Source organism: Atractosteus spatula, chromosome 5 (genome assembly GCF_055471065.1).
Source record: "Atractosteus spatula isolate fAtrSpa1 chromosome 5, fAtrSpa1.hap1, whole genome shotgun sequence".
Lineage (NCBI taxonomy): Eukaryota > Metazoa > Chordata > Actinopteri > Semionotiformes > Lepisosteidae > Atractosteus > Atractosteus spatula.
Window position 1 is genome coordinate 12,436,515 of NC_142710.1, and position 124,973 is coordinate 12,561,487.

Genomic DNA, 124,973 nt, shown 5'->3' on the forward strand with positions numbered 1-124,973 from the left:
GAACTAAGGTTCTACCTGTACTGCAGGAGCGACACACAGATAATTTATGAATAGTTATGGGGGCCTCTACATTGTGAATATTTAACAATATAATGGCTTTCAGTGTGTTTCATCTGTTTGAGAAGGAAAATGTCTGCTTGAGTCACACAAATAAATACTTTCAGGTAGAAGTATACAGGAAGCACTATTGATATAGTGATTAAACTTCTTGACTTTTATAACATTTCTCAATGCAGTACAGCCATTCATTCCTGATGTTTGTGCTTTGTGATTAAGGGTTAACCTGTAAAACAGAGAAAAGTTAAATAACTAGTGAGCGGTGCAGTTTCCGGACTGCTGTTCTTTCGTAGTTTGAGATGGTCAGCAGAACGTGGCGGTTTAGTTTCTGTGAGTTTGAGCAGTCACTTTCTAAAGATGACCTTTAACACTAGAACCCATATGTCTGCCTGAGTTTTCAGTGTGGTGGCACTGGATATTCCAATCATTGGTACATTTGGTTTAGTTCTGACAAGTATTTAGGCATTTTCACGAAGCATGTTTTATCTGGGGCTGGATAGACATGAGAACAGTAATTATCAGCTGTGATTTTTTGTTAATGTTTGAGTCTGTATTTCCTTATGTATTTACTCATAAGTAGTATTCCACAACATACACAGCTCTTTGTTAATGAACTAATATGACATTAATAGTTGTTAATGACAAGTTTTCATGCCTCCCAGCTCCTGAACACTAACTGAGCCCAGGCGCAGCTCTAACACAGTGCAGAGCCTATTAACTCCCTTAGTTCTTCTGGTAATAACAGCAGCTACATGGTATCCAAACACTCACCAGGTCTTTTCTCTCCTTCTCTCTCTGTCTCTCTCTGTCCATCTCTCCCTCTCTCCCTGACAGAAAGGGCTTGATGAAGAGTGAAGCTCTCAGACGGACCTTTCTGAAAACCTCTAGTCTGCTGTGCTTTAGTCCCCCTCTGCTTTCTCTCTGCCCTTCCTCTAATTCTGTAGAATAAAACCGGTTTCAAAACGAACACCTCTTTTCTGTGCTTCCTGCTTTGAAAGATTAGATGTTAGAGACTGTCAGGGTCTCTCACCACAGAGTTACACTTCTAGTTATTTGTGTACTTGTACATCTTTTCTTACAACATGGTTTGCTGTAGCATCTCAATGTTCTGTGCTCTTTAGAAAATGTCTGGTGGAAATTCCATAAAAAATAAAAAAAGAATAATCAAGGTAAAATTCACAAATACAGGGCAATGTATAATGAATCGAAAAAGCTTTTTTCTTGTGTGCATATCCTTTGGTGGATAGCTTCTGATTTCTTCCCGTGTTCCAGAGCTGCTGGACAGGTTGATATATGTCTCTCAATTGACACATGCGTATGTGTCTTCCTGGCTGGACTGGTGTCCCATTAGGGTGTGGTCCAGTCTTCTGCCCTGTGGCTGCAGGGTTAGGCTCTGGCTCATCACAACCTTTTATAGCAGAAAGTGCGTGTGGATAATGGGTGTCTGCAGTAACATAAAACCTGTTACTGCTTGTCAAACACAACCACCAGCAGAGCAATGTGAGATAATGTGACACTAGAGGCCTCTGTATTACCACAGTATAACCATGTCATTTCCAATTCTCCAAGTGTCTCTTGGGATTCTTCTGTGAAGCTGAGTGGTTTAATTCACGACAGGTACAATTCAGAGCAGCACTGACCTGAGTTTTGAATCCTCTTCCTCTTCTTTAAATCAGGCTCAGCAAAGTGTAATCACACTATAGCATTGCACTTGTATAGTGATAGAGAGCTATGAGGGTCGAATCACACTTGGTTTACATGTCATTCAGTCAGCCTGGCACACAGCACTAAATACCAATACTGGGTGATTTTCAGAACTCTACAAGGGATTATCTGGATTTCTTCTGAAAATACAGTAAGAATAAGTAAAACAACTGATTTCTCACTGAAGTGTTCACTGTGCTCCTTCTGTCACTTTCAGTCCGTTTTGAAGAACTGCAGGTTTTATTAGTCATTTTGGAAGTCTTTAGCCACACCAGGGAATTAAAGTTCTTGACACACTAAACCAGCAGCATGATCTCCTTGTAATGAGTGTGCAGTACAGCCATAACCAAGCAAGCTAATATGAGTATGATCCAAAACATCCATAGTAAAGTGTTTATGAACTATTAATGAAAACCAGTACATAGCTCCTACAGTACCTACCATACCAAGTCACACCACACAGCCCAGAAGAATGAGCCAGTTGTGCACCACCACTCATTGAGTCCCAGTCCCAGTCAGCCCGTGAAGGGAGCCAGGCTCGAACCCGCAGTCCTTGGTCCACATATTTCAACCCATACGCAGACACACACCTTTGCCAGCCAAGCTAATCAGGAGGCCAGGAATGGAACACGTTCAATTTATTTTTAATATAAAGATTACACTTACGTTCGTTTTTCAGATTATTTCTAACACTTAGTGCTGTAATTAACAACTTTCCAAATAGAAAAAGATATATTTCTTTCTACACCAATGGAGCTTCTACGGTAGTTAAAAGCAATGCACTGTACCTCTACTGATTTCATCCTCTGGGGAACAGGACATTTCTCTAATCTTCATAGGGCTGTTCCACAATTTCCTTCTTTTTACATGTAATAATTGAGCAAGTAATTCATTGAATTTATATAGTGCACTTCTTTCTGAAGCATCTCAAAGCACTGTCCACACAGAAGGGGACCCATTTCATTTTCCAATGAAGTGCAGTTCCCAAGTGAGTGACACACAGCAGCCCCACTGCACAGCAGGTCAGACAGAGGGCTGTGAAATTAGGGAGACCAGATTGTACAATAGTTTGTACAGAGCAGGGATCAGTCAGGACACCCCTAATCTTACAAATAGCACCATGAGATCTTTGATGACCATTAGTTGGGACCATGGTTTCATATCTTACACAAACGTCTCCTACAGTACAGTGTCCTCGGACATGATACCTGGGCATTGGTTTTGGAATTCTGGTCCAGAGGGTCCTGCCCCCTGCTGGTCCAGTTGAAAACTGCTGCCCGGTTTCACTTGAAAGACAATAGTGAAGCAGGAAAGTAAATAGGTTAAATTTATATCTAACATACTAAATATTTAAATAGTTTTCTTCACAATAAAATAAAAATGCACATCGGCAGTCATATAACATTCTAACTACTTTACAAAGACTTCATTATACATGGTTTTAAGAGTAGTTTTTCCACTAAGAAACACAGAGCTTTACAGACAACACCACGTCTCAAATGACATTGAAGTTACTTTGTTTACTTTGTTTAGTACTGTCCTTGGTAGAGTCTTAATGTATGTGTCTGTTCATATTTGCATGGAGAGGTCTGATCTTTTCATCCTGTTAGGATTGGCCTTTAAGCAAAGGCTTTCTTTTTTTTCCGTGGCCTAGTGCTGAAAATATACATCGCGGGTTCGGGTTTCACATTAACTCCACCGATGCCTCTTATGCCTTAACGTATATCCATCCCAAAACTGCAGCCGTTTCTTACATTCTTCCTCCTCTTCCATTTCATCTCCACGGTACGCCAGATTCTCGTAGCATGATGCTGTGTAAGGTGTTAAATGTCTGGTGCTAAATGGAAATTATAACAATGCAGTGCCTTGACCTGTGTCAGCTAAAGTGGAGATAGAGTGTAGATAAAGCACTTGCATGGAGAAGCCAGGTTGCTTCTCATGCTTCGCCTATTTCCTTGCACAGTTTCGAGGCTCATTCTTTGACTCGATTCATTTGGTTTTTGTGCTTGGCTAAGGAGCCAGCGGTGAGAAGCTATCATCTGTGGGATTATACCTGAACATGTCTAAATCAGAACCTTCCCCCAAAAGTATCAGTGTATCAGTGCACATCATCCCTAAAAACAAGAGCTCTCCTTTTAAGAAAATCTTGACTTTGAAAATTGATCAGACAATGTTAATACATTCACGATTCCAGTGCGGTTAAGTCCTGGTGTCTGCAGGTTTTTATTTGTAGCTCAGGTCTCAGCAATCCAGATTAGCTCATTACTGGTTTAATTGGGCCACTTTAAAAGCTCCTCCCAGCTCTTCAGATGCTGCCGCTTTAACGAGACCTAGAAAATCTGCAGACCCACCAGCCCCTCAGGACCAGGATACAACAGCCCTGACCTACACCAGCACAAAGGGATCCTGCAATGAATTCCTCCGCCACTCCATCCACTAGATGGAGCCACCAGACTTCAATTTTTATGTCCCTAATGAGAGTCCAGCCATGATGCTGAATTGTGTTCTTTTGGAACTTCAGTGAGCTGTCTGGTATCTTTAGGCTAAAGACAATGCAAATAACAAGAAAATGTACGAATGGTATCTTATCATTTTCTTACATTCTAGAAATGGTAGATTTCAACAGTATTTCTCAATTGTAGAAACAGCACCTTTTGATAATCCGACCCTCCGTTCTCTCACCACACGGAAGGGTAGTTGATAATCACGGTGAAGTGATTTCATTGTATGACAAATAAAACAAAGAGTCAGAGAGATGAAATTGCCCAGCAGCACGGATGAGAAATTGTCTCGAGGAATTGGAGTATAAAATCACACCAGGAGACAAATCTCCTAGAAGTAAACAGGCTGAGAAAGAGACATCCCTACCATTATTCTCTTTATCACTTTCCCCACTAAAAAACACAGACCCTAAGAAGAAAGCACAGGACATAGCCCTTACAACAGGAAATCAAGAGTTTTTCTTAGGAGAGGGCTCGTTTTCTCCACAGAGCAGAGCACGTAATGAATGCAACGAGGATTTAATTAACGCATAACAGCGCGCTTTTCACACGTCCACTTGAAGCTTCCAGTCTAACGTCTGTCACCCGGGAACTTCAGAGGTCCGTTCGGTGGGACATGTTTTAGTATGGCAAAGCAGAGCTTCTAGTGCAGAATGAGCCTGTTTGCATGCGATTCAGGGAAGCCTGGTTCACATTCTGCTGTCCATGTTATTGTTACAGCGTGTTTCATGCTAAGCAGTGTGCCACTAATCGATCTTCACTGAGTGAATGATAAGCAGAGAGCAGAAGATGAGCCTTACCTTTCCAGTGCTGGGATCTCCGGTGAGAAATAATAGAGACTCAGCTGTAACTGCCAGACAAGACCTTAGTACTCCACCCACAGCAGACATGGCCAAGTCTTTCCTTTGCACCTGTGTCCATTAACCCTATAGGCAGAGTCATTTTTAGCTCAGTCGTGCTATTATGATGGTTAATGAGGAAACAGCCAGACGTCATGGCAGTTCATGCCTTAGCAGAGATCACCTATGGGCATGTTTGTGGATGTGTCTGTACAGGAACAGATCTCACTTCATTGCTCTCAGGCTGCCACCTAGGAATATTGTTACAACACAATTGTCTTTATAGATGCTTACACTAGAATATCCAGATGTCAAAAACAGGTTTTAATGTATGTGCGGATCCACATAGCAAGGATACACTCTCTCAGCTCACTGCACTACTGGCCTGTGCTGCACAGGCAGCTGTCCCTCAGACAAGGTCACCTTCAGGCCTCAGGACATTTATTGCAGGAAGTTGCTCCATTGTGCACAGCGAGGAGAGAGGGCACAGATACTAATTAGGGCACATCTCCCCTTGCTGTTTGTCCTTCATGTGGTAGCCAGAGAGAGAAACAGGTGTTCCCACATGGCAGGCTGTGTTACTGGTCTGCGTGCTTGCTGTGGACTGACTTGTATATACGATCACTTTATTGGCCATATACAATTTCTTGCATTAGGAATTTGTCTTTTCGCATACCCCAGCTGGCTCTCCATGAGACACACAGGCGGGGAAAGAGAAGCTGGGGGTCAGAGCGCAGGGTCAGCCATTTATACAGCACCCCTGGAGCAGCTGGGGTTAAGGGCCTTGCTCAGGGGCCCAACGGAGTAGGATTCCTCTGCTGGCCCCAGGATTTGAACCGGCAACCTTCCAGCCACAGACACAGATCCTGAGCCCCTGAACCCCCTAGTTTGTTCTGTATTCTTGTTGTAGACCTAAATTAATTAGATCTTCATGAAAGTCTGAATGGGCAGCGCAGTGGCACAGTGGTTGGCATTGCTGCCTCACAGTACTCAGGCCCTGGGTTCAGTCTTAGCCCCAAGGTGCTACTGTACCTGTGTGGAGTTTGTTCTCCCCATGCTTCCAGGGTTTCCTACTGGTTCACCAGTTTCCTCCCACAGTCCTGACATACTGGTAGGTGAATTAGCTTCTGGTAAAACTGGCCCTGGTGTGAATGTGTATGTTTGCGTCTTTCTGTCCTGTGACGAACTGGTGTCCTGTCCAGGGTGTATCCCACCTTGCGCCCGTTGCTTGCTGGGATAGGCCCCAGCTGCCCTGCAACCCTGAATTGGATGAAGTGGTTAGAAAACAGATGGATGGAAAGTCTTAATAAAAGAAGATCATTATATCCAAAAAATAAGACTTGATCAGGAAAAAGAGGATCATGATTTGGAGTCCCAGAAACTTCCACTTATACATTATGTATGTCTTCCGTAAGTCAAGTCAAACAAAGCTGGACCAGACACAGCATGGTCAGAACAGCAGAAGGGTTCTGTGTAAGGGGACAGAGTATGAGCTGGCACGGTGAGGCTTGCAGGCTCCGCACACAGAAATGCCATGGGTGTGACAACGCACTGGTACAGAGGATCTGACTGAGATGACTGTCAAGGACTCCGTGTCCATGAATAAGCAAGTGCCTGACAGAAGGCTAGCATCTGCTACAGTTTCCTGACACCTGACACAGGTTGTAGAGATGTAAGCATGCCTGGGGTATTTTTGTAATGGATTTTAATTGTCATTGAAACAGAAACCCCTGCGAGGGTCTGTAAGCCTGTCTGTGCTGTGATAGGTGTGGGTACGGTGTGCTTTGGCAAAGCAAGAAGACAAAAGCAGGAATATGAGAGTGGCCCTTTTATTAGACTGATTATATTGTTCACTTGTGGCACTTAAATAATGGGCTGGAATACAGAAACCTGACACCTGCAGAGTTTCTGCTCTAAAATTCATCACCCCACTCACAAGAGATTACCCTATAAAGCTCTCAGATATGTTATGGAGTTTTTCCCTTGGATTTTTCACACTTATAGGCGTTTAGTTTGCTTTGTCATGGTTTTCTTTCATATGTTTCATCCTTTACCACACCTCTCCTTGGTTTAAAAATGCCTTTATTGTGACCTCACTTTTCTTTCCTACACAATGGCACCGTCATGAGCATACCCTGAATGGCACCCCAGACTGTGGCCTGTTCGTGCAGTCTTCAGCAGTGTTCACCCTGCTGTGGACAATACACTGTCGCAAGTATACTGACGTTTTACGTTCTTAGTCTCAGTCCACAGAGATGACTTCAAAGGCATCCCTGCGTAACGAAAGTCCAGTTTTAGATCATTGATAATTTGCGCCAAACATTAAAAAGAAGAAACACTGTCGTTTTGTTATTTTCCCTCTTAGTGCTCGCTGGTTTTGGCAAGCCCAATTCTTTTTTTATGTCTCCGCTGACATTGACTCCTGTAGCGCACAGGAATAATGAGAATGGGCAGACAGGCTCTTTCAGCCCGCCCGCCAGCACACCCAGGCACCGAGCGTGTGACACAGAGGTTGACAGGGGAGTCCGTGTCCATCGGAGGAGCAGCAGATCTCTCCCTGACGTCATTACAAACCCGCAGGCATTAAAGGTGCTGCCGGGTGTCTGATGGAAAAGCGAAGAGCCTGGGTTGGCATACCCCAGCCCTTCCCCATCGGCACTGCACCACGTGCGTATTGCTGCTGCAAGGGGAATCCTCCTCAGAGAAGAGGAAAAACAGTCAGGACAAGGCACAAAACTCTCTGGGCTGCTACGTCACATAAATGTTCTTATCTATTAGTATTTGGTTTTGGGGTCTCACCACCTGCGCTTTTTAAACGAAATGATATCTGTGGAGAACCTGAAGGAGCTGTAGCACATTAAGCGGCAGGTTCTGTCATTGACAATAAACATTTTATGTCCACGAGAAAACTTTGACATGGAATCTAATTCAACATAAGTGAAACCCTGGAAGGTAATATTTCTTAAGGACTGCGTCCTAAAAGCAGAATTACACCGTTTTGTACCTCTAACTCCAAGATACGAAAGGGACCATTTCAAAAGTAGCTATGGCCATTTTTATTCTTGTACTTGAGAAACTGTCAGCATCAAGTTTCTTTTTTCAAGCCGGACGTGACTAATTCACAGTCCACCTCACGCTGTTTATTTAAATATAACAAGACCTTTTCTTTGATAGTCACCTGTTGCTGTTGATCCCGTACAAATGCTGTAGATAATGTCTAGGCCTCTCAAGCTGTCCTCCTCAATCAGCGAGAGGCACTCGGCAGGAATTTCACAGGGTTATCTTTGTACGCAAGGATAAAGGGAAGGAAACAATGTCATATTGATGATATTGAGCTGGTCGCTGAGTTTTTACTAGCCCACCATGTAGAGCAGGCCAGCACTGACCTTGTCCTTGGCCATTGCATCAGTGCTCTTCCTTACAGCACGGTAGCAAGTCCTTTCATCTGCTTCACTAATCCTTGGGCTTAAGAAATTAGCCCGTCATTTCAGACAGCCCATTTTCCTGTTGTAGGGAAAGAAACTCAAGAAGGACTAACTCTGCTTTGACACCCACAGTTCGGTTCGGTTTTTAAGTACAAGACAAAAACAACTTGTTTCCATCCGTTGCTGTCCGTAATGCTGAAATATTTTTATTAAGGTCAGGTTTTTAACAGTGCCACTTTACAAACATGTGAGCAGGACACTGGGTGGTATTTCTTTCACAGTGAGTCCACAGATTAACTTTTTGTCAGCACAGCATCAACTCTGCGGTGCTGCGTTCTCGGTGTAAAAGATGTGAATCTCAACACAGGAGAAGAGACTGTAGGCTTTCAATTCTGTCCAGCACCAGGAGAAACTGTAGTAGCAGGGCCCCAGACTGGCCCCAGCGGGTCAAGGATGTCTTGAATCCCAGACACACTGAGCCTGTTTCAAAGGTAAAAGAAGATCATTTATTTACAGTGTGAGAAACTGCAAGACGTAGTTCATTAAGAACACTAGCTGAACTTTCTCCTCCAGCCCTTCCCCATTTAGAGCCGGGCAGAGCTGAGCTGGGCCACTGAACGTTTTTTTTTCAGTCCTGATCTGAAAAACATCTGCCTTCTACGTTTGCGACGTTAATTCGGGTTCCAGAGCTCCGACCTCCTGACCTCGCTCTGCTTCTCATTCTGACTTCTTCCACTGATGCTCCATAACTGGCACGAATCTGAGTGGATGTACAGTACAGTACTTCCCAGTCTTCCAGCAGATGCAGAATGCTGGCTGCCTCTGTTTCCTGGTTTTTAAAGCTTTAAAACTGAGACTTTAAATTGTCTCCAATGGACTGGACAGGTGATGGCGGGCAGTAGAGCATGCCCAGCAGCCTTCTGGGGAATGTAGTTGAGCCATCTTGCCACATCCTACCTTCCTTCTGCACCATGCACAGCCCTTTCAGGGGTGGAAAATTTTTTTAAAAAATCCTAACCTCACTTTCCTTGGATGATGTTTTTGTTTTTTTTACCTTTTTATGCCGTTTTTATTGTTTTCATATATTGCCTTCCTCCAACACCAGCCTCATGGTTATGTGGTCAACTAAGGGACTGCGTTCTGCTAGAGTTAGTCTCCATTCCCATTGTATACACTGGAAGACCTTTGTCAAGGGAGTGGTTTGGATAAGGGTGATCGGGAAGGGAATGGTGTAATTTACACATTAAAACAATTAAGACAGAAAAGTTTAAATACGTTAGAATTGTCACAAATGAGAAGAGGTCATTCAGCCCGTCTGGCTCACTTGGCTGTCAGTGGGTAATTAATTCAAGGATCTTGTCCTTGAATTATTCCAAACAATGTCCAAACAATTCCTGATGGGAGCCAGGCGTCCGCTTCAGCAGGTGGGCAAGGTAGCTTCTTCCAGACTCCCACATCAGTCTGTGTACCAGAGTGCCTCAGTCCTCGAAGGGAACTTCTGCTTTTGTTTGTGTATTACTGTTCTCCATTGGGTTGAATTTGTTAGTACCTTTAAGAAGTCTGATACTGGAATCAAGTCTCCCTGCCTTCTCTTTCACTTAGCCACGTGAAAGCTGCTGTACTATGTGTTCCTCAGGAATAGTAGCTCTGTAGGAGCTTTGCTCCAGGAGTGGGCTGAATGTTGATATGTCTTTCTCTGTTGTTATCGAGCCTGTGGCTGACAGGCCTTCAGCATGTCTCTTCCCCTTAAGATTGTAGCCATTGCAGGTGAGTCCACCAGGGCCAGTTTTCCCAGAAGCCAATTAACCATTAACCCCATCCACCACAGCTGGGGTTATTACAATTAGAATAATAATTCCTGTGTAGGTAGGTAGCACTTTTTCGCCACCAAAGGATGAAAAAGGATCCTGAAGTGCTTTACATGTAAGATAGCACACGCTTCATCCTGCACCACAAACCTGGGTAATGCGTGATGCTTGCCAGCCTGTCTGCACCAGCAGCCCCACTACACTACACAGAGGATCAGCTGGAGACATTGCTTCACCTGTCTGTATCTTCCTGTGCACGACACTGGACTGCAGGTCCAGGTGGATCACCTTGTTGGAAGCCTCTGAGAATGCCTTGAGCTTTCCCAGGATGTGGCACCTTTTGAAATTACTGCATGTCTAATGATTGTATTGTTGCTTTATTCAGCTCAGACTCCTGCTTGTCACCCGCTTAGAATCCTCAAAATTGCAGTCTACTGGTTTGGAGAGGCCACCTTCCCAAAACACTGCAGTTTCTTTTTGCTGCCTGCATTTAACGTTCTGCACTTGGTTCCATTAAATATAATCTGCTGGGTGTTTGCCGAGTCCTTTTCAATTTCTTTTGCAGCTTCTTCAGCATTCGCCGTTGCATACCTGACGTTGTCATGCCTATAACTTTCAGTGTGATAATTATTCTTTGATGTGGAAGTTAGCAAGATTAAAAATGAAATATCTTATCCTATGACCTGAATCCTATGCTGTGGTTGCTTGATTCAAAGAAGAATAACGGGCTAATTTAAGCAAGATCTGCCTTTTCTAAATTAATGGTGACTAATGATGCCTGAGATACCATACTTTGTCTTTTCCTGTTCCCTTACTTTTAATATTTAGAACATGACAGGTTTATTTTTTCACATCTTCCACTGTATGCATTGTCTTTTAGCGTCTGAGGCATGTGCTGGACTGGCCACAATCGGAATATCGCCTCTACCTGGACCCTTTGAGAGAGGCTCTCAGCTCATCTCATTCCATCTCTCATTTGCAGCCGCGGCGTTGGCGCTCAGCCCGGCATCGTTTCAGCACTGAGGTGGTCTCTTTGCCCCTGAATGATCCTCCTGACAAACCCAGCCCCCACCCCTACCGCCAGCACATTCTGTCAGAGGTTCCCCGTTCCTCTCATTGTCAAGTAGTTTCATGCTCAAGGTTATCCAATAAATGTCCTCTTGATTATTGGAAGCCATTTGTCTGATCTATTGTTTCCTTTGGTTCTGAACAGTACATTCTCTTGTTGCTACTGGCAGCTACTAGGTCCTCTGTGCCCTCCCCTTGTGCCCTAATGAAATAATCACTTGGCACCGATCACCTATTAAGGACTGAAACATCGTCGGTGGCAGTGACACGTCATACGGAGCTATATGCAAACACATACACATAAAACACATTCATAGGTACACAGAAACATTCGTGGCCCCTCCTGTCTGTGACACAATGCTTTTACGGCTTCCTGAAATGCCATTTCCAAATGTGGGGGGGCTTGCTTCCTTTATAAAGAGAAGCAGGGACTGGACAGCGAGACGTTAGCGGCTGAAGGTACGTACGGCGGGCTGTTACTAGGGGAGGGCTCACTCAGGCTTCGAATGAAGGGAGGCTTCTAATATACACAAGTGTGCAGATGCCACTGCGGAGCTGTGGTTTCTAACCTCATTTCTGCCAGCCTTTTCCACACACAGCTCTAACACCCAGTAAGCAGTGAGCGGACCTGCTGCTGCTTCTGAGTCAAAGCTCTGCTGTGCTGCCATCTGCTGGCCAATCTGCTCGTGAAAGGCAGAGCCACTGAAGTCGAGGAGAAAAGGCAAATGTTCATGTCTGAGACTCACTGTCTTTCTCTGTGTGTGTGTTGTCACAGGCTCAGGGAGCTCTCTGCTGATCTTCAGTATTGGACGACACAACACCAGGTAAGACTGGCTACTGATTTTAAAATCTCTTGGATCTAGGAGGTTACCTTATGCCACAGAGCAGCCTTTTTCTCTTGCAGCGCTGTTTTGAAACCCGTTTTGATAACCACTTGTCAATGAGGTGAAGGGTTGCTGTGTACAGCAGGGAGTACTTTTAAGTTTTCTTGTGAAAAACCTTATTGTAATAAACATGAAGAAATGCTAATAAAAAGTGTTATTTTCCTTGGGTGGCACCGTAGCACAGTGGTTACCATTGCTGCCTGGCAGTGCTGGAGCCCTGTGTTCAATTCTGGGGTTACTATCTGTGTGGAATTTGCATGTTTTCCTTGTGTTTTGTGGGTTTCCTCCCACAGCCCAAAGACATACTGGTACGTTAATAGCTTCTGGGAAACCTTGCTCTGTTCTGGTGCGAATGTGTGTGTGTCTGTGTGTTTGTGCCTTGTGATGGACTGGCGTCCCATCCAGAGTGTATCCTGCCTTGAGCCCGGCTCCAGCTCCCCAGCGACCTTGAACTGGATGAAGCAGCTAGAACGTGGATGGATGGTTATTTCTCTTTCAAGTTCTGAATATCAGTTCCGTCCTAGCCTGCCGGTCTTTCAAAAACTGTTTTCCACTGAGGGTGCTGTTTTGCCAATATCCTTACCTGCAGTGAAGCTGTGTAAAGCCACTTAAGCCTATAAGCTCTTTGACAGAGGCCACAGAACGCCAACTCACAGGCTTGATGCTGCTTAACACAGGCTCCCTGGGCAAGCGCATCGCAGTGATGCAGTGCTGTTGTCGCAGGTATAAGCCATGACTGACATGTCGGAGTTCGGGGCGGCTGCCCCTTTCCTGCGCAAGTCGGAGAAGGAGCGTCTGGAGGCGCAGACTCGCCCCTTCGACATGAAGAAGGAGTGCTTCGTACCCGACCCCGCGGAGGAGTACGTGAAGGCGTCGATCGTCAGCCGCGACGGGGACAAAGTCACCGTCGAGACGGAGGCAGGCAAGGTACTGAACCTGCACACGGAGCTGCCAGTCGTTTCCTCTAGCTCGCTCCATTTTAGACTCTTTTACATCCGTATCTGTAGCTTTCTAGAGATACTCCTGTGATTTTAGAGTCGTAACTCTGTTGTGACTTAAATCTGTGTAAAGTTGTAAAGTTTTAGACATGGCTGGTCATCAAACAATGATCCGTAACATCCGCTTTGACAGACGAAGACGTTTGCTGTGCCTTCTCATTAGTCCCAATTTTCAATGTGTGTTTGTCGATACTGCTGTCACCAGCTGTGCCGATGTAAGAGAGAGCTTTGTTGGTTCCCTGTTTTCCAGACGATCACAGTAAAATCCTCTGATGCCCACCCTCAGAACCCACCCAAGTTCGATAAAATCGAAGATATGGTCATGTTCACCTTCCTGCACGAGCCCGCTGTGCTGTACAACCTCAAAGAGCGTTACGCAGCCTGGATGATCTACGTGAGTAGAGTTCGCTCACCCACTATACCCAGAGAGCAAAGAGCAGAAAGTTCTGATCACCACAGCTCATGTCAAAAGTGAATTAACCAGCTTATATGTATACATTTCTTCATCATAATGTGTTTTTTTTAATCTTTTAGTTCAGCTCACCTTTGTTCCACCTGACAGAATGTGAAGAACAAATTCCAATTCATTGAAACTGGTCTCCACCACTGAAGGTTGTTATAGATACAACTGATGGTTACACATACCTGATTCCTCCTCTTACGAAGACACAGCGCAGTTGCAGAATGTAGTATTTTAAGCTAGGATTGTAGAGCCTGTGTAATCCCCTAGGTGCTACCTCTCTCCTGCAGACCTACTCTGGGCTGTTCTGTGTCACTGTCAACCCCTACAAGTGGCTGCCTGTGTACGATACAGAGGTGGTCGCTGCCTACAGAGGCAAGAAGAGACAAGAAGCTCCTCCCCACATCTTCTCCATCTCTGACAACGCCTATCAGTACATGCTGGCAGGTGGGCACTAACACCCTGGGATTCTCGAGAGTGAATCGTTTTATTGATTAACCACAGAAGTACCACGTTGTACACTACCTCTACACATATGGTAATACCAGGCACGGACGATACTGGAATTTCATGTTGTGCCTCCATTTTACTTTCTTTCCTGACGTCCTCAAAACTACATCACTTCCTTTGTAGGGAAAAAACCGAGGGCTCAACGTCGTGAAGATAGCTGTGCAACACTAGGGTGTAATTAGGAAGTGCACAAACTATACAGACACAAAACACATGAATCTGGAGCTCCTGAGTGACTCAAGCATTAAAGGGGCTTGCTTTGAATGGAGGTAGAGCCCTGGGATTTGAGCTGGCGGTCTCGTCTCCAGCAGGCTGTGACCAGGATTCCCCAAACAGTGGCTCACAATTGGTTGAGCACCACTGCTGCAGTTTTGCCATTAGCTGGCCAGGGCTACACTTGGCTTTCTGACAAACTCCTGTGACCTCCTGGGCAACTACAGGTCTGTAGTGGAATATGTGACACACTGCAGTACATGCATTGTATCAGAAGACTGAGTGTTACTTTGGAAGAGTAGGTCTCCCCTTTCTCATCCTGTCTATGCAGTACGAGTCTTGAAAAGTGAACCAATATCACATGACACTGCTGGTGATTCTTACTTGGGTGGGCATACAATGAAAAACACAACCCCCCATTACCCCATCTGTATAAGTTTTAAAATATTTAGCATTCCTGGGAATGAAGAATGACTAAACTACTGTTTATTTTAATTTCAAAAACAAGAAGTTTTAACAGTTCTTCTTCTTTTTTATTTAGACAGGGAAAACCAGTCTGTCCTGATCACGTAAGTCTTTAATTGACCATTGTCCATTATTGCTGGTGCAGACTCCAGTACATCAGCAATGTGCTGTGGTCTGTAAAAGTGTTCGCAAACCCAGACAGTAGTGAAAGGCTAGATGCCTTTCTGTGTGTCAGTGGCCACTTGGCTCCCCAGAAATGGAGAGCTCAGACTGCACACATTTCTCCCACACAAAATTCCATTAATTTACTATTTATTATTATAATAATAATAATAATAATATAATATTTTCCAAACTTTAGTGATGTAAAACCAAACCACTAGTGAAAACTGAAAAGATCTGGGATTGAATGGTTGGAACCTGAGCAGTTGTTGTCAATGTGTCCCCAGTGGAGAATCCGGTGCTGGGAAGACTGTGAACACCAAGAGGGTCATTCAGTACTTCGCCAGCATTGCAGCAGCAGGGGGAAAAAAGGACCCAGCAGCCGCTAACAAGGTGGGTCCGGATCCTGGTTCTGATCCTGGTGTTATCCTGCAGTGCAGGGTTGTCAGGAATACAGTTATGTGTGAGCTCAGTTCCAGCACTGACAGGTTTCACTGGCAAACATTCAGTCTGTACATGTGTTTGCTTCCAGGGCACCCTGGAGGATCAAATCATCCAGGCCAACCCAGCCCTGGAGGCCTTTGGCAATGCCAAGACTATGAGGAACGACAACTCCTCGCGATTTGTGAGTACCCCACATTAAGGATACCTAACATCATAACTGTTTTGAAGACCATTCACTAACACTGGATAGAAAAGTTCATTGTTGCATGACGACAATTGATTTAAATTCAAATAGATGGCATCCTATATACATATTTTATGGGTTTTTCTCACCAATTTAGGGCAAGTTCATCCGAATTCACTTTGGAGCCAGTGGAAAACTAGCTTCTGCAGACATTGAGACCTGTAAGGAAGTCTCTTTATTTAAATTTGGAAAATTATTTTGCACCATATTTTCTTGATGTAATAACATTTCAAATAGTTGTTCCGAAATTATCTGTTGCGTTGTGTTGATCTTCACAGATCTGCTGGAGAAGTCTCGTGTGACCTTCCAGCTCAAGGCTGAGAGAGACTATCACATCTTCTACCAGATCCTGTCCCAGAAGAAGCCAGAGCTGCTGGGTCAGTACTACAGTCTGTTCTCTGGAGTGTGAATTGTAGAGACTCACCAGCACCTGGTCTGACAGTTGGGTTTTCTCTTCTCTAGAGATGCTGCTCATCACCAACAACCCCTATGACTACACCTATATCTCCCAAGGAGAGACCACAGTGGCGTCCATTGATGATGCTGAGGAGCTGATGGCCACAGACGTGAGTGACAAGATTAGCTCAATGTGACATTGATGAAGAATTATGTATTAATGTTCAATAATGTGATGTAGATTGAGCTATGTTTCACCTATCTTCTTGAAAAAGCGTTCTTAATTGTTGAAAACATGAATAGAATAGAATGCTGCAACACCTAACTTTTCCTGTCCTGCAGAGCGCCTTTGATGTGTTGGGCTTCACTCAGGATGAGAAGAACGGCATCTACAAGCTGACTGGAGCCATCATGCACTACGGCAACATGAAGTTCAAGCAGAAGCAGCGAGAGGAGCAGGCAGAGTCTGACGGCACTGAGGGTAGGCCTGAGTTTTCCTTATTTTCCCATTCACATGTTTCTCAGAAAGGTTTTGTGTTATGGCCAAGTGGTACTGATGCATGAAGATTGTCTTAGAAATTAGTTTATGAGGAAGCAGAATTCATCCCAAGAATAAATGTTACGGTAGAGTTTCTTTAAGATAAAGTTTCTCCTGCTTTCCCAGATGCTGACAAGGCAGCCTACCTGATGGGCTTGAACTCTGCTGACCTCCTGAAGGGTCTGTGTCACCCCAGGGTCAAAGTGGGCAATGAGTATGTCACCAAGGGGCAGAATGTCCAACAGGTCAGTGTTCTCTTAAATGATCATCAACAACAGCAAGGAAGAAGTTCATAAAGTTGTTAACTCATGTTATGAAGTAAGTTTCATTTCATTTTATCTGATTCATAGTATTGTGCACTCAAAATAAACACATCTCATTGATTTGATGCATTCATGGGTTCAAGCACCATACCAAGGGACCATGTTATTAATATGTATAGACTATTTCATTATGGTTGTACCATATTCAAGTATGATAGAGTGATGTTTATTTTATTATAGTAGCAAATTACAGAATACTTGCCCCTGGCCACTTGCCTCCATGATTCTCTGTTCTTCATATTTTTCCAGGTGTACAACTCCATTGGTGCCCTGTCCAAGTCAGTGTATGAGAAGATGTTCCTGTGGATGGTGGTGAGAATCAACCAGTCCCTGGACACCAAGCAGCCTCGCCAGTACTTCATCGGTGTGCTAGACATCGCCGGGTTCGAGATCTTTGATGTAAGTGTTGCAAAGCTGCAATTCTCTGATAATTTTTTTTAACAGAACTATGCAGAAACATCTAGAAAATGAAACATTCTCAACAGTGCACTTCAACTAATGTGGACCCTCTTGATGTTTAGTAACTCAAGGTTCCTCACATAGAACCCCATGTTTTTTTACCTGAGATGCGTTAGCATTACTAAACAATTGCTAAATAATCAATTTCATGTGATCCCTTTCTATTGCAGTTCAACACCTTTGAACAGATGTGCATCAACTTCACCAACGAGAAGCTGCAGCAGTTCTTCAACCACCACATGTTCGTGCTGGAGCAGGAGGAGTACAAGAAGGAGGGGATCGACTGGGAGTTCATTGACTTCGGCATGGACCTGCAGGCCTGCATTGACCTCATCGAGAAGGTGGGCCATAGATATAGGTTAAATGTGTGGTAAGAGAAATTAATGATCAAAGAGAGTCAAGAATTGCTTACATATCACCCAGCTTTCTCAACAATAACAAAGTGTTTCACCTGTTCCTTCCATTCCAGCCCATGGGTATCATGTCCATCCTTGAAGAGGAGTGCATGTTCCCCAAGGCCAGTGATGCCACCTTTAAAGCCAAGCTGTACGACAACCACTTGGGAAAATCCAACAACTTCCATAAACCCAGGATTGTCAAGGGGAAACCAGAGGCACATTTTGCCCTGGTTCACTACGCTGGCACCGTGGACTACAACATCAATGGCTGGCTGGAGAAGAACAAGGACCCCCTGAATGAGACGGTGGTGGGGCTGTACCAGAAGTCTTCTGTCAAGCTGCTCAGCAACCTGTTCTCCAACTATGCCGGTGCAGAATCAGGTAAACCCACAACAGCCGTCTCACCCCATGTCCGGTGCAGCCAAAGTAATAGTTTCTGAAGAAAAATGGCAGACTAAGCCCTGCCATCAGAAATTGTACACAGGGGAATTTAGCTTGAAAAAGTTTTAAAAGTTTCCTTAATAAAGACAACCTCAGGTGAGCCAATCTAAAGGGTACCAGTTCTGAAGTAATTTTCGGAATTCTGGATGTGGTAAGCCCCAACCTATATAAGATGGTTCACAGGACCTGAGCATATTAAAATGCACAAAGACCTGAAGAAATCTAATAAAATATATTAAATCAATTTAACTGTAGACGATTTCACACATATCATCAAACACTTACCGTGACCCCTAAAATGCATACCACTGTCACTGTGTATGCCCTTTTTATAACTAAAAAAACTAAACTGCACCCGTGTGACAATGTGCCTACTAATCCTACACCAGTTATCTAGTCCACTAATTAATGCACCTATATAGTGCAAGTGATGAAAGGGTATTATTGACCTGCTTTGCGAAATTGAATAGGACGGTCTGTTTGAAATTGTGTTGAATCTTTAGGCAATCCTTTCACACTGATAAATATGTTTTACCACACATGAACCATGAACTGATCGAGGAATAATCTTACTCACTGAAACAGACACACCTGATATGTCAAAGATTTCAGGTCTATCTACAGAGTCCCGGCCCTGATGCCAAAAGGGTATTTTTATTTACCCAAGAGTAGGATATATTATAAGATACCAGAGGGCTAGAAACGATTAAAATGTTGGTTACATATCTGAGAGGAAACGTTTCATTAGTTTGAAAACTAAGAAACTAATAGTTTAGACGTTAAACGTGTGGACTTTAAAACCCTCATGCTCACCTATAAGGCTCTGCATGGCTTGGCACCTCAGTACCTGTCTGAACTATTATCGCCTTACTCCCCAACTCACAACCTTCGCTCTTCTAATTCTGGTCTCCTTACTGTCCCCCAAGCCCATCTACATTGTAGGGGTGACAGGGCCTTCTCCTGTGATGCCCCCAGGCTCTGGATCTCTCTGCCCAAGGATATCAGAGAGTCACCTTCTCTAAACTCCTTCTAATCCAGACTCAAAACCCTCTTCTTCTCCTCTGTGTGTTGTCATTGTGTCTTATCTTGTGTATTCTCCTTATTTATTGTTGTTGTCATCCTGTAAAGCGCTTTGGAAGCCACCTTTAAAGGCGCTATATAAAATACAGTTTATTATTATTATTATTATAATAATTTTAATGAAAGTGATATTACTGTAATATGAGTCTTTTATGCTTGGAATACATTTTTGTTACCAGCAGGTGTGTGTGTGTGTTGTGCCTCAGTCTTTTGGGACATGAAAGATGACCTGAGAGTGCAGATGATCGCTGCTCACAGATAGAGTATGGAGTATGGAGAATGGAGTATGGAGAATGGAGTATGGAGTATGGAGAATAGAGTATGGAGTATGGAGAATGGAGAATGGAGTATGGAGTATGGAGAATGGAGAATGGAGTATGAAGAATGGAGAATGGAGAATGGAGAATGGAGAATGGAGAATGGAATGTTTTTTAAGGGAGGGGGCACAGAAACTGAGGGAAGCAACAGATGTTCAAAAGGAGCAGTAAATCCTGTTTTTTAACTAAAGATTTTAATGCATGCCTAGTGTTCAAGGTGTACTGTATGTGATGGGTATCAATGATCCAAATTTTCTATTTTTATTTTTTTATCAAATGAAATAGATGGCAATGATTCAAGGGCTTGAAGTGTGTTAATCGTCATCTTACATCGAAAAACATTATGAAGGTGTTTTATGAGTGCCTGATGTTGGAAATCTAAACTGTGTTTTATTTCATGACCAGCTCAAGAGAGCAAAGGAAAAGGAGGAGGAAAGAAAAAGGGTTCTTCCTTCCAGACTGTCTCTGCTCTCCACAGGGTGAGAGATTATGACTTCAAAAACTGGAGCCTACCATACAATAGTCTTGAAATATCACAAATATCTGTGGTGTAACTTGTGTGTTCTGTTTAGAATTATTTTGTGTGGCTTTGATTTACAAAAGCACTTTACTATCCCCAGGAGAACCTGAACAAGCTGATGACAAACCTGAGGTCCACCCACCCTCACTTTGTGCGCTGTCTCATCCCCAATGAGACCAAGACTCCAGGAGCCATGGAGAATTCTCTAGTGATGCACCAGCTGCGCTGTAACGGTGTGCTGGAAGGCATCAGGATCTGCAGAAAGGGTTTCCCCAACAGGATCCTGTACGGGGACTTCAAACAGAGGTAGGAGTCACTCCAGGACTAATATCTCCTAATACAGCCTTCGAATGCCTTCTCAAAATGTGTGTGCTGCCTTCACAGATACCGTATCCTGAACCCCTCTGCCATCCCCGAAGGCCAGTTCATAGACAGCAAGAAGGGAGCAGAGAAACTGCTGGCGTCACTGGACATCGATCATGATCAGTGCAAATTTGGACACACTAAGGTAAAGATTAGAACCTGTCACAAACAAATACTCTTTACAGTAAATTATTTATGAGTATGTAGAGCTAATTAACTAAATACAAGTACAGTATATAGAAATTTAGATCTCAATATTAAAGTTCCTTTCAACTCTTGCTCAGGTGTTCTTCAAGGCTGGTCTGCTGGGTCAGCTGGAGGAGATGAGAGATGAACGCTTGTCTCTCATCATCACTGGAATCCAGGCCAGGTCCCGGGGTCTTCTCTCAAGAATTGAGTACCACAAGATCGTAGAGCGCAAGTAAGGGTATCAATGTTTCATAGATAATCTGTAATTGAGTGAAACATATTATTCCCTCATGAACATTGTATTTATAACCTGCAGGGATTCCCTGCTCGTGATCCAGTGGAACATTCGAGCCTTCATGGGTGTGAAGAACTGGCCTTGGATGAAGCTCTTCTTCAAGATCAAGCCTTTGCTGAAGTCTGCAGAGGCTGAGAAGGAGATGGCCAACATGAAGGAGGAGTTCCTGAAGCTCAAAGAGGCCTACGCCAAATCTGAGGCCCGCAGGAAGGAGCTGGAAGAGAAGATGGTCTCTCTTCTCCAAGAGAAGAATGACCTGCAGCTGCAAGTTCAATCTGTATGATCTTCTATCAAGTATAAGTTAAACATGCTATTCTGTTGTAAGTCTTCCTGTTGCATCCTTAACAAATGACATTGAATATTTTATTGACAGGAACAAGACAACCTTAGCGATGCTGAGGAACGGTGTGAACAACTGATCAAGAACAAGATCCAGCTGGAGGCCAAAGCGAAGGAGCTGACAGAGAGGCTGGATGATGAGGAGGAGATGAACGCAGAGCTGACTGCCAAGAAGAGAAAACTGGAGGACGAGTGCTCTGAGCTGAAGAAGGACATTGATGATCTGGAGCTCACCTTGGCCAAAGTGGAGAAGGAGAAGCACGCCACTGAGAACAAGGTCAGCCTGTAGCACTCTCTCAGTGTGTCTGCCTGTTGCTCTTCTGTCTGTGTGTCTGTCCCACAGTCTGCTGAGTCCCTGCTCTGTGCTAACAGGTGAAGAACCTGACTGAAGAAATGGCAGGTCTGGATGAGATCATTGCCAAGCTGACCAAAGAGAAGAAGGCTCTGCAGGAGGCTCACCAGCAAACTCTGGATGACCTGCAGAGTGAGGAGGACAAAGTGAACACGCTGACCAAAGCCAAGGCCAAGCTGGAGCAGCAAGTCGACGATGTGAGTCACTCAGATTTACTTCGCATTGCTGACTCCACGGGTTTCTCTTCTGGAGATTCCTCTCAAAAACACTGGAAAGTGCAATATCAGATCTTAATGGAGATGGCTCTTGTGATTTATTTCATCAGCTTGAGGGGTCCCTGGAACAGGAGAAGAAGATAAGAATGGACCTTGAAAGAGCCAAGAGAAAGCTGGAGGGAGACTTAAAGTTGACCCAGGAGTGTGTGATGGACTTGGAGAACGACAAGCAGCAACTGGAGGAGAAGCTTAAGAAGTAAGAGTAAACAAAAATCTTTTAAAACTAATTTCACTTCAAAAAGATTATTTAATATGAGTCATATTACTGTTTTTGTCAGGAAAGAGTTTGATATCAGCCACCTGAACAGCAAAATAGAGGATGAACAGGCCCTGGCAGCTCAGCTCCAGAAGAAACTGAAGGAACTTCAGGTGACTTCATGTTCTAGTTTCAGTGAGACTGTAGCTCATTGTCAAGAGCTGAAATATGAGAATTGTATTCTCCCTGTTCCAGGCTCGCATTGAGGAGCTGGAGGAGGAGCTGGAGGCTGAGAGAGCTGCCCGGGCCAAGGTGGAGAAGCAGCGGGCAGACTTGTCCCGGGAGCTGGAGGAGATCAGCGAGAGGCTGGAGGAGGCTGGAGGGGCCACTTCTGCCCAGATCGAGATGAACAAGAAGAGGGAGGCTGAGTTCCAGAAGCTGCGCAGAGACCTGGAGGAGGCTACTCTGCAGCATGAGGCCACTGCCTCCACACTGAGGAAGAAACATGCCGACAGTGTGGCAGACCTTGGCGAGCAGATAGACAACCTGCAGAGGGTGAAGCAGAAGCTGGAGAAGGAGAAGAGCGAGCTCAGGCTGGAGCTGGATGATGTGGTCTCCAACATGGAGCAGATTGTCAAGACCAAGGTAAACTGGGGACTCAGTTCAATGTGGAAGTCAGTCTGTCACTTATAGGACTATTCCAGGTTGACTGGAGGCATCAATACATACATGCGAGTTCTTTTGCCTCTTTCAGACTAATTTGGAAAAGATGTGCAGGACTCTGGAAGACCAGATGAATGAGTACCGGACCAAGTCTGAAGAAAGCCAGCGTGCTATCAATGACTTTACTATGCAGAAAGCCAAGTTGCAGACTGAGAATGGTAGGCATGTTCATTGAATATCAATTCTGTAGACACTCCTTAAGACAATCCATATCCATATCCACTGTGTTGTCATACTAGGGGAGCTGTCCAGGCAGCTGGAAGAGAAGGAGTCTTTAGTCTCCCAGCTGACTAGAGGCAAGCAGTCCTACACCCAGCAGATTGAGGACCTCAAGAGACAACTGGAAGAGGAAGTCAAGGTAATTACTTGGCTATTTTCCCCATAGAGTGTTAAAGCAGGACTCTGTGCCCAGACTCTGATGTCCTCTGTGTGTTTCTGTGTCCTCAGGCGAAGAATGCGCTGGCCCACGCAACGCAGTCTGCTCGCCATGATGCAGACCTGCTGAGGGAGCAGTATGAGGAGGAGCAGGAGGCCAAGGCTGAGCTGCAGCGCAGTCTGTCCAAGGCCAATGCTGAAGTGGCTCAGTGGAGAACCAAATACGAGACTGACGCCATCCAGAGGACAGAGGAGCTGGAGGATGCAAAGTAAGAATGGGTTGAAATCCCAATATAATTACACATTGTTGTGTCAAAATAATTTTTTTACATTATAAATGATAATATATCATTATGCAGGGTTTGAAAAATATTTAATTTTAGCGATCAAAGACACACTTTTAACAGAGTTGCTCCAATCCTTCCTGAATCCTGTCTCTCCCTACCTTCCTCCTTCCCAGGAAGAAGCTGGCTCAGAGGCTGCAGGATGCAGAGGAGGCCGTGGAGGCTGTGAACGCTAAATGCTCCTCCCTGGAGAAGACCAAACACCGGCTGCAGAATGAGATCGAAGATCTGATGGTGGATCTGGAGAGGTCTAATGCAGCTGCTGCCGCTCTGGACAAGAAGCAGAGGAACTTTGACAAGGTACCACTGGACATGGGTCTGACTGATCTGAGGGAGACCTCAATGAGCCTCTCTAAAGCCCCTGTGTTCAATGTGCTTCCAATGGTCTGTTCTGATCCCCCCAGATCCTGAGCGAGTGGAAGCAGAAGTTTGAAGAGTCACAGAGTGAGCTGGAGGGCTCCCAGAAGGAGGCCAGGTCACTCAGCACTGAGCTCTTCAAGCTGAAGAACGCTTATGAGGAGTCTCTGGAGCACCTGGAGACTCTGAAGAGGGAGAACAAGAACCTGCAAGGTGAGACGTGCTGTGTGCTCTTCACAGACATGTTGGGGGTGAATAAACCTGTGTTTCCTATCAGAATGGAATCCATAAAGATGCTGACATATCTCTTGACCTCCTGATTCCCAGAGGAAATTTCTGACCTGACCGAGCAACTTGGTGAGGGAGGCAAGACCATCCATGAACTGGAGAAAGCCAGGAAGCAGCTGGAGCAGGAGAAGAGTGAGATCCAAGCTGCTCTAGAGGAGGCAGAGGTGAGGGACTGACACTCAGTGTGGACTATGCAAATTACATGTGAAAGACTTCGTGTCTACACCCTGATACACCAAGTCCTTCATTATACGTTCACCCAATCGATAGATGTTGCCTTAATCAGTGAATTCTGTCACAAGTCTGTTGTTCTTGACAGGCCTCTCTGGAGCACGAGGAAGGAAAGATCCTGAGAGCCCAGCTGGAGTTTAACCAGATCAAGGCCGATATTGAGCGCAAGCTGTCTGAGAAGGACGAGGAGATGGAGCAGGCGAAGAGGAACCACCAGAGGGTGGTGGACTCGCTGCAGACCTCCCTGGAGGCAGAGATACGTAGCAGGAATGAGGCCTTGAGAATAAAGAAGAAGATGGAGGGAGACCTCAATGAGATGGAGATCCAGCTCAGCCAGGCTAACAGGCTGGCGGCAGAAGCCCAGAAACAGCTGAAGAGCCTGCACTCCCATCTGAAGGTGACAACCTTTACTTTCATTACTGAAATTCATCTCAGATGTAAAATTTCATTTTATTCTGTAGTGTCACAGAATACTAGTAAAGTAATGTAATTAATCTGAGCTCTTTCCCCCCCAGGATGCTCAGCTGCAGCTGGACGACTCCCTCCGTGTCAATGACGACCTGAAAGAGAACATCGCCATTGTGGAGAGACGCAACAACCTGCTGCAGGCGGAGCTGGAGGAGCTGCGCTCAGTGGTGGAGCAGACAGAGAGAGCCCGCAAGCTGGCGGAGCAGGAGCTGCTGGACGTCAGCGAGAGGGTGCAGCTGCTCTACTCCCAGGTACTGTCATCCTGCAGGCTCTTCCGCACAGTGTGGGCTCCAAGTGTAGAGCCTCACGCTCACCCCTCTTTCCCTGTGGCAGAACAACAGCCTGATCAGCCAGAAGAAGAAGCTGGAGGCCGACACGTCCCAGCTGCAGACGGAGGTGGAGGAGGCTGTGCAGGAGTGCAGGAACGCAGAGGAGAAGGCCAAGAAGGCCATCACTGACGCTGCCATGATGGCAGAGGAGCTGAAGAAGGAGCAGGACACCAGCGCTCACCTGGAGCGCATGAAGAAGAACATGGAGCAGACCATCAAGGACCTGCAGCACCGTCTGGATGAAGCCGAGCAGATCGCCATGAAGGGCGGCAAGAAGCAAGTCCAGAAGCTGGAGGCCCGCGTGAGTGTCTGACAGTTCACACGCTGTTGTGTGGAGCTGTAATCAGGATGATTATCTAAGTTAGCCTGGTGAAATTCTGGGTACCCCTGCATATGATACCCCAGAACTCGATCACCCTTTGTTACAATATCAGTGGACCAGTAGCGGATCAGCAGTTTAGCTGCAGATATATTCTATTTTTACATAGAGAGGTCTGAATTAACACAGTATGAGAGAGAAGAAGAACTCATGTTAACGTCATTAACCCTGCAGGTGAGGGAGCTGGAGAATGAGTTGGAGGCTGAGCAGAGGAAGGGCACTGACTCTGTGAAGGGTGTTCGAAAATATGAGAGACGTATCAAGGAGCTCACTTACCAGGTACCTTCTATTCTTCTGTCAGTTTCCCATTTATACCATGCTGTGCTGACGGCACCTCGGACAGCAGTATATCTGAGGCTGCGTGACCTATGTGTCACTGTAGTGAATCTGTGTGACCTGTGTGTGACTGTACTGAATCTGTGTGGTGTCTGACTGTGCTGTATCTCTGTGACCAGTGTGACACTGTACTGAGTCTGTGTGGTCTGATTATACTGTATCTCTGTGACCAGTGTGACATTGTAGTGAATCTGTGTGGTCTCTGACTGTGCTGTGTCTGTGTGTCCTTTGTGTGACTGTGCTGAACCTGTGTGGTCTCTGACTATGCTGTATCTGTGTGAGCTGTGTGTGACTGTACCATATCTGTGTGATCTCTGAATCTGACTGTACTGTAAGTAACTATGTTTGTCCTGTGTAACTGTTTCCTCTTTGTGTCTTTTATATGTTACTTTATTGTGCTGGATTGTGAATTTTCTGCCTGTTTTGAATCCCTGTATGTGTGGTGACAGTGCTGTGTGTCCTGAGTAACACTCGTTCTGTGTCTGACTTTCCCTGTGTCTGCACAGACGGAGGAGGACCGTAAGAATATGGCCCGCCTGCAGGACCTGGTGGACAAACTGCAGCTGAAGGTGAAATCCTACAAGAGAGCTGCTGAGGAGGCTGTAAGTATCTGACAACACCATCCCCACACCGACGCACAGGCCTCAGTGTTTCATCCTGAGTCTCAGGGCTGACGCCCAGCTGTGCTGCTGTGTGTCTGTCTGTGTCAGGAGGAGCAGGCCAACACCAACCTGGGCAAGTTCCGCAAGCTGCAGCATGAGCTGGACGAGGCCGAGGAGAGGGCTGACATTGCGGAGTCCCAGGTCAACAAGCTGCGCGCCAAGACCCGTGATGTGGGCTCCAAGGTCAGTGACCCCGGCGCCTGAGAGCTCACCACTGTGCTGATCATTGTCACTTTTAAGGCCTGCCTGAGGGAATAATGAGCTGAGATGTGAAGTCAAAAGTGAAAAGCAAACATTGCTTGTGTATTAACTGGGAAACAGAATTGGCCACAAGTATGTAAGGGTTGTCAACTGACAAAAAATAAACACTGAAAATACTTATATACCATATACAGTAAGAAAAGCTACAATATGCCATTCATCCATTCTAGCTGTCTGATTGTGAGCACTTCATTGATCCCAGACTCTCATCTAGATATTTCTTGAAAGACCTCAGGGTACTGGCTTCAGCAGCAGGGCTGGGTAGCTTGTTCCACACTCTCACCATCCTGTGTGTAGAGTATGGCCTCCTGTTTTCAGATCTAAATGCACTTCCATGTGGATTCCACTTGTGCCCTCTGGTTTTGGTTTAAATGTCAGTGGTTTTGCAGATTTTAAATCAGATCCCCTCATAGTCGTCTCTGTAAAAGACTAAGAAGGTCCAGATCTCTCAGCCTATCAGTGTAGTATAGTCTCTATATATCCCAGTATCACACTGGTACTATGGCCTTGTCTTGTACCCCACTGTGGTACACTGCAGTGCTCTGTTAGACACTGCTCTAGCACACTGCTCTGGGCTCTGCTTCCCTGCTCACACTCCTCTGTTTCACACTGTTTGGTGCCAATGCTGCACTGTGCTCTGTCTCCGTGTTAATGTCTGAAATGTTTACCAATATTTTAGGGCCTTTTTTGGGCTAAAACCCTTTCTTTTTCCACTATTATCCCACATTTAACTGACCTATATTGTGTTCTGAGAATGTTGAGAGTTTCGTTCTAATTTTATAATTGTGGCTTTTGATTGAGCTCTAAACTGAGGTGTGGAAATGTTTGTGAAACTTGTGATAAAACCATGTGCTAAACCTTTCTCTTTCTGCCTGTGCTCTGATTCTCCAACTCTCCCTCTCTCCCTGACAGAAAGGGCATGATGAAGAGTGAAGCTCTCAGATGGACCTTTCTGAAAACCTCTAGTCTGCTGTGCTTTAGTCCCCCTCTGCTTTCTCTCTGCCCTTCCTCTAATTCTGTAGAATAAAACTGGTTTCAAAACGATCAAGTGTGTTTAAGAACATGTATCTGTGTAATTGTACAGACACCCTAGCACTCTTCTGTAAAAAGTGAAGGTCTTCCCAGCAACTATGATCAGATCACTTTATTGGCCCTATACAATCTCTTGCATGAGGAATGTGTCTTTTCCCAGACCCCAGCTTGCTCTCCATGAGACACACAGACAGGGGGAGAAGCTTGGGGTCAGAGTGTAGGGTCAGCCATTTATACAGCACCCTTGGAGCAGCTGGGGTTAAGGGCCTTGCTCAGGGGCCCAACGGAGTAGGATTCCTCTGCCAGCCACGGGATTCGAACCAGCAACCTTCCAGCCACCAAGCCACCACACCACCCCACTGTCTCTCACCGTCGCCTGCCTCTTACTACTGTACGTACAGAGACAAGGTGCAAGAATATATGCTGCACCAGAAAAACTGTGCTTGTAAAAAATCTCCAATTTCTAAACTTACAGTACCATCCAGTTAACGTCTGTGAATCATACGTTGTGTGTGAATGTCCCAGGAGAAATTGGATAGTTCATACATGCTTGATGGACTGTGTGCCCGCTGACTGCACTGAGCATGTCAAAGCTGGACTGTCTGTGTTCTGCCAGGGCAGGTCTGTGGTCTGTGAAGGAACAGTAAAATACATCTGATACAGAATTATCCTCAAAGAGGAGGGTCAGCCTGTTGATACCATTGAAGACAGACAAAAGTTTACAAAGGGTGATCACTCATACAATTTAGAATATATCTATAGCCTAGAATGATTCAAATTCTTTATGACATTGTTAGGAAACAGGCGCACAATGGAAAACGGTGTACACTCTGTCAGTATAACAGAGTAAAACTGTATTTTTGATGATGGGGTTTACATGGTGCCTGTAGCAGGTATTGGAGGCAAAACATGTTGTTGTAAAACATAAAACAACTGACCCTTCTAGACCATACCTCCCAACTGTACAGTACTGGGACTTTAGAATGACCCTCCAAATACAGCTGCTTCGAATTCATTTAACATTGTAAAAGGGTTCACTGCTGGAACCTGCTTTTTACTTTTACACTCGGGAACATTGCTGATCGGCACACCTGGCTTTGATGGGAAAATACTTGCATTCAAATCTCAGAAAGCTTGGAACATGCAATTTATCGGCATCTCATCACATGTGTTTAGATCTTGTCTCAAATTCAGTCTCCATCCACTTTCAGGACATCCACAAATAAGAAATCAGTTAGCTGCTCTACCCTGGGGATGTAACTCTCTCCGATTTGTAGTGGCTAGGTATATCTGTTGTTTCAAATACTTCATAAGAAAGGGGTCATCTGTATATTTGGATAATACTGCAGCATCTCCAAAATCTTTATTTCGATGCCAATCAATAGTGTATTTTGCAAAAAGTCACTGTTTACATTCATTTAAACCCCTTCCTTGGTGAGTCTGTGGTTTTATACTTATTTAGTCTTCAGACAGTCTCATGCGTATCAGTTTTCTGTAACTCAGTGTTTCTGGGATATGTGCACAAACTAAAATGTGATCCGTAGAGCTGAAACTGTAACACCCCGTGGCAGGGGATAAACACACAGCTCTGAAACCACAGCCACGATCAGGGATGACTTGATCCAGAGCTCTGCTGCCACATTCACAGCCTGGCAGGTAGCTGGAAAGTCGTTTGAGTGGACACACAGCTGAACCACACCCAGTACACCGAACTGACCAGGACAGAGGCGCTCTGTGTGCTCTCTGTTACACTGCCGCACACACTGCGATGCCCATCACTTTAGTTGCAGTCCTACAGCAGCAAAAGCAATACAAACCTCTTACTGTGTGTGGTTATGTCTGTGGCTCACTACCGAGTGTAAGATACTCCGCTGAGTTCACCCTCTTATACCCGTTAGGATTTCATAAGCTTGGATCAAATCCCCACTCATTCTGCTTCGCTGTAAACTGAAGAAATTTAGCTCTCAACTTATCAGCACACAACCTTCCCCTGAGATCAGGAATCATTCTCGTTGCTCTTATTCGAAACCTTTCTAAGGCTAGAATGTCCTTTTTGTAGTGTGGTGGTGAAAACTGATCGCAGGAATCGAAAGGAAGGTCTTACCAGTGTTTTGTAAACTACAAGAGTAAGCGGCTCACAGCAAACATCTCTTGAACAGGAAACCCAGCTTTATTGAAAACACTATCTTTCAAATCCTCAAAAAAAGATATGTTTTCTGAAACGCACTTTGGTCTCAGTTTGGTCTTACACTTCAGCTCGGCCTCGGATGTGCAATTCTCCCGAAGTGTGTGAAGCTCGTGGAGGCGACAGTGCTGGGAGACGGGGCGCACAAGCACAAGGTTGTGTTGTGGAAGGGCCCCGTACTGCGCGAATACGGGGCCCCCCTGCCAGCCCAGAGCGGTGGCATGCACTCCTGCCACACAGGCAAGGAGAGCGGGGAACAGCCCAGTGGACTCCACTGCTCTAACCCCCGTTCAACAGCTGGCTTTATCTGTGCAGATCGAGATTACACCGCCGTCCAGGGAGGGCCAAAAATAAAGGCACTTCAAGGGGTGAAGAGAGCACGGCGTGTGTCGCGAAGGATTCGCTACTCACAGGCGCTTACCCGGAGTCTGGAAAAGCTCCTCTTAATGAGCGCATTCCTGACCGCCGGCGGGAAAGAAGTGCTGGCCCCGCGGCTGGCCGGAGAGGCCCTGGATGTGTTCATTGAGTTGGGAGAGGAGACGAGAAGGAGGGCCTCCGTGATCCTGTGATAATCGCACTGCGCTTCCTCTTCCCAGCCACTCCGGGAAAGAGCGATTTCTACGGTACAAGCGCAGTACTTCCAGATTGCAGATGGGTTACAGTGTTTAGAACGTATATTTTTACGGGTGGCAGGGTGGCACAGTGGCACAGTGGTTAGTGCTGCTGCTGCCTTGCAGCACTGGGGCCCTGGGTTCAATTTCTGTCTGTGTGGAGTTTGCATGCTCTCCCTGTGTTTGCATGGGTTTCCTCCCACAGCCCAAAGACATGCTGGTAGGTTCATTGCCCTCTGTCCAGGGTGTACCCTGCTTTGCACTCAGTGACCCTGCACTGGATAAAGCAGTTAGAAAATGATTAATAAAAAGAATAATGCATCATTTTATTGATACAGTACATCCCTACCTGTATGTGATTTTTGTCCTTTTCTGGGTGTGGTATTTCTTGTCTCTGTTTCCGCTCGAAATTAGCAGGAAAAAAATTCAGAATAAGATGAAGATAAAATGAGCCACATGCTGTACGTTTCTGACATCAGTGTGGACAGAACGGGTTGCATGCTGGTTTTTAGGGATGCTTAGACACTCAGTCGAAATGTCTCAGAGGCCAGGCAGACACGTTCTGCTTTCCCTCTGCCACCTGCACACGTCACGTGAAGATCTCGTCTTCGCTCTGTAGGGCGGATCTTCGGTCTTTGCCCTCTGACACCCCGCCTGCACTGTTTCGGGGCATGTTAATGGAAAGGCACGCCAAACATTCAAGAGCCGCGGATCTGGAATAGATTTTATTGCCGATGCGTGTCCAGACGCGCTTCACGCCTGTCAGGCCTGCCGACCGCGTGCCCCCGGCAGACAGCACCCCCGGTCAGAGGAGGGCTAGGCAGCCCCCCGAGGGCCTGTGGCTCACGTGCTCTCGAGGCCCGGGCCTCCGCCTGCTCCTCATACAGGAGCCTGCACCTGTCCTTACTCAGGTCAGCTCAAGAGGCCTTTCAGAGGAAGAGTCATTTGTTGGCTCCATTTCCATTACTAGCAATGCAGTGTCACTAATGACCTTGTAGCGGAGCTAGTTCGGATACGGTGACGTCAGCGCCCTCCCTGCGCGTAGCAGGGACCTCAGCTGCCTGGGCTGGGGGAAGTCTCCTTTAGCTCATGCGGCTGGTTCCCTGTTGCGTTACGCCGGAGACCCGGGTTCGCGCCCCAGGTGCTGCGGGACAGAACGGGTGGCGGAGGGCACGAGCCCGCGTGGAACCGCGACGGTCACATTGTCTGACATCCTGTCACTGATCTGCGGTGTCATTTAATCTCCCGTGCGTTTACTGTCACGTCCCCACTCGGGGACTGAGTGTGAATTAACACCCAGGCAAAGTCAAGGGTATCAGCTTCCAGCGGAAACCACATGCGAGCTGGTTTCATCTCTGACGTTTCACCTCGTCTCTCTGTAGCTCCTGCCCTCGAGCACGCGCGCTGTGTGAAGGGCCCGGTGTTGGAAGTGTGATGTAGCACCGCTGAAGGTGCTGTGTGACTCTTTGCACATCTAACGTAAACTTCTGTTTGCAGGACTCACCTGCTGCTGCTAATCCACAACGTGAGCTGCCTGCCGGTCCACGGAGATGGGAATTTCACAGAGTTATATTTGTCCTGGAGGACAATGCAAAGAAAACAGCAGAGCTGGGGGTAAGGAGGTTGCAGTATGAGAAGGGGGGGGGGGCAGATTCTAACAGGTGTCACATGACAGCACCATGTGTTTGGAGTGCTTGGAGTGGCTCAAAACTAGTTTGTGTCCTTGTCTCATACTTGCTGTGCTTTACACAGATTCTTAGGTTTTTTGTGACATAAAATCACAACCAACTATGTAACTCGCTTGCTCTTGAAAATAAAACTAGATACCTGTGGGGTACGTGCAGAGGTGTGTCTCTTGTCCAGTCCCAGTGGGACAAGACTGCAGAGGGACGTGCTGATCTGATGCTTTTAGTCAAAGCGAGTTACGTTTGCTGAGTGAAGGCCCTTGCCACAGGGCACAACAGAGCACCCCAACTAAGGTATGAGCCCACAAATTAGGGGTTTCCAGTTACCAGTCCAGAACTGCCTCTGTACTGGCAGCAAGCATAGCTGAAACCGTTTGAAGACAAGCCGAGTGTTGTGTGTTTACAATAGGAGTTTGGAAGGGAGGTTACATCCTAATCTTGCACTCTCCCACTCGCCTACATACAGATCTTTACTTCCCTTCATGTAGCTCTCTCACATGAGAGACAGACTGCTCTGTCATGTGGCTAAAAAGAAAAAAAGAACAAAGGTATTGGAGTTTTTAGGGGGGTCTTTCATGGGATTTGGGTAGCCTGTCCACACGCCTAGACTGCCATTCCCTCACCTAGGTGAGTTACACTGAATACCTTTTTATCAAGAGACTATCTCATCCCTCTGCTGCCTTTGTTAGGATCTGAAATAGACCGTGCCTGGAATTCTCTCAGAGAAGAGCATTTACCTTGTACCAGATCTGAGGAACAGTAGTGCAGCGCACAGCTGCCGAGAGAGCAATGCATGCTCAAAAAAAAAGAAAGAGGACACTCCAGATTATGGAACTTGCTTTGGTTTGCTGCAAGTGTAAACTGAAATCAGGAAATGAAAGCTTTGCACTGGCTATCCTGTGTTTTAAGATTGGTTGTTTTTGCTGCCCTCATTGTCTTACATAACACAACATAATTTATTGGCCCTATACAATCTCTTGCATTAGGAGTTTGTCTTTTCACAGACCCCAGCTTGCTCTCCATGAGACACACAGACAGGGAGAGGAGCTGGGGGTCAGAGCGCAGGGTCAGCCATTTATACAGCACCCCTGGAGCAGCTGGGGTGAAGGGCCTCGCTCAGGGGCCCAACGGAGTAGGATTCCTCTGCCGGCTGCGGGATTTAAACTAACAACCTTCCAGCCACAGGCGCAGATCCTGAGCCGCAGAGCCACAGCTCTGCATTAGCATTAGCATTAGCAGTAGCGCTGCACATTTAACAATTGCCTCATACAGTTAGGGAGCAGGCATGAGCCAAAGCAAGAAACTAGGGCCGTCCTGTCTCCGGTGGCCTGCGCTCTGTCCTTCACTCCATCGCTCTTATTTTCGCTGCCTCCTGCTTCTCACTGAAGGCCGTCCAGCCTGCTCCTCCCCCCCGGCAGGCATGATATTCCTGCCAACGCCAAGCGTGGAGAAATTCGGCCAGGACGCTGGGGGTAACACCCCTACTGTTTTCAAGAAACATCCTGGGATTTTTTAATGACCACAGAGAGTCAGGAGCTGCGTTTTACATCTCATCTGAAGGACGACACTTTTCCATTGCATACTGTTCCTCAAAAGAGCATTTGGAGACCCTGGGCTGTACAGGAAAGCCAGCTGTGACCTGGAGAGGGCCGTCAGACATGTGAAAAGGGACGACAGAGACAGGCTTGAATCACAATGTGGGGGCATTAACACAGCGCGCCTCTGGAATGGCCTGAGGGCTGTCGCTAATTATAAAGGACAAATGGGTGTTAAAACAACAGCTGCTGACAAACTAAACAACTTCTATGCGAGGTTTGACGCTCACAACACGGACCCTTCACACAAAACGCCCAGTGAGTCTGGGGAGTTTGTGCTGCAGCTGTCTGAACAGGAGGTACGGAGAGCTTTCGGAAAGGTGAAGCCACGCAAGGCTGCCAGTCCTGATGGCCTCTCCTCCTGCGTTTTAAAGGCACGCGGAGCACAGCTGGCCCCTGTCTTCACTGTAATATCTAACATGTCACTATCCCTGTCTCCTGTCCCACTGTGCTTCAAGAGAACTACTATTGTGCCACAGCTTAAAGCAACCAAGGTGTCATGTCTGAATGCCTACTGCCCGCTGGCACTCACCTCAGTAGTCATGACGTGCATGGAGAAACTGGTGATGGGCCACATCAACAGTTCTGTCCTGGACTCCCTGGACCCCCTGCAGTTTGCTTATAGGAATAATAGGTCAGTGGGCGATGCTGTCTCACTGGCCCTTCACACCAGTCTTGACCACCTGGACAAGAGGAGCACCTGTGCCAGGATGTTATTTATTGACTTCAGCTCAGCCTTCAACACAATTGTGCCAGGCAGGCTGGTGATCAAACAAAAGAGATTATAGTGGACTTCAGGGGGCAGAGGACGTCACACACCCATCATCATTCACAGGGCTCCTGTTGAAACTGTCAGCACCTTCAGGTTCCACGGCCTCCAGATCACTGAGAGGCTGAGCTGGCCAGAGAACACTGCTGCCATCCTCACTAAAGCCCACCAGCGCCTTCACTTCCTGAGACAGTTAAGGAAGTGGGGGATGAGCAAGACAACACTCACCAATTGTTACCGTAATCCGATTGAGAGTGCCCTGCCCGGTGGTGTTACGGTGTGGTATGGTGGAGCCACAGGACAGAACAGCCATACAGAGGGTTGTGAGGTCTGCCCAGAAAATCACTGGGACCGAGCTACCCTCCATCGACCAGATAGATCTCGACCGCTGCCACAACCGGGCTCGAGCTATACTTCGGGACCCAATTCACCCGGGCCACGATCTGTTTTCACCCCTGGGGTCTGGTAGGAGGTATCACAGTATCAGAACACTGACAAATAGATTCAGAAACAGTTTCTTCCCCCAAGCAGCCCGCATCTTAAAGAGCTCATATTAGCACCTGCACTTTAAGGTACTGCACTGTTTGCACTGTCCTGTCTGTATTATGTCTTTTGGCTACATTTATTGTCCATGTCTGTCATTTGAGCCTATTTTTTTTCTCTGTTACTGGGTACAGCTGAATGAGTAAGCATTCCAATACACGATGTATACGGCAAATAAATAAATCTTATGTCTCTATTATTTAAGTGCTAAGATTCATCATCACATTCATCAAGTTGCCAGGAAGATATATATATTTTTTGTAGCGGGCTACATTGACATGGTATTAAACAGTCGACACAGGTAAATGCATTCGAGACGATTAATATTTGTCATGAACAAAGCTGATGAAGATGATGATGGCAGCGAGTGAGGTCCCAGGGCTTGATCCCTACAGTGTCATGCAGTCCAGGTGGCCTTCTTGTGCTGCCTCATCTTTATCCCTGTCCAGCTCTAAGAAGCCTAGTACAGATCACACAGGCCTTTCTGCTCTCTGTGGTAGTGAAATTAGGAGACTGCAGCCTGAAAGCAAAGCCTGGATCAGGACCAGATGCCATTCGAGAGCACTCTTCTAAGCAGGACAAGCACTGGTTTTTCTTCCACACAGTCCTCCCACCCTCATGAATGTTAAAAAGACAGTATATTGAGACAACAAAGACATTTACTGGTGATTTTCCCCGAGCAGTATAGCATAGCATTATTACGCGAGAGCAGGGTATCAAAGAGAGTGGGGCTTCCCATCAGACCCTCCCGCCCCTTCTGCGAAGGAAGACCAGTGGGCGTCCTCGAACGTGTTGACTCGCTCTTAGCTGATCCGCTTGACTGGGGCAGTGGCCCGGAAGCGCCCTGTAACCTTTAACTCAGACTAAAGCAATCGCTCTCAAACCACGAAACCAGACTTCTTAGAACGTCGACAGAGGAGACGGGATAAAAAAACCACACAGAAACGGGAGAGAGAAGTGAAGGCAAGATGCAGGAGGGGAGAGGAGTGAGAAGCGCAAGAGAACACCTCCGTCCACAAACTGGGAAACCCGAGTCCATTCAGGTAATCCGAGCACAAAAAAGACTGGAATCTAGGCCTTAAGTAACAGTCTAGTTTGTAAAAAAACCTGACTTTCTGTCTGCAGTATCCAACATGCTAAAAGACAAACCTCATTTTGTAGCGGTGCGTCGTGTTGGATAGGCAGTCAGTCCCTTTTCTTGAGGATGTTTCAGAGGACCTATTCCCTCTTGCCCCTTTACTGTAACCTGTCGCCGTCGCCAGCTGTAGTGCAGTTTGCCCCGGTGTTCACAGATGTGTAAATAATAACAGTGAGCACTGTTGTGTAGTTGTGTGCTTTCTGAGGTTTGCACCCTACTTATGACTCCGTTGCCATGCTGTGCTGGAGAAACGAAGAGAATGGGCTGATTGGGAGCGTTCCCCGAAGACAGGGGCTGCGTTAAGCGTGAACTTTTATTGCATGGGAAGCTAGTGCCTGTATCCAATACTCGACAGTGATCCTGCCTAGTTGAAAAAGAAGATACAGCTCATCTATTAGAAGGAATGGAATAATCCTGCACTATAAAACGACAGCAATTATTACTGCCTCTATAGGGAGGTTGCCTGTTCACTACACACAAGGAGGCCGGGAGCTTCTCCGTGTTTACTGCCCAGCATGCAGCGTACATCCGAGTGCAGACAACCCGCACGCGTTGATAAATTACAGCTGGAGCCACGGATCACGGTGACGCGGAGTCCAGAACGAACGTACCGAGAGCAGCACCCGCCCAGCTGCACAGACACCTCCGACCCCCCCCCCCCCCACCACCACTCATCGCAACAGCAGACGCACACCACGGCTCATTTTTAAACAACGCCTTTTTTTATTATTCTTTTTTTCTCCCCTAATTACAGATGCTCATTTTTTTTTTTGAGGGTTAAAAATCAAAAAACAAAACAAAACAAAAAAAAAAACAAAACAAAAAATTAAAAATGCAAAACAGGTCTTTTTCACGGTTTTTTTTTTTGTCCCGACACCCCAGTACCTCTCCGGCGCTCCCTCCCTCCCTCCCCGCCCCACACGTAACGCTGCCCCTCCCCAGTTTAAATACTGATCTCAGCCTGCCCACCCACTCCTCAGAGCCCAGTGTTTCCAATGGGGGCTGACGAGCGGTGCAGCGGCCCTGTGGTGACCCCTCTCTCCGCGCCTGCCTGTCTCTCTCTCCTATTAAAACAGCAGCTGCTATCTGGCTTGCTCTCTCTATATAAATACATGTGTGTGTGCGCGCGGCGCTCAGGGGCGAGGCTCAGCGCTTGTTGTTATAGTACAGCCCCCCCGGCGCGGCCCGGTGGTCACCCTGCCCCCCTCCCCCACCTCCCCACACGGAGAGGATGGGGTGAGTGTGGATGGCGGGAGCGGAGAGAGAGAGAGACGCTGCCGACACTGTAGGAGGCGCCGCAGCCACGGGGGGAGGAGGGGTGGTCAGCCTCCACTGGTCCTGAAACCTGCAACGACAAGAAGTGGTCTAATATACAAGGGAGAGGGGGGGGGGGGGGGGGGAGAGAGAGAGAGAACACAGAAACAGGGAGGGCTGGGGGGGGAAGGACCCCACACAGCAGAGGAGGAGGAGGAGGACAGCAGCGAGAGGGAGGGAGAGCAGATGAAGGCAGCGGGCCTGGCCTCTGCCCCGGAGCCCCAGGGTGAACCATCCACAGACTGGCCGAGACATGAGGACACTACGGGCCCGAGGGGCTACGAGGCACTGCCTGTCCTGTCTACCGCCCCAGAGCAGCGCCCGCTCGGGGCTCGGGGCTCGGGGCAGGAATGAGACACACGGGGGAGGGAGATGACAGCAGCGACACGGAGACGATGGCAACCAGTCGTCCACACACACAGAGAGAGAGAGAGGGCAATATAAAAGACTCCCAGCCAGCAGCCTCAGGAAAACCACAACACAAAACAGCTCTTCGCTACACAGATCCACAGAAACATTTAAAATAAAGAGATTCCTTCTTTTTTTTTTGTCACGGGAGTTAACGGTGGCTGTGCCCGAGTCACAGCCAGAGAGCGAGGCCAGGCTTCAGACTGTCATCTTCCCAAATCCTCTCACAACAGCTCCCCCAGCAATACCTTACCAGCGCCGCCACGTAACTCCGCACACTCTCACGCACACACCCCGACAGCGCGGGGGCACAATCGCACACGCGGGAGGCGCCCCCAGGCCTGTCTGTCTGTCCAGGGGGTACGCAGGAAGATTTTTTTTTTCTTTTGTCTTTTTTTTTTCTTTTTTCTTCTGTTTTTCTTCCTCCGTGTTTTTGTGTTTTTTTATTTTTTCTTTCTCTCTTTTTTTGGGGGGCGGGGTGGGTGTTGGTTTGTGGGGTTCTAGGTGGCGGGGGGGTGGGTAGAGGGGGGTCAGGGGTAATTAGTAAGGGGAATACCAGGATGTCGTTCTCCCTCGGCCCCTAGAAAAGAGAGAGAGAAACAGAGGGTGAGTTTTGGCTGTAACACTGAAATCAATTGAGGAAGGGGATGTCGAATACCCAGCAGAGGCCAGGTGCGCGAGACAATTTGGCAAGGAGGGAATTTCGAGGGGGCTGGGGACGTGTGTAACAGGGTACAGATTCAATGCTTAGGCCATCTTAAAATACACATCATTCACATTCCTGACAAATTGAGGTGTTTAAATTGGAGCAACGCAAGTTTAAACTGGGACTCCAATCACGAGAGTAGGGTGGACCGTTTCTTTTACTTGTTACAACCTAAACTCACTCGTTCGCCTTCCTTATCGGACACCCAGCACTGGGGCCGGGCACGTGAGAAGAGGAACTTTTTCAAACAAATAGAAAGATCTGAAAGTGACATTCAAGGAGGGCAGAGGTTTTGAGAGCTGGAGATCGCTCAAGGCTCCTGGATCGGAGATGCTGGACTAGTCAAGTGGGCCGCCTGTCTGCAGAGGTCCAGGGTGATGTGGGGTGTCACAGGGGTGTAGTGTGAGAGTGCAGGTACTCTCTCTCTCTTTCTCTCTCTCTCTCTCTCAGGGAGCGCTCTTCCCAGGGCTGCTGTTGGGAGAGAACCCACCCCATCCCCACCCGCACTGGGACCAACCTGCAAACAAGAGCTGGCTCCAACCCCCCACTCCCACCCCCACTCATGCTCTCTCTCACCCGCACAGACCAGCCCAGACACGCAGGCACAAGCCTGCAGCCACAAGTCACCTCACACAGGAGCACAACCTCAGCAGCTGCCCCAGCCAAGCCCAGCTGGGGACACAGTGGATGGCATCGTGAGCAGCACCTGGGCACACAGGTGTGCGGGACCGTGAAGCGTGTGTGTGTGCGAGTGTGCACAGGGAGGGCGCGTGCTTGTGAGAGAGCGCAAGAGGATGCAGCCTGTGGATTCAGCTCTCTGACGGTCACTCCCAGGGAATCACCCGCAGCTCGGAACACAACAGGAATCCCGTTATTGTCTGTTTCCAGGAGAGTCTCTCACATCACTCTCCCTCTCCATCGGCACCCCGTCTCTCACACTCTCGCCAGACTCACAGCATGGTAGGAGACACAAGTCGTGTCCCGGGACACACGGACACGCGCTTCTAACAGGCTGGCTTTGTGGCGTCAAAGCTAGCCGCTCTGTAACTGCGGGTGGAACTTCAAAGTGACTCTAACACTCCAGTGTCTGGAGAGGGCGGAGAGGAAAACGGCCCAGCGGCTCTCTGGCAGGCTGTGGTGAAACCTCTCCTGCATGACTCAGGCCTGTGATCTCACCGGGGGGGGGGGGAAGAGGAGGAGGAGGAGGAGGAACTGCGGACAGGCTTCCCCGCCCTGCCCACCTCCCAGTCTCTCCACAGGGTGCAGGTCAGAGGTCAGGGGTCACCGGCAGCGCTGGCCCAGAGAGACTTCTCCCCAGCGCCACGTCACCAAGAGAGACCCGGGACCACAAACCCCCCCCTACCCCCCCCAAGGGCCGGCCCAGCCTAGTGACATGACCTGGCCTCGAACCCGCGACACAGCCTGGGTCACAGGTCTCCACCTGCGCTCGGGCTGAGTCCCGTGCGACTCCCCACCTCTCGGCTCCCCTGCACTGTGGAAGTTAATCCAGCCCCGGGCTCCTCCCAAACTCGAACTGCCTACAGGGCGCCTCTTGCCCCGCTGTACGCCCCTCGGGACTGGGCTCCAGACAACTCGCGCGAGATTTTCCAAAACCGTGCGTGCAGAAGGGCCGTCGTGCCCGCCCGCCCAGGGTCTCCGAGCACACCCGGCGCCGGAAGCGTACCTGAAGGCCCGGCCTCGTCCTCTGGGGGGGGTGTATCCACTGTAGTATCGGGAGCGGGACGTCGAGAAGTTCCCTCGTGAGCGGAAGCGGGCTCTGGGGAAGCCGCGGTCTGTGGTGCTGATCCCTGGCCGGTTTGTGCGCTTGGCTCCCACCTGCACAGCAACACGCGCACAGTGAAACAGTCGCCATGGCAACGCTCGCTCGCCACAGGACAACCGTCGCCATGGCGACGGACGAGACACTTGAGACATCGCACAGTCACATCCCATCTCAAGACTCACTTTTAAAGCACAGCTTTTCATTCTGGTAAACTTGCTGTTTTAATCTTTACTCATGACTGTTTTACTGTATAGCGCCTTGAGATGATGTAACACAGAGAGCTCTACATAAAACATGTCATTGCTCCCTCATGACAGTGCTGCTATCCCTGGTCCTGGAGGGGCCCAGTAAGTCAGAGACTTCCAGCAACACGGGGCAAAATCATCCTGACAATTCAAGCAAGCCTCTTAGCTTCATCACCATCATCACGGACCTGGAAAACAGACTTTAGCCCCAGTAAAGAGGACCCCAGGCCTCTAGACCTGCTTGTATACTGATCTGCAGCAGCACATTAGACACCAGTCCTCACAAGCCCCTCAGTGACCCCTGCCGCCCAGCGCGCACGGACAGACGGCACCCACGCACCTTTATCTGCCTCCCTCTGAACAGAGACTCGTCCAGGGCCATGGCCGTCCGCACCGACTCCTTGTCTGCAAACTCGATGTAGGCAAACCTGCGCAGGACACCAGTCATTAACGCACGGCGCCTACCAGCAGCGCCCCCACGGGGCACGGGGCCTCACTTCTGCCACGGCCCGCGAGCACCCCAGAAGGCCAGCCCGGGAACCCGCTCCGGAAGCCCGTCTGAGCGCGCTGGAGTCAGGGCCTGCTCTTCACGGCTAGTCGGGGCGTCCGCCGGGCCCCACAGCCGCCGGCCCCTCGGCTGCTGCCCAAGAAAGAGCCCCACTCTCTCTCGCGGCTGAGCCAGAGCCGGGCACGCGCCCCTCCGCGGTGACATCAGGGCGCCGAGCCCGTCAGCGGCCGCTCGGGGCTCAAAGGAGCGTCAGCTGGGCCCGCGGCGTCCCGTATCCCACCCGGCCACTCGCCCCCCCCCCCCCCCACCAAGGGTAACGCTCAGACAGCCGCTGAACCCCCAGGGGCTCTACCCGCCGGCAGCTCTGCTTACCCTTTGGGGTGTCCGGTGAACTTGTCGCACAGGATGGTGACTCTGTTGACGGAGCCACAGCCATGGAAATGGGCCTCCAGCTCCTCCGCCGTGGCGCCGTAGTCCACCTGCGAGACAGAAGGTGGGTTTCTGAGCCCCGGCCTTGCGGGACCTTACAGCCACTCCTGTACCGGACACGTCTGTGCCTCCCAGTCATTTACAGGGGAGCTGGGAAAGAGGCTGAATGATATCTGTGAATGCTAACTAGGATTTAATGGGAAATTCATTTTCCTGTAGGATGTACAGCTAAAGGGAAAAAAAAAACTTCTGAACAGCCCAGCTGGGGCACACCAATGGAGTCACACCAAAACACTCTTCTCCAGCTCGTGACACCTGGACAACATCCTGGGATCAATAAACTACTACCAGCCGTGTGCTCAGCACCGAGCTGGTGCTCCGTGTCGAGCAGCGAGCTCTGCGTCGAGCAGCGAGCTGGTGCTCCGTGTCGAGCAGCGAGCTCTGTGTCGAGCGCCGAGCAGGTGCTCCGTGTCGAGCAGCGAGCTCTGTGTCGAGCAGCGAGCTCTGTGTCGAGCAGCGAGCAGGTGCTCCGTGTCGAGCAGCGAGCTCTGTGTCGAGCAGCGAGCAGGTGCTCCGTGTCGAGCAGCGAGCAGGTGCTCCGTGTCGAGCAGCGAGCTCTGTGTTGAGCGCCGAGCAGGTGCTCCGTGTCGAGCAGCGAGCTCTGCTTTGAGCGCCGAGCAGGTGCTCCGTGTCGAGCAGCGAGCTCTGTCGAGCAGCGAGCAGGTGCTCCGTGTCGAGCAGCGAGCTCTGTCGAGCAGCGAGCAGGTGCTCCGTGTCGAGCAGCGAGCAGGTGCTCCGTGTCGAGCAGCGAGCTCTGTGTCGAGCAGCGAGCAGGTGCTCCGTGTCGAGCAGCGAGCTCTGTGTCGAGCAGCGAGCAGGTGCTCCGTGTCGAGCAGCGAGCTCTGTGTCGAGCAGCGAGCAGGTGCTCCGTGTCGAGCAGCGAGCTCTGTGTCGAGCAGCGAGCAGGTGCTCCGTGTCGAGCAGCGAGCTCTGTGTCGAGCGCCGAGCAGGTGCTCCGTGTCGAGCAGCGAGCAGGTGCTCCGTGTCGAGCAGCGAGCTCTGTGTTGAGCGCTGAGCAGGTGCTCCGTGTCGAGCAGCGAGCTCTGTGTTGAGCGCCGAGCTGGTGCTCCGTGTCGAGCAGCGAGCTCTGTGTTGAGCGCCGAGCAGGTGCTCCGTGTCGAGCGCCGAGCAGGTGCTCCGTGTCGAGCAGCGAGCTCTGTGTTGAGCGCCGAGCAGGTGCTCCGTGTCGAGCAGCGAGCTCTGCTTTGAGCGCCGAGCAGGTGCTCCGTGTCGAGCAGCGAGCTCTGTCAAGCAGCGAGCAGGTGCTCCGTGTCGAGCAGCGAGCTCTGTGTCGAGCAGCGAGCAGGTGCTCCGTGTCGAGCAGCGAGCTCTGTGTCGAGCGCCGAGCAGGTGCTCCGTGTCGAGCAGCGAGCAGGTGCTCCGTGTCGAGCAGCGAGCTCTGTGTTGAGCGCTGAGCAGGTGCTCCGTGTCGAGCAGCGAGCTCTGTGTTGAGCGCCGAGCAGGTGCTCCGTGTCGAGCAGCGAGCTCTGTGTCGAGCAGCAAGCAGGTGCTCCGTGTCGAGCAGCGAGCTCTGTGTTGAGCGCCGAGCAGGTGCTCCGTGTCGAGCAGCGAGCTCTGCTTTGAGCGCCGAGCAGGTGCTCCGTGTCGAGCAGCGAGCTCTGTCGAGCAGCGAGCAGGTGCTCCGTGTCGAGCAGCGAGCTCTGTGTCGAGCAGCGAGCAGGTGCTCCGTGTCGAGCAGCGAGCTCTGTGTCGAGCAGCGAGCAGGTGCTCCGTGTCGAGCAGCGAGCTCTGTGTCGAGCGCCGAGCAGGTGCTCCGTGTCGAGCAGCGAGCTCTGTGTCGAGCAGCGAGCAGGTGCTCCGTGTCGAGCAGCGAGCAGGTGCTCCGTGTCGAGCAGCGAGCAGGTGCTCCGTGTCGAGCAGCGAGCTCTGTGTTGAGCGCCGAGCAGGTGCTCCGTGTCGAGCAGCGAGCTCTGTCGAGCAGCGAGCAGGTGCTCCGTGTCGAGCAGCGAGCTCTGTCGAGCAGCGAGCAGGTGCTCCGTGTCGAGCAGCGAGCTCTGTGTCGAGCGCCGAGCAGGTGCTCCGTGTCGAGCAGCGAGCTCTGTGTCGAGCAGCGAGCAGGTGCTCCGTGTCGAGCAGCGAGCTCTGTGTCGAGCAGCGAGCAGGTGCTCCGTGTCGAGCAGCGAGCTCTGTGTCGAGCGCCGAGCAGGTGCTCCGTGTCGAGCAGCGAGCAGGTGCTCCGTGTCGAGCAGCGAGCTCTGTGTTGAGCGCTGAGCAGGTGCTCCGTGTCGAGCAGCGAGCTCTGTGTTGAGCGCCGAGCTGGTGCTCCGTGTCGAGCAGCGAGCTCTGTGTTGAGCGCCGAGCAGGTGCTCCGTGTCGAGCGCCGAGCAGGTGCTCCGTGTCGAGCAGCGAGCTCTGTGTTGAGCGCCGAGCAGGTGCTCCGTGTCGAGCAGCGAGCTCTGCTTTGAGCGCCGAGCAGGTGCTCCGTGTCGAGCAGCGAGCTCTGTCAAGCAGCGAGCAGGTGCTCCGTGTCGAGCAGCGAGCTCTGTGTCGAGCAGCGAGCAGGTGCTCCGTGTCGAGCAGCGAGCTCTGTGTCGAGCGCCGAGCAGGTGCTCCGTGTCGAGCAGCGAGCAGGTGCTCCGTGTCGAGCAGCGAGCTCTGTGTTGAGCGCTGAGCAGGTGCTCCGTGTCGAGCAGCGAGCTCTGTGTTGAGCGCCGAGCAGGTGCTCCGTGTCGAGCAGCGAGCTCTGTGTCGAGCAGCAAGCAGGTGCTCCGTGTCGAGCAGCGAGCTCTGTGTTGAGCGCCGAGCAGGTGCTCCGTGTCGAGCAGCGAGCTCTGCTTTGAGCGCCGAGCAGGTGCTCCGTGTCGAGCAGCGAGCTCTGTCGAGCAGCGAGCAGGTGCTCCGTGTCGAGCAGCGAGCTCTGTGTCGAGCAGCGAGCAGGTGCTCCGTGTCGAGCAGCGAGCTCTGTGTCGAGCAGCGAGCAGGTGCTCCGTGTCGAGCAGCGAGCTCTGTGTCGAGCGCCGAGCAGGTGCTCCGTGTCGAGCAGCGAGCAGGTGCTCCGTGTCGAGCAGCGAGCAGGTGCTCCGTGTCGAGCAGCGAGCTCTGTGTTGAGCGCCGAGCAGGTGCTCCGTGTCGAGCAGCGAGCTCTGTCGAGCAGCGAGCAGGTGCTCCGTGTCGAGCAGCGAGCTCTGTCGAGCAGCGAGCAGGTGCTCCGTGTCGAGCAGCGAGCTCTGTGTCGAGCGCCGAGCAGGTGCTCCGTGTCGAGCAGCGAGCTCTGTGTCGAGCAGCGAGCAGGTGCTCCGTGTCGAGCAGCGAGCTCTGTGTCGAGCAGCGAGCAGGTGCTCCGTGTCGAGCAGCGAGCAGGTGCTCCGTGTCGAGCAGCGAGCTCTGTGTCGAGCAGCGAGCAGGTGCTCCGTGTCGAGCGTGCTCCGTGTCGAGCAGCGAGCTCCGTGTCGAGCAGCGAGCAGGTGCTCCGTGTCGAGCAGCGAGCAGGTGCTCCGTGTCGAGCAGCGAGCTCTGTGTTGAGCGCCGAGCAGGTGCTCCGTGTCGAGCAGCGAGCTCTGTCGAGCAGCGAGCAGGTGCTCCGTGTCGAGCAGCGAGCAGGTGCTCCGTGTCGAGCAGCGAGCTCTGTGTCGAGCAGCGAGCAGGTGCTCCGTGTCGAGCAGCGAGCTCTGTCGAGCAGCGAGCAGGTGCTCCGTGTCGAGCAGCAAGCTCTGTGTCGAGCAGCGAGCAGGTGCTCCGTGTCGAGCAGCGAGCTCTGTCGAGCAGCGAGCAGGTGCTCCGTGTCGAGCAGCGAGCTCTGTCGAGCAGCGAGCAGGTGCTCCGTGTCGAGCAGCGAGCTCTGTGTCGAGCAGCGAGCAGGTGCTCCGTGTCGAGCAGCGAGCTCTGTGTCGAGCAGCGAGCAGGTGCTCCGTGTCGAGCAGCGAGCAGGTGCTCCGTGTCGAGCAGCGAGCTCTGTGTCGAGCAGCGAGCAGGTGCTCCGTGTCGAGCAGCGAGCAGGTGCTCCGTGTCGAGCAGCGAGCTCTGTGTCGAGCGCCGAGCAGGTGCTCCGTGTCGAGCAGCGAGCTCTGTGTTGAGCAGCGAGCAGGTGCTCCGTGTCGAGCAGCGAGCTCTGTCGAGCAGCGAGCAGGTGCTCCGTGTCGAGCAGCGAGCTCTGTCGAGCAGCGAGCAGGTGCTCCGTGTCGAGCAGCGAGCTCTGTGTCGAGCGCCGAGCAGGTGCTCCGTGTCGAGCAGCAAGCTCTGTGTCGAGCAGCGAGCAGGTGCTCCGTGTCGAGCAGCGAGCTCTGTGTCGAGCAGCGAGCAGGTGCTCCGTGTCGAGCAGCGAGCTCTGTGTCGAGCAGCGAGCAGGTGCTCCGTGTCGAGCAGCGAGCTCTGTGTCGAGCGCCGAGCAGGTGCTCCGTGTCGAGCAGCGAGCAGGTGCTCCGTGTCGAGCAGCGAGCTCTGTGTTGAGCGCTGAGCAGGTGCTCCGTGTCGAGCAGCGAGCTCTGTGTTGAGCGCCGAGCAGGTGCTCCGTGTCGAGCAGCGAGCTCTGTGTCGAGCAGCGAGCAGGTGCTCCGTGTCGAGCAGCGAGCTCTGTGTTGAGCGCCGAGCAGGTGCTCCGTGTCGAGCAGCGAGCTCTGCTTTGAGCGCCGAGCAGGTGCTCCGTGTCGAGCAGCGAGCTCTGTCGAGCAGCGAGCAGGTGCTCCGTGTCGAGCAGCGAGCTCTGTGTCGAGCAGCGAGCAGGTGCTCCGTGTCGAGCAGCGAGCTCTGTGTCGAGCAGCGAGCAGGTGCTCCGTGTCGAGCAGCGAGCTCTGTGTCGAGCAGCGAGCAGGTGCTCCGTGTCGAGCAGCGAGCTCTGTGTTGAGCGCCGAGCAGGTGCTCCGTGTCGAGCAGCGAGCTCTGCTTTGAGCGCCGAGCAGGTGCTCCGTGTCGAGCAGCGAGCTCTGTGTCGAGCAGCGAGCAGGTGCTCCGTGTCGAGCAGCGAGCTCTGTGTCGAGCAGCGAGCAGGTGCTCCGTGTCGAGCAGCGAGCTCTGTGTCGAGCGCCGAGCAGGTGCTCCGTGTCGAGCAGCGAGCTCTGTGTTGAGCGCTGAGCAGGTGCTCCGTGTCGAGCAGCGAGCTCTGTGTTGAGCGCCGAGCTGGTGCTCCGTGTCGAGCAGCGAGCTCTGTGTTGAGCGCCGAGCTGGTGCTCCGTGTCGAGCGCCGAGCAGGTGCTCCGTGTCGAGCAGCGAGCTCTGTGTTGAGCGCCGAGCAGGTGCTCCGTGTCGAGCAGCGAGCTCTGCTTTGAGCGCCGAGCAGGTGCTCCGTGTCGAGCAGCGAGCTCTGTGTTGAGCGCCGAGCAGGTGCTCCGTGTCGAGCAGCGAGCTCTGTGTTGAGCGCCGAGCAGGTGCTCCGTGTCGAGCAGTGAGCTCTGTGTTAAGCCGAGCAGGTGCTCCGTGTCAGGAGGCATTACTGTAATAGATTCCTGAAGCCCAGAGGAGAGCGCAAGACTCACGTTTCCCACGTAGATCGACCGGCCATCAGCCTCCATCTTCTCCTCGATGGACATGATGACGGGACCCGCTGGGGACAGAGGGAGAGCAGACGTCAGCGCCGACACAGTCCCACACCCTCGCCCGAGGAAACGGCCTGCATTTCCACTGTGGGTCAAAGAGCCACAGCAGCGCTCTCCTGACGCGATAACAATGCCATCAGGCTGTGGGGACTGTGGACAAGGGGCTGACTGTGAGGCCCCGAGCACGCACGCACAGGGCTCATGCTGTCAAGCAACAGCACGCAGAGAACCTAGGGGACTCGTCTTCACGTGGACAGAGCCCTCCCTGACTGAACACAAACATAAGTCCCATGCCGGGCACGTACAGACACACAAAAACAGAAATTGCCCCCAGCTGCAAGGACACCAATACAACAATGACGGATCCTGTCAGGGCTCAACAGCCTTTTACCCGAGCAGCTCTGAGCCATCCCAGCGCCCCCCAGCGCAGGCGTTACTGCACAGGCACAGCTCCATCCTTCCTGGGACCACAACCCATTTCCTCGCCACGCTGTGCCCCTCGCTGGTTCAGGAACCGGGGGCTTGACCGGACCCCCACCTCACACAGAGCAAGTGGGGCGCACTGGAGCACCCCCATCCCTCATCTCACCTGGCGGGGGGCTGAGGTTCATCTGTTTCTCCACCTCGTTCTGCAGCTCCTTCAGCTTCTCGGCTTCCTCCTCCATCTCTCGGACCCGCGCTTTGATCGCCTCCAGCTCCTGAAACACAGGGACGCGCGGAGGTCAGCCCCTTGCCCCCCGAGGGCAGCAGCTCGGCGCAGGGCGGGGCAGTGACCAGCGGTGGGCCCATCTCGGGCGCCGAGCGGAAGCACGAGCGCGCACACGCAGACCGAGGGGGGCTCCTGGCAGGCCCCACTGCCACAAGCAGGTCAGATGCCAAGAGCCAGGGCCAACGGACCCGCACGCCTCCCGACGGAGCGCAGGGGTCACTTAACGACCTCCGCCGGCGCCGACGGGCGGGGGCAGCCTGCCCGGACCCTCCCGACTCATCCAGCTGTGTCCCGAGAGAAGCCAGGGTAATCGGCTTCAACAACATGGCTGAGCAGCCTGTTACACTCTCCCACCATCCTTGGTGTAAGGAAGAGCCTCCTGTCCCGACTGGAGGGTCTCACCGAGCTGCATCTTGACAGAAGGCAGGGTATCGGCTACAACACCATGTCAGCTTGTTCCACACTCCCGACACCCTCTGTGTAAAGAAGGGCCTCCTGTCCTGACTGGAGGACCTCACCCAGCTGTGTCTGGAGAGAAGACAGGGTATCGGCTACAACACCACGTCAGCTTGTTCCACACCCCCTGCCACCCTTCGTGTCAGAACCGCCTCCCAAGTGCCAGCTTATCGGACGGGCTTTCGCCGCGGTGCTGGAGCCGGTCTCACAGGGGCAGGGTGAGGAGCCGTCCTTGCAGGCTTTCAGCTCAGCCCCGGGCGCCCTGAACCGGCACCACTCCCCTCACCCTTCCCGAGCCTCTGGCACCCAGGGGACACGGGGCGACCCCCACCAGCTGCACTGCGCTGCAGCCGCGTCTGCGACACGGCACGCTTCTGTCGCATCCCTCCCTCCCAGCCCGGGCCGGCCCGAGCCGCGATCACACGCCCACCCGCTCTCCACTCACCTGCCTCCGCGCTGCGGTACCCACGCGTCCGGCTCGCAATCACAGGCAGCAGCCCGAGCTTACATAAGAACGGGATGTGGGAAAAATAAACCCCAACAACCCGGGACGATGGCCACCCCCCAGCCCGCCTGCACCCCAGGAAGACCCCCGGTCTCCCCCAGCCCAGCCCCCGTGGAGCGAGCTGCGCCCCCGCGACCGCTCGGACCCGGACACCCCGAGCCCGACCCCTCTCCTCTCCGCATCGCGCTCCTCCCCGAACCGAGCCTGCAACAGCACGACCGAGCCGCCCCCCGGGCCGGTCTCGTCGACCTCACGGCTCCGAGCTGGGCGGCGGGAGAAGATTACCGTGTGCGCCCCTCTGCAGCGAGACACTGCGGCTGCGGCGGCTGCTAATGGCGGCCTGTCCTCTCCCTCACCGCCTTCCAGACCCCTCGCATCCTGCGACGGAGCCTCGCTATAGCGCAGGGAAACTGGCGCCACTGCGGCGCCAAGATGGACACCGACGCCACGCTGCGGAGGGCCACCGCCAGAGCCAACATGGCGGCCGGGGCGAGCCCAGTTTCACACGCGCGCGCCGCAGCCCCCCACTTCGCGAATCGGGACACGCAGAGCGAGGACGATCCCCCTCAAAAAAAAAAAAAAGAAAAAAGATGCCCTCCGCTCACGGGGCATCCTACACCGCCGGACCGGCTCGGCGTGCCGGCTCGCACCGCGAGGCAGGAATACCAGCGGTCCACCCCTCCAGACTCTGTGGCGGCTGGGATGGGGGGGGGGTCCCCAAAATACAAAGGGTCACTCGTCACCCCACCATCCAGCGCCGCGCAGCTGCCCCGGGGCCGGCGGCGGGAGGGGGGCCTGGACCTGCTCGCCCCTGGCACCCCCCGCCGACCCGCGGCTGCGCAGCTGGACCGGACCGGATCGGCTGGACCCGACGCCGAGGCCGGGGGGCCGCCGGTCCCGCTCGAGCGGTCGCGGGAGAAGTGGGGGGTCCCGACCCGGGTCAGGAGCCCCGCACACGCGCGGCGCCCACGGCCGAGGCCGCCCGCCCGCCCTCACGCGCACACACACACACACGCGCGCCGGACCCCGCGGCCTCACCGGGTCCTCAATGGCGGCCTCGCCCTCCTCCAGGCCCGGCTCCTCGTCCCCCGCGGCCGAATCCTCCAGCTCCGGGTGCCCGGGGTCCGAGTCCAGCAGCGACTCCTCCGCCAGGCCGTTGCCGTACTCCGCCATGCCGCCGCCCGTGTGTGCCGCCGACCAGGCCCGGCCGCGCCGCGCGAATCGAGAGGGGGAGCGAGGCGACAGAGAAAAAGGGGGCTCTTTCGAGGACCCCCCCCGAGCTGATTCGGGCTGGCCTTGTGGCGACTCCGCTGGGCTCCCTCGGCGCCGCTGCCCCCGGAACACTTCGATCCTTAGACTGGAAAATAAATAAATGTTTTTATTTTCAATTCTCCACTCGAGCGCCGCGTCTCCTCCAAACCGAAATGGAACCGTGGGGCGGGACTTCACCTCACTGCGGTCGCCAACTCCACACCCGATTAGTCGCCGCGTCCGCCTCGGCACCGCCCCCCAGGCCTGTCCGGCTCTCTGATTGGCTTTCGGTCAGGTCATTTTCTAAAATCACGGTTAGGATGGCTTTCCCACCTCTTTCCTGATTGGACAGGGGAAACGTCCTTCATCTAAAGCACAGCCTCTGCTACGAGCGTGATTGGCCGAAATATGCGTCGTTTATGACAGAGAGTCTCCGTCCAGTCGCTCTATTTTTAACCGGTCTGCCCAGGTCTGATTTTACACACATCTACCGGCATCAGAAAGCTGCTTATTCCTGATTGAGGGCGACGCGGGGACAGCCCGAACGGCTAGCGCTCAAGGACGGGGATGAGCTCAACAGGGCGCCAGTTCTAAGCAGCAAACCCTTCTACAGACACTGTTTAGAGACACCAGTGACCTCAACCTGTATGTCGTTGGGGAAACGGAAATACACAGCAAGGCCACAGGGAACATCCAGACTCCACACAGAAGGATCCAGTTATGACTCGAACCCGGGACCCAAGAGCTGTTTTACTGGCGTGGTGCCTGGAGGGCATTATTCAGCTTCGCTATAAGGTCATTCATTTTATTTTATTAGACCTCTGTGGTCCCCGGCTCACCCCTGTCGCCCAGCTATTCTCCTCAGGCACGACATTAACCTGGAGGAGCAGTTGCAGGGCCCCCACTTCAGGTCCTGGAATGAAGGCACACACTGCAGAAGCTTGCCCACCCACACAGGATCACAAGTCCGGTACAGGGTGGGGAGAACTCCCCGTCACAGGAGCCCTGCAGCTGCATATAATAATAATAATTAATAACTGCTTACACTTCTATAGCTCTTTTCTGGACACTCCACTCAAAGCGCTTTACAGGTAATGGGGATCCCCTCCACCACCCCCAGTGTGCAGCCCCACCTGGATGATGCGATGGCAGCCATAGTGCACCAGAATGCTCCCCACACATCAGCTATCAGTGGGGAGGAGAGCAGAGTAATGAAGCCAATTCATAGATGGGGATTATTAGGAGGCCATGATTGGTAAGGGCCAATGGGAAATTTGACCAGGATGCCGGGGTTACACCCCTACTCTTTTCGAGAAACACCCTGGGGTTTTTAATGGACTGCAGGGTGAGCGCCCCCTGCTGGCCCCACTAACACCTCTTCCAGCAGCAACCTTAGTTTTTCCCAGGGGGTCTCCCATCCGGGTACTGACCAGGCTCACACCTGCTGAGCTTCAGTGGTCTGCCAGTTGTGAGTGGCAACCCATTCATATGAGAGAGAGAGAGCTTAAAGAGAGACAAAGAAGTTTTGGTGTACCCCGTTAAGTGACCTCTTCCCAGCTAAAGAAATCACTCAAGTTCAAGTTTATTGGCATTAGACTCACACACAGGTATATGTTATAACGCAATGCTATTTAGCTAGCTCTCAGACGGTAAGCAGAGCAAAAAACAACACCACAATTGTGTAAGAAAAGAAAGACAGAGACAACAGACAAAACAACAACAGGCAATGTGCAAAACAACACCCTGACTCAGAGTGAATACTTGATAAGGAGACCAAGGAGTTAAAAACACCAGAAGACGTATAAATGAGAGGAAGGCACTTGGCCCCTCACCCGTTTGGTAGTTGTTTAGTTAATAGTTAATAGATCTCAGGATCCCATCCAGCTGTGTCTGGAGAGAGACCAGGTATCGGCTTCAACAACATGGCTGGGCAGTGTTGGCTCTGGATGTGGTTCTGGTTGGTTCTGACTGGAACCACTGACTGGTTCCACACTCCCACCACCCTTTGTGTGAAGTAGTGCTTCCTCTTCTCAGTGCTAAAGGCTCTTCCTCTTAGCAAGCTCTTGACGGGTGGTGAGACAGGACATGTGTGCTTCTGTTCTAGAGATCATTGGTTTGCTCTGGTACTGCATTCACACAGGACAGTGTGGATTATTGTCACTAGAAGATCAGATCACCTTATTGGCCCTGTCCGATCTCTTGCATTAGGAATGTGTCTTTTCAGACCCCAGCTTGCTCTCCATGAGACACACAGACAGGGAGAGAAGCTGGGGGTCAGAGCGCAGGGTCAGCCATTTATACAGCACCCCTGGAGCAGCTGGGGTTAAGGGCCTCGCTCAGGGGCCCAGCGGAGTAGGATTCCTCTGCCGGCCGTGGGATTCGAACCTTCCAGTCACAGGCACAGATCCTGAGCCCCAGAGCCACCGCCCTGCCCAGAGCAGGCAATACTGAGCTCTGTTGGTTTTGCAGCTCAGGTCTTTATGATCATGGCTCCATGAGTGTCGTGTCTTATGAGCGGGAGGTTCATTTCCGCAGAGATGTAAACAGTGTGCAATCCGAGCGTCATTTGGTTTGTCACATCCAATCACGTACAATCATCAATCGAAATGACATCTGGAAAGTTAACTTGAGGGTTTATTACCATAGCTGCCCAACATACCCGATGTTTACATCTCATGGGAGGTATAAAAATGTGTGTAACGTACAGGGACAATATTCCCTGATGTTCCTACATCGCTAGCTCGGAGGTTCTCAATTATTAACCAGCAGAGGCCGAGAAACACAGGTGAATACAAGTCCCACAATGCAACACCCACGACACAATGGCCGCCCCGTTACTGCGCATGCGCTTGGTTGAGAACGGAGACTGAGGAAACAGCGTTGGCGTGTAAACACATTGTTCTTGTTTGGAGGGAAAAAAAACTCTTGAGCACATGTTTCTTTACGTTAATGTACTACTATGAGTAAAATAATCACGGTACCTTTGGAAGTATTTCTTCAGACGCTTTCGTCGCTCTCACCCATGTCTTCGAAAAGCTATTAGTATCTGTTTCCGGGTCAGACCTACCCTTCCTTCCGCCTTCAGGCTGCAATATGGCGGCGTCCGTGGTCGACTGCGTGAGTGAGCTTTTTTATAGTGTTCTTTTCAGAGGAAGCATATAAGAGCTGAATAGGTGAATGTGTGTGCAGACTTTTGAATACAGGCTGTATTGCTTCGGGATACAGAAACGCCCCTCGGGTACCTCGCTGCGTGCCCGGCGTCCTTACCTCCTGGACAACCATCTTCGTGTGAAATCGATGCCTTTAACTTATTACTTGGAATTGGCGACGCGACCTTCTGAACAGAGTAGTTTGATGGGGGCCGTGGTTTATCACGGTGCTTCTTGCGATCCCACGTGTGGCGATACCCTAGTGCCCACACGCGGTCACTTCTCGCTATGCAGACAGTGATAATGGAGTCTGTTCCCGCTGGGAGAAGACGTGCCACATGGATAATGAGCACATTACCCGGCTGGGATAGCTCGTGAAGAGCTGAGCTGGAATGAGAAATTGCAGACTCAACCACTCTACAGGACTCAATACAGTGTCTCACTGTAGTGTCCAGTCAGTGCGTCTGTATTAACCCCTCTCTCTCAGTGCAGTGTTAATGTACTGGAGTGTCCAGTCAGTGTGTCTGTATGAACCCCTCTCTCTCAGTGCAGTGTTAATGTACTGGAGTGTCCAGTCAGTCAGTGTGTCTGTATTAACCCCTCTCTCTCAGTGCAGTGTTAATGTACTGGAGTGTCCAGTCAGTAAGTGTGTCTGTATTAACCCCTCTCTCTCAGTGCAGTGTTAATGTACTGGAGTGTCCAGTCAGTCAGTGTGTCTGTATGAACCCCTCTCTCTCAGTGCAGTGTTAATGTACTGGAGTGTCCAGTCAGTGTGTCTGTATGAACCCCTCTCTCTCAGTGCAGTGTTAATGTACTGGAGTGTCCAGTCAGTGTGTCTGTATGAACCTCTCTCTCTCTGACAGGATCTGGTGGACACAGACCTGCCTGGTGCAGTGACTCTGTTGAACAGTCTGACTGAGCAGGTGAGTGCTGGTTGTATCAGGCCCTGCTCTTCCTCTGTGCTGCCCCTTCTCTTGATCAGCGTCGAGTGTCACTTAGCAATGATATCTTACTACACGAGCTGTGAAGCGAAAGTTTGCTTCCCATGGAGTTACAGTAAACCTTGGGAGTAGAGAGGGAATTTGTTCACTTTTGGTGTCTGGCTATGGGTAATTTGCCGCCCCTGCTCTGCTGAGCGTGATGGACTGTTCTCTCTTTGTATGCCAGGTTGCTGCGGTTACCAGCCACGTCCAGGGTTTGATAAAGAGAGTCCGGGATGGGATGTACCAAACAGCCAAGGTAAGGAGGGGAGGGGGGTTAGAGGTGTGCTTTGGAGTAAATTGGGAAGAAAAGCAGGTTTTAGGCATGTTCTCCCTATGGAAAGCAACAAGTAAAGGTTTATTCCACACAAGGTTTCGGCTCTGGAGCCTTCTTCAGGTGTAATGTTCACACTATGTAGAGCTAAGGTTTATTTGAGATATAACATGGGTTTAATGCTTACAAAAGAGCCCATTGTACCCAGTTATACTGACACAGTGGTAAGAGTACACATGCAGGTGTGCACATAATAAGAAATGTGCACAGCCACCGTCAGTCGTTTAGAGTAGACTAGAATGTACAGTCTGTGTGTCTGCATTAACCCCCCTCTCTGTCCCCCAGGGGCTCAGTTTCCTGGACCTCCGGTACCACCTCCTCCTGTTTTACCTGCAGGATGTGACCCACCTAATCAGCTCCAAGACAGAGGGCCGGAGTCTGAGGGATAACAGCGCTATCCACAGGCTGCTCACTGTCAGGACGGTAATGTGCTCTTTTCTCCCTGCTGCTGTTTCTCTCTCCCTGTCTCCTCTTCCTGCTGGAGGTCCTGAGCTCAGGGGTCAGGAGGACGGTGGGAAGCCTCCCGTTGAGTCCAGATCCAACAGAACCACAGGCTGGAGTGGAGAGCGGGCCCTGTAGTCTGGAGGGGACTGACTGACTATGTGAATGTCTCTCTCCGTGTCTCAGGTGCTGGAGAAGATGCGCCCGGTTGATCAGAAGCTGAGGTATCAGATTGACAAGCTGGTTCGCACTGCAGTGACAGGCAGCCTGGGTGAGGGCTCTCTGTGGTTCTGCCTCTTTCTGTACCATGATCTTTCCTCTCTGCTTGCTCTCTACCCAGTGCGTCTCTCTGTCTCTGGATCTCTCCCTCTCCCCCTGCCCTGCTGTTCTCAGTAACAGGTCTGTTTGTTTGATCATCAGGAGAAAATGACCCTCTGCAGTTGCGTCCAAGACCAGAGAATCTCATCAGCAAGGTATTGACCTATATCTCAGTGTCCAGTCAGTGTGTCTGTATGAACCCCTCTCTCTCAGTGCCGTGTTAATGTACTGGAGTGTCCAGTCAGTCAGTGTGTCTGTATTAACCCCTCTCTCTCAGTGCAGTGTTAATGTACTGGAGTGTCCAGTCAGTCAGTGTGTCTGTATTAACCCCTCTCTCTCAGTGCAGTGTTAATGTACTGGAGTGTCCAGTCAGTGTGTCTGTATGAACCCCTCTCTCTCAGTGCAGTGTTAATGTACTGGAGTGTCCAGTCAGTCAGTGTGTCTGTATTAACACCTTATTTCTCACAGCTGAGTGAGTCTGAGGTCTCTGAAGATGAAGAGGAGAGACCAGAGGGTTCTGCAGAGCGAGAGCTGTCAGGTGTTAGTAGGAAGTACATCCCTCCGAAGATCGCACCAGTCCATTATGGTGAGTGCGTCTTTATTCTAGTTCTGGACAAATGCTGGGGTAACATAAAAGAAGCCTATTCTGCCAAAGCCAAACCACCTCTGTCTAACTCTGATCTCAATACGGTTCACCTCATCCCCACTTACCGGACAGCTCTGAAGAGCAGCAAACCTGTCACTAAGACTGTACATGTGTGGACTGATGGTAGGATTGAGATGCTGAGAGGGTGTTTCCTTTGCACAGACTGGGAGATATTTCATAGCCTGGAGGTTAATGAGGCAACAGAGGCTGTTACAGACTACATTAAGTTCTGTGTGGGCGGCGTCATGCCCAAGAAAAGCATAACCGTGAACCCAAATAATCAACCATATATAACTAAGGATGTGATAGACTGCATCAACCGCAAAAGACTCGCTTTTAAAAACCAGGATCAAGTGCAACTGAAATTACTGCACAGAGAGCTGAAACTAAAAGTCAGGAATGCGAGGAATCAACACAAGGAGACAACGGAGAGTGACTTTGAAACGGTGAACTCCAGGAGGCTGTGGCAAACAATGACAACAGTCACAAACATGAATACTTCAAAGAAGAGCTTCCACACAGTGGGCTGGCTAAAGCAAACGAGCTGAACGACTTCTGTCTGAGGTTTGAGATGCAGGACGTCTCTGGTGCACGTGACGGTATATTAGATACTATTGCAGCTGACAGTAGTGCTGGTAGGCTTGTAATAAGTCTGCAGATGACCCTGCAATCTTTCAGGCACATATGTGTGAAAAAGGCAACAGGCCCGGATGGCTTCACTGCCTCTCTTTTAAAAAAAAAACTGCGCTGAGGAGTTAACACCAGCACGGTGCCCCATCTTTCAGAAGTCTGTTGACTCTCACTCTGTTCCAGCGCTGTGGGGAAAAAGCAATAATCGTGCCAATACCCAGAAAGCCCTGTCCCTCAGATAACAATGACTACAGGCCAGTAGCACTGACGTCTGTTGTGATGAAATGCTTTGAGAGGATTGTGGTATCTATGCTGTGCTCAGAAGTGAACACTGGAGTGTCCAGTCAGTGTGTCTGTATGAACCCCTCTCTCTCAGTGCAGTGTTAATGTACTGGAGTGTCCAGTCAGTCAGTGTGTCTGTATTAACCCCTCTCTCTCAGTGCAGTGTTAATGTACTGGAGTGTCCAGTCAGTCAGTGTGTCTGTATTAACCCCTCTCTCTCAGTGCAGTGTTAATGTACTGGAGTGTCCAGTCAGTCAGTGTGTCTGTATTAACCCCTCTCTCTCAGTGCAGTGTTAATGTACTGGAGTGTCCAGTCAGTGTGTCTGTATGAACCCCTCTCTCTCAGTGCAGTGTTAATGTACTGGAGTGTCCAGTCAGCGTGTCTGTATGAACCCCTCTCTCTCAGTGCAGTGTTAATGTACTGGAGTGTCCAGTCAGTCAGTGTGTCTGTATGAACCCCTCTCTCTCAGTGCAGTGTTAATGTACTGGAGTGTCCAGTCAGTGTGTCTGTATGAACCCCTCTCTCTCAGTGCAGTGTTAATGTACTGGAGTGTCCAGTCAGTGTGTCTGTATGAACCCCTCTCTCTCAGTGCAGTGTTAATGTACTGGAGTGTCCAGTCAGTCAGTGTGTCTGTATGAACCCCTCTCTCTCAGTGCAGTGTTAATGTACCGGAGTGTCCAGTCAGTGTGTCTGTATGAACCCCTCTCTCTCAGTGCAGTGTTAATGTACTGGAGTGTCCAGTCAGTCAGTGTGTCTGTATGAACCCCTCTCTCTCAGTGCAGTGTTAATGTACTGGAGTGTCCAGTCAGTGTGTCTGTGTGAACCCCTCTCTCTCAGTGCAGTGTTAATGTACTGGAGTGTCCAGTCAGTCAGTGTGTCTGTATGAACCCCTCTCTCTCAGTGCAGTGTTAATGTACTGGAGTGTCCAGTCAGTCAGGGTGTCTGTATTAACCCCTCTCTCTCTCTTAGATGGGGATCTGACAGAAGCAGATAAGCAGAAAGGAGCAGCTGAGCGGTTGAAGCGCGTGGCCCTCAGGAGTTCTGTGATCCAGGAGCTCCGGGAGCAGTATTCCAGTGCTCCTGAGGAAATCCGGGAACGAAGAGACTTCCAGACAGACAGACAGCTGAGGGAAGAGCAGCACAGGTATAATACTGTGATTCTTTCGTGAGAATGTGAGAAATTCTAAGAGACACTTGGAGTTGCTGTTCATTCTTGTTCTAAACCTTTAATTTGATCATTGGACAATTTGATTTGGAAACTATACTACAAAAATTATGCAACCCAATGTGGGATCTCTTCCACAGTCAGTGTGTCTGTATGAACCCCTCTCTCTCAGGCGGGAGTATGAAGAGTCCATGATGGTGCGTCTGAACGTATCACGAAAGGACCGTGTCTCAAAGAAGAGAAGCATGATGGGAATGTCAGCGCAGCTGAACTCGATCACTCATTTTGGTGACATCAGTGCACTGACCGGTGAAGCACAGGTGAGACACAAGCCGTTATACCTCAAAGAAGAATCTGGGGGTGTCCAGTCAGTGCGTCTGTCTAAACCCCCTCTTTCTTTCAGGGCCTGGGGAATCCTCGCCCAAAGAAGAAAAAGAGGCTGCTGAAGAAAAAGAACAATAGAGGTGACTAAAATGTGACTGTTTGTCTCTGTATGTGCGCGCAGTCTCCCACGCGTGTGGACGTCCTGTCCCGTTTCCTCCAGCCACACTCACGAGCAGCTCCTCTGCAGTGAGCCGACCTGCTCTTCCATCTTCCTAAGTGGGATAGCAGCTCGGATTCCTCCAGTAGTAAATAGGGGGTGTTAAGAAATTTGGCAGATCCCGCTCGATCAGGACCTTACACCTGCTTGTGTCGCAGTCGAGCTTCTTCATTTTCAAGGGCCAACGGACAAAAGACATGTTATTGTTTAGCAACAGCAGGTTAACCGTCTGTACCCGGGCTTCAGGCTTTTACTGACAAACAATACCTAACAATCCAAGTGATTCCCAAATGAACTGTCATGTCTTTAACTTCAAGTAGGTAGCTGGGTCTAGGAACAAGTAAAGTAGTGTGAGATTCAGCCACTGAAGTCTCTTGATGACCAGATATTGGTAGCGTTGTATTGAAAGACAATTTCAGTGACGGACAGATAAATCTGGTCATAAGGACGGTCATGGAGGAGATTCAGCTCATCCAGTGTGTTTGGTCGTTAGTAGCTAATTAATCCCAGGGTCTCATCCAGCTGTTTCTCGAGGAAATGCAGGGTATTGACTTCCACAGCGTGGCTGGACAGCTTGTTCCACACTCCCGCCACCCTTTGTGTAAAGAAGCGCCTAATCGTTTGCAATGCATCATGAAGGCTGCTTTCTAAGCTAAATCGTAACCATTTGCAATGGGACTGGCGTCCGTCTAGCCTGCGCGCCTGACTGCTCTCTTGTGCCCCGCTGTCAGGTTTCAGACGGCACCGGTAGGACGAGGACGCTGCCAGTCTGAAGAAGAGCCTGTCCCGGGAGCGAGGCGGTGGGAATACTGGGCCCTGCCCTAGCGTTTCTCGCGCCCAGGCTGGGGTTGAAGTTTCTTTGGGCGCTTGATCGAGGTTCCCCGTTAGTCTGAAGCTGGGGTTCGACGTTAAGAGACCCCCCGTGACCGATGGACATCGCCAGCTTTGCTCTGAAAGGGAACTTCGTCGGGGCTCTTTGGAAATGGGGGGGGGGGGGGGACCTCAAGTCCTTCTTTTGACACCTATCTGTCACCCCAATATGTCATCGCTTAGATCACTTTTCCAACACGAACGGTGATGTAATTGATGGGAATATTATTTGGAATACAGTGTGGGATGTACAGGATGATCCTTCCCCGCTGTCCTGGCAACAGCAACATGGGATTTGTCGACACCTGGTCTGAGTGCTTTTCTCTGTGACGCCGTGTTTTGACTGCAGCTGTTACAGGATCCGGTTGTTGAAAAGAAATGTTGGTTTCTGTGAAAGTGCTTTTTATTTAGAAACTCCAGCATGCATCCTAGCTGTTGAGAGGCAGTGTTAAGTACAGATGTTTATCCCTAATGAACAGACAAGTGTACTGTGCAAGAATTGGCATTTTTAATAAATTAAATTTTCTACTTAGTTGTTTTTATCTTGACTGGTAGGAGTGCGTGTGCACGTTGGAACTGAAATCTTCCAATCAACACCTCTCCGATATTTGAGTGGCTAGCAGGCACTGATATAACTACACTAGAAATGTGTTTGGAAGTTTAGAGAGTTTTTAGTTGCTATGATGCAGATATTACACAAGTATTAAACTGATTTTGAAATTAGTTCTCAACATATATTTATCAGTATAGGCATATACAGCAAATACACTCTTCAGTATATTTTCCAAAAAGTGGGTACCTTCAAGAGCACCACCTGTGCTACCTCCATGTCGGTGATTTTGCTATTTGTGACCCATTACTGAGTTCCATCCACGAAGACCAGGGTATATTTTCACCTCGTCCATCCGCCGTCAGTACCAGCCTTTTCCGGGGAGGGTCTGGAGTCTACCCCGGCAGACTCATGTGCGATTCCCTCCAGCAGGGGGCACTTCACTGAGAACAGCGGTACGCATGGGCGTACACTGGACGTTTGCAGACACCTGTGAGCCTGGTCAGTGCATCTTTGAACTGCCAAACTCCTTGGAGAAAAATCCACAAGAGCCTGCAGACTCCGCACAGAAGGACTGCCAGCCCAGAATCCAAGCCAGGACCCTGGAGCTGGGTAAAGACAGTGATACCTGCTGTGTCTTCGTCCACGTTTTCTCTCTCTTGCTGCAAGTCTGCAGAATTTGGGATCAAAGCTGCGATTTTGGGTAATATTTTTTGAAATTCTGATAAGGCGCAAGACGTGTCAGCTATTATGTTTAGTCTGGAGTAGCAGACTCAAACAAACATTTTAATGTGACGCGAGAGCTGACGGGAATATCCCGTGAACACAGAACGCAACAAGAAGCGTGTTTGTAAGAGGACGTTTGGGGAAAAGCATTTATAGTAAATTTATTAGTCCTTGTGGGTAAATTTCAGATTCATAAATCAAAATGGTCCAATAGTACTCCCCTTTTTAGTACTTCTGAGATGGAGTTGAAACATTTAAATTCTATAAAAAAAATAGAAAAATGCTAAAGCAAGGAAAACAGTTGATATATGTAACATAGAATTTGGTCACGTAAATAATTTACCTCATTACCTCTGGCAGTTAATTGTTTTTTCTGTTTGTGTTTTTTTCTCTCTTATCTGTTTCTGCTCCTCCAGTTGTATTTGTATTTGTAAATTCTTTATACATTTAATTGCCAGCAGCCATATCACCCTGCGACTCACAACTGGCAGCCCACTCAAGCTCAGCAGGTGTGAGCCTGGTCAGTACCTGGATGGGAGACCTCCTGGGAAAAACCAAGGCTGCTGCTGGAAGAGGTGTTAGTGGGGCCAGCAGGGGGCGCTCACCCTCAGGTCTGTGTGGGTCCTAATGCCCCAGTATAGTGACGGGGACACTGTAGTGTAAACAGGCGCCGTCCTTCGGATGAGACGTAAAACGGAGGCCCTGACTCTCTGTGGTCATTATAAACCCCAGGGTGTTTCTCGAAAAGAGTAGGGGTGTAACCCTGGAGTCCTGGTCAAATTTCCCCCTGGCCTTTACCAGTCATGGCCTCCTAATAACCCCCCCCCCTCTGAACTGGCTTCATCACTCTGCTCTCCTCCCCACTGAGAGCTGGTGTGTGGTGAGCGTTCTGGCGCACTATGGCTGCCGTCGCATCATCCAGGTGGGGCTGCACACTGGTGGTGGTGGAGGGGAGTCCCATTACCTGTAAAGAGCTTTGAGTGGAGTGTACAGAAAAGCGCTATATAAGTGTAATTAATTATTATTATTAATACAAATTTTTAAAAACAAGAAGCGCGTCGTGCTCTCGCCCATGTTGCCGGAAGAACGCCGGAAACGCGCTTTTCCCGGTTGCGCAACATCCGGGCAGAGTGGATCTGCTTCCGACGGACGCGGGTGCGAGCTGCTCAGCAATGAGGGTTTTATATCGATGAAATACATCAGACACCTCGACAATTACTGTACATAAAAATACCGAATATCAAAATCAGGACATCAGCCAGATATGTGAATGTCCCGAGGCCAAACAATTTAAAATATCACTATGAACTGTTTATAAGACGTTATTGTTTCCCTTCGGGATCAATAAAGTCTTATCTATCTATCTTATCAAGCGTTCGTCTGTCTCATGTCGTGTCTCCGCGTAAGTGCAGGTTCGGCACCTTTTGAGTTCATCTTCACCCCTGGGTCGTACTCGCTGGTGTAAGTCGGTTTCTTAAAAAAAAAAAGGGGGGTTTGTTATGCGGAAATGCCAGTGAAAGCTGAGCGCTTACGGTAGCTAACGATAGGAAGCCGCGGAATGCAGCACAACTCGGCGGGCAGGACCGGGCTCCCCGGCCGGCTCCTCCAGGAGCTGCGATCCCACGCCCAGCCCTAGAGATCCTAGCCCTGCCGTGCCCGCCTCCGACGCCAGAGGGCAGCGCTGCAGGGGCCGAGCCCAGATGAAGCTCGGTACCAAACAAGCCGCAAAATAACAAGACGGCATGCGAGGGAATTAGGTTCATTTAGTCATTAATTGTTTAACGATGGTCACTGATTTACACCACAAGAAGAAGGGTCTCGTACGTGTCTGCACGGATACCATGTGGGGATCTGTATGTGATATATCTATGTATGGGGCAGAGCGCTGGCTCTGTGGCTCAGGATCTGCGCCTGTGGTTGGAAGGTTGCCGGTTCAAATCCCACAGGCGGCAGAGGAATCCTACTCTATTGGGCCCCTGAGTGAGGCCCTTCACCCCAGCTGCTCCAGGGGTGCTGTATAAATGGCTGACCCTGCGCTCTGACCCCAAGATTCTCTCCCTGTCTGTGTGTCTCATGGAGAGCAAGCTGGGGTCTGTGAAAAGACACATTCCTAATACAAGAGATTGTATAAGGCTAATAAAGTGATCTTATCTTATCTCTTATAACCAAACAACTAAGGTATCAATGTTATGACAGGTAGCAAATGTCTGTTATTAGGCACCAAATAAAACAGGCTAGGAGGAAGAGCATTTAACACTGAGAAGAATAGGCAGTTCTTTACGCAGAGAGCAGTAGGAGGGTGGAACAAGTTGTCCTACTGCATTGCTGAAGCTGCTGCCCTGGCTTCTTCTAACAGAAGGCCGGTTGAGTTAGCTTCTCACTTCCAGGCAGGCCAATCCTCTGGCCTGTGACCTGCGGCATGCTCGTATTCGAAGGCGAGTCTGGATCCAGCTGCAGGATTGGTTTCTGGCCTCTCCGCGGGGCGCTCGTCTCCAGAGCCCTGCCCCCCGCTGCCTCGGGGAAGAGCCGCTTCCTCCTGGCCCTTCAGGAGCACAGGGCGGAGCCCAGCGCACAGATGAGCGAGCTCCTCTGCCACAGAGCCGGCAGAGAACACACTGTAGCTGCACCGCTGAGCAGGCGGTACTGCTGGACACCCTCACTGCTGACTACACTATACTGCTGGACACCCTCACTGCTGACTACACTGTACTGCTGGACACCCTCACAGCTGACCAGGCTGTACTGCTGGACACCCTCACTGCTGACTACACTATACTGCTGGACACCCTCACTGCTGACCAGGCTGTACTGCTGGACACCCTCACTGCTGACTGGAGCTGTGTCAACATGGAGAGCTCAGGTGAGGAGACCGACAGGGACAGTGGGAGCTCAGGGAGGGACAGGGCTCAGGAGAGACTGACAGGGACAGCAGGGAGCTCAGGGGGGGACAGGGCTCAGGAGAGGAGACGGACAGGGACAGTGGGAGCTCAGGGAGGGACAGGGATCAGGAGAGACCGACAGGGACAGTGGGAGCTCAGGGAGGGACAGGGCTCAGGAGAGACCGACAGGGACAGTGGGAGCTCAGGGGGGGACAGGGCTCAGGAGAGACCGACAGGGGCAGTGGGAGCTCAGGGGGGGACTGGGCTCAGGAGAGGAGACCGACAGGGACAGTGGGAGCTCAGGGAGAGACGGGGCTCAGGAGAGGAGACGGACCGGGACAGCAGGGAGGGACAGGGCTCAGGAGAGGAGACCGACAGGGACAGTGGGAGCTCAGGGAGGGACAGGGCTCAGGAGAGGAGACCGACAGGGACAGTGGGAGCTCAGGGAGGGACAGGGCTCAGGAGAGGAGACCGACAGGGACAGTGGGAGCTCAGGGAGAGACGGGGCTCAGGAGAGACTGACAGGGACAGTGGGAGCTCAGGGAGGGACAGGGCTCAGGAGAGGAGACCCACAGTGACAGTGGGAGCTCAGGGAGGGACAGGGCTCGGGAGAGGAGAAGGACAGGGACAGTGGGAGCTCAGGGAGGGACAGGGCTCAGGAGAGGAGACCGACAGGGACAGTGGGAGCTCAGGGAGGGACAGGGCTCAGGAGAGGAGACGGACAGGGACAGTGGGAGCTCAGGGGGGGACAGGGCTCAGGAGAGGGGACTGACAGGGACAGTGGGAGCTCAGGGAGGGACAGGGCTCAGGGGAGGAAACCGACAGGGACTGTGGGAGCTCAGGGAGAGACGGGGCTCAGGAGAGACCGACAGGGACAGTGGGAGCTCAGGGAGAGACGGGGCTCAGGAGAGACTGACAGGGACAGTGGGAGCTCAGGGAGAGACGGGGCTCAGGAGAGACTGACAGGGACAGTGGGAGCTCAGGAAGGGACAGGGCTCACAGGCTGTGCTGAGACAGAGCAGATCTTTCATATCTTTGCATCTTCACAGCTCCTCCCTCAGCCCCTCCCAGCTGAAGAACTCTCAACAGCCCAGACACACTTTTACTTTCTGCTTCTCAGCGTGGAACTCTCTCACAGCGGCGCAAGAGACAGCCCTCCGCTCCGTTGCGCAAGCCGCTCTTAGGATAAAAACCGCGTGTCCCGGGACAGCCTGTCCGGCCGCATTCCTGCTCGGAAAGAGGGGGCGTCGCCCGAGGAGGACGCCCCCTTGTCGCGCTGCCGGCGGCCTGCAGGGGTATCGCGAGCTGCGCCGCGGCCTGGGCTGTTTGGCGAGGCCATGTAGAGCCCTGGCCGGTCTCCCAGGGATTCTGGGATTAGAACGCGCTGTCGGGAAGAAGTATTGTTGGCCGTTGTGCGGAAGGGACAAGCGTTTCGAGCTCCTGAGTTGGCAAATGGACGACACTAACAGGCCAGGGCATGGCTCTGGGCCGTCTCTGTCTCCATCAGCTTTCATTAGCGGTTTTCTTAATTGTCACAAACCTTACAACCTTGAATTACACGGTTTTAAAAGCCTGTGGCCTTGCAGTCGTGAATTTCCTGCGCCTTGCCCAACGTCTGTCCTTCTTGAATGCAAGACCAGGCTGAAAGGAACCACAGGAGGGGTTAGGATGTCCTGCCAGGTTCATCCTGCTCTTTGGGTAAGGTGGTGAAAATCCAGAGAGGGCACGCAGACTCCACACTGTGAGGCACTCCACTAATTACACCACCCCACTCTGAGCACTCACCCCTTATCTGTACCCTACCCAGCTGTCCATTTTCTAACTGCTCCCTTCGTGGGGCGCGCACACAGACATACCGATTTTCTCAACAGCATGTCTTTGGGCTGTGGGAGGAAACCCCATGCAAACACAGGGAGAACATGCAAACTCCACACAGACAGCACCCCAGGAACAGAACCCAGGGCCCCAGCGCTGCTCACCTTCTTCCCCGAATCCCAAAAGCAGCCATTACTTGGCCTGCAGGTTCGGAACGTGCTCTTCCCCGCGTGTCCTGGGTTAGAGAGGACGTCTGTGGAGAGGGGGCTGCGGCGCAGGGGGGGGGTGGTATCTCCCTGCTGTCTCACCCCTCACTGTCCTCTCAGCCAGGGCCGCCCTGCTGTCTGAAGAGGCGCTCCGATGTCTCATCTGCCTGGACCTGCTCGCCGACCCCGTGTCCACCCCCTGCGGGCACAACTTCTGCGCCGCCTGCATCGGCGGGCACTGGGGGGGCACAGCCGCGCCCCGGTGCCCGCAGTGCGGGGAGGCCTTCGCCGGCCCGCCCGAGCTGGCCGTGAACACCACGCTGAAGGAGATCGCCGAGCGGGTCCGCGGGGCCTGGGCGGGCGCGCCCTGCGACGTGTGCGCCGGGGGGCAGCTGCGGGCGGTGAGGTCCTGCCTCACCTGCCTGGCCTCGTACTGCGAGACGCACCTCCAGCCTCACCTCCGGGAGCCCGCTCTGAAGGAGCACAGCCTGGCTGACCCCACCGACTTCCTGCGGAGGAGGAGGTGCGGGAGGCATCGCCAGCTCCTGGAGCTGTTCTGCAGGACCGACCAGGCCTGCATCTGTGCCCTGTGCGCCAAGACTGACCACAGGAGGCACAGCGTCATCCCCCTGGAGACAGAGTGCACAGCTAAGGAGGTGGGAGTGTGGGCAGTAGTGAACTGCCCCACAGTTGTGAGTGGGCTGTAGTGAACTGCCCCACACAATTGTGTGTGAGAATGAGGGCTGTAGTGAACTGCCCCACAGTTGTGAGTGAGCTGCAGTGAAGTGCCCCACAGTTGTGTGTGAGAATGAGGGCTGTAGTGAACTTTCCCACAGTTGTGTGTGAGAATGGGGGCTGTAGTGAACTGCCCCACAGTTGTGTGTGAGAATGGGGGCTGTAGTGAACTGCCCCACAGTTGTGTGTGAGAATGGGGGCTGTAGTGAACTGCCCCATAGTTGTGAGTGAGAATAAGGGCTGTAGTGAACTGCCTTACATTTGTGAGTGGGCTGTAGTGAACTGCCCCACAGTTGTGTGTGAGAATGAGAGCTGTAGTGAACTGCCCCACAGTTGTGAGTGAGAATGAGGCTTTAGTGAACTGCCCCACAGTTGTGTATGAGGATGAGGGCTATAGTGAACTGCCCCACAGTTGTGAGTGTGTTGTAGTGAAGTGCTCTCCAGTTGTGTGTGAGAATGAGGGTTATAGAGAACTGCCCCACAGTTGTGAGAAAGAATGAGGGCTGTAGTGAAGTGCCCCACAGTTGTGTGTGAGAATGAGGGCTGCAGTGAACTGTCCCACAGTTGTGTGTGAGAATGAGGGCTGTAGTGAAGTGCCCCATAGTTGTGTGTGAGAATGAGGGCTGTAGTGAACTGTCCCACAGTTGTGTGTGAGAATGAGGGCTATAGTGAACTGCCCCACAGTTGTGTGAGAGAACGTTGTAGTGAATTGCTCCACAGCTGTGAGTGGATTGCAGTGAACTACCCCAGAGTTGTGGGTGGGTTTCGATGAATTGCCCCTCAGTTGTGAGCAGGCTGTAGTGTGTAAGAATAAGAAGTAAACTGCCCTACTGTTGTAAGTGGATTCCAGTGAATTGCCCCACAGTTGTGCGTGAGAATGAGGGATGCAGTGAACTGAAATGTGATGTTCTGGAACATCCCACACGTGAGCAATGAGGATCTGGAAACTCTAAACTATTGAGGCTGTCTGAATCGGAACATTAGCCAGGTCTTCTGCTGCCTTCATTTTTGATGTTGCTGACATCACTCTTCTTTCACGTTCATAACACAAAGACCACTTTCCAGTCCTTTGTGAGAATGGGACATTCCTTTTAAGTGTTACATATTCTTAATACTATGACAGTTAAGTTTATCATGCTATATATTTCAGTATGTTCATTTTGTATTACTACAAAGAAATAAGGTATTTGTAGATTTTTTTTTTTGCCACAGCTATACTATCATCACTTGCAAAAATACAACTGTTGCTCATTGATAGTTGTAGATCTTCTTCTACAAATACTGTGGAGGAATATTTATCTATAGAATTTTGTCTAGGTTTGTCACTGGGAAAAAAACAGTGACCTGTTCCCTTGTTTTGTCAACAGACTGAGCTGAGGAAGACTGAGGCAGCGGTACAACAGATGATCCAGGAGAGACTGAAGAAGGTGGAGGAGATCAAACAGGCAGTGGAGCTCAGCAAAGTGAGTCCTGTCAGTCTTTCTGAGTGGGGTACTGCAGGGCTCAGTGCTGGGGTCACTGCTCTCTCTGAGACACAGTGAGTCCTGTCATTCCTTCTGAGTGGGGTACTGCAGGGCTCAGTGCTGGGGTCACTGCTTTCTCTGAGACACAGTGAGTCCTGTCAGTCTTTGTGAATGGGGTACTGCAGGGTTCAGTGCTGGGGTCACTGCTCTCTCTGAGACACAGTGAGTCCTGTCAGTCTTTCTGAGTGGGGTACTGCAGGGCTCAGTGCTGGAGTCACTTCTATCTCTGAGATACAGTGAGTCCTGTCAGTCTTTCTGAGTGGGGTACTGCAGGGCTCAGTGCTGGGGCCGCTGCTCTCTCTGAGACACAGTGAGTCCTGTCATTCCTTCTGAGTGGGGTACTGCAGGGCTCAGTGCTGGGGTCACTGCTCTCTCGGAGATACAGTGAGTCCTGTCAGTCTTTCTGAGTGGGGTACTGCAGGGCTCAGTGCTGGGGTCACTTCTCTCTCTGAGATACAGTGAGTCCTGTCAGTCTTTCTGAGTGGGGTACTGCAGGGCTCAGTGCTGGGGTCACTGCTCTCTCTGAGACACAGTGAGTCCTGTCAGTCTTTCTGAGTGGGGTACTGCAGGGCTCAGTGCTGGAGTCACTTCTCTCTCTGGGATACAGTGAGTCCTGTCAGTCTTTCTGAGTGGGGTACTGCAGGGCTCAGTGCTGGAATCACTTCTCTCTCTGAGACACAGTGAGTCCTGTCAGTCTTTCTGAGTGTCAGTCTTTCTGAGAGTGCTGGGGCCTCTGATCTTGTTTTACCAGTAAAATGGCATATACTGGTACAGACATTTCTTTTTATTAAACACTTTAATCCAAATGGACTTAAATCTGTCTTTGCTTTTTGTGATTTCATCTGAATCACATGTGAAGTTATCTGTGCTATCTACCAGAGCAATATGAGTGAAGTGTTTAACTCTGTGCCCCACACCAGGATTTGAAACTACAACCTTCCAGGCAGGATCCCTGACCACTCTTCCACACTGCTGCAGAGATTGCTGCATCACATGCTAATTTCTCATTCATCCCATCTTCCTTGTCTCACTTCTTGTCCCGTCAGGCCTCCACACAGAGGGAGGCAGAGGACAGCCTGCAGGTCTTCTCTGCTCTGCTGCGCGCCCTGGAGAGAACCCAGGCTCAGCTCATTGAGGTGTTCGAGCAGAAGCAAAAAATGGCAGAGAGAAGGGCTGAGGGGCTCATTAAGAAGCTGGAGCAGGAAATCGCTGCGCTACAGAGGAGAAGCACAGAGCTGGAGCAGTTCTCCCACACTGAGGACTACCTCCACTTCCTCCAGGTCAGCTGTCAGAGTGCCGAGAGGCAAAAAGCACTTTCACTGAGAAACATCAACAGCTACACACTGCAACGTAGGATGACAGTGAGATTTCCCACAGGCCACAGGAAGCACCGATCCCCAGACTGAACTCATCTCTGCACAAGGGAGAGTGCGTATACAAAGTGGCTGATGTGTGGAAAGGCATGTCCCCAGCATCGAAAATTGATGCGATGGGAGGTTAGAGGAGCCTTAATGGGCCCCTTTCAGATCTCACTCCGGGACTGTGAAGCAGTCTGACCTTTCCCGTGGTCATTTCACACGACGCTGTCACACCCGGGTAGCGCTCTTGCAGCCTCACAGCAACTGGTCCGGTCCCAACTCGATCAACTCAATCCAGCCATCGGCCAACTGCGGTGAAGACGTGATCAGGCAGGAGATCGATCCCACCTGCGCGTGGTTAAGTCATCACTTGCATTCAGCAGCAGGATGTTTACGCTCACTCTCAGCAGTACCTCCCTGCTCAGTCTTACCGCTTTGGAACCAGTCCCTGCGTCCTCTTCTCCTGTGTCAGTTTGTCGAATTTCCCTGCTCTGCTTTCCTCTTTCTCAGGACACCCTCCCTGGATCACCCCTGTCCTTTGTCACGGTGCCTCGACTTCCCGAAGGAGCCGTGGGAGCTCAGACGGCAAGGGCGTCTAGCTCCTGAGCGGAAGGTCCCGGGTTCGATCCCAGGCAGGTGTGAGCAGTGAAGCTTGCTCTAATTCCTCCCCGATGGCTCCCAGGTCCACCCAGCCTCCTTTCCAAATGAGTACCGGGTGTTAATCCTTCCGGGGGTAACACGCCGGCCGGAGCGTGATGCTGACCACATCACCTCCACTTCCAGTGTCGGATGGTCAAGAAAAATGACCCCCCTGGGCCTTGATGGGCCCCCCCCTTCGACTTCCTGGACTGCCTCCTTGACTCTGTCCCTTGATCTTCCTTTGTGCCCCTGCTGCCTGTTTCCCGGCTCTGAACTTTGCTCGTTGCTTGACTGCGGCCTTGGACTGTGCTCCTCTGACCGCATGCTCAGCCTGTTCGTCTGTCTCTGCCTGTGCTTGGGTTCACTCCACTGCCCCGGAGCCCTGCGCTCGGCCTGGTCAGCGCAGCAGTCTTACAGTCGCGAGGTTGGTATGTTATCCCTGGTCCAATCTGGAGCGGCCGGTTGTGTGTCTCTCACTGCGAAGCCTGTGATCTCACCGGGGGGGAAGAGCAGGAGGAGGAAGTGCGGACAGGCTTCCCCACCCCGCTCGCCTCCCAGTCTCTCAGTTGAAGGTCGTAGGTCGTAGGTCGTAGGTCACAGGTCAGAGGTCACAAGCAGTGGTGCCACTCCGGAGCACAGAATCAGTGGCGATCGGTGTCCCTCACTGCAGCACCTAGAGGCCACAGGGGGTTCCCTGTCACCGAGAGAACCCAGGACCACTTGCTCCACCTCCCCGCGATCATAGGCCAGTACAGCGTGATCCCCCGGCTCGGTTAGCGGTTGGTACCGCTTCTTAATGACGACAACAGGGAAACAGCTCCATGACAAATCCCTCCCCTCTCCTTTCAGCGTTTCCCGTCCCTGTGCTGCCTTCCGCAGGAGAAAGACTGGACCGACACCACCGTTCACACTGACCACTTCCTGGGCACGACGAGGAGAGCGGTGTCCCACCTGCTGGACGTCTTCCAGGGGGAAGTGCAGAAGCTCTCGGAAATCGGTGTGTATGGCTGACTTGCAGCCTATTAGCCTCTCGCCCTGTCTGCGTTTCCTAAATACATCGTTTTCCTCTGCACTGACTCAAACTGAGTTTTCAATGGCTTTTCCTGAAACATAGCAGGTTGTTTTTGTACCCCGAATCCACATGCGACCTGAGAATGTGCATGCCCTTTGGAAGTGCTTGGCTCAGGAAGTGCTGTTGTCGTTATTGGTGCTAATTGGTTTACCTCTTGGTCTTTTTCTTAGAGCTGAAGAGGATGCAGCGTTATGCGGGTGAGACACACATGTTGTGCTCTTCTGTTGTTCACATGAGATCTGTTCTGTGTAGCTTAATTCTGGTTCATCTGTTATTTTGCTCATGTCCACACTAGGTTCCCTCCATGTCATTAATTGCTCAGGTCTTATCTAGCATTCAGCAGGAGCCAGCACCACTGTCTCTCTGCTTGTTAAAAATTAACCTCATGAACATTGTGTGCCAGTAGGTGGCGCTCTTCTATCAGGGCCAGAATTTCCAGTCCCCTGCTGGTCAGTACAGATCCCAGGACACTATCAGTAAGAGTAGGGGTGTCCTGACTGCTGGTCAGTCCAGATCCCAGGACACTGTCAGTAAGAGTAGGGGTGTCCTGACTGCTGGTCAGTCCAGATCCCAGGACACTGTCAGTAAGAGTAGGGGTGTCCTGACTGCTGGTCAGTCCAGATCCCAGGACACTGTCAGTAAGAGTAGGGGTGTCCTGACTGCTGGTCAGTACAGATCCCAGGACACTGTCAGTAAGAGTAGGGGTGTCCTGACTGCTGGTCAGTCCAGATCCCAGGACACTGTCAGTAAGAGTAGGGGTGTCCTGACTGCTGGTCAGTCCAGATCCCAGGACGCTGTCAGTAAGAGTAGAGGCTTTAACATTATTTGCAATGAAAAGGCTCCCCTTTGCATTTCAGTTGTAAGTGTGTCGTGCAGAGGACGCATAACTGGTGAGTTAAAGCCTTACTGCAAAAATCACCCTGAGTGTTCCAGCCCACCCAGTAACAAAGGGCACTGGTATCGCTGGGGTGACCCTTTCCTATGCCTCCCCTTCTGGGGCGGAATGAGCCCTCGGCCCGATGAGTCGCTGGACCTGATCGTTTTGCGTTCAGCCCCCCCCCGGCAAGCCAGCGCCCTCTGACGGAAGCCTCCGTTCCTGTCTCGGCAGCTGAAGTGACTCTGGACCCCCACACCGCGCACCCCCGCCTGGCCCTGTCGGAGGACAGGAGACAGGTGCGGCTGGGCCCGGGGCGGCGGGAGGCCCCCGGGGGCCCGCAGAGGTTCGACTGTGCCGGCTGCGTGCTGGGCGCTGAGGGCTTCGCCTCGGGGAGGCGCTACTGGGAGGTGGAGGTGGGGGACAAGACCGACTGGGACCTGGGCGTGGCCGGGGAGTCCGCCGACAGGAAGGGGAGGATCCAGGCCAGCCCGCCGAACGGGTACTGGTTCGTGAGTCTGAGGAGGCAGAACACCTACGTTTTCCGCACCGACCCCGCCACCCCCCTCCGGCTGGCCCAGAAGCCCCGGAAGGTGGGGGTGTACGTGGATTACGAGGAGGGGCAGGTCTCCTTCTACAACGTGGAGGCCAGGTCCCACATGTTCACCTTTTACGACACCTTCAGGGAGAAGCTCTACCCGTTCTTCAGCCCCTGTACCAACGAGGGGGGCAGGAACTCAGCCCCACTGATCATCACTCCTGTCAGTCCCCCTGAGTGACACACAATATCTGTGGGAGGGGCAGCATGTATAATAACTGCTGTGTCTTTTGGCTTCACTGACTTGCTCTAGATTGGTTGTATTGTCATCACACTGAGCCCTGAGGACGGTTTCTGGACTGTGTGGCTGAGGGATCAGATCAGATCTCTTTATTGGCCCTGTACAATCTCTTGCATCAGGAATGTGTCTTTTCCCAGACCCCAGCTTGCTCTCCATGAGACACACAGACAGGGAGAGAAGCTGGGGGTCAGAGCCCAGGGTCAGCCATTTATACAGCACCCCTGGAGCAGCTGGGGTGAAGGGCCTCGCTCGGGGGCCCAACGGAGTAGGATTCCTCTGCCGGCCGCGGGATCCGAACCGACAACCTTCCAGCCCCAGGCGCAGATCCTGAGCCACAGAGCCACCGTTCCGGATGGGACGTATGCAGCAAATTCTGCTGTCCCTGTTAACCTCCAGCTGCCCCAGGAGCCCCCCAAGGTGGGGGTGTACATGGATTACGAGGAGGGGAAGAAGCTCTACCCGATCTTCAGCCCCTGTACCAACGAGGGGGGCAGGAAGTCGGCCCCTCTCACCATCTCCGCTCCCGTCCCTCTCGCAGGGCAGCGCTCACACAGCCCCCGGGGGGGACCAGTCAGGTCAGACTTCATATCGCAGGGCAGCTCCCCAGGCGCAAGAGCCCGGCGTCCGGTTTCATGTCGGGAACCTGCTGTAGCCGGGACAAAACCAGAGATCGCACAAGCCCGTCTGCTGCTGGCACCGCTGCTCGCGGTGAACGGAGAGGGTACGTTTTTGTTGAGATACGCAGCGCAGTTCTAAGAGGACTGGAAGAATTAGACGCGTTGAGGATGTGCTTGTAGGATACTGGGCGTGTGAGTCCGATCCTGTGGATTCTGGGTGTTTTAGTAGCTTTGGGGCTGAGCGGTAACCAGAAGGCTCAGGCTGAATCCAGATTCCGACTGAGCCTGCTACGCGTAGAAAACAAGTATTATCTTTAGCTTACAAATGAAGCTTTTACTAGAGAGAAAATCAGAACTCAAAGATCCCCAGTGTTTAAGGACCTTTAGGAGGTCACAGCGGGCTCCCGAGTCTTTCACAGCTGGCTCCTGAGTCTTCCAGGATCTTTAAGAGGTCACAGCAGGCTCCTGAGTCTTGCAGGACCTTCAGGAGGTCACAGTAGACTCCTGAGTCTTCCAGGACCTTCAGGAGGTCACAGCAGGCTCCTGAGTCTTGCAGGACCTTCAGGAAGTCACAGCAGGCTCCTGAGTCTTCCAGGACCTTCAGGAGGTCACAGTAGACTCCTGAGTCTTCCAGGACCTTCAGGAGGTCACAGCAGACTCCTGAGTCTTCCAGGACCTTCAGGAGGTCACAGCAGGCTCCTGAGTCTTCTAGGACCTTCAGGAGGTCACAGCATGCTCCTGAGTCTTCCAGCACCTTCAGGAGAAAACCACAGGCTCCTGAGTCTTGCAGGATCTTCAGGAGGTCACAGCAGGGCAGATTGCATAGCCACAGAGCAGTTAGTCAATCAATCACTCGTACCTTTAAGAATGAGCAATACTCCTACAGCTGCTAATCCGCAGGCTAGCAGTTTATGTCATACTATTGCAAAGTGTACTCTTGTCAAGGTCCAAACAATGTGGGATGGGAGTAAAAAGGTCCATATGATCTTAGTGTATTGTACATAGAGAGCGGTGTAGCATTTAAACCGAAGGGAATTGCTATATATTAAAATGCTAAACTTCTTTGGTAAGGGAAGATGTAAAAACGTGCCTTTTGGGATTAGTTCAGAGAAGGCAAACGGTGAATTCCTGGTCTTAAAGGAATGTTGTACACTGTGGGCTTAAAGGAACTGAGCCTCCTTAGTCTGGACCAGCAGGGAATGTGAAGACCACAGCCTGGAGAACTATTTCAACGTCAGAGGCAAGCAGGACCTCTGCTGGAGGGCGTTCAGCACTGACTTGGGGAAGCACTGCTTTCTGTAAAGGGGTGATGAGGTGGTCTTGAAAAAACTGCCCAGCCATGTTGTTGAAACTGATTCAGTGATTATGGTTTAAATCAGTACAGTTTAATAAACTCACTCACAAACTGAATTATTTCATGTTGTTTCAAGTTCCAAATGGAGGACATGTAGTTTTCTCTGGAACTTTTGCATAACTCTAGTCTGATCGTTGATTTTTCCAATGTGCTTTTGGTCACAAGACCACTGTCAGGCTGTTTAAAATAATCATTTTGAATCCATTAAAATGTATTCCCTGCTGTTTGGAAATATTTATTCTGATTTGACAATTGTAAAACATATTACGCACTGTGTCACTGTGACAATACCAGGGAGGAAGCCTGCTTTTCTGGGGGTTAATTTCCAATCCTGGACTAGCCTTTACACGACAGCACTTCATGTATGGTTGTTTGGAATATCTAATAAACCTCGTTCTGCAGATGAGACCAGGCTCTGGAGATCAGACACTGTTGTGCAGGTGAGATACTTCAGCTTGCAGATCACTCGCAGCCAGAAGATCACAGATTCCAAACCATGATCACTTACAGCCAGAAGGTCACAGATTCAAAAATAGGATGATCACTCACAGCCAGAAGATCACAAATTCCAAACCATGATCACTCACAGCCAGAAGATCACAGATTTCCAAACTGTGATGATCAATCGCAGCCAGAAGATCACAGATTTCCAAACTGTGATGATCACACACAGCCAGAAGATCACAGATTTCCAAACTGTGATGATCACTCGCAGCCAGAAGATCACAGATTTCCAAACTGTGATGATCACTCACAGCCAGAAGATCACAGATTTCCAAACTGTGATGATCACTCACAGCCAGAAGATCACAGATTTCCAAACTGATGATCACTCACAGCCAGAATCAGAGATCCAAGTATTCAAACTCCACAGAGGCATCAACAAAGTCAACCGAGCCGCTTTCTTCAGAATCAACAGTGAAGCACAAACCACAGGACACAGGTAGAAGCTACAGTGTACAAAGTGAATTTGAACCTGAGAACGGGAGGCCCTCCTGTACACAGAGGGTGGTGGGAGTGTGGAACGCGCTGCCCAGCCATGTAGTGGACGCTGATACCCTGGTTTCTCTCAGGAAATGGCTGGATGAGATCCAGGGATTAGTAACGAACTTCCAAACTGACTTCTCATTTGTGACTATCCTTGTGAGTACATAACCCTTTCCGCTGGTGCTTATTTAAAATAAACCTCATGGTTAAAACAACAGCCTCCTTCATAGCCCTGCAGCCAGGTGTCCCATGTAGTCCCTTATACTATGCCATTTTCCTCCCTCCCCACCAACCTAATTCAGTTGCTCCTGAATTTATCCAGTTAATTAATTCAGTGTTGGAATCCTAGCTGGTGGATATTTGATACTGGTTGCCTAGCGCTGGTTGCTAGGAGGCCGGGGGCATCTTCTGACTGCACATTCCGCGTTGCAGCTGTTGAAGCAGCTGAGGCAGACGGGACCCCAGCGCGGCTCAACATGGCCGTCAACCTGCCCGGCTACTTCAAGACCTACTACAGGGAGAACCTGCAGGACCTCCTGGTGTGAGTGCTGCCTCTTCCTTTGCCTTCGCTCCTCGGTTTGGCAGCGGCGTCGAGCGGTGGCACCGGCTGCCTGTGCGCGATGCCTCCTCACCGGGGCGGGGGGGGGCGCTGTCTGTGTCGGCAGGAAGGTGCCCTCGGCGGGGGACGAGCTCCTGGCCCCGGCCACGCGCCTGCTGGAGAAGAGACGGGAGGCGGCCGAGGTTCACCAGGCCATGGAGGCGCAGAGGGAGGTGCGGTGACCTCATTTAACCCCTCTCCCTCAGTGCAGTGTTAATGTACTGGAGTGTCCAGTCAGTCAGTGTGTCTGTATGAACCCCTCTCTCTCAGTGCAGTGTTAATGTACTGGAGTGTCCAGTCAGTGTGTCTGTATGAACCCCTCTCTCTCAGTGCAGTGTTAATGTACTGGAGTGTCCAGTCAGTGTGTCTGTATGAACCCCTCTCTCTCAGTGCAGTGTTAATGTACTGGAGTGTCCAGTCAGTGTGTCTGTATGAACCCCTCTCTCTCAGTGCAGTGTTAATGTACTGGAGTGTCCAGTCAGTCAGTGTGTCTGTATGAACCCCTCTCTCTCAGTGCAGTGTTAATGTACTGGAGTGTCCAGTCAGTGTGTCTGTATGAACCCCTCTCTCTCAGTGCAGTGTTAATGTACTGGAGTGTCCAGTCAGTCAGTGTGTCTGTATTAACCCCTCTCTCTCAGTGCAGTGTTAATGTACTGGAGTGTCCAGTCAGTCAGTGTGTCTGTATTAACCCCTCTCTCTCAGTGCAGTGTTAATGTACTGGAGTGTCCAGTCAGTGTGTCTGTATGAACCCCTCTCTCTCAGTGCAGTGTTAATGTACTGGAGTGTCCAGTCAGTGTGTCTGTATGAACCCCTCTCTCTCAGTGCAGTGTTAATGTACTGGAGTGTCCAGTCAGTCAGTGTGTCTGTATTAACCCCTCTCTCTCAGTGCAGTGTTCATGTACTGGAGTGTCCAGTCAGTCAGTGTGTCTGTATGAACCCCTCTCTCTCAGTGCAGTGTTAATGTACTGGAGTGTCCAGTCAGTCAGTGTGTCTGTATGAACCCCTCTCTCTCAGTGCAGTGTTAATGTACTGGAGTGTCCAGTCAGTCAGTGTGTCTGTATTAACCCCTCTCTCTCATTTCACGAATCGCTCCGATAAACCCGCAGCAGGGTTACCAGCTCATCGGTCAGTTCCAAGACATTTCAGCCCTACAGAGCTTCTGGTTTACAGCAGCTCGCAAATGTCTTCATTAGCCTTCGTTGACAAAGTGCAGCTAGTGAGCACTGCTGTCCGGCAGCGCTGCGGCCCTGGGCTCGACTCCTGGGGTGCTGTCCGTGTGGAGTTTGCGTGTCCTCCCCGTGGTCATGTGGGTGCGTCCTCTGGCGGCTCCAGTTTCCTCCTGCAGACGGGAGACGTGCTGGCGGGTGAGGTGGCCTTGGGGGGGACTGGCCCTGGCGTCAGTGTGTGTCCCGTGACGGACAGGTGTCCCCCTCCGGGGTGTGTCCTGCCTTGTGCCCAGTGCTTGCTGGGATAGGCTCCACCCGGGGTTCGTTCTGGTCCGTCGGCCCTGCCTTCCTTCAGACGCACGGGGAGGTGAACGTCAGTAATGTAGGACGAGACTGGACCAGGGGCGCACCGGGGCGCCGACAGAAACATCGGTGGAGAGAGGAGTCGATGACGGGGCTGCCCTGCCTCTTCGGGAACCCCGCGCGGCGTCACCGTACTGCCCGCGCACGAGGTGTCCGCCCTCATCACGCGTCTCCCTGCTCAGGAGTTTGAGCTCTCACTGCGGACCCTGCGCGTGCGCAGAGACGAGCTGAGGGAGAAGGAGGTCCGGATGAAGGAGTACCTGCGCAAGTTTGACAACTTTCTCAAGGTCAGGAAAACATAGATACAGTCTGTATGAACCCCCCTCTCTCTCAGTGCAGTGTTAATGTACCGGAGTGTCCAGTCAGCGTGTCTGTATGAACCCCTCTCTCTCAGTGCAGTGTTAATGTACTGGAGTGTCCAGTCAGTGTGTCTGTATGAACCCCTCTCTCTCAGTGCAGTGTTAATGTACTGGAGTGTCCAGTCAGTGTGTCTGTATTAACCCCTCTCTCTCAGTGCAGTGTTAATGTACCGGAGTGTCCAGTCAGCGTGTCTGTATGAACCCCTCTCTCTCAGTGCAGTGTTAATGTACTGGAGTGTCCAGTCAGTGTGTCTGTATGAACCCCTCTCTCTCAGTGCAGTGTTAATGTACTGGAGTGTCCAGTCAGTGTGTCTGTATTAACCCCTCTCTCTCAGTGCAGTGTTAATGTACTGGAGTGTCCAGTCAGTGTGTCTGTATGAACCCCTCTCTCTCAGTGCAGTGTTAATGTACTGGAGTGTCCAGTCAGTGTGTCTGTATGAACCCCTCTCTCTCAGTGCAGTGTTAATGTACTGGAGTGTCCAGTCAGTGTGTCTGTATTAACCCCTCTCTCTCAGTGCAGTGTTAATGTACTGGAGTGTCCAGTCAGTCAGTGTGTCTGTATGAACCCCTCTCTCTCAGTGCAGTGTTAATGTACTGGAGTGTCCAGTCAGTCAGTGTGTCTGTATGAACCCCTCTCTCTCAGTGCAGTGTTAATGTACTGGAGTGTCCAGTCAGTGTGTCTGTATGAACCCCTCTCTCTCAGTGCAGTGTTAATGTACCGGAGTGTCCAGTCAGCGTGTCTGTATGAACCCCTCTCTCTCAGTGCAGTGTTAATGTACTGGAGTGTCCAGTCAGTCAGTGTGTCTGTATGAACCCCTCTCTCTCAGTGCAGTGTTAATGTACTGGAGTGTCCAGTCAGTGTGTCTGTATGAACCCCTCTCTCTCAGTGCAGTGTTAATGTACTGGAGTGTCCAGTCAGTGTGTCTGTATTAACCCCTCTCTCTCAGTGCAATGTTAATGTACTGGAGTGTCCAGTCAGTCAGTGTGTCTGTATGAACCCCTCTCTCTCAGTGCAGTGTTAATGTACTGGAGTGTCCAGTCAGTGTGTCTGTATGAACCCCTCTCTCTCAGTGCAGTGTTAATGTACCGGAGTGTCCAGTCAGCGTGTCTGTATGAACCCCTCTCTCTCAGTGCAGTGTTAATGTACTGGAGTGTCCAGTCAGTCAGTGTGTCTGTATGAACCCCTCTCTCTCAGTGCAGTGTTAATGTACTGGAGTGTCCAGTCAGTGTGTCTGTATGAACCCCTCTCTCTCAGTGCAGTGTTAATGTACTGGAGTGTCCAGTCAGTGTGTCTGTATTAACCCCTCTCTCTCAGTGCAGTGTTAATGTACTGGAGTGTCCAGTCAGTCAGTGTGTCTGTATGAACCCCTCTCTCTCAGTGCAGTGTTAATGTACTGGAGTGTCCAGTCAGTGTGTCTGTATTAACCCCTCTCTCTCAGTGCAGTGTTAATGTAATGGAGTGTCCAGTCAGTCAGTGTGTCTGTATGAACCCCTCTCTCTCAGTGCAGTGTTAATGTACCGGAGTGTCCAGTCAGCGTGTCTGTATGAACCCCTCTCTCTCAGTGCAGTGTTCATGTACTGGAGTGTCCAGTCAGTGTGTCTGTATTAACCCCTCTCTCTCAGTGCAGTGTTAATGTACTGGAGTGTCCAGTCAGTGTGTCTGTATGAACCCCTCTCTCTCAGTGCAGTGTTAATGTACTGGAGTGTCCAGTCAGTGTGTCTGTATTAACCCCTCTCTCTCAGTGCAGTGTTAATGTACTGGAGTGTCCAGTCAGTGTGTCTGTATTAACCCCTCTCTCTCAGTGCAGTGTTAATGTACTGGAGTGTCCAGTCAGTCAGTGTGTCTGTATGAACCCCTCTCTCTCAGTGCAGTGTTAATGTACTGGAGTGTCCAGTCAGTGTGTCTGTATTAACCCCTCTCTCTCAGTGCAGTGTTAATGTACTGGAGTGTCCAGTCAGTGTGTCTGTATTAACCCCTCTCTCTCAGTGCAGTGTTAATGTACTGGAGTGTCCAGTCAGTGTGTCTGTATTAACCCCTCTCTCTCAGTGCAGTGTTAATGTACTGGAGTGTCCAGTCAGTCAGTGTGTCTGTATGAACCCCTCTCTCTCAGTGCAGTGTTAATGTACCGGAGTGTCCAGTCAGCGTGTCTGTATGAACCCCTCTCTCTCAGTGCAGTGTTCATGTACTGGAGTGTCCAGTCAGTGTGTCTGTATGAACCCCTCTCTCTCAGTGCAGTGTTAATGTACTGGAGTGTCCAGTCAGTGTGTCTGTATTAACCCCTCTCTCTCAGTGCAGTGTTAATGTACTGGAGTGTCCAGTCAGTGTGTCTGTATTAACCCCTCTCTCTCAGTGCAGTGTTAATGTACTGGAGTGTCCAGTCAGTCAGTGTGTCTGTATGAACCCCTCTCTCTCAGTGCAGTGTTAATGTACTGGAGTGTCCAGTCAGTCAGTGTGTCTGTATGAACCCCTCTCTCTCAGTGCAGTGTTAATGTACCGGAGTGTCCAGTCAGTGTGTCTGTATGAACCCCTCTCTCTCAGTGCAGTGTTAATGTACTGGAGTGTCCAGTCAGTCAGTGTGTCTGTATGAACCCCTCTCTCTCAGTGCAGTGTTAATGTACTGGAGTGTCCAGTCAGTCAGTGTGTCTGTATGAACCCCTCTCTCTCAGTGCAGTGTTAATGTACTGGAGTGTCCAGTCAGTGTGTCTGTATTAACCCCTCTCTCTCAGTGCAGTGTTAATGTACTGGAGTGTCCAGTCAGTCAGTGTGTCTGTATGAACCCCTCTCTCTCAGTGCAGTGTTAATGTACTGGAGTGTCCAGTCAGTCAGTGTGTCTGTATGAACCCCTCTCTCTCAGTGCAGTGTTCATGTACTGGAGTGTCCAGTCAGTCAGTGTGTCTGTATGAACCCCTCTCTCTCAGTGCAGTGTTAATGTACTGGAGTGTCCAGTCAGCGTGTCTCTCTCAGGACAGTGAGATGAAACGCCAGCGGGCCGTGCGGAAGGCCGCGCAGGAGCGTGAGCTGGCGAGCCGGAAGCAGACGGACCTGTGCGCGCTGCGGGAGGAGATGGCGGCCCTGCGGCAGGAGAGGGACAGGCTGGAGCGGCGGGTGCAGAGGAACGCCTGCTATCCGCGGTACCTGGAGAGAGTGGTGCAGGGCTCTGACCAGGTGCGCGCCGACCCCGTGGTGGAAACCAGTCTCTGGCGTCCGCGGGGCTGGGAGAGAGGCCGGTGTTTCTGTTGTTTGGAAAGAGAGGGGTTCACTGGCCTGCTTGATTACAGTGTCACAGTGTCACTTCACCCCTCATACCTGGCGATCCTGGCAATGTTACTGTGTCCAGTTTGCTCTGATTGTGCTTTGAAATGCCCTCATCAGTGCTGATATCAAACAGCCTTGCAGCTCCCCTCTGTCGCAGACGCCGATGAGCAGCGGTGGCTCTCTCAGTTCCAGGAGGTGCGCCAGGTCATGTCCCGCTACGACACGCTGGTGCTGACCCGCGAGGACCTGCTGCAGACGGCCCAGGAGAACCAGGAGAGCACCGAACGGGCCCGGGCCCACCTGGCCCGGTTCACCGAGCAGAGTAACGACACCATCATGCAGTACAACAACATCCTGGCACTGCTGCAGAGCAAACTGGACAAAGCCAGGACAGAGAGCCTGCTCTGGGTAAGACAGAGACACAGAGAGACAGAGAGCATGCTCTGGGTAAGACAGAGACACAGAGAGACAGAGAGCCTGCTCTGGGTAAGACAGAGACACAGAGAGACAGAGAGCATGCTCTGGGTAAGACAGAGACACAGAGAGACAGAGAGCCTGCTCTGGGTAAGACAGAGACACAGAGACAGAGAGCATGCTCTGGGTAAGACAGAGACACAGAGAGACAGAGAGCATGCTCTGGGTAAGACAGAGACACACAGAGACAGAGAGCATGCTCTGGGTAAGACAGAGACACAGAGAGACAGAGAGCATGCTCTGGGTAAGACAGAGACACAGAGACAGAGAGCATGCTCTGGGTAAGACAGAGACACAGAGAGACAGAGAGCATGCTCTGGGTAAGACAGAGACACAGAGAGACAGAGAGCATGCTCTGGGTAAGACAGAGAGACACAGAGCATGCTCTGGGTAAGACAGAGACACAGAGAGACAGAGAGCATGCTCTGGGTAAGACAGAGACACAGAGACAGAGAGCATGCTCTGGGTAAGACAGAGACAGAGAGGCACAGAGTGCATGCTCTGGGTAAGACAGAGACACAGAGAGACAGAGAGCATGCTCTTGGTAAAACAGAGAGACAGAGAGCATGCTCTGGGTAAGACAGAGACACAGAGAGACAGAGAGCATGCTCTGGGTAAGACAGAGACACAGAGAGACAGAGAGCCTGCTCTGGGTAAGACAGAGACACAGAGAGACAGAGAGCCTGCTCTGGGTAAGACAGAGACACAGAGACAGAGAGCATGCTCTGGGTAAGACAGAGACACAGAGAGACAGAGAGCATGCTCTGGGTAAGACAGAGACACAGAGACAGAGAGCATGCTCTGGGTAAGACAGAGACACAGAGAGACAGAGAGCATGCTCTGGGTAAGACAGAGACACAGAGAGACAGAGAGCATGCTCTGGGTAAGACAGAGAGACACAGAGCATGCTCTGGGTAAGACAGAGACACAGAGAGACAGAGAGCCTGCTCTGGGTAAGACAGAGACACAGAGAGACAGAGAGCCTGCTCTGGGTAAGACAGAGAGACACAGAGCATGCTCTGGGTAAGACAGAGACACAGAGAGACAGAGAGCCTGCTCTGGGTAAGACAGAGACACAGAGAGACAGAGAGCATGCTCTGGGTAAGACAGAGACACAGAGAGACAGAGAGCATGCTCTGGGTAAGACAGAGACACAGAGACAGAGAGCATGCTCTGGCTAAGACAGAGACACAGAGACAGAGAGCATGCTCTGGGTAAGACAGAGACACAGAGAGACAGAGAGCATGCTCTGGGTAAGACAGAGACACAGAGAGACAGAGAGCATGCTCTGGGTAAGACAGAGAGACACAGAGCATGCTCTGGGTAAGACAGAGACACAGAGAGACAGAGAGCATGCTCTGGGTAAGACAGAGACACAGAGAGACAGAGAGCATGCTCTGGGTAAGACAGAGACACAGAGAGACAGAGAGCCTGCTCTGGGTAAGACAGAGAGACACAGAGCATGCTCTGGGTAAGACAGAGACACAGAGAGACAGAGAGCATGCTCTGGGTAAGACAGAGAGACACAGAGCATGCTCTGGGTAAGACAGAGACACAGAGAGACAGAGAGCATGCTCTGGGTAAGACAGAGACAGAGAGGCACAGAGTGCATGCTCTGGGTAAGACAGAGACACAGAGAGACAGAGAGCATGCTCTGGGTAAGACAGAGACACAGAGACAGAGAGCATGCTCTGGGTAAGACAGAGACACAGAGAGACAGAGAGCCTGCTCTGGGTAAGACAGAGACACAGAGAGACAGAGAGCATGCTCTGGGTAAAACAGAGACACAGAGAGACAGAGAGCATGCTCTGGGTAAGACAGAGACACAGAGAGACAGAGAGCCTGCTCTGGGTAAGACAGAGACACAGAGAGACAGAGAGCCTGCTCTGGGTAAGACAGAGACACAGAGACAGAGAGCATGCTCTGGCTAAGACAGAGAGACACAGAGCATGCTCTGGGTAAGACAGAGACACAGAGAGACAGAGAGCCTGCTCTGGGTAAGACAGAGACACAGAGACAGAGAGCATGCTCTGGGTAAGACAGAGACACAGAGAGACAGAGAGCCTGCTCTGGGTAAGACAGAGACACAGAGAGACAGAGAGCCTGCTCTGGGTAAGACAGAGACACAGAGAGACAGAGAGCATGCTCTGGGTAAGACAGAGACACAGAGAGACAGAGAGCCTGCTCTGGGTAAGACAGAGACACAGAGAGACAGAGAGGCTGCTCTGGGTAAGACAGAGACACAGAGAGACAGAGAGCATGCTCTGGGTAAGACAGAGACACAGAGACAGAGAGCATGCTCTGGGTAAGACAGAGACACAGAGAGACAGAGAGCATGCTCTGGGTAAGACAGAGACACAGAGACAGAGAGCATGCTCTGGGTAAGACAGAGAGACAGAGACAGAGAGCATGCTCTGGCTAAGACAGAGAGACACAGAGCATGCTCTGGGTAAGACAGAGACAGAGAGGCACAGAGTGCATGCTCTGGGTAAGACAGAGACACAGAGAGACAGAGAGCATGCTCTGGGTAAGACAGAGACACAGAGAGACAGAGAGCATGCTCTGGGTAAGACAGAGACAGAGAGGCACAGAGTGCATGCTCTGGGTAAGACAGAGACACAGAGAGACAGAGAGCATGCTCTGGGTAAGACAGAGACACAGAGACAGAGAGCATGCTCTGGGTAAGACAGAGACACAGAGACAGAGAGCATGCTCTGGGTAAGACAGAGACAGAGAGGCACAGAGTGCATGCTCTGGGTAAGACAGAGACACAGAGAGAAAGAGAGCATGCTCTTGGTAAAACAGAGAGACAGAGAGCATGCTCTGGGTAAGACAGATAGACAGAGAGACAGAGAGCATGCTCTGGGTAAGACAGAGACAGACAGAAAGAGGCAGAAAACAATGTCTGCACACCGACTGGACACTAAAATACCTTCATACTGGGAGACAATGAGTGGACACTACAGTACACTGAAACAGTGGAGACAGTGACTGGACAATATAGTACACTGGTCCCGAGAAGACAGAGGGTTGATACAGTCTTCACTCCTTTTCCATCCACCTCCAGGAGTCCAGATGGGCTCACATCCAGAACACCGCAGCCAAGAAGACCCTGCTGCTGGGGACAATAAAGATGGCCACCCTGAACCTGTACCAGACCGTGTGCAAGAGGGCCCGGGACACTGGGGAGGAGCCCATCGCCCTGGAGGACACCCCCCGACAGCTGCAGAAGGTACTGCACCCCCCCTCCCTCCTCTTCAATAGTCAGGGTACCAGCCGGTCTTCGTCTCTCAGCCCCTGTGGTAGTGATCAACTAAGACTGGACAAGATCGGACAGTGGAGACAGGACAGGTCTGCGCTGCCTCTGAACTGCCATGGCTTGGGCTGTTTGGACAGCTGATCGGTTTTGGGACAGGTGTGCGATAGGGCAGCTTGAACACAGCAGCCACAGGAAGGAGAGAGGTCGGTGGGGCGGAGCGGTGGCTCTGTGGCTCAGGATCTGTGTCTGTGACTGGAAGGTTGCTGGTTCAAATCCCACAGCTGGCAGAGGAATCCTACTCTGTTGGGCCCCTGAGCGAGGCCCTTAACCCCAGCTGCTCCAGGGGTGCTGTATAAATGGCTGACCCTGCGCTCTGACCCCCAGCTTCTTGCCCTGTCTGTGTGTCTCATGGAGAGCAAGCTGGGGTCTGTGAAAAGATGAATTCCTAATGCAAGAGATTGTAGATGGCCAATAAAGCAACATTATCATTATTATTATTATTATTATGAAACTGAGGCGCAGCTGCCTGCTGATTCCCTCTTCCCGTCCATTCCAGATCCAGACCTATCTCACGGATCTGATGTCCGTCTGGGAGGAACTAAGCAAACCTGACAGCCAGGCTGGGACCACAACGCACGGCTCACATAGATAGGCTGGCTGCCCCTCGCGCGCCACAAACACACACCCGACAGTCTGCGCTGCCACCTGCTGTTGGGTTCATCACATTACAGCAGGAAAATATCCTCCCCCAACATGGCAAATAAAGATTTACTGTTTGGATAACAAGGGGTGGGATTTGTATTTCATTTTTGTTCTCATGATTTCTTACACGCAGTACGAGCTTGACGTGGTCGAGTGGTTTCTGAAAAAGGCAGAAGAAATCGAAAAATGCGTCAATTAAAATTAAAAACTTCATTTTGTGGAACAATACTGGTTTGGGAGGGTATATTCAGGGTCCTCAGAGTCCTGCCACAGGGCCGAATTCCCAAATCAAAACAAGCTTTTTAGTAACTAAACACCTTTAGTCGTGTAAGACGTTTATGCAGCTGTCCTAAAGTCAACTGCCTGTTCTCTAACAGGGAACCCAGAGCCTATACTGGCAAGTAACTGGTGCAGGGCACAACCTGGGTGGGGCACCAGTCCCCCGCAGGGCACACACAGACACACACGCACACCAGAGCCAATTTTGTCCCAGAAGCCCATTAACCCACCAGCCTGTCTTTGGACTGTGGTCGACAGATCTAACCTTAGCATCTGGAGGAAACCCACACGAACACCCGGAGAATATCCCAGCTGCATGCAGATAACTCCACAGGACCCGAATCCAGGGCACCGGCACTGCTCCCCACCCTGCTTCACGCCCAGTGTCATCCCCCCTGGCAGACTACACTGCTCTTGAATCAGGCCTCGCCGTGACTCCTGGAATTCGAGTTCTGATCCTGAGTCTCGTTTCACCCGCGACGGGGCAGGTGGCCGAGGGGCTGGAGGAAGGCTAGATCCTCTCCTCGCGGGAGGAGGAAGGGGCAAAGCCGACATTCCTGCCTCCTGGGATTCAGCCGGCAGTGTGGGCGCCAGGGAGGCGGTCGGATCTGTGTCTTCAACTTTCTGAACCACTGCTGCTCTTTTTTAAGCAAAGCACATTCGCCAAACGTGAAAAGGAACCAGGATGTTTGTTTTTTTAAAGGGGCACTATAATAACCTAATAATAATAATAATAATAATAATAATAATAAACAACTTTATTTTATATAGCGCCTTTAAAGGTGGCTTCTCCTACAGAATGAGAACAACAATAGATAAAAAGAATACACAAGATAAAACACAATTTCAATACACAGAGGAGACCGTGGATGGTGGTACTAAGAAGAGCAGAGGGGTGAAGAGTGGAACCAGTTCAGTAAAGGCTCTTCTGAAGAAGAGGGTTTTGAGTCTGGATTTGAAGGAGTTTAGAGAAGGTGACTCTGATATCCCTGGGGAGAGAGTTCCAGAGCCTGGGGGCATCACAGGAGAAGGCCCTGTCACCCCTACAATGTAGATGGGCTTGGGGGACAGTAAGGAGACCAGAATTAGAAGAGCGAAGGTTGCGAGGTGGGGAGTAGGGCGATAATAGTTCAGACAGGTACTGAGGTGCCAAGCCATGCAGAGCCTTATAGGTGAGCATGAGGATTTTAAAGTCCACACGGAATTTGACCAGAAGCCAGTGCAAGGACTCCAGGATAGGAGTAATGTGAACACTTGCACTAGACCTGGTCAGGATTCTGGCTGCTGAATTTTGGACATACTGGAGTTTGTTCAAAGTAGATTTAGATACCCCAGCGAGTAGAGCATGACAGTAGTCAATTCGAGAGAACACAAATGTGTTGATCAGCTTTTCAGCCACAGTTAATGATAGCATAGGGCGTAGTCTAGCGATATTTCTGATGGTGAAAAAAAGATGTTTTGACAATATGCTGCACATGTGGGTCGAATGTTAAGCCAGAATCAAATATCACGATGTACAAAGTTGACACAGTTCATAACACATCCGAGATCCAGCTCTGGAGAGTCTATCATCTCACACATGCAGACCGCTGCAATATTGGAAAATATTTTTATTTTCACTTGACAGAAGTTCTGTGAAAATGTCATGATCCACGTGTTTGTATCCACAGGTGTCTTATATGCAAACGTGAAACGATGAGCTCACAGTCCTTTTATTTGTGCATTCCTTAGTCAGTCCTGGTGTGGAATACAGCGGGGACACACCCTGCCCTGTGAAGACACAGATACAGCTGCCCTTGTTAAGTCATCATGTTTCTCCCAGGTGAAGTCGTGTCTTTTGCATTGCGCACTGTAATGTCCCAGGACGAGTTTGCATGTCAAGCTCCAGGCTGTCACCCCTCCAGCAAACAGCACAAACGATGAAACCCACCACAGTCCTGGTTGCTTTTCATGTTACCAGATTTGCTTTGCATAAAAAAAAGCAAAATCAGTTCAGAAAGTTCAGGTTCCTGCGGTTTCATCACCCACCTCAGGATCGAGCCCAGGCCTCCAGCATAGCTCAACAGGGGGTCTTGCCTACTGAGCTAGCGAAGACTTCCTTCAGCACAGATCTGCGGCTCAGCTACTGTGACATGGTAAAAGTTTACAAACACGCTGAAAAAGAAAGGAAACACATACATAAACAAACAACTTGCAGACATTGAGGAGTCACCAAATCAGAACTGTTTCTGGGAGAAGTGGAACATTTTAAATAAATCAAAACCAGAAGAATTGGCCATCCAAAATGGAACAATCTGGCAAACATACTTTGAAAATCTCTATCAAAAGCTCCCAAATACAAATCAATCAGACCAAAACACTATTTATGAAAAACTCGAAATTTTGGATTGGCTCTTAAAGACAACCAAAACCCCTTAGACTCCCCAATCACTGAGCAGGAGCTACTGGACAAACTCCAGGCCCTCAGACCACACGAAGCCTGTGGCCAAGATGGAGTCAACAATGAGATGCTGAGACACAGCAGCCCAAAGTTGCAACAAGCCCTGCTCAAACTCCTCAATCTCATCATGACAGCTGGATGTTTCCCCGAGGCCTGGAACCAAGGACTGATCACGCCCATCTATAAGAGTGGAGATAAACTCGATCCCAACAACTACCGGGGCATCTGTGTGAACAGTAACCTGGGGAAGGTATTCTGCAGTATCCTGAACACACGAATACTGGCCTTCCTTTTCTGAACACAATGTCCTGAGCAAGGGTCAGATTGGCTTCTTACCAGATCACCGCACATCTGATCACATTTACACCCTACACACACTGATAGACAAACACGTCCACCAAAAACACAAAGGAAAAATTTTTGCCTGCTTTGTCAATTTCAAAAAAGCATTTGACTCGATTTGCCATGAAAGATTGTTTTATAAACTACTCCAAAGTGGCATAGGGGGCAAAGTGTACAACTTAATTAAATCAATATATTCAGGGAGCAAATGTGCAGCGAAAAGTGGAAACAAAAGGACCACATTCTTCACCCAAGGCCGTGGGGTGAGACAGGGCTGCAGCCTGAGCCCAACACTGTTCAATATCTATATCAACGAATTAGCAGGAATGTTGGAGCAGTCTGCAGCTCCTGGTCTCACACTACACGACACAGAAATCAAGTTCCTGCTCTACGCAGATGACCTGGTCCTGCTGTCGCCCACAGAACAGGGGCTGCAGCAGAACCTGGCACTGCTGGAGCAATACTGTCAGACCTGGGCACTGACAGTCAATCTGGACAAGACCAGAGTTATGGTTTTCCAGAAGAAAGCCAGACCTCAGGGAAACAGGTACAAATTCACACTGAACAACAACACATTGGAGCACACATCCAGCTACACATATCTCAGTCTCACCATCAGCTCATCTGGGAGTTTTGACCTGGCAGTGAAGGCACTGAGGGAGAAGGCACTCAGGGCTTTCTACGCAATAAGAAGGAGGCTCTTCAACATCAACCCACCAACAAGAATCTGGCACCAAATATTTGAAAGTGTAATCCAACCCATTGCCCTATACTGCAGTGAAGTGTGGGGTCCCCTCACAGACCAGGAGTACACTCAATGGGACAAACACCCCACAGAAACTCTGCACATGGAGATCTGTAGAAACATCCTCCGTGTGCAGAGAAAGACACCTAACAACAGGTGCAGGGCCGAATTAGGCCAGTACCCACTATTGATAAACATACAGAAAAGAATATTAAAGTACTGGCTACACCTAAAAACCAGTGACCAAAATTCCTACTACCACAAAGCCCTGCTGAGCCAAGAGCTGAGCCCAAAACAGAGCCCCCTGAGCCAGCTGGCCCTGAGTTGTGGTGCTCTAGCAGTGCTGACCTGAGCCACACCGACACTAACCAGCCTCAGGACAGCACTGCTAGAGCACCACAACTCAGACTCAACCACATCACAGCACAGATCAAACAGCAATATCTCCCACACTGGGACACACACACACAAACACAACATAAACTGGAATGCTACAGAACCCTAAACAGACAATACACACTAGCCGAATATTTGACCAAGATAAGAAACAGCAAACAGAAACAGACCCTGATGAAGTACAGGCTCAGTGACCACAGTCTGGCCACAGAAACTGGGCGACACAGGCAGACCTGGCTGCCCAGAGAGGACAGGCTCAGTGACCACAGCCTGGACACAGACAGACCTGACTGTCCAGAGAGGACAGCCTCAGTGACCACAGCCTGGACACAGAAACTGGACACAGACAGAATTGGCTGCCCAGAGAGGACAGCCTCAGTGACCACAGCCTGGACACAGAAACTGGGCGACACAGACAGACCTGACTGTCCAGAGAGGACAGCCTCAGTGACCACAGCCTGGACACAGAAACTGGGCGACACAGGCAGACCTGGCTGTCCAGAGAGGAGAGGCTGTGCTCCCACTGCCAGCGGGGAGAAATAGAGACAGAGGTGCACTTCCTACTGCACTGTGACGGATACTCTGGGATTAGAGAAACATTCTTCCCTAAATTCAGAAATCTAGTCCCAGAGTTCCCACATCTGCCAGAATCACAACGGGTCCCAATCCTACTGGGAGGGGGAAGAGGGAACTTAAATGAACTGGCAGCCCAGTATGTGATCTCCTGTCATAGTCTGAGGAACAGTGAGTCTGTCTCCCAATAATGCTCCATCTGTCTACAGTATATGCAAATATTTTATGATATGTCTTTGTTGTAAATGTCTGTAGACATTATTTTACTTTTTTAGTTGTTTTGTTTCATGCGAATTTTATTATTTTTATTTGCTTTGGCAACATCTGTTGTAACCATCGGTCATGCTAATAAAGCACCGATTTTCGATTTTTAAGAACTTTATTTTCTTTTCACAAAAAATACAGGGCATCACAAATTAGAAGGCTTTACATTAATATACATACTTAGAACAGTATATATGATCACATCTCATTACATTTTGACACGGTACCAGTTACATAGCAACAATTCCTTTTGTTCTGGTGCAAATCACATTCTTTACTTAAACATGATCATGTTTTTCACAGCATCTTGAGATATTGACCTATGCCCTCTATTTCCCAGAGATTTTCTGCTTCCTCCCTCCCGTCTCTCCACAGATGTCTGAGGTAATAGCTCTCTCGGGTGATGAACAGGGCAAGGCTACCTGCTGCCTTGACTGGGGCACCTTGAATTTAATTCTATTGAAATCTGGGAAAAAATAACCGGAAATACCGAGCAACACACTGGGGTCTATTCGGATAGGTACACAGGTAGAGGGTGGCAATTGGGCACAAGTATAACAGGGGTACGAAACCAGGGAACTATTTACACGAAGCTGGGCGATCTCACCAGACTGTACGCCCGTTTAGCAGTGGGTCAGCCGCACTGGTCAGCGGCTCTCCTCGGCCCCGCCCTGGCCACCACTACTTCATTATTATTATTATTATTATTATTATTATTATTATTACTTAATAATAATAAGCCGCTCTTCGGCCGCAGCGCCAGGCGAGGGCGCTACAATATTGTTCCCGGTGTCTCGAATCCACACGAAGTCCGTGTGATGGTAAACGTTATTCTCTCGTTTGCAAAATTTGACATACACACGCTTAGAGTAAAACAGAATCCGCAAGCTTTAAAAAATGTTCTAACTCATTCAAGCTGTACTGTAATTCACTGAAAATATTAAAAAATAAGACTGGTGAGTTGGTCACCAAACGTCTTTAAGCACAAACTTACTGAATGTAACCTCTAACACCACATAACCTCTGTACTACGGACAAAGTGTTTTCTTCCCCGTTTCATCCACTTGTTGCTCCTTGTTGTGTCGTGTTGAGACATCTGTACATTCGTATGTATGTGACCTAGTGGTGAATAGCTGTCTGTTATGCCAAATCCACTAGATGGCGCTGCCTCTTAGATCGCGGTGTGTCTTGGTTCCTGCCCGTTAATTTCAGCGTTCTGCGCAGTGACTTACAGTTTAAAAAAACCCGACATTTCTGCAGAGAGTTGGAACGGTAAATACTGCGTTGTTTCCCTATTTACACCCTAAATGAGGTCTCAAATCAAATGTATTGACGAGTATAAAGGGGTATTTCATAGGATTGAGGCACGATTAGCAAGATGGATATTAGATTTTAACCGAGCGGACTGAGGCCGTATCCAGTTTCTAGACATCTACTCGGGCGAGGAGTAACTGTTTACTCATTTGTAAGTAATGTGTTTCACACGTTCCTTGCTTTTTATGTTCCTTTATTATTTACAGAGACTTATGTTTAGTTCTGAAATGGGTACAGCACCGTTTGTTAAGTGTATGCAATGGTAAGTCTTATACTAATTATCGTTGTAATGTAGTTCTCAGTGAGGGTAGAGCTGAGAGGTGACCTATTTCTGCACAAGCTGCGCGGTGAGTTGTTTACATTTCTACTGTAATGTAATTTATTTTTTGTTCAGTGTAGATGCAATTTTGTAACGGTTAGATGGAATGTTGAAACTGTAAAACTAAAATATGTTTTTTTTATTTCTTCCCTCATGGTGGAAAGAGCCACTACCGCAATTTGTGTAGGCAAAAATAGTGTAACGCATACGGCCTCCATTGCAGGTGGCGAGAGCCGCTTCCCAGCGCGGTGACGTCACCGCCCTTCCCTGCGGGCTGACGGGAGATTTCCCTTTGGCTCAAGAGGCTGGGTCCCTGTTGAGTGACGCCGGAGACCTGGGTTCGAGTCCCCGCCGGTGGGGGGTTGACCTCAGGCGGCAGCGGCAAGGCGCCCATGTGAACTCCGAAGAGTTACAATATCATTATATGTCATTTCTTCTGTTTTTTTTAAAATTATTTTCCAAACTAACAAAACAGATCAGACACCATACTTACCTGGAAATAAAGAACCCCAAAAATAGGTTTGTGTCCTGTGCTGGTTATTCTTTGCCAGACTACATGTATAAACCCCCGTTTGTTGCATTTTCCCTTTTCGTATTTAAATAAAAAATCTTTTTTAAAAAACCTCTTTCCTTCGTTTCCTCTGTGGCGCGGTAGTCGTGCGCACATGAACACGCCCGGCGTCATCTCCGGCAGCGAGACCCAGACGTGACGGTGCTGACAGCCCGTGTCTTCATGTGATCAGCCGCTCGCTCACAGGCTGCCGCGCGCACGTCCAGACGCGGTCACGTGTGAACCTGGTTCGCCCGGAGCCCGGAGGCCTGCTGGCGCCCCAGGAGCTCTCTGTGCGCGCGGCCACCGTGACGCGAAGGGACCGGAGGAAAAGGCGAGCTCGTGCGCAGGGGTGAAAGACAGCGAGGGGACGATGGAGTTATGTCACAGTTATGCTGTCTTTTAAACCTCGCCTGTGCGCTTCTCCTGGGCTCGATCCCCTGTTTTTGGTTGCACCTCAGGATGACCTCAGTGCTGCTTGTCTGTGCACCCGCACACTCTATCAGGCAGCAAAGCCAAGTTCCTCTGGCGGTTTCCTTCTCACTGAAGCTTTGTCTTCTCGCACTCTCACAGAGGTTTCTGAATGATCAGTGTGGAAATAAGCAGACGTGTAAATATGTCAGTCTCAAGGCATTCCCACGATCCCTGCTTATCGTAATTAACAAAGTGATGCACGGAAATCATTGTTGAAGGGAATTACAGAAAACAGATGAAATTAAGTAAAAGATAAAGAACAAATGCACTCAATAGCAAGGGAGGTGAGATGAGTTATTAATGATCTCGATCAGTCATCTCAGCACATAGCTTTGGCACAATCTATGGGTACTTTGCCCTTGAGTTGTGAAGCTTTTAGATTCTGTGGGTCCTTTATGCAGATCGCTCAGCTGGAGGACTTCTGTAGGAGCACCATTATTTAAAAGATTTCCAAAACTATAGCTTTCGTAGAAAAAGTGAGAGTATCTTCACGCATTCCTCTTCATTATACTTCACACTTAGTTTAAACTACTGAGTGAAGTAGGTTTGAAACACAGAGGAAGGGGCAGCTCTTTAGCCGGTTGTGGGCCTGTGGGTCAACTTCAACAACTGTCCAACTGTGTTCTTGATTATTATATTTGGGCTTCTTTAAAAACAACAGGGTTTATTTCTAAAGAAGGATTTAAACCAGATTGATTTATTATTAACTACAGTAGCTAGACTGAGTGAATGGCCTCCTGTTGTTTGTAACCTTTCTAATGGTTTCAGATTCCAGGCACTATTGATAAGTAAACAGCCACCCCATACTGCACAGCACAGCATAATAGCTGTGTCTGAAAATCAAGAAAACAGGAAAGAAAAGTAAAAGTTCATCATCACATGTCACAGCCCCTTTCAAATGTGAGCATCACAGAAACAGTGAAAAATACTGTACAGTAACTCGGCAAAAAGTTTCACCCTGAGCTAAATGTTGATTCTCATAGAAAGAGGGTGCCTGGTGTTTCCTTTCCACATCTTAGAAACACAGCTAATTCAGAATGTCCACTCCAGATTAAGAACATTCAAAGAATTGAATTGTTCTAATGATCTGACTAGAACACAGAAGCACAATCACATCATCCACGTCCTGGCTTCACTGCACTGGCTTCTCATATGACACCACATACAGTACATCTCAAGGCTCAGTGCTCACATACGAAGATAGCTTAGCCACCTAAGTGATCTTACGTTTCCGTAAGCATCACTAACACTGTTCCGGTCAAAGGATGCAGTGTATCTCAAAACCCGTCAAATTAACAGAAATGTGCAGGTGGCAGAGCTTTCAGTCACACAGCCCTTAAACTGGGGAATGACTTACCGAACCTTGTTAAGGATGATCCATCTGTATCAGCCTCTTAATCGAACCTGAGACCATACTGTATTCTCTCTCACCACTGACCACCTGATCTCCACAGAGCTCGTATCTACAGCTGCTCTACCCATCCTGTATCTCTCTCACCACTGACCACCTGATCTCCACAGAGCTCATATCTACAGCTCCTCTACCCATCCTGTATCTCTCTCACCACTGACCACCTGATCTCCACAGAGCTCGTATCTACAGCTCCTCTACCCATCCTGTATCTCTCTCACCACTGACCACCTGATCTCCACAGAGCTCATATCTACAGCTGCTCTACCCATCCTGTATCTCTCTCACCACTGACCACCTGATCTCCACAGAGCTCGTATCTACAGCTCCTCTACCCATCCTGTATTCTCTCTCACCACTGACCACCTGATCTCCACAGAGCTCGTATCTACAGCTCCTCTACCCATCCTGTATTCTCTCTCATCACTGACCACCTGATCTCCACAGTCATTGGTATAGAATACAGCGTGGGGCCCACCCTGCCCTCTGAAGACACAGATACGACAGATACGACAGCGAACGCGCCACCGGAGAAAATACAGCCCCTAGCCAGAGAGAGAGAGAGGGCTTCCCGTGGAGAATTCCTCAGAGGTGCGTCTGAGTCACACGGTGCCTTGAGAGTATATTGTAACGAACGGCCGACATACAGGTTTTGTTATTTACACACCACACATAAAAATGGAGACAGAATATTAAGACAGATACAGGAATAGACACTTCACAGCCAGGGGAATTCACAAGTATAAAAGCTGAAAATGATACTTTTTACATATGTCCACTGTATGTCTTGCCTTTTGATTCTTTACATTTCTAGTAGGATTTAAATACAACAGGAACTGCCGGCATACGGGCTGTACGAGCTGGTTACAGCGCGGTGACGCCACTGCCCTCTGCTCCTCTGCTCCTCTGCGCGTAACAGGGATGCTGGCCGCCGGGGCGGACGGAGGTCTTCTCTAACTCAGCCGGCAGGACCCCTGTCGAGCGACGCCGGGGACCCGGGCTCGATCCTGAGGCGGGGGACGAGACCGCAGGAACCCGAACTCGCTGCGCTGTGAAAACCTGCTGATCGCGAAGCACTGCGCTTCTCTGGGGGTTAATGGGAGAGCTGCGTGAAGGTGCCCCCCTACAGACAGCACAAACGATGAAGCCCACCTCATTCCTTAGTGCTGTGTTTGTGCCGTTGAAAGTAGCGTTTGTGCTGCTCTCGTTCCTGAGATATAGCGCCTTGTTTCTCCGGTGATCACGTGACCAGGCACGGTGACTTTGACCTCCAGTGACCCCGTCTGCCGAGTTCAAGCGCTGTGCCGCTGGTGCGAGAGGAACTGTTCTGCAGTTTCGTTCCTCTGTTTGCCCGGGTGTGGGATGGCGGTGGACTTTGTATTTAATAGCAGTATCTTCTGTGTGTTTGTGTGAACAGGAAAATGACATTTGTCTCCAATATCATACCCGAATCAGGAGAGTTGCTGGTGTAGCCTTAAAAGGCGAACATGAGCCAGCTACTGCATGTTCTTACAAAGAGGCTTTAAGGAGCATCTCTCAGTATCCTGGAGCTGTGTCCTTTATAGAAATCTGAAGAAGTGATCAGTTGACCCAGGAAGTTCATAACTCAACTGCAAAACGTTGGGAACTCTACCGTCTCACAGATGCAGACCGATGTAGAAATATTGGAAAAGATTTTTATTTTCAATTATTGTTCTATTTAAAATAACCGAACATATATCTAAGGTCTTAAAAGTCCGTCATTATCCATGTCTTCGTATTTGCAGTGCTCTTACGTGCAAACAAATGTGATCACTTGCGCTAGACCTGGTCAGGATTCTGACTGCTGAATTTTGGACATACAGGAGTGTGTTCAATGTGGATTTAGATACCCCAGCGAGTAGGGCATTACAGTAGTCATGCTGTACCTGAAGAAGGCTCCACGGCCGAAACGTTGTGTTTTCTTTCTTCTTTTTTTCAGCATGGAATAAACCTATTACTTGTTCCATTACAGTAGTCAATTCGAGAGAACACAAATGTGTTGATCATTAAGTCATCATGTTTCTCCCAGGTGAAGTCATGTCTTTTGCATTGCGCACTGTAATGGTCCAGGACGAGTTTGCTAGTCAAGCTCCAGGCTGTCACCTCTCCAGCAAACAGCACAAACGATGAAACTCAACACAGTCCTGGTTCCTTTTCATGTTCCCAGATATGCTTTGCATAAAAAAGAGCTTTAAAAGTCTTTTTAAATGTGGCTCGACAGACAGGTCGGATCTTCCGGATGCCTCGACAGACAGGTAGGATTCCTGTGTTTGTTTAAGAAGGAGACAATGCGAAACTGATCACTTCTTCAGATTTCTAAAAAGGACACCGCTCCAGGATACTGAGAGATGCTCCTTAAAGCCTCTGTGTAAGAACATGCAGTTGCTGGCTCATGTTCGCTTTTTAAGGCTTCACCCACAACTCTCCTGATTCGGGTATGATATTGGAGACAAATGTCATTTTCCTGTTCACACAAACACACAGACGATACTGCTATTAAATACAAAGTCCACCGCCATCCCACACCCGGGCAAACAGAGGAACGAAACTGCAGAACAGTTCCTCTCGCACCAGCGGCACAGCGCTTGAACTCGGCAGACGGGGTCACTGGAGGTCAATGTCACCGTGTGTGGTCACGTGATCACCGGACAAACAAGGCGCTATATCTCGGGAACGAGAGCAGCACAAACTCTACTTTCAACGGCACAAACACAGCACTAAGGAATGAGGTGGGCTTCATCGTTTGTGCTGTCTGTAGGGGGGCACCTTCACGCAGCTCTCCCATTAACCCCCAGAGAAGCGCAGTGCTTCGCGATCAGCAGGTTTTCACAGCGCAGCGAGTTCGGGTCCCTGCGGTCTCGTCCCCCGCCTCAGGGGTCTTGCCGGCTCAGTTAGAGAAGACGTCCGTCCGCCCCGGCGGCCAGCATCCCTGTTACGCGCAGAGGAGCAGGGGAGCAGAGGGCGGTGGCGTCACCGCGCTGTAACCAGCTCGTACAGCCCGTATGCCGGCAGTTCCTGTTGTATTTAAATCCTACTAGAAATGTAAAGAATCAACAGGCAAGACATACAGTGGACATGTGTAAAAAGTATCATTTTCAGCTTTTATACTTGTGAATTCCCCTGGCTATGAAGTGTCTATTCCTGTATCTGTTTTAATATTCTGTCTCCTATTTTATAATAATAATAATAAACTTTATTTTATATAGTGCCTTTAAAGGTGGCTTCTCAAAGCGCTTTACAGGATGACAACAACAATAAATAAAAAGAAATGCACAAGATAAAACACAATTTCAATACACAGAGGAGACCGTGGATGGTGGTACTAAGAAGAGCAGAGGGGTGAAGAATGGAACCAGTTCAGTAAAGGCTCTTCTGTAGAAGAGGGTTTTGAGTCTGGATTAGAAGGAGTTTAGAGAAGGTGACTCTCTGATATCCTTGGGGAGAGAGTTCCAGAGCCTGGGGGCATAACAGGAGAGGACCCTGTCACCCATAGAATGTAGATGGGCTTGGGGGACAGTTAGAAGACCAGAATTAGAAGAGCGAAGGTTGCGAGGTGGGGAGTAGGGCGATAATAGTTCAGACAGGTACTGAGGTGCCAAGCCATGCAGAGCCTTATAGGTGAGCATGAGGATTTTAAAGTCCACACAGAATTTGACCAGAAGCCAGTGCAGGGACTCCAGGACAGGAGTAATGTTATCATTTGCGCTAGACCTGGTCAGGATTCTGGCTGCTGAATTTTGGACATACTGGAGTTTGTTCAAAGTAGATTTAGTGACCCCAGCGAGTAGAGCATTACAGTAGTCAATTCGAGAGAACACAAATGTGTTGATCAGCTTTTCAGCCACAGTTAGTGATAGCATAGGGCGTAGTCTAGACATATTTCTGAGGTGATAAAAAGATGTTTTGACAGTATGCTGCACATGTGGGTCGAATGTTAAGTCAGAATCGAATATAACCCCAAGGTTTTTCAATTTAGATTGAAGCTCAAGTACAGAACCATCTACAGATAGGGTTACAGGACTGGCTTTATGAAGTAGATGGGTGGTACCAATAAGCAAGACTTCAGTCTTGTCGCAGTTAAGATGAAGGAAATTTTGAGTCATATAAATTTTTATGTCAGAGATGCAATTAGAATAGAGACAGCCACATCAGTGTCAGGTTTGGTATGGATGTATATTTGAGTATCATCAGCGTAGAAATGAAAGCTGAGGCCATGTCATCTTAAAAGCTGAACAAGAGGGAACATGTAAATGCTGAAAAGCAAGGGGCCCAGTATTGAGCCCTGAGGAACACCAGACTTAACAAGACCAATTTCAGACCTATACCCATTAAGAGACAAATTGACAGCGATCAGTGAGGGAATACGTGAACCAGTTGAGAGCAGTGTCAGAAACTCCAAACACACTCTCAAGATGAGAGAGTAAGATGTCATGGTCAACAGTGTCAAAAGCAGCACTGAGATCAAGAAGGATGAGTATAGAAAGAGAACCAGAATCAGCAGCTATTAGAAGATCGTTGGTGACTTTCCAGAATTTTTGCAAGAAAGTGTAAGTTGGAGATGGAGCAAAAATTGTTAAGGTTTTTGTATGCGTGGTGTGTAAATAAAAAAACCTGTTTGTCGGCTGTTCGTTACAATATACTCTCAAGGTGCCATGTGACTCAGACACACCGCTGAGGAATTCTCCACGGTGAGCCCCCTCTCTCTCTCTGGCGAGGGGCTGTATTTTCTCCGGTGGCGCTCACTGTTCTGTTGAACCCAGCACCCGGGAGCCGGGACCGCAGGAAAGTTCGCTCGAAGTTCGAATACGCAACTGGCCCGTCAGCAGCGTTTTCACCACACCTCCCAGTGCCTCGTGTGTCAGGTACATTGTGAATGTGTTCACAGCCTTCACTTTGTCGTTTTTCTGCCATTTTTTCCTTAACCTCGCACAAATCTTGTGCTGTCAGTGTCTTTTATAAGGGAAACACATGAACCTTTAAACTAAACGCAAGTTTAAAGACCGCGACTTGTAAACATTTTCACAAACTTTACATGATCATATCACTGAGCGAATTGTCTTTTTCTGAACCTCAGGTTTCTGATTGATGCGTAATTACGCACAACCTGGAACACTGGGGGACCGCTATGTACACATGTTCACAGTGTGAGAAATACTGCTCGATACGGGTTCATGTGAACAGCCCGTATATGACCATAGGAACGCAGAACAGCACAGAAACAATCTCAAAGTAGGCTCCAGTTGTCCAGACTGTAAGCACGAGGATAATGCTTTATTTTATTTCTGAAAGCCTTTCTTTATGTCCTGTTTTCATTCAGGTAAAGATCAACTATATATGCAATACTGCTGACAGCAGGAATCCTCTTCTGTATTCAACAGCTATTTAAAAAACAGAACCCATGATGTACAAACCAAGTGTTTCACACAAAAGACTGACTTTTCAAAGCTTTGCGTTGTGAAACTCGATGTCTTGTAGATTTGTTTCATATGGCACCATTAGACAGGCAGTGCACGGGGATAGGGGTGGCTGTTCACAAGTCAGTCGTGTTCAAACCACAACCCTCACAATGGTGCAACCAAAAGTTTTACACACTAGGCAGAGACCCTTGACCTCTCTCAGTCGTGCACTCGAATGTGAATCTCTTCTGCAATGTTTTATGATTTTTTCAATACGGCACCATTGGACAGGAGATACACAGGGATAAGGGGGTGCTGTTTTTGGAGGTGAGCTTGCTCAGCCCCCCTATAACGTCATAGGGGAACTGGACCGGTCTCATTCCTTAGTGCTGTGTTTGTGCCGTTGAAAGTAGAGTTTGTGCTGCTCTCGTTCCTGAGATATAGCGCCTTGTTTCTCCGGTGATCACGTGACCAGGCACGGTGACTTTGACCTCCAGTGACCCCGTCTGCCGAGTTCAAGCGCTGTGCCGCTGGTGCGAGAGGAACTGTTCTGCAGTTTCGTTCCTCTGTTTGCCCGGGTGTGGGATGGCGGTGGACTTTGTATTTAATAGCAGTATCGTCTGTGTGTTTGTGTGAACAGGAAAATTACATTTGTCTCCAATATCATACCCGAATCAGGAGAGTTGTGGGTGAAGCCTTAAAAAGCGAACATGAGCCAGCAACTGCATGTTCTTACACAGAGGCTTTAAGGATCATCTCTCAGTATCCCGGAGCGGTGTCCTTTTTAGAAATCTGAAGAAGTGATCAGTTTCGCATTGTCTCCTTCTTAAACAAACACAGGAATCCTACCTGTCTGTCGAGGCATCCGGAAGATCCGACCTGTCTGTCGAGCCACATTTAAAAAGACTTTTAAAGCTCTTTTTTATGCAAAGCATATCTGGGAACATGAAAAGGAACCAGGACTGTGTTGAGTTTCATCGTTTGTGCTGTTTGCTGGAGAGGTGACAGCCTGGAGCTTGACAGGCAAACTCGTCCTGGGCCATTACAGTGTGCAATGCAAAAGACATGACTTCACCTGGGAGAAACATGATGACTTAACAAGGGCAGCTGTATCTGTGTCTTCACAGGGCAGGGTGTGTCCCCACTGTATTCCACACCAGGACTGACTAGGAATGCACAAATAAAAGGACTGTGAGCTCATCGTTTCACGTTTGCATATAAGACACCTGTGGATACAAACACGTGGATCATGAAATTTTTCAAAGAACTTCTGTCATGTGAAAATAAAAATATTTTCCAATATTGCCGCGGTCTGCATGTGTGAGATCGTAGACTCTCCAGTGTTGGTTCTCGGATGTGTTATGAACTGTGTCAACTTTGTACACCGTGATATTCGATTCTGGCTTAACATTCAACCCACATGTGCAGCATATTGTCAAAACATCTTTTTTTCACCTCAGAAATATCACTAGACTACGCCTTATGCTATTACTAACTGTGCCTGAAAAGCTGATCAACACATTTGTGTTCTCTCGAATTGACTACTGTCATGTTCTACTCGTTGGGGTATCTAAATCTACTCTGAACAAACTCCAGTATGTCCAAAATTCAGCAGTCAGAATCCTGACCAGGTCTAGCGCAAGTGATCACATTTATTTGCACGTAAGAGCACTGCAAATACGATGACATGGATAATGACGGACTTTTAAGACCTTAGATATATGTTCGGTTATTTTAAATAGAACAATAATTGAAAATAAAAATCTTTTCCAATATTTCTACATCGGTCTGCATCTGTGAGACGGTAGAGTTCCCAACGTTTTGCAGTTGAGTTATGAACTTCCTGGGTCAACTGATCACTTCTTCAGATTTCTATAAAGGACACAGCTCCAGGATACTGAGAGATGCTCCTTAAAGCCTCTTTGTAAGAACATGCAGTAGCTGGCTCATGTTCGCCTTTTAAGGCTACACCAGCAACTCTCCTGATTCGGGTATGATATTGGAGACAAATGTCATTTTCCTGTTCACACAAACACACAGAAGATACTGCTATTAAATACAAAGTCCACCGCCATCCCACACCCGGGCAAACAGAGGAACGAAACTGCAGAACAGTTCCTCTCGCACCAGCGGCACAGCGCTTGAACTCGGCAGACGGGGTCACTGGAGGTCAAAGTCACCGTGTGTGGTCATGTGATCACCGGAGAAACAAGGCGCTATATCTCAGGAACGAGAGCAGCACAAACTCTACTTTCAACGGCACAAACACAGCACTAAGGAATGAGGTGGGCTTCGCGGTAAAGGGTGTTAAATCGTGTGAGGTTCCGCGTCCAGACGAAAGCTTTGAAACAGCTTGAACCCTCAACTGCTGTACGTCCCTGGTGGTCCTCACACCACCTTTTCAAAACACGGGCTCGCCCGATCAAGGGGGCGGTGTCTGAACCGGCATGACGTTCAGGTGTGAACAAGTCCCCCCGTTGACGCGTTGCCGCGTTGGCGCCTGGGGTTTGTGCAGCTCCGGAGCTGAGCGAGCCGTGCTCCCGCCGGCGGGGCTCCGGGCTGGCCGGGGCGGAGAGGATGTATTTTAAACACCGCCATTGACCCCGATAAAATCTTATTCTTCTGCAGCTGTTGCAACCCTTGAGGAGCTGTAGATACGAGCTCTGTGGAGATCAGGTGGTCAGTGGTGAGAGAGAATACAGGATGGGTAGAGGAGCTGTAGATACGAGCTCTGTGGAGATCAGGTGGTCAGTGGTGAGAGAGATACAGGATGGGTAGAGGAGCTGTAGATACGAGCTCTGTGGAGATCAGGTGGTCAGTGGTGAGAGAGAATACAGGATGGGTAGAGGAGCTGTAGATACGAGCACTGTGGAGATCAGGTGGTCAGTGGTGAGAGAGATACAGGATGGGTAGAGGAGCTGTAGATAGGAGCTCTGTGGAGATCAGGTGGTCAGTGGTGAGAGAGATACAGGATGGGTAGAGGAGCTGTAGATATGAGCTCTGTGGAGATCAGGTGGTCAGTGGTGAGAGAGAATACAGGATGGGTAGAGGAGCTGTAGATACGAGCTCTGTGGAGATCAGGCGGACAGTGGTGAGAGAGAATACAGGATGGGTAGAGGAGCTGTAGATACGAGCTCTGTGGAGATCAGGTGGTCAGTGGTGAGAGAATACAGGATGGGTAGAGGAGCTGTAGATATGAGCTCTGTGGAGATGAGGTGGTCAGTGGTGAGAGAGAATACAGGATGGGTAGAGGAGCTGTAGATAGGAGCTCTGTGGAGATCAGGTGGTCAGTGGTGAGAGAGATACAGGATGGGTAGAGGAGCTGTAGATACGAGCTCTGTGGAGATCAGGTGGTCAGTGGTGAGAGAGATACAGGATGGGTAGAGGAGCTGTAGATACGAGCTCTGTGGAGATCAGGTGGTCAGTGGTGAGAGAGATACAGGATGGGTAGAGGAGCTGTAGATACGAGCTCTGTGGAGATCAGGTGGTCAGTGGTGAGAGAGAATACAGGATGGGTAGAGGAGCTGTAGATACGAGCTCTGTGGAGATCAGGTGGTCAGTGGTGAGAGAGATACAGGATGGGTAGAGGAGCTGTAGATAGGAGCTCTGTGGAGATCAGGTGGTCAGTGGTGAGAGAGATACAGGATGGGTAGAGGAGCTGTAGATATGAGCTCTGTGGAGATCAGGTGGTCAGTGGTGAGAGAGATACAGGATGGGTAGAGGAGCTGTAGATAGGAGCTCTGTGGAGATCAGGTGGTCAGTGGTGAGAGAGATACAGGATGGGTAGAGGAGCTGTAGATATGAGCTCTGTGGAGATCAGGTGGTCAGTGGTGAGAGAGAATACAGGATGGGTAGAGGAGCTGTAGATACGAGCTCTGTGGAGATCAGGCGGACAGTGGTGAGAGAGAATACAGGATGGGTAGAGGAGCTGTAGATACGAGCTCTGTGGAGATCAGGTGGTCAGTGGTGAGAGAATACAGGATGGGTAGAGGAGCTGTAGATATGAGCTCTGTGGAGATGAGGTGGTCAGTGGTGAGAGAGAATACAGGATGGGTAGAGGAGCTGTAGATAGGAGCTCTGTGGAGATCAGGTGGTCAGTGGTGAGAGAGATACAGGATGGGTAGAGGAGCTGTAGATACGAGCTCTGTGGAGATCAGGTGGTCAGTGGTGAGAGAGATACAGGATGGGTAGAGGAGCTGTAGATACGAGCTCTGTGGAGATCAGGTGGTCAGTGGTGAGAGAGATACAGGATGGGTAGAGGAGCTGTAGATACGAGCTCTGTGGAGATCAGGTGGTCAGTGGTGAGAGAGAATACAGGATGGGTAGAGGAGCTGTAGATACGAGCTCTGTGGAGATCAGGTGGTCAGTGGTGAGAGAGATACAGGATGGGTAGAGGAGCTGTAGATAGGAGCTCTGTGGAGATCAGGTGGTCAGTGGTGAGAGAGATACAGGATGGGTAGAGGAGCTGTAGATATGAGCTCTGTGGAGATCAGGTGGTCAGTGGTGAGAGAGATACAGGATGGGTAGAGGAGCTGTAGATACGAGCTCTGTGGAGATCAGGTGGTCAGTGGTGAGAGAGATACAGGATGGGTAGAGCAGCTGTAGATATGAGCTCTGTGGAGATCAGGTGGTCAGTGGTGAGAGAGAATACAGTATGGTCTGAGGTTCGATTATAGAGGCTGATACAGATGGATCATCCTTAACAAGGTTCGGTAAGTCATTCCCCAGTTTAAGGGCTGTGTGACTTAAATGTTAATTAAATCCGTCAAATTAACATTTCTGTTAATTTGACGGGTTTTGAGATACACAGCATCCTTTGACCGGAACAGTCTTATTGATGCTTACGGAAACGTAAGATCACTTAGGTGGCTGAGCTGTCTTCGTATGTGAGCACAGACCCTTGAGATGTATGTGGTGTCATATGAGAAGCCAGTGCAGTGAAGCCAGGACGTGGATGATGTGATTGTGCTTCTGTGTTCTAGTCAGATCATTAGAACAATTCAATTCTTTGAACGTTCTAAATCTGCTGTGTTTCTAAGATGTGGAAATGAAACACCAGGCACCCTCTTTCTATGAGAATCAACATTAAGCTCAGGGTGAAACTTTTTGCCGAGTTACTGTACAATACTTTTCACTGTTTGGCTGTTTACTTATCAATAGTGCCTGGAATCTGAAACCATTAGAAAGGTTACAAACAACAGGAGGCCATTCACTCAGTCTAGCTACTGTAGTTAATAATATATCAATCTGGTTTAAATCCTTCTTTAGAAATAAACCCTGTTGTTTTTAAAGAAGCCCAAATATAATGATCAAGAACTCAGTTGGACAGTTGTTGAAGTTGACCCACAGGCCCACAACCGGCTAAAGAGCTGCCCCTTCCTCTGTGTTTCAAACCTACTTCACTCAGTAGTTTAAACTAAGTGTGAAGTATAATGAAGAGGAATGCGTGAAGATACTCTCACTTTTTCTACCAAAGCTATAGTTTTGGAAATCTTTTAAATAATGGTGCTCCTACAGAAATCCTCCAGCTGAGCGATCTGCATAAAAGACCCAAAGAATCTAAAAGCTTCGCAACTCAAGGGCAAAGTACCCATAGATTGTGCCAAAGCTATTTGAATCAAATGCCTTTTTATTATTATTATTTTTAAATTCTTTTTTTAATCCTCCTCGGTGACAAGGGGTGTGGTTCTCACCGCGGGGGGCGGGCATAGTGGATCTTCTGCGGGGCGTGGGGGCGTGGTTTCCATCACCGGGGGCGCCCACTTGGCTGTAATCCTGTTTTGACTGTTTGTTTTTATGTTGCCTTTTTTCTTTGCCGGCAGAGTTTTTCTGGGGGGGCAGAAGCTACAGTATATAAAGAGGGACGGGACGTGTGTGTCGCTCATCTCAGACTGACACCCCGTGTCGCTTTGAGCTGGTAAGTCAACACGGTGTGCGGTTCTGGCTTCAGAGCCGCCGGCCTCTGGGCGCCTGAGAGGAGGCGGTTCGACTGCTCTGAACTTGCCGTTCCGAGATCTGATTCTTATTCTTATTTTATTATTCTTATTAACTCAAAGGAAATTGGGCTGCGTTCTGGCCCGACGAGCCGATTTGTCTCAGATGTGGAAATCGTTTCTTATTCTTATTCTTGAAGCGGTAGCATGAGCTCATTCCTCTTTTGAAACGAAACTGCAAGTATTCAGTGAAAATTAAATACTTATGGGTATGATTTTGACATTTTCACTCTGTACAGACCCCAATATTGCTGTCGTACTCCAACAAGATGAAGTCGCTGGTGTTCCTCGCTGCTGTCCTGCTGCTGTCTCTGAGCTGCGGTGAGTTCGCTCTGTCTCCGAGCTTCATGTGGCTCGGTGTTATTCACAGTGGTCACTCACTACCCCTTTTATCAATACAGCAGGTACTGACAACAGTTCTCCTCTCTCAGGCAGACTGGTCATTTCAGACAGGATCAATGACACTGATCACACAGATAGACTGGTCATTTCAGACAGGATCAATGACACTGATCACACAGACAGACTGGTCATTTCAGACAGGATCAATAACACTGATCTCACAGACAGACTGGTCATTTCAGACAGGATCAATGACACTGATCACACAGATAGACTGGTCATTTCAGACAGGATCAATGACTGTCATTATAAGTTTCAAACAACTTTGAACAGCACTGGGGGAAAATTGGGGGCATTGAACACAAAAACGTTAGTTTTTCCATGGTTTAACGTGTACGCATGCAGTTATCGAGAAGTAAAAGCAGAAATTCCATACTTTTGCCTCATATCAGTCTTTTGATACAATTAAAATTCCATTAGTCAATTCGGTGTCTGAGTACTGAAGGAAACATCACAAACAAGGAAGAAGGGAGAGAGATGAAGCATACTCTTTTAGGGTGCCAGGTGTTGGCAGAAATGAAGTAGAAAGACGCGATTCAGTGATGAGGTGGAGTGATGAGAGAGAGGCCATACCTACCCACCAGACTCTCTCCTCTTGACTCTGTCCCCCTGGCCTGCAGGAGAGGCCCTGAAGTGTTACAGCTGCATGGCTGCGGGAAAGGGTGTGAGGCCTGGCATCTGTGGAAAGATGGAGCAGACGTGCACGGGTGATAACATCATCTGTGTGACTGCGATCTACAGCCAGCCTGTCAGTAAGTCAAGATACTGGGTCTGTCTGCTGGCTTGGTCAGTGTGTCTCTATCACCTAATACAGACAGTGTGTCTCTTTCAGCTAATATAGACAGTGTGTCTCCATCAGCTAATACAGACAGTGTGTCTCTATCAGCTAATACAGGCAGTGTGTGTCTCCATCAGCTAATACAGACAGTGTGTCTCTATCAGCTAATACAGACAGTGTGTCTCTATCAGCTAATACAGACAGTGTGTGTCTCCATCAGCTAATACAGACAGTGTGTCTCTTTCAGCTAATACAGACAGTGTGTCTCCATCAGCTAATACAGACAGTGTGTCTCTATCAGCTAATACAGGCAGTGTGTGTCTCCATCAGCTAATACAGACAGTGTGTCTCTATCAGCTAATACAGACAGTGTGTCTCTATCAGCTAATAAAGACAGTGTGTGTCTCCATCAGCTAATACAGACAGTGTGTCTCTTTCAGCTAATACAGACAGTGTGTCTCTATCAGCTAATACAGACAGTGTGTCTCTATCAGCTAATACAGACAGTGTGTCTCTTTCAGCTAATACAGACAGTGTGTCTCTATCAGCTAATACAGACAGTGTGTGTCTCCATCAGCTAATACAGGCAGTGTGTGTCTTTTAGCTAATCTTCAGAATTTGTCTTCAATATGTCAGTGTATCTGTTTGACACTCCTCGTGTCAGCTGTGTGTGCTGTCTTGAAGGTCAGGGAAATGGCTCAGCCCAGCGAGAGCGCAGTCTAACCACCTCTCTCTGTGTCTCTCTGCAGCGAGTTTAATCCAGAGGTGTGGCAAGCCCTCGGATTGCTCCACCCTGAGCCTGAAAAGCGGCAGTAAAGTCATCTGCTGTAACTCCGACCACTGTAACTGAGCCGTGGCAGGGGGGGCAGGGGCGAGACCCCCCTGGGTTAGGCACGGAGAGTCTCTTGTTTTCCCAGGGGGTCGTTCTTATCTGATTCTGGCGAGTGGCATGAGTGGGAGTAGGGCTGTGGTGCTGTGGAGCCCGTGTGGAGCCCACAGTCCCTGGACACTGTGTCTCTGTCAGACTGCTGTGTGTGGAGCAGACAGCCCCTCCTCTGATGTTAAACTCTCCTGCAATAAACTGGATTGGAATCAACATCACACTCTGACTCCCTCTGTTGTGTGTGTGTGTGCTGAGATGACTGATCGAGATGATTAATTACTCATCACACCTACACATCCAGCTACACATATCTCAGTCTCACCATCAGCTCATGTGGGAGTTTTGACCTGGCAGTGAAGGCACTGAGGGAGAAGGCACTCAGGGCTTTCTACACAATAAGAAGGAGGCTCTTCAACATCAACCCACCAACAAGAATCTGGCACCAAATATTTGAAAGTGTAATCCAACCCATTGCCCTATACGGCAGTGAAGTGTGGGGTCCCCTCACAGACCAGGAGTACACTCAATGGGACAAACACCCCACAGAAACTCTGCACATGGAGATCTGTAGAAACATCGTCCATGTTCAGAGAAAAGCACCTAACAACGGGTGCAGGGCCGAATTAGGCCAGTACCCACTATAAACATACAGAAAAGAGTATGCTAATACAGCACGTTGAATTGGATTGAATTGAATAGAATTGAAAACAGAGAGAAAATTCACAGAGAGCGAGCAACACACTGGGGTCTATTTGGGTAGCTACACAGGGATAGGGTGGCAATTGGGCACAAGTATAACAGGGGTGCGAAACCAGGGAACTATTTACACGAAGCTGGGCGATCTCACCAGACTGTACGCCCGTTTTGCAGTGGGTCAGCCGCACTGGTCAGCGACTCTCCTCGGCCCCGCCCTGGCCACCACTACTCCATTATTATTATTATTATTATTATTATTACTCCCGTCCCGCCCCTCGCCGCGCTCCCCAGCAGCTCTTCGGCCGCAGCGCCAGGCGAGGGCGCTACAATATTGTTCCCGGTGTCTCGAATCCACACGAAGTCCGTGTGATGGTAAACATTATTCTCTCGTTTGCAAAATTTGACATTCACACGCTTAGAGTAAAACAGAATCCGCAAGCTTTAAAGAATGTTCTAACTCATTCAAGCTGTACTCTAATTCACTGAAAATATTAAAAAATAAGACTGGTGAGTTGGTCTACAAAAGTCTTTAAGCACAAACTTACTGAATGTAACCACTAACACCACATAACCTCTGTACTGCGGACAAAGTGTTTTCTTCCCCGTTTCTTCCACTTGTTGCTCCTTGTTGTGTCGTGTTGAGACATCTGTACATTCGTATCTCTAAACCCCTGTTTGTTGCATTTTCCCTTTTCGTATTTAAATAAAAAATCTTTTTTAAAAAACCTCTTTCCTTCGTTTCCTCTGTGGCGCGGTAGTCGTGCGCACATGAACACGCCCGGCGTCATCTCCGGCAGCGAGACCCAGACGTGACGGTGCTGACAGCCCGTGTCTTCATGTGATCAGCCGCTCGCTCACAGGCTGCCGCGCGCACGTCCAGACGCGGTCACGTGTGAACCTGGTTCGCCCGGAGCCCGGAGGCCTGCTGGCGCCCCAGGAGCTCTCTGTGCGCGCGGCCACCGTGACGTGAAGGGACCGGAGGAAAAGGCGAGCTCGTGCGCAGGGGTGAAAGACAGCGAGGGGACGATGGAGTTATGTCACAGTTATGCTGTCTTTTAAACCTCGCCTGTGCGCTTCTCCTGGGCTCGATCCCCTGTTTTTGGTTGCACCTCAGGATGACCTCAGTGCTGCTTGTCTGTGCACCCGCACACTCTATCAGGCAGCAAAGCCAAGTTCCTCTGGCGGTTTCCTTCTCACTGAAGCTTTGTCTTCTCGCACTCTCACAGAGGTTTCTGAACGATCAGTGTGGAAATAAGCAGACGTGTAAATATGTCAGTCTCAAGGCATTCCCACGATCCCTGCTTCTCGTAACTTACAAAGTGATGCACGGAAATCGTTGTCAAAGGGAATTGCAGAAAACAAATGAAATTAAGTAAAAAATAAAAAACAAACGCACTCAATAGCAAGGGAGGTGAGATGAGTCATTAATCATCTCGATCAGTCATCTCAGCACACACACACAACAGAAGGAGTCAGAGTGTGATGTTGATTCCAATCCAGTTTATTGCAGGAGAGTTTAACATCAGAGGAGGGGCTGTCTGCTCCACACACAGCAGTCTGACACAGACACAGTGTCCAGGGACTGTGGGCTCCACACGGGCTCCACAGCACCACAGCCCTACTCCCACTCATGCCACTCGCCAGAATCAGGTAAGAACGACCCCCTGGGACAACAAGAGACTCCCGGTGCCCGACCCAGAGGGGTCTCTCCCCCGCCCCCCCTGCCACGGCTCAGTTACAGAGGTCGGAGCTACAGCAGGTGACTTTACTGCCGCTTCTCGTGCTCAGGGTTGCACAATCCGAGGCCTTGCCACACCTCCGGAGGAAACGCGCTGCAGAGAGACAGAGAGACTTTGTATCTTCTGTGTGTTTGTGTGAACAGGAAAATTACATTTGTCTCCACCGCTCCGGGATACTGAGAGATGCTCGTTAAAGCCTCTTTGTAAGAACATGCAGTTTCTGGGTCATGTTCGCCTTTTAACGCTACACCCGCAACTCTCCTGATTCGGGTATGATATTGGAGACAAATGTCATTTTCCTGTTCACACAAACACAAACAGAAGATACTGCTATTAAATACAAAGTCCACCGCCATCCCACACCCGGGCAAACAGAGGAACGAAACTGCAGAACAGTTCCTCTCGCACCAGCGGCACAGCGCTTGAACTCGGCAGACGGGGTCACTGGAGGTCAAAGTCACCGCGTGTGGTCACGTGATCACCGGACAAACAAGGCGCTATATCTCAGGAACGAGAGCAGCACAAACGCTACTTTCAACGGCACAAACACAGCACTAACGACTGAGGTGGGCTTCATCGTTTGTGCTGTCTGTAGGGGGGCACCTTCACGCAGCTCTCCCATTAACCCCCAGAGAAGCGCAGTGCTTCGCGATCAGCAGGTTTTCACAGCGCAGCGAGTTCGGGTTCCTGCGGTCTCGTCCCCCGCCTCAGGATCGAGCCCGGGTCCCCGGCGTCGCTCGACAGGGGTCCTGCCGGCTGAGTTAGAGAAGACCTCCGTCCGCCCCGGCGGCCAGCATCCCTGTTACGCACAGAGGAGCAGGGGAGCAGAGGGCGGTGGCGTCACCGCGCTGTAACCAGCTCGTACAGCCCGTATGCCGGCAGTTCCTGTTGTATTTAAATCCTACTAGAAATGTAAAGAATCAACAGGCAAGACATACAGTAGACATATCTAAAAAGTATCATTTTCAGCTTTTATACTTGTGAATTCCCCTGGCTATAAAGTGTCTATTCCTGTATCTGTTTTAATATTCTGTCTCCTATTTTATAATAATAACAATAAACTTTATTTTATATAGTGCCTTTAAAGGTGGCTTCTCAAAGCGCTTTACAGGATGACAACAACAATAAATAAAAAGAAATGCACAAGATAAAACACAATTTCAATACACAGAGGAGACCGTGGATGGTGGTACTAAGAAGAGCAGAGGGGTGAAGAATGGAACCAGTTCAGTAAAGGCTTTTCTGAAGAAGAGGGTTTTGAGTCTGGATTAGAAGGAGTTTAGAGAAGGTGACTCTCTGATATCCTTGGGGAGAGAGTTCCAGAGCCTGGGGGCATAACAGGAGAGGACCCTGTCACCCATAGAATGTAGATGGGCTTGGGGGACAGTTAGAAGACCAGAATTAGAAGAGCGAAGGTTGCGAGGTGGGGAGTAGGGCGATAATAGTTCAGACAGGTACTGAGGTGCCAAGCCATGCAGAGCCTTATAGGTGAGCATGAGGATTTTAAAGTCCACACAGAATTTGACCAGAAGCCAGTGCAGGGACTCCAGGACAGGAGTAATGTTATCATTTGCGCTAGACCTGGTCAGGATTCTGGCTGCTGAATTTTGGACATACTGGAGTTTGTTCAAAGTAGATTTAGTGACCCCAGCGAGTAGAGCATTACAGTAGTCAATTCGAGAGAACACAAATGTGTTGATCAGCTTTTCAGCCACAGTTAGTGATAGCATAGGGCGTAGTCTAGACATTTTTCTGAGGTGATAAAAAGATGTTTTGACAGTATGCTGCACATGTGGGTCGAATGTTAAGTCAGAATCGAATATAACCCCAAGGTGCTCAAGTACAGAACCATCTACAGATAGGGTTACAGGACTGGCTTTATGAAGTAGATGGGTGGTACCAATAAGCATGACTTCAGTCTTGTCGCAGTTAAGATGAAGGAAATTTTGAGTCATATAAATTTTTATGTCAGAGATGCAATTAGAATAGAGACAGCCACATCAGTGTCAGGTTTGGTATGGATGTATATTTGAGTATCATCAGCGTAGAAATGAAAGCTGAGGCCATGTCATCTTAAAAGCTGAACAAGAGGGAACATGTAAATGCTGAAAAGCAAGGGGCCCAGTATTGAGCCCTGAGGAACACCAGACTTAACAAGACCAATTTCAGACCTATACCCATTAAGAGACAAATTGACAGCGATCAGTGAGGGAATACGTGAACCAGTTGAGAGCAGTGTCAGAAACTCCAAACACACTCTCAAGATGAGAGAGTAAGATGTTATGGTCAACAGTGTCAAAAGCAGCACTGAGATCAAGAAGGATGAGTATAGAAAGAGAACCAGAATCAGCAGCTATTAGAAGATCGTTGGTGACTTTGACGGGCAGTTTCTGTGCTGTGAAGTTGACGGAAGCCAGATTGGAGGGGTTCGAAAAGGTTGTTTGTCATGAGGTGGTTATGTAACTGAAATGTGACAACACGTTCCAGAATTTTTGCAAGAAAGTGTAAGTTGGAGATGGAGCAAAAATTGTTAAGGTTTTTGTATGCGTGGTGTGTAAATAAAAAAACCTGTTTGTCGGCTGTTCGTTACAATATACTCTCAAGGTGCCATGTGACTCAGACGCACCGCTGAGGAATTCTCCACGGTGAGCCCCCTCTCTCTCTCTGGCGAGGGGCTGTATTTTCTCCGGTGGCGCTCACTGTTCTGTTGAACCCAGCACCCGGGAGCCGGGACCGCAGGAAAGTTCGCTCGAAGTTCGAATACGCAACTGGCCCGTCAGCAGCGTTTTCACCACACCTCCCAGTGCCTCGTGTGTCAGGTACATTGTGAATGTGTTCACAGCCTTCACTTTGTCGTTTTTCTGCCATTTTTTCCTTGACCTCGCACAAATCTTGTGCTGTCAGTGTCTTTTATAAGGGAAACACATGAAGCCTTCAAACTAAACGCAAGTTTAAAGACCGCGACTTGTAAACATTTTCACAAACTTTACATGATCATATCACTGAGCGAATTGTCTTTTTCTGAACCTCAGGTTTCTGATTGATGCGTAATTACGCACAACCTGGAACACTGGGGGACCGCTATGTACACACGTTCACAGTGTGAGAAATACTGCTCGATACGGGTTCATGTGAACAGCCCGTATATGACCATAGGAACGCAGAACAGCACAGAAACAATCTCAAAGTAGGCTCCAGTTGTCCAGACTGTAAGCATGGGGATAATACTTTATTTTATTTCTGAAAGCCTTTCTTTATGTCCTGTTTTCATTCAGGTAAAGATCAACTATATATGCAATACTGCTGACAGCAGGAATCCTCTTCTGTATTCAACAGCTATTTAAAAAACAGAACCCATGATGTACAAACCAAGTGTTTTACACAAAAGACTGACTTTTCAAAGCTTTGCGTTGTGAAACTCGATGTCTTGTAGATTTGTTTCATATGGCACCATTAGACAGGCAGTGCACGGGGATAGGGGTGGCTGTTCACAAGTCAGTCGTGTTCAAACCACAACCCTCACAATGGTGCAACCATAAGTTTTACACACTAGGCAGAGACCCTTGACCTCTCACAGTCGTGCACTCGAATGTGAATCTCTTCTGCAATGTTTTATGATTTTTTCAATACGGCACCATTGGACAGGAGATACACAGGGATAAGGGGGTGCTGTTTTTGGAGGTGAGCTTGCTCAGCCCCCCTATAACGTCATAGGGGAACTGGACCGGTCTCATTCCTTAGTGCTGTGTTTGTGCCGTTGAAAGTAGAGTTTGTGCTGCTCTCGTTCCCGAGATATAGCGCCTTGTTTCTCCAGTGATCACGTGACCAGGCACGGTGACTTTGACCTCCAGTGACCCCGTCTGCCGAGTTCAAGCGCTGTGCCGCTGGGGCGAGAGGAACTGTTCTGCAGTTTCGTTCCTCTGTTTGCCCGGGTGTGGGATGGCGGTGGACTTTGTATTTAATAGCAGTATCTTCTGTGTGTTTGTGTGAACAGGAAAATTACATTTGTCTCCAATATCATACCCGAATCAGGAGAGTTGTGGGTGAAGCCTTAAAAAGCGAACATGAGCCAGCAACTGCATGTTCTTACACAGAGGCTTTAAGGAGCATCTCTCAGTATCCTGGAGCTGTGTCCTTTATAGAAATCTGAAGAAGTGATCAGTTGACCCAGGAAGTTCTAAGTCTGTATACGGCACTCTGCACAGTGTACGAAGTAAATTACGGCACTCTGCACAGTGTACGAAGTAAATTATTGTAACGAACGGGGGCTCAGGCGGGCGCCCTTGCCGCATCAGGTCGGCCCCCCACCGTCGGGGACTCGAACCCGGGACTTCCGCGTCTGTCTGCAGCGACCCAGCCCCGTGAGCTAAAGAGAGATCTCTCCACAGCCCAGTAGCTGTAGTCCTGCTATCACAGGGAAGGGCGGTGACGTCACCTGCTCTGGTACGCCGGCTCTTACACAGTACCTGTCGGCCGTAAGCGTTACAATATTTTCGCAGTAATTAATTTACACGTGTATAATAAATATAGTAAATATAATAAATTAATTACTGTGAAAATAATTTACTTCGTACACTGTGCAGAGTGCCGTATACTCTTAGTTGCTGCACAAACGATACATACAATAAAAAGTCTCAGGCACTGTGTTAGATGTGTTTTCGACGTTATATATGCGTTTATTCATGTCGTGGATTTTACGGTTGCAATTCGACGTTGATTATACGTCGCGGCGACGTATATATACGTATAGCCGTATTTTCGCCGTGAATATACGTATATTCGACGAATCACTGCCCACAGCTTGGCATACAAGGGTTTTGCGGAGGGGGTCTTGCCACCTGCCTGAAAAAAAAAACAGTAAAATGTTTGAGTGCCTATAGAGTTTCTATTTTTATTTTCTTGAGAAAAGTTGATACCATTTCCTGGACACCCCGTCCCCCATCAGTGCGCGGTGCCCGGGGAAAAATCTGTAGGGGGGCGTCTGAAATTCTGAGGGGTGGGGGGGCGATATTTCGGTTGAAACGGAGCTGTTCGGTGCAGCTACCCAGATGAAATCTCGCAGCTATGCCATTGATTTGTGCTTCATGATAGAAGATAACGACTAGCAATCTGGTATTTGCGATGAAGTTCAGTTTCACATTTTTCGTCACTCTCGCGGTTTGTATTGCCTGAAGCGAAAAGTACCACAAGCGTTCATTTTTGCAGCTACATGGACGTTCTGAATCGTTAAGAAAAAAAATGTTGTAAAACCATCAGAAAGCACAGACTGCTATAACTAGTCCTAGTTATATAACGATTTTAAGTATAATGATAAACTACTGCAAGGAATCGGTCCACCTGAGCAAACAGGATCGTAATGTTGACACTCAATAACGACACTGATATGTGCCGTTCCTGGACGGAGAGCCCTCCTGCCCATCAAACAGTCCGAGTGACTGTTAGTATCAATTAGTGTTGTCTGACCATTGACAAAGTACAACTATTGTTTTAGGGTGCAAATTAAGTTAGGTAAATCTTTTTGCCCAAAACTGAAGGGGCGACACTCCTCCCTCCCCCCGTGACGCCAGGCCTGTCCCCATCCTATTCCCTAATGTCATTATATATAATACCATACAACAGTGACCGATCCTTACTAACTGCATGCGTTAAAATTGCACATCAGCACATAGCAGGGGGCACATAGCCGCGATGTATTATCAATGTTAAATTTCAACCATAATATCGACAACATTAATAAACGTATACGTTGAGAAAATATCTAACCCAGCATATTTTCCGGTTATATACCACAATGCATTGCTAGTATTCGTTGGTCGCCATTTTGGCCACGTTTTTCAATCGTAGAAGTATATCCGCAAATATCTCAGCAATCCTCTTTTGACGAGTAAGTATGAACAATAATAATACTATCTGAATACACACAGATCTTTCTTAATATGATTTTGATTAAAATAGTACGTGAATAAGCAAAAAATGGCACATAAAAATAGTGTGAATGGGGAAGATGACACAAAATCGTTTTGCCGTTTCTCTATTCTTATTCTATGTTGTACTTTCAAACTTTGGGTACTCTTTAATTAGGACAGACTTTATTGCTCAACTGCTATGATGCAAGCCAAATTTTATACATTTATTTCAGCTTTGAGCTTAGTAAACCGTTCATTTTTTAGATTATACTAAAGAAGATATTAATCATCATTTATTTGTGAAGTAATATTATATAATTTTCTCCTAGCTGCGGTGCTGAAGTCCCACCCTACATCAACAGAAAAAGAAATAAAGGAGCACGCAATGTGTTACTTGAAGAATGCATATGCAAGGCAGGGGGCCAGGAGATCTGGACACTGAAAATAATAGGTTTTTGGTTCTAACTGTTAGGACAATTAGACAGGGTTTGCAAATAGTGGACAAAAATCGTCTTAACTTCCATTGTAATATTTTTTTTCTTGGAAATATAGAAGTTGTACATTTTAAAATGTATATTTGAATCAAAATGTGGTTTTGAGTTAGTGTGTTAATCTAATTAGTTTGTGTTTGTCATTACTATACTGTATATTGCCATGTTACCAGAATTTGTAGCTGAAGTTTAAGACTAGTTGTGTTTTTTATGATTATTGCCCATATGTTGATTGTTGATTGATTGTATACAATGTATAATTTGAAATACATATGTTTCAGGTGTGAATGTGTATTTTCAGAATAAATTTCTAAACCTAATCATTGGCTCGATTTACTAGTTTCTACACCTGTAAAACCTATCTTTGATGTATAATAGACCTCTAAAGTTATCCTTATAATAGACCTCTAACCATATATGTATAATAGTCCTCTAAAGTTATCCGGAACTCCTACCATATATGTATAATAGTCCTCTAAATTTATCCGTATAATAGAACTCCAACCATTTACGTATAATGAACATCTAATCATAGACGTATAATTGACGTATAACAATAGACGTATATTAGAATTTCATTCTAGACGACCACATTTAGACGTCTAAGGTATGCGTTTAATAGACGTATATTATACGTCTTTTGCCCACTGGGAGTGAGTCTGTCTCCCAATAATGCTCCAGCCGCCTACAGAATATGTCAATATTTAATAATATGTCTTTGTTGTAAATGTCTGTAGATTTTATTTTACTTCTATTTTTTGTTTTGTTTAATGTAAATATCATTACTTTCGTTTGCTTTGGCAACACTGATTGTACCCATCGGTCATGCTAATAAAGCACCTTGAATTGACTTGAATTGAGAGAGAGGGCTTCCCGTGGAGAATCCCTCAGCGGTGCGTCTGAGTCACACGGCGCCTTGGTCTATTGTGACGAACGGCCGACATACAGGTGTTGTTATTTACACACCACTAAATATTAAGACAGATACTGGAATAGACACTTCACAGCCAGGGGAATTCACAAGTATAAAAGCTGAAAATGATACTTTTTACATACTGTATGTCATCTGTATGTCTTGCCTGTTGATTCTTTACATTTCTAGTAGGATTTAAATACTGCAGGAACTGCCGGCATACGGGCTGTACGAGCTGGTTACAGCGCGGTGACGCCACTGCCCTCTGCTCCTCTGCTCCTCTGCGCGTAACAGGGATGCTGGGCGCCGGGGCGGACGGAGGTCTTCTCTAACTCAGCCGGCAGGACCCCTGTCGAGCGACGCCGGGGACCCGGGCTCGATCCTGAGGCGGGGGACGAGACCGCAGGAACCCGAACTCGCTGCGCTCTGAAAACCTGCTGATCGCGAAGCACTGCGCTTCTCTGGGGGTTAATGGGAGAGCTGCGTGAAGGTGCCCCCCTACAGACAGCACAAACGATGAAGCCCACCTCATTCCTTAGTGCTGTGTTTGTGCCGTTGAAAGTAGAGTTTGTGCTGCTCTCGTTCCCGAGGTATAGCGCCTTGTTTCTCCGGTGATCACGTGACCAGGCACGGTGACTTTGACCTCCAGTGACCCCGTCTGCCGAGTTCAAGCGCTGTGCCGCTGGGGCGAGAGGAACTGTTCTGCAGTTTCGTTCCTCTGTTTGCCCGGGTGTGGGATGGCGGTGGACTTTCTAAGAGGCTTTAAGGCGCACGTCTTTATGCCTCGTAGCGGTGTCCTTTTTAAATATCTTAAGAAGAAATCAGTTTCGCATTGTCTCCTTTTTAAACAAACACAGGAATCCTACCTGTCTGTCGAGGCATCCGGAAGATCCGACCTGTCTGTCGAGCCACATTTAAAAAGACTTTTAAAGCTCTTTTTTATGCAAAGCATATCTGGGAACATGAAAAGCAAGCAGGACTGTGGTGAGTTTCATCGTTTGTGCTGTTTGCTGGAGAGGTGACAGCCTGGAGCTTGACTAGCAAACTCGTCCTGGGACATTACAGTGTGCAATGCAAAAGACATGACTTCACCTGGGAGAAACATGATGACTTAACAAGGGCAGCTGTATCTGTGTCTTCACAGGGCAGGGTGTGTCCCCACTGTATTCCACACCAGGACTGACCAGGAATTAATACAGGATGAATGAAGGAGCTGTAGATATGAGCTCTGTGGAGATCAGGTGGTCAGTGGTGAGAGAGAATACAGGATGAATGAAGGAGCTGTAGATACAAGCTCTGTGGAGATCAGGCGGACAGTGGTGAGAGAGATACAGGATGGGTAGAGGAGCTGTAGATACAAGCTCTGTGGAGATCAGGCGGACAGTGGTGAGAGAGATACAGGATGAATGAAGGAGCTGTAGATACGAGCTCTGTGGAGATCAGGTGGTCAGTGGTGTGAGAGAATAAAGGATGAATGAAGGAGCTGTAGATACGAGCTCTGTGGAGATCAGGCGGACAGTGGTGAGAGAGAATACAGGATGAATGAAGGAGCTGTAGATACGAGCTCTGTGGAGATCAGGTGGTCAGTGGTGTGAGAGAATAAAGGATGAATGAAGGAGCTGTAGATACGAGCTCTGTGGAGATCAGGTGGTCAGTGGTGAGAGAGAATGCAGGATGGTCTCAGGTTCGGGAAAGAGGCTGATACAGATGGATCATTCTTAACAAGGTTCGGTAAGTCATTCCCCAGTTTAAGGGCTGTGTGACTGAGAGCTCTGCCACCTGCACATTTCTGTTAATTTGACGGGTTTTGAGATACACTGCATCCTTTGACCGGAACAGTGTTAGTGATGCTTACGGAAACGTAAGATCACTTAGGTGGCTGAGCTGTCTTCGTATGTGAGCACAGAGCCTTGAGATGTATGTGGTGTCATATGAGAAGCCAGTGCAGTGAAGCCAGGACGTGGATGATGTGATTGTGCTTCTGTGTTCTAGTCAGAGCATTAGAACAATTCAATTCTTTGAACGTTCTAAATCTGCTGTTTTTCTAAGATGTGGAAATGAAACACCAGGCACCCTCTTTCTATGAGAATCAACATTTAGCTCAGGGTGAAACTTTTTGCCAAGTTACTGTACAGTATTTTTCACTGTTTCTGTGATGCTCACAGTGTGATCAGCCACATTTGAAAGGGGCTGTGACATGTGATGATGAACTTTTATTGGCCCAATGATAAGGACTTCAGTTCTGTTTATCCGGCAATAGTTAATAAGTAGCTTCCAGTAATTTCTCTGTTTCCTGTGTTTCATTTCAGCTTCACATTGGTTCTGAAAGTTAACACTTATCCAAGACGTACTGTTTATTGGGCATGTTGAAACTGGTTCTTAGCCTGAAATCTAAAACCATTAGAAAGGTTACAAACAACAGGAGGCCATTCACTCAGTCTAGCTACTGTAGTTAATAATAAATCAATCTGGTTTAAATCCTTCTTTAGAAATAAACCCTGTTGTTTTTAACGAAGCCCAAATATAATGATCAAGAACTCAGTTGGACAGTTGTTGAAGTTGACCCACAGGCCCACAACCGGCTAAAGAGCTGCCCCTTCCTCTGTGTTTCAAACCTACTTCACTCAGTAGTTTAAACTAAGTGTGAAGTATAATGAAGAGGAATGCGTGAAGATACTCTCACTTTTTCTACCAAAGCTATAGTTTTGGAAATCTTTTAAATAATGGTGCTCCTACAGAAGTCCTCCAGTTGAGCGATCTGCATAAAGGACCCACAGAATCTAAAAGCTTCGCAACTCAAGGGCAAAGTACCCATAGATTGTGCCAAAGCTATTTGAATCAAATGGCTTTTTTTATTCCTTTTATTTTCATCCTCCTCGGCGACGAGGGTGTGGTTTCCATCGCCGGGGGCGACCGCTTGGCTGTAATCCTCCGATTTTACTGTTTTGTTTTTATGTTGCCTTTTTTCTTTGCTGGCAGAGTTTATTCTTGTCGTCATTCCGTAAGAATAGGGGCAGAAGCTACAGTATATAAAGAGGGACGGGACGTGTGTGTCGCTCATCTCAGACTGACACCCCGTGTGCGCTTTGAGCTGGTAATTCAACAAGGTGTGCGGTTCTGGCTTCAGAGCCGCCGGCCTCTGGGCGCCTGAGAGGAGGCGGTTCGACTGCTCTGAACTCGCCGTTCCGAGGGCTGATTATTATTATTTTATTATTCTTATTAACTCAAAGGAAATTGGGCTGCGTTCTGGCCCGATGAGCCGATTTGTCTCAGATGTGGAAATCGTTTCTTATTCTTATTCTTGAAGCGGTAGCATGAGCTCATTCCTCTTTTGAAACGAAACTGCAAGTATTCAGTGAAAATTAAATACTTATGGGTATGATTTTGACATTTTCACTCTGTACAGACCCCAATATTGCTGTCGTACTCCAACAAGATGAAGTCGCTGGTGTTCCTCGCTGCCGTCCTGCTGCTGTCTCTGAGCTGCGGTGAGTTCGCTCTGTCTCCGAGCTTCATGTGGCTCGGTGTTATTCACAGTGGTCACTCACTACCCCTTTTATCAATACAGCAGGTACTGACAACAGTTCTCCTCTCTCAGGCAGACTGGTCATTTCAGACAGGATCAATGACACTGATCACACAGATAGACTGGTCATTTCAGACAGGATCAATGACACTGATCTCACAGACAGACCGGTCATTTCAGACAGGATCAATGACACTGATCTCACAGGCAGACTGGTCATTTCAGACAGGATCAATGACACTGATCACACAGGCAGACTGGTCATTTCAGACAGGATCAATGACACTGATCTCACAGGCAGACTGGTCATTTCAGACAGGATCAATGACACTGATCTCACAGGCAGACTGGTCATTTCAGACAGGATCAATGACACTGATCTCACAGATAGACTGGTCATTTCAGACAGGATCAATGACACTGATCACACAGACAGACTGGTCATTTCAGACAGGATCAATGACACTGATCTCACAGACAGACTGGTCATTTCAGACAGGATCAATAACACTGATCTCACAGATAGACTGGTCATTTCAGACAGGATCAATGACCGTCATTATGAGTTTCAACTTTGAACAGCACTGGGGGAAAATTGGGGGCTTTGAACACAAAAACGTTAGTTTTTCCATGGTTTAACGTGTACGCATGCAGTCATCGAGAAGTAAAAGCAGAAATTCCATACTTTTGCCTCATATCAGTCTTTTGATACAATTAAAATTCCATTAGTCAATTCGGTGTCTGAGTACTGAAGGAAACATCACAAACAAGGAAGAAGGGAGAGAGATGAAGCATACTCTTTTAGGGTGCCAGGTGTTGGCAGAAATGAAGTAGAAAGACGCGATTCAGTGATGAGGTGGAGTGATGAGAGAGAGGCCATACCTGCCCACCAGACTCTCTCCTCTTGACTCTGTCCCCCTGGCCTGCAGGAGAGGCCCTGAGGTGTAACAACTGCATGCTTCAGGGACAGGGTGGGGTCCCTGGCAGCTGTACAGTGCAGACGTGCACGGGTGATAACAACGTCTGTGTGTCTGCGATCCTCCGCCCTCCTTTCTGTAAGTCAAGATACTGGGTCTGTCTGCTGGCTTGGTCAGTGTGTCTCTATCACCTAATACAGACAGTGTGTCTCTTTCAGCTAATATAGACAGTGTGTCTCTATCAGTTAATACAGTGTGTCTCTATCAGTTAATATAGACAGTGTGTCTGTATCAGCTAACACAGACAGTGTGTCTCTTTCAGTTAATATAGACAGTGTGTCTCTATCAGCCAATACAGACAGTGTGTCTCTATCAGCTAATAAAGTGTCTCCATCAGTTAATACAGACAGTGTGACTATCAGCTAATACACACAGTGTGTCTTTATCAGCTAATACACACAGTGTGTCTTTATCAGCTAATACACACAGTGTGTCTCTATCAGCTAATACAGTGTGTCTCCATCAGTTAATACAGTGAGTCTCTATCAGTTAAAATAGACAGTATGTCTCTATCAGTTAATATAGACAGTGTGTGTCTATCAGCTAATAGAGTGTGTCTCTATCAGTTAATACAGACAGTGTGTCTCTATCAGTTAATACAGACAGTGTGTGTCTCTTACAGTTAATCTTCAGAATGTCTCTTTAATATATCAGTGTATCTGTTTGACACTCCTCGTGTCAGCTGTGTGTGCTGTCTTGAAGGTCAGGGAAATGGCTCAGCCCAGCGAGAGCGCAGTCTAACCACCCCTCTCTGTGTCTCTCTGCAGCGGGTGTCATCCGGAGGTGTGGCAAGCCCTCGGATTGCTCCATGCCGAACATGGGATGGATAGCCAGGGCTTCCTGCTGCAAGACCGACCTCTGTAACTGAGCCGTGGCAGGGGGGGCGGGGGAGAGACCCCTCTGGGTTGGGCACGGAGAGTCTCTTGTTTTCCCAGGGGGTCGTTCTTACCTGATTCTGGCGAGTGGCATGAGTGGGAGTAGGGCTGTGGTGCTGTGGAGCCCGTGTGGAGCCCACAGTCCCTGGACACTGTGTCTGTGTCAGACTGCTGTGTGTGGAGCAGACAGCCCCTCCTCTGATGTTAAACTCTCCTGCAATAAACTGGATTGGAATCAACATCACACTCTGACTCCCTCTGTTGTGTGTGTGTGTGTGCTGAGATGACTGATCGAGATGATTAATGACTCATCTCACCTCCCTTGCTATTGAGTGCATTTGTTTTTTTTTACTCAATTTCATCTGTTTTCTGTAATTCCCTTTGACAACGATTTCCGTGCATCACTTTGTTAATTACGATAAGGAGGGATCGTGGGAATGCCTTGAGACTGACATATTTACACGTCTGCTTATTTCCACACTGATCGTTCAGAAACCTCTGTGAGAGTGTGAGAAGACAAAGCTTCAGTGAGAAGGAAACCGCCAGAGGAACTTGGCTTTGCTGCCTGATAGAGTGTGCGGGTGCACAGACAAGCAGCACTGAGGTCATCCTGAGGTGCAACCAAAAACAGGGGATCGAGCCCAGGAGAAGCGCACAGGCGAGGTTTAAAAGACAGCATAACTGTGACATAACTCCATCGTCCCCTCGCTGTCTTTCACCCCTGCGCACGAGCTCGCCTTTTCCTCCGGTCCCTTCACGTCACGGTGGCCGCGCGCACAGAGAGCTCCTGGGGCGCCAGCAGGCCTCCGGGCTCCGGGCGAACCAGGTTCACACGTGACCGCGTCTGGACGTGCGCGCGGCAGCCTGTGAGCGAGCGGCTGATCACATGAAGACACGGGCTGTCAGCACCGTCACGTCTGGGTCTCGCTGCCGGAGATGACGCCGGGCGTGTTCATGTGCGCACGACTACCGCGCCACAGAGGAAACGAAGGAAAGAGGTTTTTTTAAAAAAAGATTTTTTATTTAAATACGAAAAGGGAAAATGCAACAAACGGGGGTTTATACATACGAATGTACAGATGTCTCAACACGACACAACAAGGAGCAACAAGTGGATGAAACGGG

At 49.7% G+C, this 124,973-nt stretch overlaps 7 protein-coding genes and 1 long non-coding RNA gene across 9 annotated transcripts in view; 7 read left to right on the forward strand and 1 right to left on the reverse strand.

Moving 5' to 3' along the window:
* The window catches only part of LOC148834138 (myosin-7-like), a 17,265-nt gene extending 16,241 nt beyond the window's left edge, over positions 1-1,024 (forward strand). Inside the window, exon 38 of the mRNA XM_088916683.1 lies at positions 892-1,024. Within this exon, the coding sequence (XP_088772809.1) occupies positions 892-912 (21 nt within the window). The 3' untranslated portion in view covers positions 913-1,024. The remainder of the gene's footprint in view (positions 1-891) is intronic.
* An 11,188-nt stretch (positions 1,025-12,212) lies between these two features.
* Positions 12,213-28,057, forward strand: LOC148834139 (myosin-7-like). Its single transcript, XM_088916740.1, has 38 exons — positions 12,213-12,226; positions 13,010-13,213; positions 13,535-13,678; positions 14,035-14,191; positions 15,009-15,036; positions 15,382-15,503; positions 15,583-15,719; positions 15,880-15,943; positions 16,061-16,159; positions 16,245-16,348; positions 16,521-16,659; positions 16,843-16,961; positions 17,289-17,438; positions 17,669-17,863; positions 17,968-18,277; positions 20,140-20,213; positions 20,355-20,560; positions 20,639-20,762; positions 20,902-21,038; positions 21,123-21,378; positions 21,475-21,717; positions 21,813-21,989; positions 22,118-22,263; positions 22,346-22,436; positions 22,519-22,908; positions 23,018-23,144; positions 23,226-23,344; positions 23,434-23,630; positions 23,822-24,005; positions 24,110-24,275; positions 24,390-24,514; positions 24,670-24,978; positions 25,097-25,300; positions 25,383-25,679; positions 25,932-26,036; positions 26,600-26,695; positions 26,804-26,938; positions 27,929-28,057. Exons 2-38 carry the CDS (start codon positions 13,019-13,021, stop codon positions 27,947-27,949), a joined length of 5,892 nt encoding a protein of 1,963 aa, XP_088772866.1. The 5' UTR covers positions 12,213-12,226; positions 13,010-13,018; the 3' UTR covers positions 27,950-28,057.
* Positions 28,058-37,274: 9,217 nt separating this feature from the next.
* pabpn1 (poly(A) binding protein, nuclear 1) lies at positions 37,275-50,641 on the reverse strand. Of its 2 annotated transcripts, none has more exons than XM_088916717.1 (7): positions 50,225-50,641; positions 48,106-48,214; positions 47,457-47,524; positions 41,911-42,017; positions 41,371-41,458; positions 40,687-40,838; positions 37,275-37,919 (listed from the first exon to the last, which is right to left on the reverse strand). In XM_088916717.1, the coding sequence occupies exons 1-7, from the start codon at positions 50,357-50,359 to the stop codon at positions 37,721-37,723; spliced, it is 858 nt and encodes a 285-aa protein (XP_088772843.1). In that variant the 5' UTR covers positions 50,360-50,641; the 3' UTR covers positions 37,275-37,720. The 2 variants fall into 2 exon arrangements, with proteins under 2 accessions (XP_088772843.1, XP_088772844.1); XM_088916718.1 differs by having other exon boundaries at positions 37,275-38,876.
* Positions 50,642-53,503: 2,862 nt separating this feature from the next.
* Positions 53,504-60,324, forward strand: ngdn (neuroguidin, EIF4E binding protein). Its single transcript, XM_088916711.1, has 11 exons — positions 53,504-53,554; positions 54,450-54,509; positions 54,754-54,825; positions 55,186-55,323; positions 55,528-55,612; positions 55,762-55,814; positions 56,128-56,245; positions 58,188-58,362; positions 58,556-58,703; positions 58,787-58,847; positions 59,656-60,324. The coding sequence occupies exons 1-11, from the start codon at positions 53,531-53,533 to the stop codon at positions 59,673-59,675; spliced, it is 954 nt and encodes a 317-aa protein (XP_088772837.1). The 5' UTR covers positions 53,504-53,530; the 3' UTR covers positions 59,676-60,324.
* Positions 60,325-63,622: 3,298 nt separating this feature from the next.
* LOC148834142 (E3 ubiquitin-protein ligase TRIM39-like) lies at positions 63,623-75,199 on the forward strand. The gene is made up of 7 exons (XM_088916701.1): positions 63,623-63,930; positions 66,091-66,626; positions 68,073-68,168; positions 69,275-69,508; positions 71,075-71,222; positions 71,468-71,494; positions 72,406-75,199. The coding sequence occupies exons 1-7, from the start codon at positions 63,918-63,920 to the stop codon at positions 72,948-72,950; spliced, it is 1,599 nt and encodes a 532-aa protein (XP_088772827.1). The 5' UTR covers positions 63,623-63,917; the 3' UTR covers positions 72,951-75,199.
* A 1,245-nt stretch (positions 75,200-76,444) lies between these two features.
* On the forward strand, positions 76,445-86,224 carry LOC148834143 (coiled-coil domain-containing protein 42-like). The gene is made up of 7 exons (XM_088916743.1): positions 76,445-76,509; positions 76,634-76,739; positions 78,278-78,382; positions 81,420-81,620; positions 81,897-82,118; positions 85,252-85,416; positions 86,000-86,224. Exons 1-7 carry the CDS (start codon positions 76,445-76,447, stop codon positions 86,093-86,095), a joined length of 960 nt encoding a protein of 319 aa, XP_088772869.1. The 3' UTR covers positions 86,096-86,224.
* Positions 86,225-106,572: 20,348 nt separating this feature from the next.
* On the forward strand, positions 106,573-108,943 carry LOC148834144 (uncharacterized). The gene is made up of 4 exons (XR_016091075.1): positions 106,573-106,586; positions 106,902-106,983; positions 107,685-107,816; positions 108,592-108,943. It is a non-coding gene; the product is annotated as an uncharacterized LOC148834144 (long non-coding RNA).
* A 12,692-nt stretch (positions 108,944-121,635) lies between these two features.
* Positions 121,636-124,070, forward strand: LOC148834145 (ly6/PLAUR domain-containing protein 2-like). Its single transcript, XM_088916739.1, has 3 exons — positions 121,636-121,958; positions 122,926-123,051; positions 123,741-124,070. The coding sequence occupies exons 1-3, from the start codon at positions 121,907-121,909 to the stop codon at positions 123,839-123,841; spliced, it is 279 nt and encodes a 92-aa protein (XP_088772865.1). The 5' UTR covers positions 121,636-121,906; the 3' UTR covers positions 123,842-124,070.
* The last annotated feature ends 903 nt before the right edge of the window (positions 124,071-124,973 follow it).

Bases quoted from the DNA above. Each gene is read 5' to 3' on its own strand.
- LOC148834139 (XM_088916740.1), top strand. From the start codon at position 13,019: ATGACTGACATGTCGGAGTTCGGGGCGGCTGCCCCTTTCCTGCGCAAG. The intron at 22,437-22,518 runs GTGACTTCATGT...TCCCTGTTCCAG, and splicing joins AGAAACTGAAGGAACTTCAG to GCTCGCATTGAGGAGCTGGA. The intron at 24,515-24,669 runs GTGAGGGACTGA...TGTTCTTGACAG, and splicing joins CTGCTCTAGAGGAGGCAGAG to GCCTCTCTGGAGCACGAGGA.
- pabpn1 (XM_088916717.1), bottom strand. From the start codon at position 50,359: ATGGCGGAGTACGGCAACGGCCTGGCGGAGGAGTCGCTGCTGGACTCG. The intron at 42,018-47,456 runs GTGAGTCTTGCG...TCTGTCTCGCAG, and splicing joins GGTCGATCTACGTGGGAAAC to GTGGACTACGGCGCCACGGC. The intron at 40,839-41,370 runs GTGCGTGGGTGC...GTTGCTGTGCAG, and splicing joins TCAGAGGGAGGCAGATAAAG to GTGGGAGCCAAGCGCACAAA.
- ngdn (XM_088916711.1), top strand. From the start codon at position 53,531: ATGGCGGCGTCCGTGGTCGACTGC. The intron at 55,815-56,127 runs GTATTGACCTAT...TATTTCTCACAG, and splicing joins CAGAGAATCTCATCAGCAAG to CTGAGTGAGTCTGAGGTCTC. The intron at 58,848-59,655 runs GTGACTAAAATG...CCCCGCTGTCAG, and splicing joins GAAGAAAAAGAACAATAGAG to GTTTCAGACGGCACCGGTAG.
- LOC148834142 (XM_088916701.1), top strand. The intron at 68,169-69,274 runs GTGAGTCCTGTC...TTGTCCCGTCAG, and splicing joins AGGCAGTGGAGCTCAGCAAA to GCCTCCACACAGAGGGAGGC. The intron at 71,495-72,405 runs GTGAGACACACA...CTGTCTCGGCAG, and splicing joins GAGGATGCAGCGTTATGCGG to CTGAAGTGACTCTGGACCCC.
- LOC148834143 (XM_088916743.1), top strand. From the start codon at position 76,445: ATGGCCGTCAACCTGCCCGGCTACTTCAAGACCTACTACAGGGAGAAC. The intron at 76,510-76,633 runs GTGAGTGCTGCC...CTGTGTCGGCAG, and splicing joins AACCTGCAGGACCTCCTGGT to GAAGGTGCCCTCGGCGGGGG. The intron at 78,383-81,419 runs GTCAGGAAAACA...TGTCTCTCTCAG, and splicing joins AGTTTGACAACTTTCTCAAG to GACAGTGAGATGAAACGCCA.
- LOC148834145 (XM_088916739.1), top strand. From the start codon at position 121,907: ATGAAGTCGCTGGTGTTCCTCGCTGCCGTCCTGCTGCTGTCTCTGAGC. The intron at 121,959-122,925 runs GTGAGTTCGCTC...CCTGGCCTGCAG, and splicing joins GCTGCTGTCTCTGAGCTGCG to GAGAGGCCCTGAGGTGTAAC. The intron at 123,052-123,740 runs GTAAGTCAAGAT...GTCTCTCTGCAG, and splicing joins GATCCTCCGCCCTCCTTTCT to CGGGTGTCATCCGGAGGTGT.